Source organism: Equus asinus, chromosome 23 (assembly GCF_041296235.1).
Source record: "Equus asinus isolate D_3611 breed Donkey chromosome 23, EquAss-T2T_v2, whole genome shotgun sequence".
Classification (NCBI taxonomy): Eukaryota; Metazoa; Chordata; class Mammalia; order Perissodactyla; family Equidae; genus Equus; species Equus asinus.
In genome coordinates this window covers 66,351,737-66,465,318 of record NC_091812.1, presented here as the reverse complement: position 1 = coordinate 66,465,318, position 113,582 = coordinate 66,351,737, and the positions used below count along the sequence as shown (strand labels likewise).

Sequence of the window (113,582 nt, the reverse complement as noted above, 5' to 3'; positions counted from 1 at the left end):
GCAGAAACCCAAGGAGTGTCCCGATCACAGGAGGGGCTCAGGGTTTGTACGGGGGGAAAAGGGAGGCAGAGGAGGTGAGTTGTGTTGAGGAAAGTTCACTGGGGCTGGATGAGATCAGGCTGGGTTTGTGCTTCACGGATGGGCCTGCGGGCCGGTCATCAGGCACAAGGCTAGACCTGTGCTTCATCGATCGGCTAGTGACCCGGTCATCAACCTGATGTGGGGACGGCGAGCCACAGAGTCGAAAGAAAGATTTCTTGGACTCTCAAGGTCTGGCAGTAGTGTTCTTTTATTTAGAGAATAGTGTGGAATAGCATGGGAACAGGACCCATGGGCAGTAAAGAGCTGCTGCCCTGAGTTGAGGGTTAGGGCTAATTTTATAAGGCACGGGTACGTGACTTATTTTTACTGGAAAAAGAAAAGATGACGTAAAAAGTCATTAAATGATTTCAGTGCAGATGGGGTCTGGTTATGGTGCGGTCGTATAACTTTAGATACAAATCTGGTCATATAGATCGGCATGTAGGTGAGGATGCCCTGGGCTTCTCTCCCTGGGGCAGCCCTAATTCATACCATAAAAATCCACCGGGTCATATAGATCGGCATGTAGGTGAGGATGCCCTGGGCTTCTCTCCCTGGGGCAGCCCTAATTCACACCATAAAAATCCACTGGGTCATATATGATGCGGGGTCAGTGAGCCAAGGAGTCGAAAGAAAGATTTCTTGGACCCTCAAGATCTGGCGGTAGGGCTCTTTTATTTAGAGAATAGTGTGGAATAGCATGGGGACAGGACCCATGGGCAGGAGGAGCTGCTGCTGCTGCTTCTGCTGCAAACATGGGTGGAGAGTAAGGCTAAATTTGAGGCATAGGTATGTGAGCCATCTCTTTACAAGACAAAGGAAAGAACATGTAAAAAAGTTAAAATGGTATCAGTGCAGGTGGGGTCTGGCCATTGGCTGGTCACACAACTTTTAGATAAGAATCAAATCGGATTAAGTAAAGGCCAGAAGCCACCACCCTCAATCAGTTACATGAGGTTGCCAGACAGTAACCAACTTAAGTTTTTGCCTTCCCCATTAAGAGTTTCTAGAGATAAGGCCATCTCGCCTTCTTCCTGGCACAGAGAGGGAGGCATCTTTACAGATGGAGGTTTCCCTTACAGCGTAAATGCTTCTCAGCAAAGGGCAATCAAACTCCAGTCCTCGGAGCCTGCTTCTCATCTGCAGTTTTAAAATTAACCAGCCTAAAATCTTCATGAATATAGATCGGCATGTAGGCCAGGTCACCTTGGGCTTCTCTACCTGGGGCAGCCTTAATCCACATCAAACCGAGTCCAATTTCATCAGTACTTACAGACAGGATGTTCTTGTCCTTACCGACTCTTCGAATGTTGGCGGTTTGGTCCAGTTTGGAAGATAAAGAAAACAAGCCGTGTGAGGCAGTTCCTCTGAAATGGCTGCTCCGGCCCTATTCTAACGTGTTCCACCTACATCATCTTTCACAAGAGCGACTACAAATAAAGGAGAAAAATAAAACAAAAATGCAAATAGAAGAACAGACCAAGGACATGGACAATTCACACCAAATAAATGTGAAATGAGCACAAGAAGTAAACGTGGAATGATTTTTTCTTATTGTTCTCCTAGAGGTACACTGATGAGACACATCTTGTCTCTGCCCTCTGGACTTTATAGGGGGAACAGACAATACACAAGTAAACAAATCAATACTGCATGTAATTACAAAAGAGAATCAGTGCTAGAAAGAATAATACAAGAGGGGCTGGTCCCGTGGCCGAGAGGTTAAGTTTGTGCACTCCACTTTAGTGGCCCAGGGTTTGCTGGTTCGGACCCTGGGCACAGACATGGCACCACTCATCAAGCCACACTGAGGTGGCGTCCCACATAGCACAGCTAGACAGACCTACAACTAAGATATACAACCATGTTCTAGAGCTTTGGGGAGAAAAAAAAAAAGAGGAAGATTGGCAAAAGATGTTAGTTCAGGGCCAATCTTCCTCACCAAAAAAAAAAAAAAAAAAAGAGGAAGAAGAAGACAAAGAAGAAGAAAAGAGACTAGAGAGGGCAATCTACTTATGCAGGTGATCAGGGGAGGCTTCTCTGAGGAGGTGACATTTAAAAGCATTTATTTGCCTGCTGTGCAGAAAATGACCTGGAGGGAGGTGGGAGCCAGCCAGGGGAGGCAGCTGCACAGCTGCTAGCTGGCTGAGCTCTGCCCCTCCTGCTTCTCTCCGGGAGGCTTCATCGGTAAGCATCTCCTTAGCACCACGTGATGCTCCCTCCATGGAGTAAACATCCCCGTGTGCAGTCAGCATCCCCTTCCGAGGCTGAGAGGCTAAGGCAACACCTCGCGCTCTGCGGGGCCCGTTTGATATTTGTTGAGCGCAGACGTGAAAGGCTCTGGTGGTCCTCCTCGTTCAGCAGGGCTGTGACAGTGACAGTTTCTGTCTCTCAACTGTTTGAGAGAAGCCTGGCAGGGGCGTGGCGCTGAGGTTCAGGAAGCAAGTTATTAAGCAAAAGTGAGTGTGGAGAGAGGGCACCTCCTGAGCCGTGGGGTTCCTGAGAGGGGAGCAGACCTCCCATCCGCTCCAGCCCTGCTGCTGCCGGACTTCCCAGGAGAGAGGATGTCAACAGGCCGGCTCCTGCCCTCCGATGGGAAGAAGCTTTAGTGGGGGTCTACCTGGTGCAGGCTTCCTGGGAAGCAAGGTGGCCGGACCCCTCCATTCCGAATGGGAAAGGGGGTCTCATACCCTCCGGTTGAGGTGGGCCCTGTGAAACCAGAGGCCAATCTGCATTAACTATACTCAGTTAGGCGTCTGTTTGCAAAAGGAGTTAGATGGTGCATTGCTAAGTGCACCCTGTAGGTAACATCTCTGGTACTTGTGTCACCATGGTAACGGGTGGGGTGCCTAAGTTTTTCAGGAACTGATAGTTGACTCCTTGACCAGTTCAGGCCAGTTAAGACCACCAACTCATCGACTGGGCCTGTAGGGATGACCGATAAGGGACCCTTTGACATCAAGGAGATGAAAACTCCGCCCTCAGATCACGGCAATGCCGCCATTTTATGCACGTGTCCTGTGAAGAGCCAGGAAGCTTGACCACGCTTGCGCAGACCATCACTTCTCCTCTCCTACAATCATCTATTCCCACACTCCCGACCACCTTGTCCCCCTACCCCATAAACATCCCTACTCCCCGTCTATCAGGAGGCAGATGTGAGGTTGGGTCTCCTGCCTCCTGGCTTGGTTGCCTCGTGGTTAAATCCTTTCTCTTTGCAAACTTGCCATCTGGGTGACAGGCACGATCGCGCGGTGGGCAAAATGAACCTGGTTCACAGCACCTAGAGAGGGCACTGGGGTGGGGGAGGAGGAGGCTGGGCGAGAGGCCTCATTAGCGTCCCAGGCAGACCTGGGTTTTCTTCCTAACAGGCTACTTCTCCTGGAAGAGTAAACGCTGCATTGAAGTCGTGGAGCAAACACGGGGAGGCCACCACAGGCTGCGAATGGTCTTCTGTAGGGGCTTTCAGGAAACCCTCCTCTCTCACCAGCCTCTGGTCTAGGCAGGGGAGATCCAGCAGAGAACAGAAGCAAAGGGTCTGCCTCCAGGGGCTTATGACAAGACATAACGGGTCAGCGGGCGCGAAAGGCGTGGAGAATCCGTGCTCGCCGTTCCGGCCTCCCGGAGCCCCGAGTGGGCTGAGTCCCTGGACAGGCTGCAGGCAGAGCGACCCTGCCCCTTCCTGAGCTCTCCTTACCCCGCTCCCTCTTTCTGGTCCCACTGCTGGCCATCCAGGCAGGGTCTGGTCACCTCCGCTCGGGACAACAGCCCTAGATGTCGTGTTTCCTCCTGCAGGGTGTGTATCAACGTGGCTCTCAGAGATTTGGCTGCAGCGGCAAAGAAGGGCTGCCTCTGTCCTCGTGAGGCCACCATCTTATCAGGATTCACAGATCAGGGCAGAGTCATAAACCCATAGCCAACTGTGGGAGTGGGAGAGCCAGCAGGAGCCCCAGTCATAATGAGGGCCAACACGTCAGGGGGTAAGAACCCTGAGTACTCGCAATTCAGTGACCGTTGCCCTCAGTGCCTGGGGCTAGCAGGCCACGGGGCCAATTGGAGGATGACCCAGGCAGCCACTGGGGAGAGAGCATCGTTGCCTACAAGGTGACTGGTGGCCCATGGAGCACCCTCCTGAGAGGCTAAGCTAATGCAAAGAATTATCTGTGTATGTGGGGGTATGTACTGGATACTGAATATTTTTGCTGTGTTGCATTAATTGGATAATTCTATAATATAATTTGAAAAGGCTCCTGAGGGTTGGTTTCCAATTATCACGTCAGTGCCAGCTGGGTGAACACACCCAGGTTCACTGTGGGTCTAAGCTACCCCACTCCCACATCACAGATGTATTCAGCCCTGGGGCAGAAACCTCCTCCCCAGGAGAAGGTGCCACTGCTGTGCCACTGGGCTGGCCCCTTTTTTTTGTTTTTAAACATTGGCACCTGAGCTAACATCTGTTGCTAATCTTTTCTTTTTTTCTTCTCCCTAAAACCCCCCAGTACATAGTTGTATATTCTAGTTGTAGGTCCTTTTAGTTGTGCTACATGGGACACTGCCTCAGCACGGCCTGATGTGTGCAGGTTCACACCCAGGATCAGAACTGGTGAAACTCTGGGCTGCCAAAGTGGAGTGTGCAAAGTTAACCACTTGGCCACGGAGCCACCAACTGAAATTTTAACACACCAATTTATATTTGCCAGCCATAAACTTCCTGCAGGAGGAAAAATATATATAGTCCCCTCTCACCTAATCTCCAGAAGTTGAATGTGATTGAGAATTGTAAAGAAGGTGCTGGCCCGGTGGTGCAGTGGTTAAGTGCACATGTTCTGCTTCAGTGGCCTGGGGTTCACTGGTTCGGATCCCGGGTGCAGACCCGGCACCACTTGGCAAGCCATGCTGTGGCAGGCGTCCCATGTATAAAAGTAGAGGAAGATGGGCATGGATGTTAGCTCAGGGCCAGCCTTCCTCAGCAAAAAGAGGAGGATTGGCAGCAGATGTTGGCTCAGGGCTAATCTTTAAAAAAAAAAAAAAGAACTGTAAAGAAATTAACTAGCTGTCTAAGTTTCTGGAAATGCTTAGTTAGCAAGTTAGAAGACAGCTGAAGCAATGTGGCCTACTTAGCAGCCTAGAAATTCATGAAATGACTTGGACTCCACTTTTCCAACTTGTTCTTTTGAAAAATTTCAGTTTTCCAGAAAAGTTGAAAAAATTTCACATTGAACACACATATACCCATCACCTAGATTCACCAATTGTTAACATTTTGCTGCATTTGCTTTATCTCTGGATCAAATACATCCGTTTCCGAGCCATTTGAAAGTAAGTTGTAGCCACCGGGATGCCTGACTTTAACTCAGCACACCTCTGCTAAGGAGGGCCTTCTCCTAAACAGCCCCGTCACACTGAGACACGGAGCGAGGACTCAGGGACACTCTCTAATGAGCGTTCCACATGCAACGTTCTCCAGCTGTCCCCAGATCTCTTCCATAGCTTCTTTCCTTCAACCTGGTGGAGGGTCAAGGGTCATGCAAGGCATGGGCTGTGGTCTCCTATATTTGGACAGATTTCCTGGCATTTTGAAGAGTCCATTGGAGCTGTTTTGCAGAATGTCTCTCAGTCTAGATTTGTCTGATTTCTTCCTCCTTCGACCAGATTCATTTTGACAAATAGAAATGGCAAGCAATAGGATATATTGGAGTATATGAGGGAGCCATTTGGTGTAAACCTAATTTGGCCTGACTTTGTTTTTTCCAAAAGGGCCTGACATGGCCATTGAGCACGCATTGTATATCTGCTTAAGCATTTGCTACGTTCCAAAGACAAGAACAAAGGCCCTTAAGATAAAGGTGCAACTTCCCCCACATTGGCATTTCCTTAAGGATAAACATCTCTCCCTAGGCTAGGAACTGATTGCTGAGCTCACCTGTGACCACCCAGCTTGAGACAACAGACCTGCCACCCTGCTGTGTCCACCGAGACAGCAGACCTACCTGCTGTGTCCATCAATCGCTGTGCCGACAGAGCAGTCTCGTGACTATTGTAAAAGGGGCATTTCAATCCTATGTGAAACATCCTCTTTGGGGGTACATAACCACTCTGTACACCCCACTTCTTTGGTGCCCTTCCTTCCTTGAGGAAGGCAGGCCCCAGGCTATGGTCCTCATATTTTGGCCCAGAATAAACTCACCCAAATTTTCATTTATAGATTGGTTAGGGATTATTTTCATTGACAGTTTCAACCACTTTCGGCAGATAAACATGGGTGATGTAAAAAAACTCATTTTTGACATTCAGCATGCTAATAAGCAAGGCTTCGCAGGCTGTTGAGACACGTCTTGCACAAGGACTGGTAGTTGCCTCCTCATTAGGGTGGCCCTTTGGCCCTTTCTGAGACAGCGCTGGCTGACCTCCTCGGCCCATGCATTCTTGACAGCTCCCAGGGCTCCTCACTAGAGGCGAGATTTAAACCAGGGGTTCTCCAGGAGGGAGGGGGCAAGGCAACACATTTGGCTTGTGGGAGACATTTTTGGTTGTGATGATGGGGAAGCAGGTGTGCTACTGGCATCTGATAGGTAAAGGCCAGGAATGCCAGCAAATATCCCCCTTAAAAAAGAATTATCCAGCCCCAGAGATCAATAGTGGGGAGGTGGAGAAACCCAGCAGCCACCACTGAAGTGTTCCACCCAGCTGACTCGGGCACCTGCCTCCTTCCCACCCCTCCTTGTCCCTCAAGTGCTCCAACACTGTCTGTGCCGCAAAAGTTAAACACACAAACGAAGGAAACAATTTCCCAACACTTCCTAAGCACGGCGGTACACTTGTATGTCTGTATCTAAATCGGCTTTCTAGTTGGCCTGTGAACCTCCCGTGCCTGCCAAGTGTGTCATCCGAGATGAGCACTTTAATTGTTTGAGCCGGCACTATCAATCTTATTTGGAAGAAAAGGTGCCAGTAAAATCTCAAGGAGCGTTGCTAACTAACAATTGTGCTGTAGGTTACAGAGCACAGAGTGCTTTCCAATAACACGTCCTGTCATTCGACCTGACAACACTCGGGGAGGCGGCTTATTTCCAGGTGGCTGCGCTTTCGCACTCGAGGAACCACATCCGCCCGGTGACCCGCTGGAGGACACCGGGCTGGCGGGGAGCGGGAGGGAGGCAGGCGGGGGGTGGGGTGAGATGGTGGTGGCGGCGGAGGGGAGAGCTCCGGGCAGGGTGAGGGGGACGAAGGTGACCGGCTGAGGCGAGAGCGCCTGGCTGGGGGCGGGGGTAGGGCGATTGGGGTTCAGACCGGGGATTCAGCCTCCGGGTCCTGCACTCAGCTTTGCAGGAGTCAAAACTGCTCTCGACGCTTCCTTCCTGTCCCTCTCCTCCCGCAACCAACCAAGAAAACCCTCACATGCATCTTGGCTGAAACAAGTTCATGAGTGACCGTGGGAATGCCTGGCTCCTGACCTCTGAGGACTAAGGGGCGAGTTCTCCCGTTTGTGGCGGGGGCTGGGCCCGGGGCGAGGGTTGGGGCGGGGTCAGGCCTTGCAGAGCCCCTTGCGCTGGGGCAGGTGTGGGAGGCGAGGCCCGGGGCGGGGCGGACAGGGGCGCAGGGCTGCAGAGCCCCCCGCGCTGGGGCAGGTGTGGGTGGCGAGGCACGGGCTCGGCGGCGGTGGCGCAGTGCGGAGGCGGGGTCCGTGCGGACGCCCTTGCCACTGAACCAGCTTCGGGACTGAGGCGGCGAGGGCGCCGCAGGACGCCTGGCTGCTTCAATCCAAGGACGAGGGCCGGTCCAGCCGCGAAAGTCCTCCTACTGCGCGAAAACGAAACTTCCCAGGATGCCTGACTTCCGGCGCGAGCGGCGCTGCCCCCGCCTCCCGGGGCGCCGCGCCCTGGACACCGCCCCTCCTCCGCGCGCACCTGGGGCCCCGCCCCACCCCTCCCCGCCGCCAGGTGAGAGCGGCGCCCGGCCCCGCCCCATCACCGGGCGACACCCACCCCGCCTCGCCCCGCCCGCCAACCCCGGCGCTAAGTTCCAGCGGCGCCCGGCCCCGCCCCACCGCCAGGTGAGCGCGCCAGGCCCCGCCCCGCCGCCAGGTGAGCAGCGCCGGGCCCCGTCCCGCGGCCAGGCCCCGCCCCGCCGCCCTGCAGGCCCCGCCCCGCCGCCCGCGGCGCCTGCGCAGTGCGGCCCGTCGGGCCGGGGCCGGGCGGCGCGGCCGGCGCAGTCGGCGGGCGCAGTGCGCGTGCGCCGTGCGGCCGGGGGCGGGCGGCGGCGGCCGCGGAGCGGGGCGGGGGCGGGGCGGCGCCGTCTGGCTCGGTCGGGCCTGGGCGGGAGCGCGGCGCGGGACGGCGGGCCCGCGGGCTGCGGACGGCTGCCTCGGCGGCCGGCAGGTGAGGCCCGCGCGCCGCGGGGCAGCGGGCGCCGCGAGGGGGGCGCGGGCGGGGCGGGCGGGCGGCGGCGCCGGGGGAGCGGCGGGCCGCGGCGCATTGTCCGGGCGGCGGCGCCCGCACAGCGCCCCCTGCCGGCCGGGCCGCGGGCGGGGGCTTGGGCCGCGCGCCTTTGTTCGCCGCCCCCGCCAACATGGCGGCCGCCCCCGGCCCGCCCGGCCCGCCCGGCCCGCCGCTTTGTTCCCGAGGCCGCGGCGCCGGCGGGGGGGCCGCGGCGGGGGCGGGGAGTGTTGCGTAACGCGGCCGGGTGGGGGCCGGGACCCCCGGCGGGCAGGGGCGGGGCCCGCGGGCGGGGCGGGGCGTGGCGGCGCGGGGGTCCCCGGGGTCGGGGCGGCGAGGTCCGGCGGGGCCCGCGGCGGAGGGGAGGCTGGCCGGTGTTCCCGCGCGGCGCGCGCGCACACACTCCGGCGCACACACGCGCGCTCACACTCGCGCACCCTCCCTCCGCCGCGGTGACCTTGGGCGCGGAAGTGCGCAGGCCGGCCCCGGGTGCGGTCCGGCCCCGCGCCGCCTCTGCCTCCCGGGTGCGCGTCGGGGACGGCCGGAGAGGGCTGGCCCGCGCGGCGGGGGCGGCGGTCGGGCTCCGGGCGCGCGTCCGTCCGAGGGCGGCACGCGGGGCGGCTCGGTGTCGGAGGGGTTGCGCCCTGACCGGGGCTCCCGCCGGGCTCGGCCGACCTGGCGAGATGCGAATACCTGGGAACTTCCTTCCGCTGGAATTTTCTGGAAGGAAGCTGCAGTCTGAGAGGATTGATGGAGAGTGCAGTGATTGCGTTCTGCAGAGCTTTCCTAGGAAGGGAAAACGAAGCCTGTCGTTGGGGGTGGGCGCCGGGAGAGACCGAGTTCGTGAGCGCCCTTGGGGCTTGAGGACGCCCCTCTCGAGGCTGAGATTTCAGATGGGGGTCGGGGCGCTGACCCCCAGTCTTCCCAGCTCCACTCCCCCAGCCTTCGTTAGGGAGAAGACGCCAGAGAATTGTAGTAGCTAGTGATTTGTAGAACGTTCATTGTCAGACTTGGTAATTATCGTTGAAGGTTGCACGACGTGTTTATGTCAAAACTGTGGGTCGTAGGGATTAGTTTCTTGAGGGGAATAAAATGGCATTTCTTTGTTTTTAATCTTCTGGTAGTGAAATGGTTCCTTTGAAATGGGTAGGGCAAAAAGGCCTTCAGTCATCTCTTAATGTTTAACTTAGAATTTTGTTTTTTTTTAAAGACTTTCAGTGATCCCCAAAATTTCCCTAGTATTGTTTCTGACAGTACCTTTAATTATCAAATCAGAACACAGCAACACTGTTTATGTCGTTTTGGACTATCTGTAGCAGTGCTGCCTAAAGTGGCATTCTTTGTGACACTAGTTCTGAGACATGCTACAAGGAACACAAAGGGTTCTCTGGTCGCCTAAGTTTGGGAAACTGCTGTGTTCTTTCCTTCTCCCTTAGGGTCACGATTCGCTGTATCACATTAAGGGCGCTGAGAAATTGCAGTTTGCCATATTTGGCCCTAGATCCCTTTTTGTTTTTTCCTGTGTTATCTATTAACACCCGTGAAATCCAGCGAAGTGTTGGTCGTGGGTGTTCTTATAATGTGTTTTCGGTGATCGTACCTTTCCCTTGTGAGCTGGGAGGTTGATGTGGTTTGTGTGTGTCTGTGCATCTTATGGGTGGGCCCTCAAATCTGGCTCTTGTCCTGTTGATAAGATATGAGAGTTATTAATTTGAAGCCTTCACTAGAAGAAATTTGATTAGTGTTTTCACTTCCTAATGACTTACCCCATTGCACACACAGTTACAACCTCACAGGCTGCACTCCTGAATTGTAGCATTTTTTTGCCTGGTGTAGTAGAAATGGGTGAAAAGCGTACTACTCTTTCTGAAGAGTTAATCACGTGGATTATTTAGACATTAAAAATAATGCCGTTAGAGATTTCTTTTGGTTTAGCTGGGAGCAGGATCTTAATTTGCTGAGAAAGAGCTGGTAATATATAGCCATGTAAATACTTCCTCATTTATTAGATGCTTGTTTTCTTTCCCTTTTCCCTGAATGGAAAGAAATTGGGAGAAGGGAATGAACTCTTTTGCCCAAGTATTGTGCTCAGTTTGGCAGACATTATGGTATCGGGAAAAGGGCCTGGGCTTTGGAGTCGAAGGTGGCGGTGGTGTGGCCTTGACTCCGGCCATGGCCGTGGTTCCAGCCCCACCCCGACTGGTCCAGAGCCCCAGAGCTGGTGCGTCACGTGGCCTTTTTAAACTTTCAATTCCTCAGCCATGAACTGGGATGAAACCTACCACATAAGGCTATGACGAGATTGAAATGAAATGGATTTGTGGAGTTCCTGAAATACAGCAGCTCGTGCCAGTCGTTATTGATTTCCTTCCCCTTGCTTTTGAACTTTTCTATAGTTATTAGGGTATTTTTTTCACGTTGAAGTAAACAGTTTGCTTACTTGTACCCCAGTATTCAGTTTAATTTTTAATTAAGTCTTTATTGGGTGCTTATTTTATGGCCTTAAAATTGCCATAAGTTCTTTCTGGAACAAGTCATGTATGGGCATAATACGTAAAGGTGTGTCCTTAGAGACTTTACAGTCAGGTAGGGAAAATATACATGCAGGTGATGAGGCAGTTCTGTGCCGAGGGGATCTGGGAAGAGCAGGTGATGCTCCAGCAGGGTCAAGAATACAGAGCCGGGGAGGAAGGGCGTCTGGATGGAGGGGCAGCAGGAGCAGAGGTGTGAAGAGAGTGGGTGAGACTGTCCTGGCTTTGGATCCTAACCAGAAGATCACCTCATGTTATCGATTACTCCTGTGAGGGTGTTTGTCTGTAACACGGGATGACAACAGCTGCCTCATCAAGCGCAGGCCTCTGTGTGGTGAAGTGCTTCCTAGGGCTCCTGGGTGTGCTAAGTGCGCTGTGGGTGTTGGTCTGGGTGATGCCACCACAGCTGACGCTCCCTGCAGTTTGGCACGGCCAGTTGTCTAGAGATGAATTTGGGGCCAGATTTTAAGTAGTTCTACAGATCACATCAGGGCAGTTGGTGTTTATCCTGTAGATGGGTACAAGCCATTGAAAGGCTTTGAACGGCATGAAAGGTAGATTGGAGGATTCTGCCAGTGTAGAATCTCTAGTCTCCAGGGTCTAGCCTGTTGGGGAAGGCAGATGACATCATTTGAGGTCAAGGGAATTGGTCCGGGAGTCACTAGAATGTGAAATGCATTACCTTTTTTTTTGAGGAGGGGACGGAGGAAGGATCCATTCACTATGGATATTATTTTATCCAAATGTTGAGAGTCAATGAAAAGAGTAGTAGTAAAAAGCATCTTTTATAGCGCTCTAGATGTCTTTAGAGTGTAGTAGCATCTTAAGAAGGAAAGGCAGGGGCTGGCCTGGTGGTGCCCTGGTTAAGTTTGCACGCTCTGCTTTGGTGGCCCGGGGTTCGCTGGTTCGGATCCTGGGTGGGGGCATGGCACTGCTTGGCAAGCCATGCTGTGGGAGGCATCCCACATATAAAATAGAGGAAGATGGGCATGGATGTTAGCTCAGGGCTAGTCTTCCTCAGCAAAAAGAGGAGGATTGGCGGCAGATGTTAGCTCAGGGCTAATCTTCCTCCAAAAAAAAAAAAAAGGCAGAACAACTTTTTTTTTAACTTAGACTGTATTTGTTTATAGTAAATTGTTCGGTTTACTTATAGTTAAATCTTTATAACCTAGATTTAATTTTTGAACCTGTCTACAAATGATTTATATATCTGTAAATGGTGTATGTAAACGTATATATTTACATGGGTATCTATCTGTTATAGATGTGTGTATCTACATGATCTGTATATCAAGTAATTCTGTATTTGAATTAATATTATAGTTTGAGTTTCAGGTCCTGACAGAAGTGATAAGAATGTTCTTTTTCCTTTGTGCATTGTTGGGTGGTGGTGGTTGTGAGTTTCTTTCCTTTTGCTTTCTGTCTTTGAGGATCACTGGACTCATGGATTTTTGTGTATTCAGTGTGTTTTCCTCTGCTTGTGCTATCTTGTTCATGGCGTGGTCCTCTCAAGCTAGTTCTCTTCACTTGGGTGGGACCCCATTAAGCTTTGAACCGTTTCTTGCCTTCTGCACCAGATGTCTGACACTCCCTATGCTTTTCCTGCCCAATACCCGTCAGCCAGTCCTTTTAGCTCCTTTTACTGGGGAGTGGAATTTAGATACCAAAATCTGGTGCTGTGTGGCCTTATTACTTCTGAGATGTCCCTGCTTTCATTGGACAGACTTGGGAAATATATAAATTTTGATTTTATATTGATATTTCCAAATCAGATTTAACATAACGTGGTTTTTACTTTCTTCCCCTCTCCCTAAAGACACAGTACATAGTTTATGTTCTAGTTGTAAGTACTTCCAGTTCTGCTCCATGAGCCGCCGCCACTGCATGGCTGTGGACAGGTGAGTGTTGTGGTTCCGTGCCCAGGAACTGAACCAGGGCCACTGAACCTTAACCCCTAGGCCATCAGGGCTGGCTCAGCGTTACATGCTTTTTACTGTGAGTTTATCCTTTTTTCTCTAACATTGAAAATTTGCATTTTTTCTTTTTTCTGCTTTATCTCCCCAAATCCCCCCAGTACATAGTTGTATATCTTAGTTGTGGGTCCTTCTCATTGTGGCATGTGGGACGCTGCCTCAGCGTGGTTTGATGAGCAATGCCATGTCCGCGCCCAGGATCCAAACTGGCGAAACCCTGGGCCGCCACAGTGGAGCGTGCAAACTTAACCACTCGGCCATGGGGCCGGCCCCCGAAAATTTGCATTCTTAGCAACATTAATTTATCCTACAGTTAATTTATCTTAAATGTAGTAGTTTGAAAATACTAATAACAGTAAAGTGATTGTAGTTTTATATTTTATTATAGTCGTTTTGTTCTTAAAGTGTATCTACATAAGGATGTACAGTTGACATTCTGAATTATAAATTTATTTGAAAACATTTTCTCCCTGATCATGTTACCACCTTGATTATTGGTTTCATTTATTTGCATAAAATCCTCAACTTTTAAGGGTTGCTTGAATTTTTTATTTAATGCATGTTTTCCAGTATATAAAATCCTTATGTAGGGCAGAAGTCGAAGCTGGATCACAGAGGTATCTTCACAGTCTGGCTTCTATCAAGTCCCCACACTGTTCCTTCCTACCCCATTTTTATTCATTTCTGCTTTATTTTTCCAGTGTTTTGTTTTTGCAAAATATCAGCACATACATAATTTTTGTTTTCCTTCTTTTCTTAAACAAAAGACAGAAATCTACATCCACTGTTCTGGCTTTTCCTTTTCCCTTAGTGTATTCTGGAGATCGCCATAGAGAAGCTCTTTTCCCCTTTTATGCTTGCAGTTCGCCTGCTAATGTGAACACTTGCATTGTTTATATTCTGTTAGTGTTATAAGTATTGCTTCAGTGAATAATCTTGTGGATATATTGTTTTGTATTTGTGCAGGTATAGCTTTAAGATATTGAGATTGTTGGGTAAAAGGTAAATATGTTTGTAATTTTGTTAGTGTCAAAAAATTACATTTTAAAAAGGCAGATCTGATTATGTCACCTTTTACTTAGAACGCGATGGCTTCCCTTTACTTTAAAAACAAAACTTCACGGCGTGGCCTTCAGGGCACACACAGTGTTCATCCTTTGGGGCCTCAGCCTCACCTTGCCCCACATCTCCCAGTTTCCCTGCTCTGGTGAGGTGGGCCTTTTCCCATGTCCTGTGCGCACCGTCTCCTGCTCTGGGGAGCTGGCACTCCTCCTTTTCCTCGGCCTGGAATGCCTGTCTCTGCTTGTTTCAAGTGTCTTTAGTCTTCCTTAGGGCTTGGCTCGGTCGTCGCTTTTTCATGACGTTCTTTTTGTGTGAGCTTGCAGATTTTCATAATGACAGTGGAATAGCCCAGGGAACCCCCACATATCCATCACCCACTACAACAGCTGGTTTTCTCAAGTTTTTGAGTTCTTTTCTTGAGCTCCCTGAAGTCAAGTCCTCCCTGTAGAGACGTTGCTGTCTTGCCTGGTGCTTATCAAAATTACAGTGTTAGATTCATTTACGTCATTCAATGCATTTTTGTTTTCCCAAAAATGCTGACCTTCATGAAAGCAGAGACTGTTTTTGTCCATAATTACTTTTCTAGTACTTCGCGCAGTGCCTGGATTGTGAGTGCTCAGAGCCCCCTGGGGCAGTTGCTAGAACTGTCCAGGGGAAGATCAAGGCTGGCCACTTGTGTCCCGTGTGCTGCACAGGGGGCTGTCAGACTGGTGACTGAGGGATCGGAGTTAACACGGCGGAGGAGCTGACAAAGCGTCTTGTAGGTGAGGCCATTGTCTGCATGCCCGACGCTGGAGTCCCTGGGGTGGACATTTGGGAAAGGAGGATGGATTACAGTGGGGAAGAACATGAGCAAGCTGGGAGCCACAGCCAGACGGGTTGAAAGCCATTTCAGGTCTGCTTCTCTGACCTTGGCTGTATAGGCGTCCTGCAGGAGCTGGACCCTTGTCGTGGAGCTGACCACACACACTGGGCCCAGGGGGCAGAGAACTCGGGGAGCCTGGGGAAGGTGGAGGAGTGGCAGCTGCTGCAGGCCACCCATGACGGCCTTGCATCCGTCAGCGAGGTGAACGCAAGGCCAGCAGGGGCAGGCTACAGAGGTTCCCCCAGGTGTGCCCCTTCAGGTGCACCCCTTCAGTTGCACCTCCCGCCTGCTGCCCAGGAATCTCTTTGGTGGCCCGCCCAAACCAGAAACAAACGGGAATGGAAATTCTGGAGAGTGTGGTTCAGCCTAGCCAAGTTAAAACATTACAGAGCCAAATGATGAGCTTGGAGTTTTTGAACTCCCAGCTCGGGTTCCATATAAAGGACCTGAAAGTTTCTATGATTGCTCTCAAGTGCAAAGTGGATTCCCAGTGTAAGCGAGAGCATCGATTGGTAAGGAATGGGATCCTGAAAATTGGGTTGGGGCATATGTCAGGTTCTGATTAAGCTGGTGACCTTGAACCCCTAGATTCTGTTGGGCCATCTTTGCCAGTAGAAGCAGCCTTTCCATCCCCTGCCTGAGGAACTTAATCTCCCTTTGCCTGAGAAACCTGTAATTGGCCTTCCCTAGGGTAGTCCCATCAGACCCCAGAGGGCGAGGTGTGAAGTGTGACCCTTGAGGAGATGTGCCTCCCTCCAAAAGATTGTCTGGTTTGCCACTGTATAGATAGCAGCCTGGGGAATGTCTGTGAGAAGGGATCTGAAGGGTGTGGGATAATGGTGGAAGGAACCTGAAGTTGGTTAGACCGAATTTATCGATGTGGGCCCGTAAGCAGAGATTCTGAGTTCACTGTTGCAGCTTGAGGGGTCAGAAAGGGCTCTGGTTGATTGCCTGAACCAACCCGAGAGCTGGCCTGTGCTGAGTGGAGCTGAGATGCCTGAACTGCCTTGGTGTCCCACAGAGGACAGGATCCCGAAGCTGAGGGAGGTGGGAGTGTTGGAGGGGATTTGTCAGGAAGGGCCTGCTTGCCGGCCCAGGATGATTCCAAGCTCTGCCCATCCCACAGCCGGAAGACAGTAGCGAGGGAGCCCGGTATCTTGGGAGCTCTGCTCGCTCCTCTCTAGGTCAGTCCCAGTGGGGGCTGCGGTGGGGAAGGCACTGACTCACTGGGCGAGATGGATCCTGGGGTGGCAGGTCTGTTGAAGGGTCTTTTTGTTCAGAATTAATCTCTGGGTTACAACTACTGGTCATTTTTTGGTTTACTCTGGTATTATCATTTAATCCTATGAAGTTTTTCCTTTAAATTGAATCAGTAAAAGGTAAAAGCAATCTTGTGTACTTTACGTTCATAATTACTCATCACCACACTTTTTTAAATATTAGCCCATAAAGTAAAGTTCACCTAAAATAAATACAGTAGTGTCCCCCTTATCCACAGGGGACACGTTCCAAGAGGACCAGTGAATGCCTGAAACCAAGCACAGTACCAAACCCTATATATATACTATGCTTTTTTCCTGTACGTACATACTTGTGGTAACATTTAATTTATAAATTAGGCACAGTAAGAAATTAACAATAGTAGTAATAAAATAAAACAATCACAACAACATACGGTAATAAAAGAGCAGATTTTAGCACTCTCAGCATACAATATCTTTTCTTTCTTTATTGAAGTGAGAACTTCCATCTTGTCACTTAAAGGAAGCACTTTACAGCTTCTCTTTGGCGTATACGAATTGCTAGCATGACTACTCTTGTGCTTTGGGGCCGTTATTAAGGAGAATAAGGGTTCGGTGAACACGAGCTCCATGAACACCACGACAGTTGATTTGATAACCCAGGTTGCTACTAAATGACTAACAGGCAGGTGGTGTCTCCATCATGTTCGTTCTTGGGGTTGTATATTCTATGGGGTTTTACAAATATATAACAGGTATCCACCATTATGGTACCATACAGAATAATTTCACTGCTGTAAGAATACTCTGTGCTCTGCCTTTTTGTTTTTTACTGATTTCTGTTTTTATTGTGGTGAGAACACTATATAATTAAAAGCTTATGATAATTTTTGAAGCTTGCTTTATGGCCCAGCATATGATCAGTTTTTTTTTTTGAGGAAGGTTAGCCCTGAGCATACATAGTTGTGTATTTTTAGTTGTGGGTCCTTCTAGTTGTGGCATGTGGGACGCCACCTCAGCGGGGCCTGATGAGCGGTGCCATGTCCACGCCCAGGATTTGAACCAGAGAAACCCTCGGCTCCTGAAGCAGGGCGAGAGAACTTAACCACTCAGCCATGTGGCTGGCCCCCAAGATTTGTTATTTTTAGTCTTAGTGAATATAGCTATTTTAACAGCGTGAGGTGGTATCTTAGTGTAGTTTTGATTTGCATTTCCCTGCTGATTAGTGATGTGGAACATCTTTTCATGTGTTTATTGGCCATCTATATCCTCTTTGGAAAAATGTCTGTTCATCTCCTCTGCCCATTTTTTGATCGGGCTGTTTGCTTTTTTATTGTTCAGTTGTGTGAGTTCCTTACATATTATGGAGATTAACCCCTTGTCAGATATATGATTTGCAAATATTTTCTCCCAGTTGATAGGTTGTCTGTTTGTTTTGATCTAGTTTCTTTTGCCTTGCACAAACTCTTTAGTCTGATGAAGTCCCACTTGTGTATTTTTTCTTTTGTTTCCCTTGTCTGAGAAGACATGCTGTTCAAAAAGATCCTTTTAAGTTCGATGCCAAGAGTGTACTCCCTATAGTATCTTCCAGGAGTTTTATGGTTTTAGGACTTGTCTTCAAGTCTTTGATCCATTTGGAGTTTATTTTTGTGTATGGTGTGAGATAATGGTCTATTTTCATTCTTTTGCATGTGGCTGTCCAGTTTTCCCAACACCTGTTTATTCAAGAGCCTGTCTTTTCTCCATTTTATGTTTTTGGCACCTTTGTCAAAGGTTAGCTGTCCATAGATGTGCGGTTGTATTTCTGGGCTTTCAGTTCTGTTCTGTTGATCTGTGTGTGTGTTTTTGTACCAGTACCATGCTGTTTTGATTATGATGGCTTTGTAGTACATTTTGAAGTCAGGGATTGTGATGCCTCCAGCTTTGTTCGTTTTTCTCAGTATTGCTTTAGCAATTCAGCGTCTTTGGTTGCCCCTTATGAATTTTAGGGTTCTTTCTTCTATTTCTGTGAAGGTCATTGGGATTCTGATTGGGATTGCATTGAGTCTGTAGATTGCTTTGGGGAGTATGGACATTTTAACTGTGTTTATTCTTCCAATTCATGTGACATCATGCAGATTACATTTTAAAAATTGTTTGAAGTAATTTGAGGCCTAGAGTGATATTTCTAGAGAGGGTTCACGCTTGCTTCTGCCAGCTATCTGAGGGAGTGGGCCGTCTGGGGTGGCCTCAGCTCCGTTTTTAGGGTGCAGATGAGCTGGAGACCACGCTGCAGTTCTCAGCCTGGCTGCTTTCACTCCCCCAGCTCTGGAGAGCCGCTCCGGATTCCACTCACAGCACCATGGGTTCGCCAGCTCCCTCCTCCCTTCCATGGTCTCTGCTTCCTGGTCTGTGGCTCCTTGCTTTGCAGAGCTGTCAGCCTTTCAGCTGCCCCTTATCACTTGGCAGTTACTCTGAGGGGTGTGAGTGGTTCCAAGTCTGGAGCAGCCCTCCCTGGATCCTGCCTCTGTGAGCCTTGCCATCTTCAAGTCCTGTGAGGTGTTGAAGCACGCTGAGTGTGTGTGTCAGTGTGTGTGTTCAGGTTCTTGTCATGGAAGTTTTCAGTCCTACAAAAGTTAAGAAGATAGTGCAGAAGAGCCCTTTGTCTCTTTGACACCACTCCAATGATGTCTTCCTGGCTTTGATGTCTTCCTGGCTTCTGGTATGACACGATGTTCCGGGCTCCTCACACATTTCCTGGCCCTGACCTGGAATTAACCATTCCTGTAAGAAACCCTGCTTCCTGATAGTTTTTGTTAGCGGTGTTCTTGTAGGTTTTACTTTGGTTTTCTAGCTTTCAGGAGCGTGGTCTAAATTAGCCTTCTCTCACTACCAGGACTTGTCCATTTCTTTTTACATTGATGCCTGCGGCTGGCCTTTAAAGACCCAGCAAGGGTTCAGGGTTACTTCTTGCCAGTGGTCTAGGCAGGGGTGTTGTGCCATGGACCTATGGCAGTCCGGTGAAACCTACAGATACTTTCTCAGAATGTTTCTGAATACAGTAAGTAAAATACAAGGGATCACAACAGAAATCAGTTATATTTAAATAGAAAAATATGAAGACAATTTTAATGTAGTAATGTGGTTTCTTTCTTTTTTTTTTTTTTTGTGAGAAGATTGGCCGTGAGCTAACAATCTGTTGCCAGTCTTCCCCCTTTTTTTTTTGGCCTCCCCAAAGCCCCAGTGCACAGTTGTACATATATCCTAGTTGTAGGTCGTTCTGGTTCCTTTGTGTGGGATGCTGCCACACCATGGCCTGATGAGTGGTGTGTAGGTCCACGCCCAGGATCTGAACCCTTGAACCCTGGGCCGCTGAAGTGGAGTACGTGAACTTAACCACCATGGTATGGGGTTGGCCCTGGTTTCTTTATTAATATGTTAAGTGACAAGACAATATTGTTAACAAACAGGTAATTAAAATTTTGTATTTTAAGATACTAAAATGATGGTTTTTGATGCTTATCAAAAAATGAAATGGTCTTTCACTTGCCTCCTTTCACATACTGATTAGCAAATAACTGATGATAGAGAATCCTAGAGGCCACCGTAGATCTTTGTGTCACTGCAGCGCCTTCCTGACACTGGCTGCCTGGCGAGGTCAGCCTTCATGGGCTGAGGCACAGTCCTCCACACAGCTGCCCTCAACTGTAGTGGACACCATCCCTAGGCTCGGGGGCCCCCAGCCCCCCACAGTTCTGACCAGATGGCTGTAAATTCGGGGGTTTCCACGACCCTCTCAGGTTCCATAATTTACTGTAACAGCTGGCAGAACTCAAGGAAGTGCTGTGCTTTTGATTATCGTTTCATTATAGTAGAAAAAATGCACAGGGCAGGGTCTGGGAGGACTCTAAGTGGGAAGCTTGTGGTCCTCTTCTGTGGAGTCAGGAGCATCACCCTCCTGCCCATGGACGTGTAACTGCATGGAATCTGAGTATTACTGAGCAGGGAAGTTTACTCCAGCTTTCTTGTCCAGAGTTTTTATTGGGGTTTCATTATGGAAGCATGATTGATGGAACCATTGGCCATGAGGTTGAGCTCCATCTCTAGCTTCCATCCCTGGAAGTTGAGCTGCTAGCATGGGGCTCAGACTCCCAGTCCTCTGATCCCATAGTTGGTCTTTCTGATATGGCTAGCCCCTATCTTGAGTCATCTTCTTAGCATGAACTACCTAGAAATCCACCATGAATCACCGACTCCTGTCACTCAGGAAATTCCATGGATTTAGAGGGTAATTCCCAGGAACTGGGACAAGGGCCAGCTAAACTCTTTGTTTGACCACAGTCACCCATTCTGTTTTCACAGTTTGGTGACTAATAACCTGATAGCTGATCCACTCTGGTCATGTCTGTTCTGTGGCAGGCTTAGTAACTTAATTTAGAAGTAGTTTCTGAGTTTAAAAGCTGTTTTGAGATCTGCAGCAAATGCAGTGGGATGGAAAGATGTGTGATTTCTATTGTTGAGAAAGTCAGAGGTACTAGTAATAATACTGTGGTGTGTTCCATCCAGTTATGATGGAAGGAAGTGCTGTATTTCAGATGAAGTTTAGGAAAATGAAGATAAAATTTTTCCCCCATCCAAAGTCATGATACTTGTGAATTTTGTTCATGCTTAAGAGCTCCTGTATTAGAACTTGGTGTTTAGATGTTTAGTGATTTAGTCTGTTTAGTGATTATATTAATATTGATAGAGATTGGGGCTCTGAAGGCCTTCACATATCCACTTAGAATGTATTATAGCCAAATGCTCAGTAATTAAGAATGCTTTATTCAGACTGAGCCCTTCCTTTTCATCTTGAGATTTCAGCCAAAGGGACAGCTTACCCTGGAGGCCTCTAGAATGTTGTCTTTAGGTGCCATCTGTTGAAAGATTTGTGATTGGACTTTCTAGGAAATTCTTTTAGGTGTCTAGGAAGGTTTTAAGTCGTATTCCGGTGCTTTTTCTTTCCAGATTTACAACATCTAAAACCATTTACCCTTTTTCTCTTTTTTAAACTTTGGATTGTGAAAATGTTCAAGCATATAAAAAAGTTGAAATACAGTAGTCCTCCTTCCCCAAGGGGATGCATTCCAAGACCTCCAGTGGGTGCCTGACACCACACGTGGTGCCGAGCCCTCTGTGTTTTTCCTGTGCATACATACCTAAGATAAAGTTTGACTAGTAAATTAGGCACAATCAGAGATGAACGGCAGTAAGTGATAATAAAATAGAACAGTTCTAACAATGTACTGTAATAAAAGATTTGTGAGTGTGGTCTGTCTCTGTCAAAATGTCTTAGGGTGCCACCTCTTCTTGTGACGAGGTGGTGTGATACAGTGCGTATTTGAGAAGACGAAGTGAGCTGCATGAGGCAGGCGTTGTGACGGAGCGTCACTTTCAGACTGCGCTTGACGCCAGGTAACTGAAGCCGTGGAAGGTGAAACTGCGGATCAGGGAAACTGCTGTGGGCAGTGAACGTCTGTATGCTCATCGCCCAGATTCAGGAACTGCAAATATTTTGCCGTCTTTTATTAATCAATTTTTACAAATCATATGTTAGAAAATAAGTCAGAGACTTTTGAGCATCTACAGTAAACCTGTGTTGTTGGCCACCAGTTCCAAACTTGCCTGGTCTCCTCCCTCCGTTGTTTCTTCCCCAGACTTTTCAAGTGAAGTTTTGTAGACAAAGAAGAGCTGGAGCCGTGGCCAAGTTATACCTGCTCTGCCCTCTGTTGAGATACACTTGCTCACGTTTTGCTGTACTGCCATTTTTTGTTGTTGGGCTATTTGAAAGTTGCGATAAATTGCAGACATCTTGACACTTCGTAAAGTGGGGATGTTTTTCTTTGTAACTATGATGTCATAATTAAGAAAATGATTTCTTATCTGATATGTAGGGCCTATTCAGATTTTAGCAGTCTGTCCTTCATGTGGGTATAACGTGCATTCCTCCCACATGTTGAAGCCTCTGTAACAACAGCCCAAGATGGGTCGGTGGCAGCCCAGACTTCAGCATGGAGTATGCGTTTGGCCATTAGCGCTCCTGTGTGCTTTTCCATTAGTGATCCACGTGTTGACACTTCTTTGGGACTTAGCATTTTTGCTTAAGCAGTTTTAGAAATTTGTTTTGTTTTTATAAATAGCACTGTTTGGTGATAGCAACTGGCAGCAAATATTTTGATGTGTAGCTTCTGCTTCGTGTTACTGTTTGATGTCTGGAACGTTGAACTGCCCCTTTCCTTACCTCTCTGGAGGCAGCGTGCAGTCTCTGACGGTGCGGTGCCTCGTGCTTTGTGGAGCCATCTGTGTGCGTATTTCTCAGAGAGGAGATCTCTCTCAGCGCCCCTGTGTGCAGTGCGTGGCCGCGTGGGAGCCCCTTCGACCTGTGTCCACGGTGGAACAGGTGTAGAGTGCGCCTCCTGGTGGCTGGGAGTGGCCAAGTTGATGCGTGTACGGTAGGCTGTGACACCCAGCACGTGCTTGGGACACTTGCTTTTCTGTGAAATAGTTGGTGAAAATCTTGTGATCTTTGAGATCATTAGAGAAGGAGAATTTGGAATTTCAGAGCCAAATTCCTGACGCTTTTTAAAGATTTTAGTAAAATTGCACAAGTCTGCATAGTTAGCTATATTTAATAAAGATGGACTTAGCAAAGGAAAATCCAGGATCTTTTTTCCCCAACTTTTTATTATGAAAAATTTCAAATTGAAATAAAAGTTAGTATGCCCTTCACCTAGGGTCAAAAGTTAATATTTTGCCATTTCACTTTGTTCTTTGTGTTTGTTGTTTTCTTTGCCTGAACTACTTCAAGTTCACTTGCGACCTTATGAATCTATAACTGGAAATTTCAGCGTGCGTTTCTTAAGAATGAGTATATTCTCGCGCATAACTTCAGTGTCATCATTGTGCTTTTACAGGTTAATGACAACTCCATAATCTTGTCTATGACTTAGTCCCTATTTAACTTTCCACCCTTGTCTTAAATGTCTTCTGCAGCTTTTCCCTCAGCTGTCCACTCAGGGCTGCCTCACTGTGTTTAGTCCTCGTCTCCCTTTAGCTTCTTTTCATCTAGAGCAGTGTGTCAGCCTTTTTTCTTTTTTATGACGTTGACTTTTTGAAGAGTATGGCCCGCTTGTCCTGTAGAAACTTCTCGCTTGCTCCTCTATCACCTGTAAGCTGAAAGTTAGGTCTAGGGCTTGAGTGGATTGAGGCAAAGCATTTTTGACAAGAATGCTTTATGAGTGGTGTGGTGGCCTTTCGTCACGTCACCTCAGGAAGCCTGTGAAGTGGGCTTGGCTCCCTGTGCTGGTGCTGGACTGTTCCATCCCCCTGTTAGAGCAGCACGCAATCAGCAGGCATGGTGGGGCGGTCCTTTGGTGCCACACAGGACTGTTCTCCAGCAACCTGTCGCCCAGTGGGCTCAGCATCCAGTGGGTCTCTGAATACAGGATTGTCTTTTTTATGGCCTTGAAATTAAGCTCTGTTTGACAACATTTTCTGTAATACTTGAGAAAAACTTTTGAAACTCCTGCTATTCTAGAAATAATGAGATTTTATTATGTCAGCGTTTAAAGTTTTTAAAATTGTTTTTCCTTTAGTTTATTTGCTAAATTAACCGCCTAGTAGAATAACTTAAGGTAAAGATTTTTTTTTTTTTTTTTGCTGACGACAGTTATCCCTGAGCTAACATTTGCTGCCAATCTTCCTCTTTTTATGCTTGAGGAAGATTAGCCCTGAGCTAACAACTGTGCCAGTCTTCCTCCACTTTATATGTGTGTCACCATCACGGCATGGCTGAGAGTGGCGGAGGTCTGCGCCCAGGAACCAAACCCACAAACTGAGCCACTCAAGTGGAACACGCTGAATTGAACCACTACGTCACTGGGCCAGCCTGGTATTTTTTTTTTTAAACTCCAGTCAGAAGACGGGGAGATTTGTTTAAGGAAAGCTTTACTTCACTGGAGTTTTCAAAGCATATTATATGGCAACTGTTGAATCAGAACAAAGCCAGGGTTCCATTAGTTCTCTCTCTTCAGTGTTTTCCTTTTGTTTAGTCTCTACATTTTTCTGGTCTTACAGGAGCTGTCATAAAATTAGGCAATTGGAATATTAATTACAACTCAGAAATGGGGAACGACTTTCATTTGACATTTTTTGTTCTTACATTATTCTAGAAGTTCCTTGCATCCTTCCCCGCTGCACCTCTTCCTTCAACTCGTGTCTTATGCTTTTTTATTTATTCTTTTGAGGAAGATTAGCCCTGAGCTAACATCTGCTGCCAATCCTCCACTTTTTGCTGAGGAAGACTGGCCCTGAGCTAACATCTGTGCCATCTTCCTATACTTGATATGTGGGATGCCTACCACAGCATGGCTTGACAAGTGGTGCATACGTCCACACCTGGGGTCTGAACCGGCAGGCCCCAGGCCGCCGAAGTGGAACATGCGTACTTAACCACTGTGCCACCAGGCTGGCCCCTCTTATGCTTTTATAAAGTATAACAAGTTCAATCTGAAAATTTTAATGAAGTGGTGAGCAATAGGAAATATTTCCAAGATAAGCTTAAGTCTGCTAGGGAGAAGGGTACACACTCCTGTAGAATATTAGTAAGGTAAATTTTTCATGTTAGAGAACCAATTTAATTTATAAAGTTAGGATACATTGATATTTGTGCAGATTAAAATATTTTTCAATCTTTGAAGTAGCTTTGAAAAGAGGAGCAGAGAAATGGAGTGGAGTCATGGGATGTTTTTAAAATTGAGAAATACTTCATCATTTCTTGTATGCCAATAGGAATATTCTAGTGGTAATGGGTTAATTAATACTGAAGACAGATGGGAGTGATAACATAAGTGAAAGGGTTGAGCTTAAGCACAATTTATCTGCTGTTACAGGAGCAGAGGCACTGGTCAGTTGGTGACCTTGGCGGTGGGAAGATGAGTAGTTCTCTTTTCCTAGCAGAGAGCACGCTTACCTGCTGAGGGTGGGGTCATATTGTTGAGTGCCCACTTGAGACAGGAGTGCTCAGTTCAAAGTTTTTCACCCATGCTTAACGGCTGAAGTTGTGGGCACAATAGGCAGGGAGTGGGTTACAGTTTTGCCATAAAAGTGACAGGAAAAGAAGGGAGAGAAATGGGGGAAACCAAGGAAGTCACGCTAGTGGCTGAGCCTCTGGAATCTGAGCAGAGTCAGGAGGGCAGTTAGGCCCTGAGGAAGACAGCGGTACAGTGAGAAAGGGTCAAGCCGTGGGTGGAGGCAGTGACTGCATCCAGGAATTGTTGGTGTAAGGAAAGTGGAAGCATCAGAGGTGGTTTTGAGTTTGAGGTGTCGAATCAGAATCCAGAGGAATTGCAGTCCTTGGTGATGAACAGACCAAGTTGTGGCCGTGGAGATAGGTGGTTGGAGTGGGGTGGGGAGTTTGAGATGAGCATGTCGGAGAACCGAGGGGCAGGTTGTTGATGGAATCGTATGTTGCCAGGAATGTGATGAGAACAGTGATAGAAAGCAAGTAAACTAGCTACCAAAGTCTTCAGAAGTGTGCGCAGCTGGAGGGTTGACAGGTGGATGCCTGCAAGGAAGAGGAGCGGCTCTTAGCACTAGTGCTGTGGCACGTCCCCATTCTGCGTGTTGGGTATGGGCGACGTGTCGGTGTAGACTGGGGAGTACAGACAGCCGCTGTGGAGAGAGCTGCTGGGCAGAGGGACTGGAGACACACTTGCTCCAGAGGGAGCGGAGCGGTCGGGTCGGACAGATAGTGTGGAAGAGGTGAATGAGGGAAGCTGAGATTCTGGTGCTGGAAGAGGCTTGCACGACTCTTGGGTGGTCTCTTAGGGAGCGGTGGTGACCACCATTTGTCACGACGGCCTAGGCTGGGCGGCAGGCTGTGCAGCTCTTGGGAAGTGCGTCCCCGGAAGAGGCGCTGCTCCTTCCTGGGCTCCTCTCATTGTTGCTTGTTGAAGCCGCTACAGGTGCCGGCTGTTTCCCCTGCTGTCTGCACCGTCTCTCCCTCCTGCCCGCTCCAAACACTTGGCTCTCAGCAGTAATCACTGAATGATTCATTACAAAAGCCATGCATTTTAAAATCGGTCTTCCTTGAATGGTAAAAGTTTTTTTTTTTTAAAGATTTTATTTTATTTTTTTTCCTTCTTCTCCCCAAGGCCCCCCAGTACATAGTTGTGTGGTCTACTTGTGAGTCCTTTTGGTTGTGGCATGTGGGACTCCGCCTCAGCATGGCTTGATGAGCGGTGCCATGTCCGCGCCCAGGATCCAAACCGGCGAAACCCTGGGCTGCCACGGTGGAGCGCGCGAACTTAACCGCTCAGCCATGGGGCCGGCCCCTAAAAGTTTTATACAGTTAAGAATTTGTACCAAACCAATTCGTCTCATTAATTAGGCTTTTAAATTATTTTAACTATTAGTAATAGCAATTAAATAGAAAATAAATGTAAATAAAAGGTAAAGAAGTGTAATTGATTTTGTTAAATTTCAGTCTCTAGAGAATTAAGTCAGCATTTCCTTCAGTTCTTAAACCTGTGAACACGTGGCCGTCAGGCGCAGACATGAAGACTAGTGCATGAGAACCCAGTGTGGTCAGGCACAGCAGGCAGATTTGCAGTAGACATTTTCATGTTGTATCAGAATGTCTCCATGTATGTTTACTGTGTGGACTGTGAACTGGAACCAAATTTGGTTTAAATGATAAACTGCTTCCATATGATGACTTAACTTTTGAATGAGTGTGGAAGTTTCTTTGAGGCTCCTCCAGAGTTACGGGATCTTTTCCTCTGGGTTCTGGAAGCTTGAGAGCAGAAAGGGAGCTGCATTGCCTTGGTGGTTATAATCTCTTCTCTTGCCCAAGGCCGCCGGCTCACTGACGTTCCACCCAGCGGTGTGCTGCCTCCCCTCCAGCTCTTGTTCCACCCTGCCCCCCAACCCCCTGGACTCGCCCCCATCGCCCGCCTGCCTGCCCCCTTGAGCTGGGCCTTTGTGTGGCATCACAGAGATGGCCGTGTCAGTCTAAATCTTTCCTGGCAGCAAAATGGGTTGGGCTACAGCAGGGGAAGCCGGACCCTGGATTGTTCCGGGTGACCTCTGAGGCCTGTGCTTTTCCTTGTGGAAGGCTCTTTGGCACCTCCTTTTCTCCCTGCTCCTCTCTGCTGTCCTAGGCACCCAGGGCCAAGGAAATGAAGTTAGTTGCTTCTGGGTGAAGTGCATTTTAGCTGGTGTTATGTTTAAAATTGTATATCGTGTTTGATGGGTTGCAGAATTTTGCTCTTGTGATGCTCTAGTAATGAATTGTTATTTCACTATTTTACAGAGTGCTTATGATTTCATATATTTTTGCTGAACTTGTAAAAGAGGCACTTGGATGATGGATTAACAAGAACATTGAAATTCTGTGAAAAGTTTTCAAAGTGGAGCATATTGAATTTTCACCCTAGTCAAGCAGCTCTGCTGCTCACTTAAATGCAGATGAATGAAGACCCCATTCGGGAAGACACCTGGCCAGCGGTCCAGAGCTGATGCAGGTAGGCAGTGCACTTCTGCACGTCCTTCAGTCCGGTGAACGTGAAATGGTCGTCCAGTTGGAGTGCTTTCCCATCGTGATTCCTAGTGGTTTGCTATCCTTCAAGCTTTGTGATTCCAGTATTTCATACACGTATACATGTCAATAAACAGGTTTAGTTTCTAAAAGGCAGGGATCATAGTAATTTTTTTCCTGTGGTCTCACCTTCTAGCAAGTTGTAGATGTCCAACAAATTTAGCAAGTGAATTGTCAATATCTATTTAGTAGGATTATAGTAAATAAAGGACTTTTCATTTCTTTTTGAAAGAATAAGTGAAAGTGAGGCGATTAGATGAGTATTAGATTTAGTGAGGTTTAGGATATTTATAGCAATTTTAAAGCAGAAAGATAAACTCGGGAGTTTTTTGAATGTTTATTTGAAAGAACTTTACTGGAATGAAATGTATGGAAGTGAAATGAATATTTAATAGAAATTAATTGTCGTTTTTGTGGTACACAGCTAATACTGTGTCTTCCCTTATCTGCGGGGTATGCATTCCATGACCCTCGTGGATGCCTGAAACCACAGATAGTACTAAACCCTGTGTGTACTGTGTTTCTTCCTATATGTACGTATTTGAGGTGAGACAGCAAAACTAGCACAGATTTCTTTTTCCTTCTTCATGGTTTCACAGATAGAAGATTCATTCTTACTGTAGATCTCGGCAACTTCAGCATACTGTTCTTTCTCCTTTTTTATTAAGTCCACACTTTCACTAAAGGAAGCACTTTACGGGCATATCGGAATTGCTAGCATCACTGCTCTTATGCTTTGGGCCATTAGTAAGTAAAATAAGATTGACTTGATCACAAGCGCTGCGATACCTTGACAGTTGATCTTACAACCTGGATGGCTACTAAGTGTCTAACTCGGGTGGCGTGGATCCTCCGGGCAAAGGGATGAGTCACCTCCTGGGCGGGACGGAATGGGATGGCCTGAGATTTCATGACACTATTCACAACGGTGTGCAGTTTAAAACTTATGAACTGTTTATTTCTGGAATTTTCCATTTAATATTTTTGGACTGCTATTGACTGTGGGTAACTGAAACTGTGGAACGTGAAACCGTGGATAAGGGGGCCTCCTTTAGAACTAGAATAGAAGTTTAGATTTTGCATGATTTTTACCTAGCCCCAAACAAAGGAAATCTAGGCTACACTATAAATAGGTAAGTGATATTTTCTTTAGGACTTATGTTCTTCTCCATTCCAGAAGTACATTTGAACATTGAAAAAAGTCTGTCATAACATTTTTAGGTTCTTTGATAAATGATTCTGAGAATTATGCTAGCAAAATTATTTTTTTTGAGGAAGATTAGCCTTGAGCCAGCTACTGCCAGTCCTCCTCTTTTTTGCTGATGAAGCCTGGCCCTGAGCTCACATCCATGCCCATCTTCCTCTACTTTATATGTGGGACGCCTGCCATAGCATGGCTTGCCAAATGGTGCCATGTCCACACCCAGGATCCAAACCGGCAAACCCCCGGCCGCCGAGAAGCAGAACGTGTGCACTTAACTGCTGTGCCACTGGGCCGGCCCCAATTATGAATCTTACAGAAGTAGTTGCTGTGTGATTTAGAACTGTTTCTTACAGTATTTGGAATTCCTTTGTAGAAGAGCCACAGGGGTTATGATTATTAAGTACCCCTTCTCTCTTTTTGATTTTAATTTCTTTTATAAAGATAATATTAATTTAGTTGTTCAATATTTGTCAATAAGATTGACTTGCAATAGTGATGGCAGACTGAAGCGTACGTCATCTGTGAGTTTATTATTCAAATGCCAGCGCTCATCAGCTCTGTCCTGCTCTCTGATGAGCTGTTTAAATGCTGGTGTGTGTTGTTTGTCCTTGAGCCTTGGTTTTCTCGTATAAACAGTGGGACTGTCACAGTTTGTCCCTGTGGGGAGTCATCATGAAGAATGAAGAATAAATGCTTGCGTGTGTCAGGTGCCTAGCCAGGTCCTTGGCACGTTATAGCTGCTGTACAGAAAGCATTAATGTTGTTGATCATACTGTTTACAATAAAGGATTTTTTATTTCATCTCATTAGTTGCAAAAATTGCTGTCAGGTTTTGTTGGTCAGTGAACCTCCCACGTTTCTGTCATTTGAAATAGTAATTTATTTTCTAAAGTTTTTGTGCACACCATTCCAAATTCAACACTCCTGTTTTCTTCATTGATTTTAAAGTCACCTGGTTGTTAGGAGGTGATCAGGCTGATTCAAGTGATGTGTAGTCTGGTGTAAGTAACTGAAGGAGCTAAACCAAGAGATGTTACTGTTTTTAGAGGAGAGATTGTTAATCCTAGCCAATACTTTGAGCTTATATTTTCTTATTCTTTGATATTTCATAGAGCATGTGGCATAGGGTAGAGATAGAGTGGGTATTCTGTAAATTCTGGGTGGCCCGTTGTTAGGTAGTTTACCGTATGAGCCCATGGGTCATTTATTGTTTTTCACTGTTGTGTAATATACTCTAATTTAGAAAGGTTGCTGATCCATTTAAGTATTGGATTTGTATTTGTATTTGTAAAATTTTGTATTTGTAAAATCGTCTTAATCATTCTTGCTGTTAACATAGACAAAGGCTCTGTTGCTTTTAAATCCCTGTATCAGTAACTGTAATGTGCCCATTTACAAATAAAGAAAATTCACCCCAAAAGGGGGTTTCTTTTCCTCATGCAGCAAGAAGCCCAGGTAGGCATTCCAGAGTCAGTATGGCGGCTCCACTGTGCACTTGGGCTGCTGCCATCTCAAAGGTGAATGGTGGGGGCTTCGGCAGGTCTGGCTCCTAGGGCACCTGTCTTCGTCTGTGGGCTGTCGGACACCTGGGCTTCTTATGAGGGCTCCAGAGCAGGTATCCCAAGAGACGCATGCCCAGCTGCATGGTCTCTTCTGCAGGAGCCTCGGAAATCCTACAGGTTCCCTTCTGCTGCCTTCTGTGCATGAAGGCAGTCACAGAGGTCTGCCCAGGCTCAAGGAGGGAGCCTATGCTTTGCTCGATGGGAGCAGTGCAAGGAATTTGTGGCCATGTTCTAAAATCACCACAGTGGTAAATAGATTGGATAGGCAATCCCAGTGCTTTTCACTGAGTGATCAGTAAAAATTTCAGAATTTCATTTTTACATTCTCTGTATATCTAGTTCAACATATTAGGGGTTTCTATTTTAAAAATAACTTAGGTGTGTCTATATAATTGTTGGAATTTAATTGGTTGCTAAAGTAGTAGTTTATATATACCTAATGACATTGGGCAGCAAGTCTTATTACATGGTATAACTTTTTTCATAAATTTTTTCCCTAGAGTTAGCCTCTATTTTTACTAGTTTAATAAAGGTTGCAGTTTTTTTTCTTTCATTATGACATACTTTAATCATTCTAATAGGTACAGGGAATGGTAATAGATATTCATGTACCTAACACTCAGATTTAACAACTCTTTTTGCTATGTTTAAATCAAATATTTAAGAAAGCTTGGTTTTATTTATTTATTTATTTATTTTTAAAGGTTTTTTTATTTTTTTCCTTTTTCTTCCCAAAGCCCCCCAGTACATAGTTGTATATTCTTCGTTGTGGGTCCTTCCGGTTGTGGTATATGGGACGCTGCCTCAGTGTGGCTTGATGAGCAGTGCCATGTCCACGCCCAGGATTCGAACCAACGAAACACTGGGCCGCCTGCCTTGGAGCGCGCGAATTTAACCACTCGGCCACAGGGCCAGCCCAAGAAACCTTGATTTTATTTTTATCAAATTATTAAAAATTCGTAATTGAAAATGTCAAGTAGTGCCAAAGACTTAATAACAAAAAGTAGGCACTCCATTCTTTCTGATTTTTACCTTAAAATTTGTAAATAATGAGTGTACAAATTTCTCTTGCTCTGACTTTTAGATATTATATATTGACATTGGTTGAGGATTTTGGTTTTTTTTCACATAACATTGTCCTCTTCCTTCAGCCTCCTAATAAAAATTACTTTTGAGCCAAAGTAATGCAGTGTAATTACTTTTTTTTGTACAATGTTTTGTTTTTCCTGGAGTGTAGTGATTTCTTTTTTTTTTTTCTATTTGCTTAAATTTCTTTGCACCTTGAAGCCTCTTTTTTTTTTTGCTGAGGAAGATTTGCCCTGAGCTAATATCTGCTGCCAGTCTTCCTTTTTTGTTTTGTATCTGAGCCACTGCTGCAACATGGCCACTGACAGATGAGTGGTGTAGGTCCACACCTGCAAACTGAACCCAGGCTGCCAAAGTGGCGTGCACTGAACTTAACCACTGGGCCACTGGGGCTGGCCCTGACAGCCTTATAAAACTCCTCTCAGTGTAGTTCTTTCCATGTCAGATGTGATGGATAATCCTCTGTTCGTGTTTTCCTTAGAGACTTTTTCCAGCCCCTTCTGGCTTTCTCTGGTCTGTGGTGATTGCTCTCTTGACCTGTTGCAATGTTGTTGTCCTTGGGACTCCTTTTCTTCTCTGGGATGTTGGCTGTTCCTTGTTTCCTGGATGCCACACCTCCCTTTTTCTGAGTGTGTGCTGGCTGAGGGGGCCCTTGTGCATCTTCAGGAAGCTTCAAGAATAGGCACTGAATTAGTGGCTACAAGTGGAATGTGTGGTGATTCATTACTATTCTTTACTTTCGTGCTTGTTTGTAATTGTCCCAGACTAACAACAGTTTTTCAAAAATACGCGTAGATGATGAAGTTTTTTGAGACCTTGCGTTGACATTGCTTTTATTCTACTCTCATGCTCAGTCCTTGGTGGGGTCAGAGATTCTGGGAATGGGCCAGCCCCAGTGGCCTATTGGTTAATTTCAGTGTGCTCCTCTTTGGCGGCCTAGGTTTGGTTCCTGGGTGCAGACCTACACCGCTTATCTGTCACTGGCCATGCTGTGGTGGGTGGCTCACATACAAAAGGAGAAAGATTGGCAGCAGATGTTATCTTAGGGCGAATCTTCCTCAGGAAAAACAAAATTCTGGGTGGGATATGACTTTCATGTAGAATTTTCCAGGCACTGCTCCATTGATTGTCTTTGAGATCCCAGTGTTGCTGTTTGGGGAAGTTGGATGCCATTTTCATTTTTGAAACTTTGTACATGTCCATTGGTTTTTCCCTCTTCTTTAGAAACTTTTAGAATTGTTTTTTTATGTGTTCTGAGACTTTATGACAATGTATGTTGGTGTGGGCCTTTTTTACTTACTGTTTCAGGCTTTTTAGTCCTTGGATTCATCCTTTAACTATGTGGACTTTGCTTCTCCTGTGACCATCCTCCGTTGCCTTGACTGTCCTCCGTTGCCTTGGCCATCCTCCATTGCCTTGACCGTCCTCCATTGTCTTGACCATTCTCCGTTGCCTTGGTCATCCTCTGTTGCCCTGACCTCCCTCCATTCCCTTGACTGTCCTCCATTGCCGTGGCCATCATCGATTGCCTTGACTGTCCTCCATTGCCTTGACTGTCCTCCATTGCCATGGCTGTCATTGATTGCCTGACCATACACTATTGCCTTGACCGTCCTCCATGGCCTTGGCTGTCCTCTGTTGTCTTGGCCGCTCTCCATTGCTTCTCTTCTCTCTGGAATCTCTTGGAGGTTATGCCTCTTAGGTTGATCCTTTCTTTTTTTTTTTTTTTAAACCTTCTCTATTCATTTCCATCTTCTAATTGCTTCTGAGAGAGTTTACTGACTTTATTTTCTAACCTTTTAAAAAAATTTTTTAGTAAGCATTTTAAATTTCTAGGAGCTCTTACTTGTTCTCACGTTTGTTTGCTTCATAGATGCAAGTGGCTTATCCTTCTGAGGCTATGAATGCATTTTTGAAAAGCCTTTCTTGGATTTGCTTGGCCTGTTGTGAATGTCTTTGTGTCTCCTTGCTTTCAGTCTCCGTGTTTCATCTGGAGGTTTCCTTAAATCTCTTGCGATCTGAGATGGATCCTCTAGCAAGACGCGAAAACGTTGACTGGAGGCTGTGTGTGAAAGTGGGCCTGTTTGCCTGGTGAACTTCACTCACACTGGGGCCTCCAAGTGTTGGTGTTTGTGGGTGTTTTCACATTTCCCGTGGACTTTCAGATGTCCTGCTTAAATGATGAAAATATTGGTCACTTCTCAGATTTTCTGATTCCTCCCCCAGAGTTATGACGTCACACTCCTTCAGCGTCTGTTGAAGCGGCACCCCCAGAGCCCACTGCTGGTTGTATCAAACTGGGCTTGCTCAGTGTGCTGAGCAGCAGGAGCGCGTCACTTCGACAGCCTCCTGGGGCGGGTGCACACGGGGGAGAAGTGAGCGAGTTGGCAGGGTGGAGGCAGTGAGCAGTGTGGAGGGGGTGGTGAGGATTTCTAATCCAAGTGGGTTGCTGCAACAGAGCTTGCTCTTTATCTTTGCAACACCTGAGTGCACACAAAGTTAAGAGTTGGTGGTTTTGGAATGTGTAGGTTCTGTTAGAACAGGCTGAGTATATATAGTTATTCTTGCCCATGGTGGTTTGGTGCAGTTTAAATAACTTTTGCGAGTCAGAACAGTTTATTTTATAAGTTATTGCTTTATTTCTTTTCTTACTTCCGTCAACAAATAGATGTGGATGTAGCTTCCTGGGAGAGTCTTGTTCCGTTTTCCACTGGTGAGCCCATAATCCTCAGGTGGGTGGGATGAGCCCCTTGTGACGACAAGCTGACGTCAGCGCCCTGCGGATGGACACACACCCCTACTCCTGTGGCACGTGGGTTTTCACGTGCTGTGTGTGTTGGTGCCTGCTTAGCAGGATGCAGGGATCTTGCTGAGGGCTCTTACAGCGGAATAGTGCTCCTCATTAGCTTGTCCGCCGGTCAGTTAGTGTACGTTTGGCTTGTTTCCTCTCTGCTGCTGTTGGAAATGATAGCTGCAGTGAGTCGGCTTGTCCGCTTGTCTTGCCACTGTGTCACGGGGTGGATTTCTAGAAGTGGAACTGAGTCAGGTCTTACGTGCAGATGTAGTTCTGTGAGACGTCCGCAGATCCCCCTCCATGGGCTCTGTGCCCGTTTGCATTCCTCCCAGCAAGCAACATGTAAGTGCCACTGGAGTGTGCTGTCACACGTGTGGGTTTTTGTCCAGCCGAAGGGTGAGAAACGATGTCCCAGTGTGGTTTTATGTGTGAGGCTGGGTATCTTGTCTTACTTGTAAGGGCCTCTGTGGCCTTCCTTTTTCTGTTCTTATCTCACCCATTTTTCGTGTCTGCTGTCAGAAGCTCTCTCAGTGTTAGAGCTGGTAAGCCGTGTCTGTGGGGTGAGAAATTTGCGTTGTACTTGCTGTTGTATGCAGTTGGCTTCTTGGATGGCCTTCCTTGAGTCCCTGGCCTCTCGCTCCCATCTGTACGGGTCACGAGTCATGCTGGACTTCTGCGCTCAGAGGTGCTATCTGCACTTTCTCTGATAATGTGTGTTTTTGATGCTTTTCTCTCATTTCCTGAAGGGAATACTCCAACAACTTGGAGAAATTTGTGTGAGATGTAAGTTTTGAACCCCTACATGAATGTAAATGTCAGTTGGTAATTTAGCTAGCTTTGGAGTTCTGGGTTCAAAATCCTTTTACCTCAGCTTTGAAGGCATCATTTATCTCCTGTTGTCTAGCCCAGTGTTGAAGGTGGAAGACTAAGTCTAGGACCTCTTTATTTCTTTTAAAAGGGTTTTTAAAAATAGACTTCATTGTTTTAGAACAGTTTTAACTTCATAGCAAAATTCAACAAGAGGGTACAGTGATTCTCAGAGCCCCTGCCCTCTCCCCAGTCTCCCTGTCGGGCAGTGTCACCCACCAGACCGTATGCGTGTTATAGTCGGTCAGCTACACTGACACGTCATCACCCGAAGTCCAGAGTTTACCCAGGGGCTCACTCGATGTTGTACGTTCTCTGGGTTTTGACAAAGGTAGAATGGCACGGATCTTCCCGTACAGTATCATAAGAGTAGTTTCACTGCCCAGAAATCCTCTGTGCTCCACCAGTCATCCCTGCTGCAGCCCACGGCAGCCCTGAACTTTGTGCTGTCCCCATAGTTCTGCCTTTTCCACGATGTCACAGAGTTGGAATCTTGCAGTGTGCAGCCTTGTCAGATTGGCTTCTTTCACTCAGTGATGTGCATTCCGGGTTCCTCCATGTCTTTTCACGGCTTGACGGCTCATTTCTTTTCAGTGCCGAATAATATTCTGTTGTCTGGATGAGGCACAGTTTACTTATCCCTTCACCCACTGAAGGACATCTTGGTTACTTCCAAGTTTTGGTAGTTATGAATAAAGCTGCTATAAACATCTATGTGCAGGTTTTTTTCTTTTTTGAGGAAGATTAACCCTGAGCCAACATCTGCTGCCAATCCTCCTCTTTTTGTTGAGGAAGACTGGCCCTGAGCTAACATCCGTGCCCATCTTCCTCTACTTTATGTGTGAGACTTCTTCCACAGCATGGCTTGCCGAGCGGTGCCATGTCCACACCCGGGATCTAAAACGGCAAATGCTGGGCCACCAAAGTGGAACGTGTGCACTTAACTGCTGCGCCACCCAGCTGGCCCCTATATGCAGGTTTTTGTGTGGACATGTTTTCAGCTCCTTTGGGTACATGCCAAAGAGCATAATTGGTGGACCATATGTTGAGAGTATGTTAGTTTTGTAAGAAACTGGCAAATTTGCATTCCCACCATTAACGAAGGAGAGTTCCTGTTGTTCCACATGCTTTCCAACATTTGGTATTGTCGCTATTTTGGATTGTCACTATTCTAACAGGTGTGTAGTAGTATCTCACTGTTTTGAGTTTGTATTTCTATGATGATGTTAGATGTGGAGCATCTTTTTATATGCTTTTTAACCATCTCTTTGAAGTGTCTGTTAAGCTCTGTGGCTCATTTTTATTTTTTTTTTTAAATTTTTTGTTGAGGTCATAGTAGTTTACAACATTGTGAGATTTCATTTGTACATTATTATTTCCAGTCACCATATAAACGTGCCCCTTCACCCCTTGTGCCCACCCCCCAAACCCCTTCCCTCTGGTAACCGTTAAACTGTTCTCTTTGTCTGTGCTTGTTTATCTCCAACATATGAGTGAAATCATATGGTGTTTGTCTTTTTCTGCCTGGCTTATTTCACTTAATACCCTCAAGGTCCATCCATGTTGTTGCGAATGGGACAATTTTGTCATCTCAATAGATGCAGAGAAAGCATTTGACAAGATCCAACATCCATTTATGATAAAAACTCTCAATAAAATGAGTATAGAAGAAAAGTGCCTCAACATAATAAAGGCCGTATATGACATACCCATTTTATTGAGTGTTTCTATCTTAAATGGGTGCTGTTATCTTGTCAAATGCTTTCTCTGCATCTATTGAGATGATCATGTGGTTTTATTCCTCATTTTGTTAATGTGGTGTATCACATTGATTGATTTGTGGATGTTGAACCATCCCTGTGTCCCTGGTATAAATCCCACTTGATCATGATGTATGATCTTTTTGATGTATTGCTGTATTCGGGTTGCCAATATCTTGTTGAGGATTTTTGCATCTATGTTCATCAGCAATATTGGCCTGTAATTTTCCTTCTTTGTGTTGTCCTTGTCTGGCTTTGGGATCAGGATGATGTTGGCCTTGTAGAATGTGCTGGGAAGTGTTCTGTCTTCCTCAATTTTCTGGAATAGCTTGAGAAGGATAAGTATTAAATCTTTGAATGTTTGATAGAATTCTCCAGAGAAGCCATCTGGTCCTGGACTTTTATTTTTGGGAAAGTTTTCAATTACTGTTTCAATCTCTTTACTTGTGATTGGTCTATTCTGATTCTCTATTTCTTCTTGATTTAGTTTTGGGAGGTTGTATGAGTCTAAGAATCTATCCATTTCTTCTAGATTGTCCATCATATAGTTTTTCATAGTATTTTCTTAGAATCCTTTGTATTTCTGTGGTGTCTGTTGTAATTTCTCCTCTTTCATTTCTAATTATATTTATTTGAGTGTTCTCTTTTTTTCTTTGTGAGTCTGGCTAAGAGTTTGTCAGTTTTGTCTTCTCAAAGAACCAGCTCTTTGTTTCATTGATCCTTTCTGCTCTCTTTTTTGTTTCAATTTCATTTATTTCTACTCTGATTGTTACTATTTCTCTCCTTCTGCTGACTTTGGACTTTGTTCTTTTTCTCATTCTGTTAGGTGTAGTTTAAGATTGCTTATTTGAGATTTTTTTTGTTTGTTAAGGTGGGTCTGTATTGCTATGAATTTTCCTCTTAGGACCACTTTGCTGCATCCCATATGACTTTGTATGTTGTGTTTTCATTTTCCTTTGTCTCCAGATTTTTTGGTTTCTCCTTTAATTTCTTCAGTGATCCATTGGTTGTTCAGTAGCATGTTGTTTGGTCTCCATATCTTTGTCCCTTTCCCAGCTTTTTTCTTATAATTCATTTCTAGTTTCATAGCATTGTTTTTGGAAAAGATGCTTGATATGATTTCACTCTTCTTAAATTAATTGAGGCTTGCCCTGTTTCCCAGCATATGGTCTATCCTTGAGAATATTCCATATGCACTTGAGAAGAATGTGTATTTTGCTGTGTTTGGATGGAGTGTTCTACATACATATATAAAGTTAATCTGGTCTAGTTTCTTGTTTAAATCCACTGTTTTCCTTGTTGACTTTCTGTGTGGATGATCTATCCATTGATGTAAGTGGGATGTTAAGGTCCCCTACTATTACTGTGTTGTTGTTAATATCTCCTTTTAGGTTTGTTAATAGTTGCTTTATGTACTTTGGTGCTCCTGTGTTGGGTGCATATATATTTGTAAGTGTTACGTCTTCTTGGTGGAGTGTTCCTTTTATCATTATACACTGCTCCTCTGTCTCTCATTATCTGTTTCATCTTGAAGTCTGTTTTGTTTGATGTAAGCCTGGCAACACCTGTTTTCTTTTGTTTGCCATTAGCTTGGAGTACCTTCTTCCATCTCTTCACTCTGAGCCTCTGTTTGTCTTTATAGGTGATATGTTTCCTGGAGGCAGCATATTGTTGGGTCTTGTTTTTTTAATCCATCCCACTGCTATGTGTCTTTTTTTTTTTTTTTTTTAAAGATTTTATTTTTTCCTTTTTCTCCCCAAAGCCCCCTGGTACATAGTTGTACATTCTTAGTTGTGGGTCCCTCTCTGGTTGTGGCACGTGGGATGCTGCCCCAGCATGGCCCGACGAGTGCCGCCATGTTCACGCCCAGGATCCCAACCAACGAAACACCTGGCCACCTGCAGCGGAGCACGCGAACTTAACCACTCGGCCACGGTGCCGGCCCCTGCTATGTGTCTTTTGATTGGAGAGTTCAGTCCATTTACATTTAGAGTGATTGTTGATATATGAGGGCTCAATGCTGCCATTTTATTTCTTGTCTTCCAGTTCTGCATTTCCTTTGTTTCTTGTCCCATGTATTTTGGACTACCAATTCAATCAGATAGTTTTCTATGATTATTTTCTTAGTTTTCTCTTTATTTATTGTTTGTGTCTCTATTCTGGTTATTCGTTTAGTGGTTACCATGAGGTTTGTATAAAAAAATCTGTTAGATGAGATAGTTCGTTTTCTGAAAGCCTCTTACTTCCTTAGTCTAAACCAATTTCATCCTCTTCTGTTTCCCCTTCTAAGTACTATGTCACAACTTATTCTATCTTGTGTTGTGAGTTTGTGGTTAAAATGATGAGATTATATTTATTTTTGGTTTTTTCCTTCCCTCTATCTTTAATATTAGAATTGTTTGCTCACCTGTTCTGATCGAAAGCTGCAATTTTCTGATTTTGTCTACCTACTTATCTCCTTGCTCAAGGCTTTTTAAACCCCACCTTCCCAGGTATTAGGACCTTCTTGAACGTTTCTTGTAGTAGGTTTTGTGGTGGTGAACTCCCTCAGCTTTTGTTTAGCTGGGAAAGTTTTTATTTCTCTGTCGTATCTGAAGGATATTTTTGCTGGATAGAGTATTCTTGTCTGAAAATTTTTGTCTTTCAGAATTTTGAATAGATCATTCCACTCTCGTAGCCTATAAGGCTTCTGCTGAGAAATCCACTCCAAGCCTGAGAGGGGTTCCTTTGTAGGTTTTCTTCTGCCTTGCTGCACATAATACTCTTTCTTTGTCATTGAGTGTTGCCACCTTCACTACTATATGCCTTGGAGAAGGTCTTTTTACACTGATATAGTTGGAAGATCTGTTGGCTTCTGTCACTTGTATTTCCAGCTCTTTCCTCAGGCTTGGGAACTTTTTGGCTGTTAGTTCTTTTAACAAGCTTTCTACTCCATTCTCCACTTTCTCTGGAATACCTATAATCCTTCTATGTGTTTCCTAATTGAATCAGATGTTTCTTGGAGAATTTCTTCATTTCTTCTTAGTCTGAGTTTTCTGTCTTTCTCCATCTGAAGCATTTCTATATTTCTGTCCTCCAAACTGCTCATTCGTTCCTCCATAATATCTGCTCTGTTATTCAGGGAGTTTAGGTTTTTCTCTCTCTCTTCCATTGTGTTTTTCATCTCCAACATTTCTGATTGGTTCTTCTTTATAGCTTCAATCTCTTTTGTGAAGAAGTTCCTGCTTTCATTGAACTAACTGTCTGTAGTGTCATGTAACTCGTTGAGTGGTTTTTTTATGATAGGTATTGTGGATTCTCTGTCATTTAGATTGTGAATTTCTGTGCCTTCAGGATTCTTGTCAAGCACGTTCTGGGTGCCTGTCATTTTCCTTCTGGTCTGGAGATTCAATGTGTTTTTTCATACTGCTTGACAGCATGCCTCTGCACAGTGATAGTATCTGGTTGCAGCTCCCACCTGCTGCCACTGGGTGGGCATCAGGCACTGTGTATTCTGAGCCTGCCACGATCCACCACTCCTTTGCTCTCGCTGCTCCTTTCTATCTGTGAGGTGCTCTGGCCAACCTGCTGAGCTAGAGCACCATTTGGGCCATTTTTTAATGAGATTCTTTAATCAGGTTTTCTTATTGGCTGAATTTTAAGAGTTCTTTGTATATTTTGGATAACAGTCCTTTATCAGCTGTGTTGTTTGCAAATGTTTTCTCCTAGTCTGTGGCTTGCTGTCTCATTCTCCTGACAGTGTCTTTCGCAGAGCAGAAGTTTTTAATTTTAATGTTTCCAGTTTATTAATTATGTCTTCCATGGATTATGCCTTTGGTCTTGTAAATAGTCCCTATGCCCAACATCATCTAGGTTTTCTGTGTTGTCGGAGTTTTATAGTTTTGCATTTTACATTTAGGTCTGTGATCCATTTTGAGTTAATTTATGTGAGGGATGGAAGGTCTGTGTCTAAATTGTTTTTTAGTTGCACGTGATGTACAGTTGTTCCGGCATGATTTCTTGAAAAGACTATTTTTTCTCCATTGTGTTGCTTTTGCTCTTTTGTCAAATATTAGTTGAGTATATGGGGATCTGTTTCTGGGCTCTCTCTTTTGTTCCAGTGATCTATTTGTCTCCTCTTTCACCACTACCACACTGTCTTGATTCCTGTCGCTTTATAGTAGGTCTTGGAGTCTGGTAGTGTCAGTCCTCTGGCTGTTTTTTTCCTTCAGTATTGCCTTGGCCAGTCTGTGTCTTTTACCTCTCCATATAATCTTTAGGATCAGTTTGTTGATATCTACAAAATAGCTTGCTAGAATTTTGATTGGGATTACATTGAATCTATAGATCAAGTTGAGAAGAACAGACATCTTGACAATATTCAGTTTTCCTATACACGGATATGGAATATCTCTCTATTTTTATAATTCTTTTTTGATTTCTTTCATTAGAGTTTTGTAGTTTACCTCACATAGCTCTTATATATGGGATCTGTAGTGATCTCTTTCATTTCTTGTATTATTGATTTGTGTCCTCTCTCTTTATTCTTAGTTATCCTGGCTAGAGATTTGTCAGTTTTGATCTTTTCAAAGAACTAGGTTTTTATTCTGTTGATTTTTCTCTATTGATTTCCAGTTCTAAATTTTTTTGATTTATTTTATTTTTCATACTGTCTTTTCCTCTGCTTATTTTACAGAAATTTGCTTTTCTTTTTCTAGTTTCCTAAAATGGAAGATTGGATTTTTAAATTTTAGATCTTTCTTCTTTTCTAATTTATGCATTCATTCTATAAATTTCCCTTTAAGTACTGCTTTCTCTATGTCCCACAAATTTTGGTAAGTTGTATTTTCATTTAGTTTAAAATGTTCTTTAATTGGTGTTGAAATGTCTTCTTTGAACCATGTATTTAGAAGTGTGTTTAATCTCCAAGTATTTTGAGCTTTTCCAGCTACCTTTTTATTATTGGATCTAGTTTAATTTCACTGTGGTCTGAGAGCATATATTTTATCATACGTATTCTTTTAAATTTGTTGAGGTGTGTTTTATGGTTGAGAATGTGGTCTGTCGTGGTGAATGCTCCATGGGAGCTTGAGAAGAAGGTTTATTCTGCTGTCATTGTATGAAGTAGTCTGTAGATGTCCATTATATCCGGTTGATTGATGGAGGTGTTGGGTTCAACTCCATCTTTAGTGATTTTCTGTCTGCTGGATCTATCCATTTCTGGTAGAGGGACATTGAAGTCTCCAACTGTGGTGGTGGATTCATCTGTTTCTCCTTGCAGTCGTATCAGTTTTCGCCTTAGTCTGATGCTCTGCTGTTAAGTGCATATATATCAAGGATTATTATGTCTTCTTGGACAGTTTACCCCTTCATCATAACATGGTGCCTCTCCTTATCCCTGATGATTTCCCTGGTGTGAAATGTCTCTCTGAAACTAACATTGCCACTCTTACTTTATGTTGATCAGTGTTAGCGTAGATCTCTCTCTTCATCACTTTACTTCTTTTCTTTTTTCTTTTCTCCCCAAAGCCCCCCAGTACATAGTTGTGGATCCTAATTGTAGCCCCTTCTAGGGCTTCTATATGAGCTGCCACCACAGCATGGTAACTGACAGACGAAGAGTGTGATTCCATGTGCAGGAAACGAATTCAGGCTGCCAAAGTGGTGAGAGCACCACACTTTAACCACTAGGCCCTCAAGGCTGGCTCTCCATCACTTGCCTTTTTTTTGTAAAGATTTTATTTCTCCTTTTTCTCCCCAAAGCTCCCCAGTACATAGTTGTGTACTTTTAGTTGTGGGTCCTTCTAGTTGTGGCATGTGGGATGCCGCCTCAGCATGGCTTGATGAGCAGTGCCATGTCCGTGCCCAGGATTTGAACTGGTGAAACCCTGGGCCACCAAAGCAGAGCGTGCGAACTTAACCACTCGGCCGTGGGGCTCGCCCCCTCCATCACTTTACTTTTTTTTTTTTTTTAAATTTTTATTTTTTTCGGATGTATATCATATTTCAAATTCTGTATACATTACATCATGTTCACCACCCGAACACTAATTATAGTGCATCCCCTCACATGTGCCCCTAATCACCCCTTTTGCCCTCCCCCCTTCCCCAATGGTAACCACCAGTCCAATCTCCAATGCTATGTGTTTTTTTGCTTTTGTCGTTTTTATCTTCTCCTTATGAGATCATATGGTATTTGACTTTCTCCCTCTGACTTATTTCACTCAGCATACCCTCAAGGACCATCCATGTTGTCACAAATGGCTGGATTTCACCATTTCTTATGGCTGAGTAGTAGCCCATCGTGTATAAATACCACATCTTCTTTATCCATTCGTCCCTTGATGGGCACCTAGGTTGCTTCCAAGTCTTGGCTATTGTGTATAATGCCGCAATGAACATAGAGGTACAAGTATCTTTATGCCTTTGTGTTTCAAGTTCTTTGGATAAATACCCAGCAGTGGAATAGCTGGATCATATGGTAGATCTATCCTTAATTTTCTGAGGATACTCCAAACTGCTTTCCATAGTGGCTGCACCAGTTTGCACTGCCACCAGCAGTGAATGAGGGTTCCCTTCTCTCCACACCCTCTCCAACATTTGCTGTTTCCTGTCTTGTTAATTATAGCCCTTCTGACTGGAGTGAGGTGATACCTCATTGTAGTTCTGATTTGCATTTCCCTGATAGCTAATGATGTTGAGCATCTTTTCATATGCCTGTTGGCCATCTGTATTTCTTCTTTGGAGAAATCTCTGTTCAGATCTTTTGCCCATTTTCTAATTGGATTGTTGTTTTTTTTTTGTTGTTGAGCTGTATGAGTTCTTTGCATATTTTGGATATAACCCCTTATCTGATGTGTGGTTTGCAAATATCTTCTCCCAATTGTTAGGTTGTCTTTTCGTTTTGTTGATGGTTTCCTTTGCTGTGCAGGAACTTTTTAGTTTGATGTAGTCCCATTTGTTCATTTTTTCTTTTGTTTCCCTTGCCCGGTCAGACATGGGACTTGAAAATATGCTGCTCAGACCAATGTCATAGAGCGTACTGCCTGTGTTTTCTTCTAGAAGTCTCATGGTTTCGGGTCTTACATTCAAGCCTTTAATCCATTTTGGGTTGGTTTTTCTGCATGGTGTAAGGGAATGGTCTACTTTCATTCTTTTGCCTGTGGCTGTCTAGTTTTCCCAACACCATTTATTGACGATCCTTTCTCCATCGTATGCTCTTGGCTCCCTTGTCGAATATTAGCTGTCCACAAACTTGTGGGTTTACTTCTGGGCTCTCAATTTTGTTCCATTGATCTGTGTGTCTGTTTTTGTGCCAGTACCATGCTGTTTTGGTTACTATGGCTTTGTAGTATAATTTGAAATCGGGGAGTGTGATACCTCTGGCTTTGTTCTTTTTTCTCAGGAATCTTTGGCTATTCGGGGTCTTTTGTTGTTCCATATAAATTTAAGGATTCTTTGTTCTATTTCTGTAAAAAATGTTGTTGGAACTTTGGTAGGGATTGCGTTGAATCTATAGATTGCTTTAGGAAGTATGGACATTTTAGCAATGTTAATTCTTCCAATCCAAGAGCGTGGAATGTCTTTCCATTTCTTTGTGTCTTCTTCGATTTCTTTCAACAATGTCTTATCCTTTTCAGTGTACAGGTCTTTCACCTCTTTTGTTAAGTATATTCCTAGGTGTTTTATTCTTTTTGTTGCAATTGTAAATGGGATTGTATTCTTAATTTCTCTTTCTGCTACTTCGTTGTTAGTGTATAGAAACACAACCGATTTTTGTACATTGATTTTGTATCCCGCAACTTGACTGTATTCCTTTAATATTTCTAAAAGTTTTTTAGTGGACTCTTTAGGGTTTTCTAGATATAAAATCATGTCATCTGCAAAGAGTGATAGTTTGACTTCTTCTTTTCCCATGTGGATCCTTTTTATTTCTTTTTCGTGCCTGATTGTTCTGGCTAGGACTTGCAGTACTATGTTAAATAAGAGTGGTGACAGTGGGCATCCTTTTCTGGTTGCTGTTCTTAGAGGCATAGCTTTCAGTTTTTCTCCATTGAGAATGATATTTGCTGTGGGTTTGTCATATATGGCCTTTATTATGTTGAGGTATTTTCCTTCTATACCCATTTTATTTAGAGTTTTTATCATAAATGGATGCTGTATCTTGTCAAATGCTTTCTCTGCATCTATTGAAATGATCATGTGATTTTTATTCTTCATTTTGTTAATGTGGTGTATCACTTTGATAGATTTGCAGATGTTGAACCATCCCTGCATCCCCGGAATGAAACCCACTTGATCATGATGTATGATCTTTTTAATGTATTGTTGTATTCGATTTGCTAGTATTTTGTTGAGGATTTTTGCATCGATGTTCATCAGTGATATTGGCCTGTAATTTCCTTTTTTTGTGTTGTCCTTGTCTGGTTTTGTTATTAGGATAATGTTTGCTTTGTAGAAGGAGGTAGGAAGCCTCCCCTCCTCTTCAATGTTTTGGAAGAGTTTGAGGAGGATAGGTATTAGGTCTTCTTTGAATGTTTGGTAGAATTCACCAAGGAAGCCATCTGGTCCTGGACTTTTATTTTTTGGGAGGTTTTTAATTGCTGTTTCGATCTCCTTACTGGTGATCGGTCTATTCAAATTTTCTACATCTTCTTGGTCCAGCTTTGGAACGTTGTATGTTTCTAAGAATTTATCCATTTCCTCCAGATTATCCAATTTGTTGGCGTATAGCTTTTCATAGTATTCTCTTATTATCTTTTGTATTTCTGAGGTGTCCGTTGTAATCTCTCCTCTTTGATTTCTGATTTTATTTATTTCAGCCCTCTCTTTTTTTCTTGGTGAGTCTAGCTAAGGGTTTGTCAATTTTGTTTATCTTTTTGAAGAATCAGCTCTTGTTTTCATTAATTTTTGCTATTTTTTTTAGTCTCTATTTCGTGTGTTTCTGCTCTGATTTTTATTATTTCCTTCCTTCTGCTGATTTTGGGCTTTGTTTGTTGTTCTTTTTCCAGTACCTTTAGGTGCACTTTTAGATTGTCTATTTGGGATTTTTCTTCTTTGTTGAGGTAGGCCTGAATTGCTATAAACTTCCCTCGTAGAACTGCTTTTGCTGTATCCCACAGATTTTGGCATGTCATGTTTTCATTTTCGTTTGTCTCCAGGAATTTTTTTTTTCTTCTCTGATTTCTTTATTGACCCAATCATTGTTCAGTAGCATTTTGTTCAATCTCCACATTTTTGTGGCTTTTCTGGTTTTTTTTCTGTAGTTGATTTCCAGTTTCATACCTTTGTGCTCAGAAAAGATGCATGGTGTTATTCTGATCTTCTTAAATTTATTTAGACTTGTTTTGTGGCCTAATATGTGATCAATCCTGGAGAATGTTCCATCGGCATTTGAAAAGAATGTGTATTCTGTGGTTTTTGGATGGAATGTTCTGTATATATCTACTAAGTCCATCTGGTCTCATGTGTCCTTTAAGGTGAGTGTTTCCTTGTTGATCTTCTGTTTGGATGATCTATCCATTGGTGTAAGTGGAGTGTTAAAGTCCCCTACTATTATTGTGTTACTGTCTATTTCTCCTCTTATGTCTGTTAATAATTGCTTTATATATTTAGGTGCTCCTATGCTGGGTGCGTAGATATTTACAAGTGTTATATTTTCTTGTTGGATTGTTCCCTTTATCGTAATGTACAGTTTTTGTTTTAAAGTCTATTTTGTCTGATATAAGTATTGCTACCCCCGCTTTCTTTTCTTTGCCATTTGCATGGAATATCTTTTTCCATCCTTTCACTTTCAGTTTGTGAGTGTCTGTAGGTCTGAAGTGTGTCTCTTGTATGCAGCATATACATGGATCTTGTTTTTTTATCCAGTTGGCCACCCTATAGCATTTGATTGTAGCATTTAGTGCATTGACATTTAAAGTAGCTATTGATAAATATGTATTTATTGCCATTTTGTCACTTTTTCTTTTTTGGGGGTGTTTTAGTAGTTCTTCTCAGTTCCTTTCTTTTTCTCTTGCTGTCTTCCCTTGTGGTTTGATGGTTATCTTTAGTAATAGGTTTGATTTCTTTTGTGTTACTTTTTTTATTGCTTGTTATAGGTTTCTGGTTTGTGGTTACCATGAGGATCCTATTTGATATACTATGCATATAACAGTCTATTGACCTCTTTCTAAAAGCTCTACTTTTTCACTCCCCTCCTCCCACGTTATATGCTTGTCACATCGTATATAGTCTTTTGTTTAGTGTGTGTCTATCCATTACTCTCTTATCATTGAAATAGGTAATTTTAGTACATTTGTCTTTTAACCTTCATATTACCTTCACAGGTAGTTGATCTGCAGCTTTACTATACTTTTACCTTACAAGTGATTTTATTGCCTATTTTTTCTTGTTGTTGTTTTGGGTTTTTTTGATAATTTTTTTCTTTTATCTCTCTTTGTAGTCATTGCTTTCCCACTTATATAAGTCCCTTCAGCATTTTTTGTAGAACTGGTTTCTTGGTGATAAACTCCTTTAATTTTTGCTTGTCTGGGAAGCTCTTTATCTCTCCTTCCATTCTGAATGACAGCCTTGATGGATAGCGTATTCTTGGTTGCAGGTTTTTTCCTTTTAGCACTTCAAATATGTTGTGCCGTAGGGGTCTCGGCTGAGAAGTCTGCTGACAGCCTGATGGGCTTCCCTTTATATGTCACTTGTGGCCTTTCTCTTGCTGCTTTTAGGATTCTCTCTCTGTCTTTAATTTTAGACATTTTGATTATAATATGTCTCGGTGTGGGCCTCTTTGGGCTTCTCATGTTTGAAGCTCTCTGTGCTTCCTGAACTTGGATGTCTGTTTCCTTCCTCAGGTGAGGAAAATTTTCCTCTATTATTTCGACACATAAATTTTCTGCCCCTTTGTCTCTCTCTTCTCCTTCTGGGACCCCTATAATCCGAATGTTAGCATGCTTGATATTGTCCCAGAGTTCCCTTACACTGTTCTCATTCTGTCTAGTTCTTTTTTCTCTTTTCTGTTCTGCTTGGGTGATTTCCTCTAATCTTTGGTCTAGCTCGCTGATCCATTCTTCTGCTTCCCCTGCTCTGCTATTGAGACCCTCTAGTGAATTTCTCATTTTGAGTATTGTATTCTTCATTTCCGATTGGCTCTTTTTTATATCTTCCAGTTCTTTGCTCATGTGCTCACTGTGTTCATGCATTCTTCTCTGCATATCTGTGAGAATCCTCATTATGTTTTGTTTGAATTCTTTGTCAAGGAGGTCGCTAGATTCTGTTTCACTTAGTTCTTTTTCTGGTGTTTTGTAGTGTTCCCTTGCTTGGAAAGTATTGCTTTGCCTCCTCATTATACCTCTTTCTCTGTGCTATTTTCTTTGTACTAGGTGAGTTGGCTATGTCTCCTGATCTTGGAGAAGTGGCCTTATGTATGAGATGCCTTATGAGGCCCAGCAGTGTGCTTCCCTCTCGTCACCAGACCATAAGAACCAGGAGTGACCCCTTTGTGGGCTAATTATGTACTTTTGCTGTGGCAGGGTTGCTCCCACTGCAGGTACCCGGGGAGTCTGATCTTTCCTTCCCTGGCCAGCTGTTTGTAAATCCGGTTTGGATGGGCCTCAGCACTGTTGGCTACAAAGTCTATTAGCACACTCTTATTGTAATTGTCTTCTTAATTGGGTTGGTACCCAGTGTAGCTGTTTGCTAGGCTCATGGGCGTACAGTTGTGATAGGCCTGAGGCCAACAAGGCTGATGTCAGTTCTCTTAGGAGTGCAGCTGAGTAGGGCTCTCCCTTGGCATGGAGGCCCTCAGTTGTTTCAGGCTTTGGAAGGTGGGGCTGATCTTTTTTATGGCTGTTTGTGAAACACAAGTCTTCTGCCGCTGATAAGCCTCACCCCCCTCTGGACCTCATACACTGTCAGCACAGTCCTGGTCCATGCACACTTCTCAACCCCCTGGAGCGTACCCCACCGCTGCACTGCAGAGGCCCCCACCTCTGCCCCAATGCTCCCCACAGTTCACCTGGTCCTCACACAAGCCCTGCCCCACAGAGGCACACACCTTTGCCTGCCTGTAGAGGATCAAGGCATTCAGTCAGTGCAGGCTGAAAAGTAGCCTGAGGGCTTGCTGTTAGGTGGGGCCAGTCCCTAGGGCGGGTTGCCTGCCCTGGCTGACCTGGATTAAATCTGTGCTCTAGTGGGTGTGGCAGACCGCTGGGCTGGCAGACTGCTGGGCTAACAGCCCAAGGGGCGCACCTCAATGGCCCCCACCTGTGCCCATATCAGCCCGCCTGGACCAGCTCAGAACAACGGCCCCCATCAATGACTCAGTCTCCGGAGAGGATCCTCCTCTCACCAAGATGCCCCCAGAGCCCACCAGGTGAGTCTCGTTTCACCAAAGGACAGTCACTCTTCTCTCTGGTGATTTTAGGTTGCTGCAATGAGTGAGTTTGTGCGTGGGCCCTTTAAGACCCAGATCTTTTCGGCTTTCGGCTGATAGCTTTTCTGGGGTGTCCTCGCTGCAGTTATTAGCCAGCAAAGCCAGGCAGTAAGACCCCCTCTCAGTTGGGCTGAGTCCGAAGGATGGTTATAGCAGTATTGCCCCCGCTCCAGACCTCACTCCTCCAAGGAGGGCTCGTACCTTAGGTTGGCTCCCACCTGGCCAGCTGAGAAGCTCTGCTGCTCCCAAAGGTGGCTGTTTTACTGCCTCTTCTGCTTTCATCAGGACTGTCCCTTATTGTGGGGGTTCTTTTTATCCAGTTTTCGGTTTTCAATCCAGGGTAATTCTTCCTAAAATTGTTGTAACCTGGTTGTGTTCGTGGGAGGAGGCGAGTTCAACGTCTGCTCAAGCGCCGTATTGAGGAGAACTCCTTTACTTTTAATCTAAATTCGTCTTTGTATTTAAAGTGGGTTTCTTGCGGACAACATACAGCGTGGGCTTGTGTTCCTATCCACTCTGACAGTCTCTTTTGACTGATCCATTTTGACCGTTGATGTTGGGGGTGGTTATCGGATTAATATCAGCTGTATTTATTACTATTTTCTATTCATTGCCAGTGTTCTTCCTTCCTATTTTTGTTTTCCACTCTTTTCCTGCCTTTTATGGTTTTAATTGAACATTTACATGATTCCTCTTTCTCTCTCTTCTTGTGTCAATTATACTTCTGTTTTACGTTTTTACTCCTGGAGTTTGCGAGATACATTTACAAGTAATCCAAGCGTACTTCCAAGTAGTACTAGAGCTCCACTGTAGAGTGTCCCTTAGAGAACTGAGTATTCTGACTCCTTCCTCCAGGCCTTTGTACCTTTGCTGTCTTTCACTTACATATAAGCTATAATCATCTAGTACATTGTTGCTAATGTTATTTTAAATAAAAGTCAGTTCAATTAAGAATATGAAAAATGAAATTTTTGATTTTACCATCACTTCTTCCAGCTCTAATGTTTTTTATTTCTGTCGATCTGAGTTTCTGAACTGTATCTTTGTCCTTCTCTCTGAAGAATTTCTTTTAACGTTTCTTGTAGGACAGATCTCCAGGGAACAAATTCCTTCCGTTTTTGTTGGAGCAAGACTGTTTGTCCTTTTCTTTTGAAGGGTAGTTCTGCAGAATACAAAGTTGTAGCTTTATTTTTTATTTCTGTCAACACTTTAAATGTTTTACTCTGCGCTCTTTTTGCTCATGTGGTTTTTGAGGAGCAGCTGGATGTCACTCTTATCCTGCTTCTCTGTAGTTAGGCGTTTTCCCCTTGGGCTTCTTTCAGGATCTTCCCTCTACCCTGGTTTTGTGTGGTTTGAATATGGTAAGCCTGTGTGTACTTCTTTTTGCATTTGTTCTCCCTGTTGATCTCTGAGCTTCCTGGATCTGTGCTTTGGTGTCTGCTGTTCCTTTGGGGAGATCGTCAGCCGTCATTGCTTCTGTTCTTTCTCGTCTTTTTGGTCTTCCCACTATGCTCAGGTTACAACAGCATCGTCCCACAGTTTTCAGATATTCTGTTTGTTTTTCCTCATCTCTCTTTGTTCTCTTTGCTCTTCAGTTTTGGAAGTTTCTGTTGACTTATCCTCAGGCTCAGGGGTTCTTTCCTCAGCCATGTCCCATCTTCCAGTGAGTCCATCACAGACGTTCTTCATTTCTGTTACGGTGTTTTTGATCTCTACCATGTTTTTTTGATTTTCTTTTCTTATTTCCGTCTCTCTGCTTACATTATTCATCTGTCCTTGCATGTTGTCTACTTTTTTTTATTAGAGTCCTTAGCATATTATTCACAGTTATTTTAAATTTTTGGTCTGATAATTCTGACTTCCCTGCCATAAATGAATCTGGTTCTCATGCTTGCTGTGTCTCATTAAAACTGTGATTTTTGCTTTTTAATAGGCTTTGTAAGTTTTTGATGAAAGCCAGGCATGTACCGGGTAAAAGGAAGTCCAGTAAAGAAGCCTTTAGTGATATGTGGGTGAGGTGTGGGATTGGTGATGCATCCCCTGTTGCTGGGATTAGATCTCAGTCTACAGTGAATCTATGCCACTGGACTGTGACCTCCAAAGTCCTTCTGAGTGTCCTCCCCTCTTATGTGGTGCAGGACGGCCAGGGTTTGAAATTTCTGTTACATGAGAGGATGGCCAGGGTTTGAAATTTCTGTTACATGAGAGGATGGCCAGGGTTTGAAATTTCTGTTACATGAGAGGGTGGCCAGAGAGAGTTGGCGTTGGGTGTTCCCCTTCACCAGGGCCATTTACGCCCTGATACAAACCCCCGCAGGTTAGACTCTGATAAAAGTTTCCCTCCAGGGCAGGGCTTGCTAAGAACAGAGAGCTTTCGATGTATTTCAAAATGCATACTTTCCCCTACTTCCAGCAGTAGGAGGTGATCTTTCTTTGATCTTCAGTCTGAGAATCTGGGTAGAGCTCATGGAGGTAAAACTCATAAAGATGAGGATGACCCCCCTGAGAATGACCGGGTCCACTGGAGTTTTTCTGTCTTAGCCTTGTCTATACTGAGCCTCCAGTAGTTGGTCAGTTACTGTTGAGGTCTTCGTACCCCAGCGCTGGTTCCTGTGGAGGTTTCTGCTCTGGTGAAGTGGGATTCTCTGTCTCCATCCACATGTCTCTTTGTCCAGCTTTGGGGCAGCAGACCTTGTGAGCTTAACTTCTGACCAATCTAAGAAAAGTTGTTGGTTTTTCAGCTTGTTCAACCTTTTACTTGTCATTAGGATGGAGCGATGACTTCCAGGCTCTTAACGTGCTGGACCAGAAATAGGAAGTTCTCTGTATTCATTTTTCTTTAATTTTCAAGAGCTCTTGTGTTCTCTTTCCGTAGCCTCTTGTTCCCATTTTGTTACTCTAGTGTTTCCCTTTTCTGGAGGGGCCGCTTCTGTTATCTCATCTCTGTTCTTCTTGGGTGATTTCATGAACAGCTGTACTGCTTGTTTTTGTCTTTCTCGGTCATACCACTGAGGTGTTTTCATTCATGCTTAAGGATCAAGGATTAATTAGAATGGCTTACCTTTTCTTGAGTGATCAATACAAGATTGTGTCTGCCATGGTGTTCTTCTAAATGGGAAAGTCAGCTTTGTGTGGGGCCCGAAAAGCTCCTCAGAGAGCTCCGTTGTTGCCAGCACTCTCTTCTGTCACTTCCAGCGCCTCACCCTGCCCAGCTCCTGTCTGACTCAGCGTAGCAAAACCAGGTCGTGGTTCCCCTCCGTGCACTGCTGTCCACATATTGCTTGGATGCAGGGACAGGGATGTTGCTGTTAGGCAGGGGACGAACTGAATGCTAAAGTTGGCTGCCCTTTCCGCGTGTTTTCAGTCTGGGGAGGGCGGGGATCCTGATGCCTGATGCAGTTCCAGTAGAGCTTGAACAAATCCTGTATCTTCATGTCTGCTTTTGCATTTCTTGTCTCCTTGTCCTTGTCTACTCTAAGCCTAGAGATGTTCCAGGGATGCTTCAGGTAGATTTGCTCTCCTTCCCATCTGTGTCTCATTTTTGTCCCTGAGCTGCCACGTGGCTCAGTGCAGGTAAACATGCTGGGTGAAAGTGTGGGCGAGTGGCTCTTTTAGCAGTCAGGGCCGTGTCTTGCCATCTTTATCTGTGGACCAGAACGTACAGTCTTACGCAGCCCAATTGGCCAAATACCTTCTTTTTCAGTTACCTTTTTAAAATTGTAAACATAGCATTAATACAGAAATTTGTTTAAGCAGTACACATCTTAATGTAAGGCCAGAGAGAGAGAACTTTGCAGATAACCTGGAAGCCCCTTCCTCCGCCCAGGAAAACCACGGTTCTGAGTTTATGGTAACAAAGCCCTTTGTTTCCTTTATGTTCTTGTTACTTAGTGTGAATCTTGGTCAATATCGTAAGTACTGCTTTTCTGCATTCCACAGATTTTGATAGATTGTTTTCATTTTTATTTCTTCAAAATAGGTGAATTTTTATTGTGATTTTGTATTTCAAGCATGGATTTTTAGAAGATAGTTGATTAGTTTTCAAATACTGGAGTGTTTCCAAACCTTATTTATTTCTAGTTTAATTCTGATGTGGTCAGAGAATGTACTTCATATGATTTCAAGTTGTTTTAAGTGTGTTGGTTTGTTTCATGAGTAGCATGTGATATATCTGAGTTAATGTCCCACATGAACTTGGAAAAAATGTATGGGTATGTCAGTTTTTGTTGTCAGTTCTGTCAGTCTTTGCTTTATGTATTTCAGTATTCTGCATTTAAGTTCATATACACAAAAGATTGTTATGGCTTCTTGATTAATTGACTTTTATCATTTTGAAATGTTAGTAATAATTGTCTTTTCCTTTTTTATATGGTCGCTTGTGTGGCACAGACTATTTACATTTAACGTCATCGTTGCTGTTGTCAGTTTGAAGGTGTTTTGCTGGATGTAGTGTTCTAGTCCATAGTTGGTTGCTTGGTTTATCTGCTTTAGCTGTGCCTGGAAGGTTTGTTCCCCTGTCTTCTGGCGTACATTGTTTCTGATAGATCTGGAGCCAGTATTTTCTTTGTTTCCTGTATTTAATGTGTCTTTGTTCTTTGGTTGTTTTAAAAATATTTTCTTGGTCAGCGATTTTCAGAAATTTGGTCAGGCTGTGCCTTGGCGAGGTTTTCTTGTTTTTATCTTACTTGGCTTCGCTGAGCTTTTTGGCTACATGGTTGTATACTTACTGCATCTGGAAAACTTGCTGCCAGTTTTTTTTCAGGTTTTTTTTCTTTCACTCCTTTGTCCTCTTTATTGTGGAGTCCAGTGTCATTGATGTTAGGCCACTTGATGTCCCACAGGTCACTGAGGCTGTTCATTTTCTCCAGTTTTTTCCCTGTGTGTCATTTTGGATAGTTTGCATCATTGTCATGTCTCAAGTTCACTGATCTTTTCATCTGTGGGGTCTAATCTGCTCTTAATCACATCCAACAATTCTTTTCATTTTGCATCATGTATTTTTCACTAGTTTCATTTGGGTTCCCCCCCCCCATTTTTCTATTTAAAGGGTTTTTGTCTTCCTTTAGATATTTGAGCATATTTATTATAGTTCTTTCAACATCTTTACCTGTTATTTACATCATTTTGGTTATAGCCTGCTTAGTTCTGGGGTTACAGTCTGCTGTTGTCTGCATGTCTGGTGATTTTTGTGGGGGCACTGGCCGTTGGAAACGTGTGGTGGAGTGCTGGGGTTTGTTGATGTCCTTCAGTGAGTGTTGGAGTTTGTTTTGGTGAGCAGATGCTGGGATGGGTTTACAGCGGCTTTTATCCTTAGGGCCATTGCCACCTTCCTGCTAAGGGGTTACCTCTTTGTGGTTTTTACTGACTGTCCCCCATGGACTTTGAACAACTTTCATACCTTCCCAGGTTAGTGTCTAGCCAGACTGAAGAGCCCCCGGGTGTTTGGAGCTCCTTCGGAGATCTCCCTCCTTGCCAGCACTTTCTTCCTCGACTTCCAGCTGCCTCGCCCTCCCCAGCTCCAGTCTGTCTCAGCGTGGCAAAACCAGGTCGTGGTTCCCCCTTCACATTCCGTGGTTCACAGATTGCTCTTGGAACATGGTCTGGGTTGGTGCGGGCTCCGCTGGGGCCCCCTCGTCCCATAGGCCTGTGCCGCCTGTCCCCCGATGTCTGCGTCCGGGAGTTTCGTATCGTCTTTCCTGGTTTCTAGTTGTTTGTGGCAGGAAGGCAAGTGCTGTACCTTTACTGCTTTATGCCTAGGGTTGTCACTTTCTTTTTGGGGATGTTTTTGTGCACAGGATCTTGGTTTTGTGTTTTATGGCTGATTTGAGAGATGAACTGGTGTCCCTGTCACTTTCCAGAACCCCTCATGTCTCCTTTTTAAAGTTAAGTGAACAAATGACTTTTTACATGCTGGCTATTTACAGTTTATTTTCATTTCATGCTCTGTCTAGCAGTTTTTCAGAAGTTTATTTTTCCTGAGTTTTGACTATTTTTTATCCATTTTTCATTGACTTATGCTCACTTCTCTTTTAGGCCATGCTGGTGTGTCTGCAAGCATGATGAAGAAAAGGACGTCCCACAAGTAAGCCGTTCTGAGCCTTGCTTTTAGGTGGCAGGTGTGCCTTTGGTTGCAGGGGATGTAAGGTCACCTGTGTGAGGCCCTCTCTGCCCTGTAAGGAGGAGGCCTTGGCTTGCAGTGGCTGGCCTCACGTACCTTGCTGCATGCTGAGCAGAAGCATGTGGTCATGTCCCCATCCAGTCCCTTCTCCCCGGCCTGACCTAAGTGTGCCTGGGTCTGTCCTTCCACCTTGAGCAGCCTCTGGGCCATGATTCCCCCTCCAGCCGTATGGGAGCTGGACTGATGGAAGTGTCAGTTGTGGCGAGGGTGGCAGCTGCATGGGGAACCCTTCCTGCTTCTGTCCTTGGAAGGGCTGCATGCTCGGGGTGCAGATCCCTCTCCAGGTCTTGGATCCACTGCTGGACAAGGAGCTCCTTGTGGACAGAGCCCATAGCTCGTGCTTGAGGGCCTAGCTAGCACACTGCTGGGCACACTCACTGCTGTATAGCATTTTCAGGTGAATGAAGAGCTTGTAATTTAGAGAAAGCATATGCATGACAAAAGAATTAAATAGCCATGTATTTTAAGTGATAAATCCTAAAGTCTGTAGGTAGCAGAGTACAGAAGCCACCTTTTTCTCCCTGAAATCTTTTGGTGTGTGACATGGTTATATCCAAAAAGAAAATTGAGATACTTTCTTAAATAGTAATGTCCACTTGTACTGTATTCTCTTGATAGATTTCACAGGTACCCACCAGTACTGGTGACTGCCATTGCACCATGGAAAGCACTCTAACAAATTAGTTCTGATTGTGCGTCTTAATCATAGATTGTTAAGTATGGAAGAGACCCTCCTTGACCCTAGCGTCTCCGTAGCCTCTCATTGTAGCAGTTGTTTCCCAGTTACTCATATGGGAAGGCTCTGCCCCTGATCACTGCACTGTAGTGGCTGGAGAGCATGAGAGGCCTCTTGACTGTGGTGGAAGGTATCCACAGATAAAACACCCTCACTGACTGTTGGCGATTAAGGCAGACGTGCGTCTCGCGTAAGTGATACGTGGACACATGATGTAGATATCTGTACTGTTCAGTGTAGAGAGTTAAAATGTGAAGGTAATGTGGGTATGCTCTTGTGTCCCTGTGCCTCGATAAAGTGTTTCTCGAATTTCGTTCTTTTGCCCATCACCATCAGTTCTGCCACATCCAGATAGCTGATACCTAACGTATGTCCGTTCACTACCACGTCATTGCCATCTATGATAAACCATCTCTTGGCACAAATAGAAAGTAACAATAAAAAGCAGAAATATGAGCCATAAAAATTAGGTAATGATGAAAACTTAAATATAGTGGGAAGTAAAAGCAAATTACCCATTAGCTTTGCAAGACCAGAACAGTCATCAAAGTAGATTTTGCCAATTAGGTTAAAATTAGTGTCTTCGAGAATGTAATGTACGTTCTATTTTATCCGTTTTTACGTATTCCAGATATCTGATTAAAAGTTCATTTACTTAGGATTTCAGACGTTCATGGGTTTGGGCTCCGGGGCCTCTTACTGATGCGTTCTGTTTGAGGGAGCTGTCACGTGCCTCTTCCTGAGTGGTGCTGTTCATTGCATCATGGCCTTGGTGGACTCATCCTCTTTTCCACTTACCTGTTGAACTTTTGCAGTTCATCTGTGTACCAGCTGAAAGGATCTCTTGTCCTGTATGTTGCACGATGCAGGGAGCTTGAGCTGGTGCTTTACTAGGAGGCGTGCTTGTCCCACTTACAGACTGGAAGCCTCAAACACGTTGCTCTGTAGCAAAAGGGAGAAGTTGAAATGAAAGGAAAAGTTATCAATCGTGTTTTCCTATTTTTTCTAATCTCAGTGCAAACATGAAGATGGGTGGAGTGGAGAAAAAAGACTGAAACAAAAGTTTCCACGTTTCACAAATGATGGCTGTTACTGCTTGCCTTTGGAGGGGTAAGCAGGGCTGGAGGCTGGTGGAGTGGCCCCTGCCTGGGAGCTGGCCTTGGCATGGGAAGCCCATTGGCTCAGCTGTCAGCCTCTGCGAGTTCCTTTGTCTGCCTTGCTTGCTCAGCTTACTCGTTTCATGTCTGAAATCACAGTGTTGGACTAGAACAGTGGGGTTTCAGCTTTTCAGCATAGAATCCTTTCTACAAATGAAATGTTTATGGAAACCAAGTATAGCAAAGCAGAACTGGAGCCTCATTCTTTTCCTGTCCCACTATGGCCCTCCAGGGAGTAAGGCCCTCAGGACTTGTCATGTGCAGCCACTGCTGTATCCTCTCACTTCCCCTGCTGGCCCAGGGGCCTGAGCAGTCACCTCACTGCAGACGCCTCTGCTTGCTTGAGAGAGACACAGGAGCGTCAAGGAGGCGAGTGCTGGCAGAGCCCTGGTCCTGAGAAGGGCAGCCACTGTCCGTGTGTGCTGGGCTGCGGGGCATCAGGTCTGCAGTGTGCGCAGAGCACTGCTGCACCCACGAACGCCACAGAGCTGGATTGTGTTTGTTCTTAAAGTCAGTGGAAGCAAAGACGTGCCTCCTGTAGGCAGGCCCCTGACTGTGTTCCGGGAATAAGCTAATGGATAAGCCTTTCCCGGCTTCCCAGGAGGTGGTTTGCACTGGAAGTAGATTTTGAAGGGAAGGTGTAGTAGGGGGCCTCCAAGGTGGATTTAGCCAGCGTGGTTCTGTGTTTCAATTTTCGGATATAAATCTGGGTTTTTCCTTCCGTAATGTGAACAGTGGATAGAGTTCCATTTCAGGGTACTGTTGGAAAGCATGACCAGACTTTGGTCTATTTCCCACTAACCTACATTTAGAAAGTGCAGCAGGAGCTTACACCGAGTAGAGGGGCTCCCGGGGAATGTTTTCCTTCCATTTTGTAATACACAGATACTTGTTACTGACAAAGACTGTCATCCTCCTCCTCCTCCTCCTTGTGTCCCTGGTGTGGTCCACGTAGTCCTAATGGCATCCCTGTCAAGTAGGAAGCATGAACCCTTCTGTGCAGAGAGGTGCAGTACCTTGTGTGAGGTCGTACAGCTGAGCAGTGGCTGGGCTGGGACAGACCAGGACACGCAGCAGCCATGCCCTAGTTCCCAAGCTGCGTGATTTGTTGTCTCGTATCTGAAAAATGGGTTATTTTAGCCGTGAGCACACAGATTAGATAACTGTTGGAGCAAGCTTCTAAATGAAGCATGGTCTTGACAGTCTTAAATTTGTCAAAACGTAATACTTTTTCACCAAATTGGAGTAACTGTTACTCACACCACTGAAAGTGGATAGCACTTTCAAAGAGCCTCGAGGCATCTGGCTGTTTGCGTGGACATCTCCAGTGTTCTTGGGCACACGGTGTGTAGACAGAGTAATGAAGAAACCAGAGTGATCTGAATGGAAGCAGACGCTTTCTCCTCCTGTCTTCATATCGTCATTGTCAGCTGGGGATGACAGTATCAGTGTAGAACTCTGATGAAGCGACAAGGACTAGAGAAGCATTTCTTGTCTCTATTTGCTAGTTTGCATTTTGCAGAAAGACAGTAATTTTTATTTAATCAGTATTTTCTTCTGCGATCTGCTGGAATGCAGAGTAGGAGCATTGCTTTTTTATCGTAATATTAAGGATAATAAGGAAAAAGCGTCAGTAATTAATTCATCCAACAGAGTACCTAGTGTGTGACAGGTATTAGTGGTTCATAGTAGAATTGTGATAGTTGAAAACTTAATTTAACAAGTGTAGTCCCTTTAAATATTGGCTGCCAAAATAAGGCATTTACTGAATGAGGAATAGTGGTCAATTAAAGTCATTGAGGGAGTCTAGATGAAAGAGCTTTCAACACAAGGTTTCTTGATGACAAAATATAGTGGCACTTTCAGAACTTAAAGTATTGAGCAAAGTACGCAAATATCTCCTGCACACTCAGTGTACCCTTTTGGAAACACGTGCATAGACACGAGTGCGTGTTCTGAATCAGCGCTCCCCGCTCCGTGGTAGCAGCAGCGGCGGCACTTGGAGCTTGTGAGAAAGGCTTGGGCTCTCTCCAGACCTGCTCTGTGGAGTCGGGACCTCTGGGGTGGGACTTGGAGTGCCCAAGTGACTGGTGGCCTGCCAGAGCTGGAGAAGCACTGGCCGAAACTGTTATCGGAGCTGATCTTTTGGGCACATCAGAGAACTAAGCCAGGCTGTGTGGGAAGTAGACACACAATAGAGCAGTGAAAGTGATTGGGCTGTGTGCTTGGTCACCGTTCACGCCCCTTGAAACTACAAGAAAAGCTATGCTTAGCATCAGGACAGAGATCAGTTCATCTCTAAGGAAGCCAAATACCTTTCAGTCATTTAATTTTTCTCCTTGAACCATTTGTTTCAAGGAATAGCTTCTGGAGATAGAAACAAGGAAAGCAATTATAGTTGTTTAGTTCTGGTTGTCTGCTTCATCCCTGAATTGTTTTGATCTTGACATATGCAGCCTTTTATTTGTGCTTGGCTATGATTCTGGGGTGCTCGGTTGAACGAAGTATCTTGGTGCTTGCTTACAGTGTTGCTGTTTGTTTATTGACTACCTGGAAAATGATAGTTAAGAACATTTTAGACTCTTTGCCAAGAAAATACAAGAAATTTCTTTATTTTTAAATTTCTTCTATTCTTGAAATACAGGAAATGTTAAAAATGCATATATCCATGAAGAATGTAAATAAAAATCACAGTATTCAAGGAGCCCTCATTTTAAATCAAAGTTCCTTTAAGTTGTTAATCTCACATCTCTCTTGAGTTGCTCTTTTATTGAACTCTCCAGAGATGACCAAAGGTGTCTGTCTGTATCACATCCTCTTCCTGTAATCTGACAGTTCCTACTGTTTGCTTTTGTATATACTATTTCAACTCATGTAAATAAGCTTTAATTTTTATTAGAGTTTTCCTGTTGAAAATCTAAATTAGCAATTAGGAATTAAAATGAAGTCTAAGAACTTGTTTAATATGTAATTTTTAACTTTTCTAGTATGGAAAATTTTTAAACATACACAAAAACGGAGAGTGTGTAATAAATCCCGACTCCCTATGGCTCAGCTCCAGCAGTTATCAGCATTTTACCCAATGTTAGATATTCTTAGTGCATTATTTGTTTTTTAGGGAAATTCTAAGCCTTGTTTTATATAGATGCTAATTGGAAGAACTTAATTCGTTTTTACCAACTTATATATTTCTATACTCTTAATAGTAAATAATTAATATTTTAGTATATATTTTTAAACACCCTTCTTGGTAAGCTTTGGCTGCAAGGGTGTTCAGGCAGCTTGGATGCTGCGTGCAGGGCCCAGGAACTGGGAAGCTTGACGGGTGGTCTAAGGAGCGGTGTGCTGCGCTGATGGCTGGCTTCGCCTGCGGTGGTCGGTGGCGGGGGCTGTCTTTGCTGCTTCTGCCTTTTCAGTCAGAGTAAGTTTATTAAGTAAATTGGGCAGAAGTAGTATCTATGTTAGCTCTTTAATTCTTCTTTTAGGACTAGTGAAATGACGTTCTAAAAGTGGAATTACCCTGGACCAAAAAAAAGGCAGTAGAAATAAAATCTGGAATTGATAATGTTAAAATGTATAAATCTGTTTTTATATATAATTCGTTGCAGAATTTAAGATATTCATTGCATTAACTTAGCGGTAATTAAATTAAAAATTGTGTTGTGCCTGCCTGTAAAAGTGACATACTTAAGTTATTGTAGAAAACTTTGAAAACACAGGTAAACACAGAGGAAGACAACTTAATTATTTCTATTGCCATCATTTGAGGATTACAGCTGTTAACAGTTTAATGTATATTTTAAAATCTTTTTTCTACATATGTTTATGAATAATTGTATGATTAAAATTTTTCATGTGGTCGTATTTTCTACACTGGTGGGTTTTTAAAACGTCTTCAATTTCTCTTCCATGATTTTAAATAGCTATGCAGTTATTTCATCATGTAGAGATGCTAATTATTGGATCAGTGGGACCTGTTGTTGAATATTTTCTATTTCCATTTCCTCTGTTATAAGCACTGCTCAGAACATCATTGTAGTTATATCTTTGTGTTCGTGCATTATTTTCTTTTGATAAATTTCTAGACATGGAATCACTGGGACAACGGATTGCCAAATTGTTCAGTAGGAGGGTTGTATCTGTTCTATAGGCAGATAGAAAACAGTACCGCACCATAATTCGCATTAAAATTAACTCCTCAAAATTTGCAGTTTCTGTTATTACTGATTTAGAAAAGTCATCCTACTAGCAGACCAGAACACTGAGAAATTTCTGGAAGATATAAAGCAGATGGGAATAGATTTATAGAAAAACTAGGCAGAGCTGAGGAACTCTCAGCTACTTTGAGCTGAAAAGAAAGACCTCCAAAAAATGAATGTTCAGCCAGCTCCCCTTGACTCAGTCCAGTCCGGATCAGAGGCCGCGAAGGCTGGCTGCAGCCGCCGAGGTCTTTAGGGGTGAGGAGCCAGCTATGCTAGCCAGGCCGCCGATTCTCTCCTCGCCTCCCCTGATGACAGGTTGCTCCCTCCTGGCTGCTCGCAGCTCCCTGGGTCACGCTGCTCCCCTAGACCCTGCACTCAACTGCTCCGAGGCCAGGGGCCCGACTTGGCCAGAGGAGACACCCCACAGTACACATAGCACTGAATCTTACCTGCATCTATCTAAATTTGAACACCAAGAATCAGGCCCCTGAGGAGCGCTGATAGCATGAAAGAAAGTCATGCCTAGAACAAGAGAGCTAAGCCAGAGCTAGGAAACTGAAGGAAAGCAGCACTCGGACCCCACACAGACGAGGCCGACCCGAGCAGCTCTCTGAGGAGTCCCGAAAGGAAGTGAGCGGCATCCTCAGTGCATTGGAAAGAAAACCCCTGCGAGATGAGATAAACAAACAGCTCGTGGAAATTAAAAACCCTGTCAGATAGTCAGTAGAGAGGCTGACATTCAAGCCTGTCTGTTGTACCTGATTCAGTAAAAATGGCACTGAGGAGTTCTGGAAGATGAACAGTGTGAGAGAGACATTGAGTTGTGGAAGATGCATCTGGAAGTGCTCAGTTGTCTAGTAAGAGTTTCCAAAAGGAGATTGGGGGCACAGATAATCAGGAATAAAGATGACACGTCATTTTGCACAGCTCTCTTTAGATTGACCAAGTCCTAGTGAGGGATAGTTAAAAATGTGTCACATGTCCTGGTGGCATTTCAGAATCCAGGAACAAAGGGAATTCTAAAAGCAACTGGAAGAGAAAAACAGATTACCCTCCAAGGAACAAGGATCAGACCAGCATCTGAGATCTTTAACTCTGGAAAAGAGAAGACCATGAAAGTGCTTTTTTCCGGTAGAAGTACTGAGGGAACAGGGTTTTGAGCCTGACTTGCGTACCTGGGTAATTCATGGATGATGGCAAAATACTAGTATTTTGAGGCTTGCACGGATTTAGAATTTGTGTTTGTAAACCCCATCTGATTCACCAGAGGATGGGTCTAGACAGACCAAGTACACATAAGAAGAAAATAGATGAAAACATTAAGCAAAAAGCAACAAAAGTCCTTCCTTGTTTATTTCTAAATAAGGCAGTGTTTTAAAAAAACCATTTTTAAGATAGTAGCAAAATGAAAAATAACAATTTGGAACAAAAGCCTAAATTTCAGCAGTGCGGTGCAAGTGGCCAGGTGGGGTTACTATGTGCTGAGGTGTTTGTTTTTTAAAATTTTGCCTTTTGCTAGGAATTTTTTGTTTTTAATCTTGTGCTAAAAAGTTTTTGGTCTTGGGCTAGTCTTTTTAGTTGCGCTGTGGAAGGGAAAGTGTAGATTTTGATTATTTGTATAATTTAGTAGAAAAATGTACGTTTAAATATGACATTTTGAAAATTAGAGGTAATTGCTGTAAGACTAGAAGTAAGACCTGCAGCTTCCCTTGGGGCTTTATTTGGTGCAAAGAAAACTCACTCACCCTGGCTGTGCAGATAAGAGAGAACGAGATGCGGAAGTGAGAACGAAGCGTTGCAGACGGAAACATAGAACAAAATGTGAAAATAGGCATTTATTTGCCAGAGCCCAGGTTAACGGTTAACATCCCCTTCATGGAGGTGAGAAAATAAACCCATGCTGCAGGGAGGAATGTGTGTCTTCAGATTGAAGCGTAAAGCAGCCACTTTGAAAAGGGATGGCCCTGGCCAGGCTCGAGCTCCCTGTAATGCTCAGGAGAGTGGGCGTCCTCGTGGACACCACTGGAGGTGACTGTGCGTGGCACAGAGTGGGGACTCGGAATGCCCAGCACCTCCATCTTCAGAAACAGCGGTGGGCCACAGAAGAACGCCGTGAACGAGTGTAGATGGGATGCGTGGCTAATCTAGAAAACCATTGCTTGGAGCCTGCCAGTGCCCTCTTTCTACTCTCACTGGCTGGGTTTCTACCGGTTTTGTTAAGAGTCATGGTGATAGAGGAATTCCGTGCCTCTGAATCTAGGAAAGAGCCTTTTCCCATTGTAGTCAGTGTTTTCCAGAGAAACAGGACCAGTGGTATGTAAATAGCTCGAGTCCAAAGGTAGATTTGCCTTTTCTTCCTCTTTCTTTGTCCAAAGACCTTCACGTGATTGGACGAGGCCCACCTGCGTTCTGGAGGGCAGTCTCTTGACTTACATGTTGGTTTTGGCTGGAAAAATACCTGCACAGAAGACATGTAATGTTTGACTAAATACCTGAGTGCTGTGGCCCAGCCAAGTTGACACATTAAAATTAACCATCACTCTGGTGAAGATGCTGTATTTGCTTATAATTTTGGTAGTAACAATGGAATGTCTGTGTCTTTACAAGATGGGGCATGTGACTGAATTCTTTCCTCAGTGAGGTTTGGGAACCAGCCTTTGCCCTTGCTGTGAAGACAGCCTGGTCCTGTACACGGGATGAATCACAAGGACTTTTGCCTAAAGATCAAAAGGAGATAGGTAATTGTCCATTTGAAGGAAAAAGTGATGCTAAAAAACTTTCTGTATGCTCAAGGAGAAACGTAGTCACGCTGCCAGCCGTTTCTCCGGGGCCTGGCAGCTGGGTGCACATCCCGGGTTGTGAAGAGGTCCTGGAGGTCGTGTGCTTGGGGTTGGAGTGTCGTTAATAGTGACGAGGTGCAGGCCCGACAGGGCTGGGCTGACCTTCATCCTCTCCACTGGGTTTTCCATTGCAGTCTTTGTTTACTTTCTGGTGAGAGAGATTGGTTCCTCACTCTGAGCAATACTGAATGGACTTGGCTCTCCTTTCTCTCTACGTCGCCTGTGAGCTCGTTTGTTCCGAGTGGCGTCCTTTAGACCAGCCAGCGTCTTCCACTGTGCATACTCCCTCCTGCTGCTTTTCAGAGTGGGGTTGATGCTGTTGTCAGAGCAGGTCGCAGTTTCACCCTGTCCTGCTGTGTCTCCTGCAGTGGATACAGTCGAGGCTTACTCTCAGCCCCGTGCTGAAGCTTCTCAGTGCTCCTTGACTGTCTGAAGCTCTGTCCTGTGCCTTCTTCGGGAAGCATCTGTGAGGACAGTACTCCCCAAGTTCTTACATGTTCACACAGTTTTATCTGTGGCCTTTTAGTTGGAGGTCAGTGTAGAATTCTTGGCTGATTATAAAACCCGTGGCTCACATTTTCTTTCCTGAGAACCTTAAGTTTGTTTCTTTGTTGTCTGGTGGCAGACGGTGTCACTGTCACACTCTGATTTTCTTTTCCTTCCACAGGATGTGGTTCTTTTGCCTGGATGCCCAAGAGATGTTACTTTCTTTAAAGTCCGTGTGTTTCTCTGGAACGTCTTAGTGTCAGTAGTTCTGGGGCAGTTTTCCCAGGGCTGCCTTTGGACGTTTAAGTCTTTTATTTCAGGAAATTTTTCTTGGATTCTTTGGATATTCTTTTCTGTTTCTTTCGTTTTAGTTTTTGGGTAATTTTGTTATATAGAAGTTGGAATTTCATATCTGTCACCGTCTCTTGATTCTTTATTTTTTCCCCATCTGTCTCCTTACCATCCGTTTCCCTCTCACACCCCACGGCGTCTTATCTCCTCACGTTCCTCTAGTTGAGTCTTCATTTCTGAGAAGTTTTGGATTGCTCCTCGTTTGCTGCCTGTGGCTGACTTTCTCAGGTCTTCTCTTGTGCAGCTGACTCATTTCTTGGCTCTTGTTTCAGATGTCAGTTCCTCTTCCATGGGCTCTGTTGTGTGTATAATGTCAGGTGACGGTTTCCATCGACTCCGTGGGCACTGCTTTGGGTCTGTCTGCCTTCACTGCCCATCGGTGCGTCATTTGTCGTTCTGAGTGTTACATGCCGTCCTGTGTTGGTCACACCGTAACCCTCTCCTGAGACTCCTCTACATGAGAAGGGGCGAGGCTGTTCCAGGACAGCTGTCCTCGCTGCCGAGCTCTGTGCTCTGCTGTCTTCCTGTGGCACACTTAAACAAGGCCTCTCTGTGCGGTCTCCTTCATCATACCTCTTGAGGGTGGCCTCCTTGGGGCCCTGTCCCTTCAGCGCCTGCGCCTCGTCTTTGCCGTGCCCTGTGCTCGCTGTGGTCGTGCAGAGTGCTGTTCTCTGCAGCGTGTCCTCAGCGTGGGCTCTGCCGTCCTGGAAGGCAGTTTTGCTGGGTGTTTGCAGAGCTGGGGGTCTCGTCTCACAGGGGACCCTTTTCCAGAGTGACTGGGGAAGTTCCCTCCTGGGGTGTTTTTTCTGCAGGTGGGTTCCCTGTCTCGCTTAGGGAGAGACCTGCAGCAGCAGATTCCAGGCCTCATCGGGGCAGCCCTAATGCTTTGTGGTAACCTGTTTCTCTGTCTCACAAACCCGCTAGATTTACCAAGCTGGTCTATTTAAAATATGTACAATTATAGTTTAAATATTATAGCCTACAATAAAATGTTTTCTTAAAAACTTTATTTGTTTATGCCAGGTGTTCATCGCTTTTATTCTGGGTGTACTGAATAGGAGCTTTATGCTGACGAAAGTGTGGGAAGGGAATTCTGAATTTTTTCATTCTTGGGTCTAGCAGCGTCCCGGTACCAGTGTGGCTTTGGCATTCAGCTTGTGTTCAAGCCAGATCTTGTCCCTTGTCTTTGGATTTCTAGGTGAAACGAAGATGCTCTCCTGATATCAAGAGCCAGAATGTATTATTTGTAAACATTGTATGTAGATTGTTCATTTGTTAATAATCCAGAAAGAATGTAGTTTGGTGTTTCCACAGTAATTTTTAATATTACGTTAAGTATTTCTCACAAATTTAAGTGTTTAAGATTATATGTTTTCTAGAGAAGTAGTGATGATATAACGCATGGATGTAAGCCAGCCAAGACTCCAGTTTAAGGAAAAGAGAAATGTTGAGTTTGTTCTTAATATTTAAGCCAGTGGGGCAGAATTATGGGGGCATTAGAATGGGGGGGGTTGAATAGTGACATGTTTGTTTTTGACTAGAAATGAACTCGTATTCTGTAAAGCTCTGTGCATGTGTAATTATTCCCTGTGGGCAGCCCTTCTCTTTGGTTAACTCGGATAATTGTGAGTTGACTGAATTAAGGGAAACTCAGAAGCCGAAAAACTGATGCTTAATGTTGGAGCTTCAGTTGCTCCTGACTTGTCATGTTTTTCTGCCTGTCCACAGTTGGGGTGCACAGCTCGCTCCCTTTGCCAGCACACCGTGTGCAAACATGGTGATAGAGAAGGGCCCCCTGTGAGCCACGCTGCATGGCTGTGGGGCTGGGCGATGGCTACCTGGAGCCACTGAACCCGGAGTGGCAACGTTAGCCAGCACAGGCCTGGGATCATGTGTAGAGAGAGCATGCGGGCTAGCTGTAGTGTGTTGCGTCTAGAGTGCATACTTTTGAGATGGTACCTTACGTGTGTATATGTGTGAATACAGAAAACATCGGAGCAGTGTGGGGCCGAGCAAACCTGTGTCCCAGCCCCGGCGGAACATCGTAGGCTGCAGGATTCAGCATGGGTGGAGAGAGGGGAATGGCCCTGTCACCCAGTGGAAAGGAACCGTTCTGGACCAGGTGCCTGTAAACCCTTCTTTGTATCTTATAAAGTACGATGGATTTGACTGTGTTTATGGACTAGAACTTAATAAGGATGAGAGAGTGTCTGCGCTCGAAGTCCTCCCTGACAGAGTCGGTAAGTCCTGTTTCCTGTTTGTGTGTTACATGCTTGAAACGTGATTATTGAAATGGTTGCGCTTTGATGATTCTTTTGCATTATTGGTATTTTTATTTTTATGTTTATTGGAGTGAGTCACTCCTTATACACATTTAAATCAGTCACCAAATCCACAAAAATTGACCAGCAGATGTTCTAAAAGTACAGTTCGAGGAACTGCGAGGGATAGAGAAATGTATCAAATTGTTCCCCAAGATGTTTATAATCTAATAATTTCTAATGTGCTTATTTCTCACATTTTGAATTTCTAACATCATTATTTCTCACATTTGGTCACTATTTATCTGGACTTTGATGGGTAAGAATATTTCTCATTAGCTCAAATATCTTACATATTTATTTCATCAGATTGTAATAGCTAAAGAAAATCTTAGGCATTAATTTTAGAATCTTTATGTGAAGTATCTTTCATTGTATATTATTACATAAATAATAACTGTACTTTCAGCCAAAATGTAAGCAATGAGAATGTGAGCTCTAATATACACTCCTTAGGGTCTGTTTGCACAGGATTTGTAGAAATGAGTAGCTCTTTGTTTAAATGTCATGTGAGTCAGTTTTGCCTTGCACAACTTAAATTCCTTAAGGCATAAGGTGTCAGTTTAATAATAATGACCTATTTTATTTTTAAGACCAGTGGGATGCACCCAGCTTAGCGTGGCTTTCTCCAGTCTCCTTTGAACTGTCCTCTTGCTCTTGCAGTGGGGTTGTCAGATGCTGGATGATGCTTTGGAGCTGTCTTTAGAGCCCGTGCCCTGAGCAATTGCAGCTTCCGCACGTCTGAGTTGGGGGTGCAGCTTTGGGGTCTCACAGTCATGGGAAGAAGCTTCCCCAGTCCCCTAGTCCCCGTGCCCCTTGTCCGTGCCGTGTATCCCTGGGTCGCGCGCACTCCCCGCAGGTTAACGCCTTCCAGAGCAGCACGTGTTTTGTCCGTCTTCCCTTTGTATGTCAGATGCTGAGTCTGTGCTCATCCCTTGTACACATCATGCAGTTTTCACAGAAATCTTTCTTTAAATTTAAATCTTTATTTTATTCCCAAAGGTAACTAATTGTGTAATAGTAAATCTGGCATTTTAAACATTTTTATCTATTCTGAGTGCAACTGAACACCTCATTCTTTCTCATGAGACGCATCCTCTATTTCTTCTTGACCTTGACGTGACTCTGTTTCCTACATAAGAAACTAACATTGACGAGTCTGACCTTCAAGGCTTAAAAAATATTATCCAGGGGCTGGCCTGGTAGTGTAGTGGTTAACGTCACCTGCTCTGCTTCGGTGGCCTGGGGTTCACGGGTTCCGATCCTGGGCATGGACCTACACACACTCCTCAAGCCACATTGTGGCGTCATCCCACACACAAAATAGAGGAAGATTCGCACAGATGTTAGCTCAGTGACAGTCTTCCTCGCCAAAAAAAAATCCAAACCCTTATATCACTTATTTGTAGTAATTATCGTGCATTCTTTTTCTGATGCAGAATTTTAGTCTCTACCCCTTCTAGGGAAAGACTAATTGATGATTTGAAATTTACTGCATTTTTGCTGCAGGATGTGAGTTAGGTTTTTTGTCATCATAGGACAGAAAAAAAATATTTTGATAAAAAAATGGTTTGACCTACCAGAGTACCCCCAAATATGTAAGCATCTATGGTTGTGGGACTGAGAGTTAATGTTCTTCTTTCTAGTTGTAGGTCATCGCGGTTTCCGACAGTGGACGTAGATTACTTTTGTAAACAGCAAAGCAATTTAAAAAAGGAAATCCAGAGGCCCCTATGCAAACCAGCAATGTATCACATGCTTCATTTAATTAGTTAATTTGCTCTGTGATACGTTGGCCTGAAAAATTATTTGACCTTCGTTTACATTCCGTGTAGGAAGAAAACAGTCTTTCCTCGTTTGCTTCAGGCAGTCCATCGGACTGTAGTTACGGTTTTGTTTTCCTTAAGCTAAAAGTGGCGAAAAGAGTCAGTCAGTCAGCCTAAAAACGTGACGGCACAGAGCAGTGGTTCCCACGGTGTGGTCTGGGACCCTTGAGGTTCCCTGAAGCCCATTCAGGAGGTTTGTGAGGTCAGAATTATTTTCATAATAACATTCAGTGTAATTTGCCCTCTTCACTCTCATGCTTTCACGGTTACACGCTACAGCTTCCCACTGTTTTGAAGATGTGCGTAACGCAGCAGACCCAGTATTTTCTGCAGTGTGTGATGATACGATATCACGTCTTGGTGAAAGATCCATTCAAAGACTGAAATTTGTTTTGTTTTGTGGTAAAAAGCACACAGCACAAAATTAACTATGGAACCTTTTTTTTTTAAATGTTATTTTTCCTTTTTCTCCCCAAAGCCCCCCGGTACATAGTTGTGTATTTTTAGTTGTGGGTCCTTGTAGTTGTGGCATGTGGGCCGCCACCTCAGCGTGGCCTGATGAGTGGTGCCATGTCCGTGCCCAGGATCCAAACCAGCGAAACCCTGGGCCTCTGACGCAGAGCGCGCGCACGCACCCACTCGGCCCGGCCCGGCCCTGTGGGACCATGTTAAGTGCACAGTGCAGTAGTGTTGAGTGTATTCACGTGGTTGGGAGACACATCTCCAGAACTTTCTCATCTTGCAAATCTGAAATTCTATCCCCACTAAACAACTCCCCTTTCCCTCTCCCCCAGCCCCTGGCACCCAACATTCTGCTTTCTCTTTCTATGAATTTGATTACTTTAGATACCTTGTGAGTGGAATCATACGATATGTGTCTTTTTTGACGGACTTCTTTCTCTTAATAACATCCTCAAGGTTCTTCCATGTTGTAGCATGTGACAGGATTTCCTTCCTTTTTAAGGCTAATACTCCATTGCATGTATATGCCATCTTTTGTTTATCCATTCATCTGGATGGACATTTGGGTTGCTTCCACCTTTTAGCATTGTGGATAATGCTGCTGTGAACATGGGTGTGCAGATATCTCTTCGGGACCCTGCTTTCAGTTCTTTTGGGGATATACCCAGGAGTGGAATTGCTAGCTCATATGCTATGTTTATTTTCTGAGGCACCTATATACTGTTTTCTATAGCATTTGTAACATTTTACACTCCCACCAACAGTGCAGAAGGGGTCCAGTTTCTCTACATCCTCACTAACACTTGTTTTTTTCTGTTGGTTTTGATTTGCATTTCTCTGGTGATTAATGATGTTGAGCATCTTTGCATATGCTTTTTGGCCTTTTGTGTATCATCTTTGCAGAAATGTCTGTTCAGGTCCTTTGCCCATTTTTTTGATTGGATTATTTAATTTTTTTGTTGTTGAGTTGTGGGAGTTCTTTATGTATTCTGGAGACAAATGAGTTTTAAGTTAACAGTGTGACAAGTTGATTGATAATTTCAGATTCCACATTGCAGTTAACCTTCAAGGAGCTAGCACTTGTTGAGTTTTGATGCAGTATCATAGAAGAATATCTAGAATTAGCTGAAAGACTAACAGAATACTCCTCTTTTTCAACAGCATCTCTCTGTGAGGCTGGATTTTATCCATCAACCAAAAGAACATGTGACAGATTGAATGCTGGAGCAGCTCTGAGAATCCAGCTGTCCTTTTTTAAAGCTAGACAGGAAGAGATTTACAAAAATGTAGAATTATGCCACTCTTCTTACTAAATTTTTGTTAGAAAATATAGTTTTTTATTAAAGATACGTTATTTATGTAGGTACTTTTAAATATTTTTTGGATGTGTCATTTATAATTTCTAAAATAGTCGATATTGATAGTTATCATCCACATAAACAAATACTCTTTTAGGTCCTCAGATTTTTAAGAATGTAAAGGAGTCCTGAGATGAGAAGTTGGAGAACTTCTGGTAGGAAGAAACTAGTAGGATTTTGTTTTGTTTTGTTTTTGTTTTCATGCATAGTGGGAATTCTATGTAATTTTTGATAATTATTGAGTACTTAGACAAAGAAAATCACCATATGTGTTCGGAGTATTCTTCCAAAAAAATTGGGTAGCGCTATCTTTACCAAAAAATTCTAATCTTTGTTCTTGTGGATTTTGTTTCGCAGAACTAGAAGCACTCATGAGTGAGTAAAATTAAAGTGCCAGTTGTTTTAAAAAGACAATTGTCTAAAACTGGAGAAAACTTAAGATCAGTAGGATCCTCCCTAGTTTTCCCAGTATTAAAAAGAAATGAAGCCTCTCCTTTTTTGCTGACTTCTTTAAAGGGCATAGAGCAGGGCCGCAGGGGCACGGCTGTTGATAACCAGTGGGAGGCTGACCATACGGCCCGCTCGCCTCTGAAATAGCTAATTTGTACAAAAACGGTGAACCACTGTGGTCTTGGTATGGAAATGAGACGGAAAGGCCTCTGCTTTCATCACAGTGTGCAGGCTAAGAGCAGGTGCAACATATAAAACAAGATGCAGATCACGGTAAAGGCCACTTAGAAGTAAACGGGGAGGGTGACTGTCACTGGCAGGGCCACTTTCCCTGGAGTGGTCTTGGAGAGGAACGAGCCCCCGGAGATGTGGGGGCAGCGCTGGGCCTGGATGGGGAGAAGCACAGGCGGTCCCAGGAGAGGAAGGACGCCTCTTGCCGAGGGGTAGGCAGTCAGGAGGAAGCTGACGATAGCAGGGCAGAGGGCTGGCAGAGGTTGGTGGCCGCGGCCCACACAAGCTGTGAGAAGCAGCTGGTTATTCACATGATGAAATGAGAGCACTGGAGTGTGGTAAGCAGTTGAACTGCCCCAAAGATCACTCTGCGTGCTCGGGAAACAGACCTTAGGGGCCAGAGTCCACACCGCTGCCTTGAGTAGGGGAATTTCTTAGTTTTCATAAATGGTCTGTGGTTGTGTAAGATGCTGATAACGGAGGGCAGGTAGTGAAGGGCGTATGGAAATGCTGCTATTGTTGCAACTTTTCTATAATTATCTCAAAATTTAAAATAACTGTTAAACAATAACAAAAAGCACTTTATACCTTGAACGAACAATTAGAAGCTGATTTAGGTATGCTACCAAGAGCAGATGAGTTCAGAAAAATAAAAAGGACAATAGCAGCTTCTCTCGATAAGTGACCTGGGATAAAATACTTTGTGTGGAATCAGATCTGGGCCCGGCAGTGTGAGTTTGGTGCTTGTCTTTCTTAAAGCCCCGGGGGTTCTGCCGCTCGATAGCGTGCTATTGCGTGGACGGCGGCTCAGGTTGTCTCCTTGAAGGAGTTCAATCTTCACAGTACGTATTCAGTAAAACCCTTTGTCACCCATCGCTTGTCTTTTTGTCCCCAGCAACATCTCGAATCAGCGATGCACACCTAGCCGACACAATGATTGGCAAAGCGGTGGAGCACATGTTTGAGACCGAGGATGGCTCTAAAGACGAGTGGAGGGGGATGGTCTTGGCACGTGCCCCTATTATGAACACGTGGTTTTACATCACCTATGAGAAAGATCCTGTCTTGTACATGTACCAGCTTTTAGATGATTATAAAGAAGGCGACCTTCGCATTATGCCTGATTCCAGTAAGTGCATAATGACTTTATTTTTGATAGTTCAAAATGAATTTGAATTTTAGAACAAGATATTTATTAACTCTTTTGCAAATTATTTGATTATTCTTTCAGTTGTGTGAAATTTTTCACTCTTGGGCAAGAATAATTTGCTTTCTGTATAGATTTCTGTGTTTTGGACTTTGAACTTTCATATGAGTGGAGTGTGTAACATGGGGTCCTTTGCCACTCGCTCCTTTTGCTCAGCGTGGTGTTTTCGGGGCTCACTCGTGTGTTCCAGCACGTCAGTACGTCACACTTGCTAGAAGCACGCTGGGTGGAGAGCCTGTGTTGGTTCGTTGGTCTGTTGGTGTCCGTCCAGGCTGTTCTCGGGCCTTTGGTTATCATGAGGAGCGCACCTGTGAGCGTCTGTGTGCAGGGCTCTGTGTGGACGTTTGCCTCACTTCTCCGGGGTGTGTCCCTGGGAGTGGAACTGGTGGGTCAGAGTGGTCGCACTCTGATTTTAGGGACCTGCCAGACTTACTCTGAAAGCGGTCACCGTTGCAGGTTCTCAGCACAGCGCACGAGGCTCCTGGCTTGTCCTCGGCAACACGGGTGGTACCTGCCATGTTGCTTCTAGCCATCCTAGTGGTGGGAAGTGGTGTCTCGTGTGGTTTTGGTTTGCGTTTCCTCGATGACTAAAGATGTCGAGTATCTTTTCACGTATTATTGGCTGTTTGTCTGTCTTCCTTGGAGAAATGTCAGTTGGTGTCCTTGGCCTGTATGTCCTTCGGGTTGTCTTCCATTACTGTCTTGGCAGGGTCTGTGTCTGGGTGCAGGTCTCTGTCGGACCTGTGATTTGCAGATCCTTTTTCCCTTCTGTGGGTAGTCTTTTCACTTTCTGGGTGGTGTTCTTTGAAGCACAAAAGTTGTTAATTTGATGAAGTCCAGTTTATCTGGTTTTTGTTGCTGGTGCTTTTGTTGTCGTGTCTAAACCCATTTCCAAGATCAAGGTCATGAAGGTTTACCCCTATGCTTTCCGCTGAGAGTCTTAAAGTTTTAGTTCTTATGTGTAGGTCTTTAGCTCTTACATTTAGATACTTGATGAATTTTGTTAATTTTTGTTTTTGATGTGGCATATGGGTCCCACTTCATACTTTTGCATGTGACAGTCCCGATGTCGAGCACCGTTTTTTGAAAGGACAGTTCTTTCCCCGTTGAGTGGTTTGGCACCCTCTTGAAAGCCACTTGCCTGCAGATGTGTGAGGGTGTTTCTGGACTCTTACTTCTGTTCCGTTTGTCTGCTGTCTGTGGTTGTGCCGGTACCACACCTGACCGCATTGCTTTGTGGTAAGTTTTGAAGTCGGTAAGTGTGAATCCCCCTACTTGGTTCTTTTTCATAATTGTTTTGGCTCTCTTGCAATTCTTTACGAATGTTTCTGTGAAGACATCAGCTGGGATTCTGATGGGCTTGTCTTGAATCTCTAGGTGAGTTTGAGGAGTGTTTCCATCTTGACAGTGGTAAGCTTTTTGATCCATGAGCATGAGATGTCTTTCCATTTATTGGAATTTTTTTTTTATTTCTATCAATAGTGTCTTACAGTTTTCAGAGTATAAGTTTTGTACTCCCTTTGTTAAATTTATTCCGAAGTATTTTATTCTTTTTGATGCTATTGTGAATGGAATTATTTTCTTAATTTCATTTTTGGGTAAGCATGTTCTCTTTTAAACTATTCCGTAGCCTTTCCTCAAATACATGAATCCCTGGCCCTGGACAGATGTGGCTGACAGACATTCACTATGTTAGCGGTGTGACATCTCTCTTCCTTTTTTTAGTTCTTGTGAACGAGCCAGTCAGTGAACCTATTTACGTGCTCATCTTGCCCTGACTTAGTACCTTCTTAGATACACTTTTTTAAAGTTTGTGTACGTTAGTTGTAAGTGTGTACTGGAAAGTGTTGGTGTGGGCAGGAGTTTAATTATCATGAGAGCCTTCCTTAAAAGCATTTCTCTAGCCGGTGTGAAGCTGGTGTTTAACTTTCTCATAGAGAAGTGTCCAGTCAGTAAGTGCTGTTGGCTGGATGACAGGAAGTGGGGGGTTGCGCATCGCCTCCCCGACCCGTGTTCTTTCCTCGTTCTCCTTTCTTCCTCCAACCTGCTCAGCATCATGTGGGTGGAATGGAAGTGTGTCCGCCGTTAGAGGCAGCGGCGATGCTCTGATGGGAGCTCCATGCTGGCCTGTGTGCGCTCCCCTTGCTCCTTCGCTCACCCTGCTATAGACACGGCGCTCGTGTATCTGGAATGCCTTTGTCCACGGGACGTGCCACGGAAGCATGCGTGGGGTGCTGCTGCTGGAGGGAGCAGTGATTTTGAAGAAGAGCGTTCGCTCAGGCTGCTTCTTCACTTCCCCGTTTAAAAGAACTGATAGCATTGTGCTCAGGCATTTTGTTTGTGCTGTGTGACTGTTAGTACCAGAGATCAGAACAGCAGGTTTTGGATTGTGTCATTCACTGAGTGAGTTTATTGGAACCAAAGAGGCAAAGTCCTGTTGGCATCAATACACGATATGGTCCAAAGCAGGACACATGTGAGAATAAAATGGTGCCCTGCTAATGTCTGTGCCGGCATGGCTGGCACCCACCTGAGGGCCCTGTGCTGCTGCGTGGAAGAGAACCTGGCCTCTCCGGGGTTTCTGAAATGGCCTCTGCCTGCCTGGCTCTAACCCTGTTCCCTTCTCCTTTGGCTCCTTCCTGGTTGTGGTGATGGTTTCCTCTCATTTGATGTGTGATCCTAGAGCTGACTGAGTTCCTGCCATGTCACAGGGCAGTGTTTCTCAACACTCACATTTTCCCGGGGACCTTTAACAAGGACAGGTGCCTCAGCCATCCTCAGAGATACAGCCGTAATTGGTCTGGGGGTGGAGTCCAGTCAGCACCTATCTTTAAAGCAGAGAAGTCCCTTTCATTTGGGCACTGGGTTAGGAAGACGATGCGTAATGCAGTGATGTTGAGGAGGAAGAAGCTTTAGGGATTCACAGGTAAGGCGAGGCACACTGAGGCACTTTGAGTGCACAATATATTCCCAGTAACCCCACTGGGTGTTATCTGCCTTGAAATCCTATTTCGAAGTAACTCAGTTATTTTTAAGAAGTTAAATAATTATTTAGGTTTTTTCCTTAAGCCCTTTCCTTCTTTTAGTCCTTACCTCCTCAGGTAATTTCAGCTATAATTAAACATGAGCCAAAAGAATTTCTTGTTAGAATTTTCAAAATCATGTACATGTCCAGGTCTTGGGGGTAGGCACACTGTTTTTGTAAATTAAGTGTTATTGGCACACAGCCACACTGTTTACTCATGTATCATCTGTGGCTGCTCTCGTGTGACGATGGCAGAGCTGAGTTGTTGGTGCCGAGATCACACGGCCTCAAGCCTAACTTAGTTATTGTCTAGCCCTTGGAGAAAAAATTGCCGACTCTTGGTCTAGATAATCAAGATGAATTCAGGATATTAAAACCATTTTTAGTTATTATTAAAATAGATGACATGTGAGCTGGTGTGTGTCTAAAAATTGATTTTAAATTCTTTTTTCTCCCCCTTTAAATACAGATGATTCACCTCCAGCAGAGAGGGAACCAGGAGAAGTTGTGGACAGCCTGGTAGGCAAACAGGTGGAATATGCCAAAGAAGATGGCTCCAAGAGGACTGGCATGGTCATCCATCAGGTGGAGGCCAAGCCGTCGGTCTACTTCATCAAGTTTGATGATGATTTCCATATTTATGTCTACGATTTGGTGAAAACATCCTAGATGTCATCACGAACTTTGCCAAATTTGTGGAACTATTAAATGTATAATTTGTAGACATAAAGACTTGATTGCTTTCCAGTTTAATGAAAGCTTACATGTCCCTGCGAACCCACAATCTCTGCCGCAGAACTGCTTTCCAGTTCAATGAAAGCTTACATGTCCCTGCGAACCCACAATCTCTGCCAGCAGAACTGGTTTTGTTCTGAGTAGTACAGATTTATGTGACCACAAAGCATTTTGTGTAAGGAGCTCCTTCCTCTTAAAGGAAGTCTATCTGTCTGGAGGGGAGTTACAGGCAAGTTTGGTCAAAGTTAAGCTAGTATCATAGTCATTTAAAACTGTAATGGATCTTATCCATTTTCCCTTCACTCTTAACACTCTTAGTCTGCTGCCACAATGCAAGCATAGTTTGGTATTTTTGTTATTGCCTTTTTTGAGATATATATGTATCTATATCTATATCTGTGTGTATATATATATAATATATATATGCACACCCACAGATCTGCGTACACACACGCATGCGCGCACACACACACACACACACACTTCATTGGCAGTCCTTTGTGGATTGGGACAGGGGTTAAATAATTTTCTCCAGTTTAACAGGAGTGCTTGACCCAAGTGAGTCATATTAGTATCTTACTGCTCTTTATTTAAGATTGAATTCGGGCACAGGAAGCGCACAGGGACGTGGACGTTCAGCTTGTTCTGAAGATCAGAACTTCAGAGCGCCTTTCAGTCTGGAGGCTGTAAACCAGGTGTCCAAACAAGACTCGCTTGTGAACATGACTGACCCGCCTTAGAATTTGACAGGACGGTTAGAACGGTTAGAAATCTGGGTAAAAGGCTGCCTTTAATTCTAAGCTTTGTAAGTTTTTTGTTTACATTTTTTGTTACCATAAATGCTTTCTTTCTCCAAGCCCAGGTCCTTGGTCCCCGCAGTGTGAGGCCACCGGTGTGTTTTGGACAGCACATTTGGTCCTTGGTTTGCACACATCAGTAATCTGGGGCTTCGCACACGGATTTAAAGGCAACAGAGCGTCAGTGGTTTGTGCCTGTGTGCTAAGTTCCTGGAAGAACACTGCGTTTCTATTTGAAATGTCCTTTTAAGAGTGGCGTTGTTGCTTCCTAATGAGTTCTCTGGGACGCTGTTACTCTCATGACTGTTAATTACTGATGTAGGATTATGGTCAGAAGGCTTTTCCACACAAAGGATGGCGAGACAGATACCAGCTGAGGTCTGACACCTGTGTGGTGCTGTCCGCTCTGGCTCAGGTGTTGGGGTGGGTGTGTTCCATTCAGTGGACCTGCCACGTTGGGGTCAGTTGCCTGCGCCAGCTCGTGGGTGTGAGTGATAGCAGCCCTTAGCTACTGAAGCCTTTCGTGGCGCATTCCTGCAGGGTTGTTTTAACTGAAATAGAACTGTAAAAGTGGTTGGTTTAGCAGTGGACCAGCCATCTGTCGCTTTGCTTTGGGTGAGCCTGGCGGTCTGAAAGCTAGGAGAAAGGTGGATGTGGGACCCATCTCCGTGGAGGCTGGAGAGCTTACCTGAGATGTGGGCAGAAGGCTAAACGCACATGCTGTCAGTCAGACCCTGGAGGGCCAGCCCGCTCTGTCGGGGCTGCTCTTGATGTAGAGACTGTGCCATTTCATGGCCTCACTGTACGTGGTTTGTGCAGTGCCCAGTTTCACCTTCAGGAAAGCTGTGCCTTCTCGTGTTGGATGTAACCCTGCATACAGTGTAAATACAGCACCCCATTCTCTGCAGTGTGCCCAGTGCCTCACCACAGCCAGCCAGGGGTGACCTTCTCCCTGCAGCCAGTCCCCAGGTCTTAGATGCCCCTCCCTGCCTGAACAGCATCATGCCACAGATCTGTCCCTTGTCTTCCTGGTGATTCTCGTAAGAGTTGCTGCGTGTAAATCTCCAGGCGGAGCATGGCTCCCTGAGCCCCAGCAGACGTGCGGCCCAGAGAGGGAGCGTGTCCAGCGCGCTGACTGTACACACATGGCACAGTGACTTTGGGCTAAAAAACACAGTACTTTGGCAGTTTCCTGAGGTTGGGTCAGGGGACACATTTCCAGCATTACTTAATGACTTGCATTGTGGTTTTCCTGCAAGTACTTTTAGCAACTTTAATACCATGTGATCTGCCACTCTAGATAAATGTGACATGGGATTATTATTTGTATCATTATTTTAATCGTCGTTCCATGTATTGTTTTTAGGGCTGAAGGAAGGGGAAGGGGTTATTTTTGTTTTCTATTTTTTTTCATTCTTTTTTCTTTTGGTGGCTTAAACCACACTTAATGATGCTGTGACTACTTCTGCTCCCTAGCCGAGTGTTCAGGCTTCGTTTTAGGCTCATGTTTCAGATCTGCATGCGTTGCTTGCATTTTCCTGGTACCTGAATGTTGGTTCCTTGTTCTAGGAATCCAACATCAATTTCCAAAATTATCATGGGACTTGTGACAACACAAGACATGAATCTCTGTATAAAACGTATTGGCCTTCCTCATTGGCCTGCTATAGTATTACTGTGTCGTGTGTGCGTGTGTGATGTCCGGCTGCCACGTAACCTTCAGAGGAAAACCTTCAAAGCAGACCATCCTTTTGCATGCTCTATTCTAAGTAGAATGTTCAATGTAACTAACTGAACTTGCATGTTAAAGATATTTAGGTTTTTTGTTTTCTCTCTTTGTTTTTGTTTGTTTTCAGTTTTCTGTGTATTTGCTTACTGTGCTGTTCAGTGGTTGTAGGATACAATGCACTGGTGAAGCGGTGTCGTGCCATGAGGGTGGTTCTCCAGTTGTCTGTCATGCAGCATTTGAAGGGACTGTGGTTCTTCACGCAGTCAGTACTTCCAAACCAGACTGCATTTCTGTTGTTTCACGTGCCAAACCCCGAAGTGCATTGGGCTTGAATCTCTGAACGCTGTGGACCCATCAGAAGACTGTTTTGATTGTCACAAATTGTAGTGCCTGAAAACATTCTTAAGCTGATTGTCTTAAAAAAAAAAAAGTTCTCCAAAGACAAAACAGGAACGGTTATTAGAACAAAACAGCGATGGTGGAAACGTCTGTGGTTCCTTGAAATGCTGCGCTTTCTGTACTTTCCATCATTAGTGCAGTTCGAACGAATGTGTCTAGTTCAGAGGTCTTCGTGTTCGCATTTTAAAATTAGGTAAATGACCTCATCTCTCAAGCTTGAATTCGTTTTTAATTTTATTTTATACAGTGTGTAGACGGTCCCCTGTTCTCTGCATTTAGAAGTATAAACAATATAAATCTGTTAATTCTGTAAGTAATTTTTATAATTATGATGTAACTCTATCCTATCCTTAAAACATTTAAAATAAACCCTTTATGTGCAACTTTTGACTGTAAATTTTGTGCTCATGAGCAAAATGTGATGTGTTAAACCTGCTTCTTAAAACAGTTTCTAAAGTTTTACTTTAAGATTTAAGTGACTTTTTTCCCCTTTCACCACATGTAAATGTCAGATATACATAGAAACAGAAAGAAAGAGAGTTTTATTTGAGTGATAATATTTAGTCATACCTGAAAGGAGACGGGCAGGAATCAGCATCCCGAATGTGTAGTGAGAGAGACTGAAGCTGTGATTTGCCATTAATGAGAAACTTTAATTTATCATAAAATTTTAAGCTTAAAAGAATTGTTTGAAATAGAATTAAATAATGTGTATTTTATACTTCACATCTTTTCTTGCTCTGTATATTGCCTATGATGCTTTTATTAATACTTGAATGCCAGCCGAGATTCTGTGTGCAAACGCCCATTCCTCAGTGGCAGGGACAAGGACATGTAGGGGTTGCTTTGAGCTGTGTGTGCTCTGTCCTATCTTCCTGGGCAGTTGTTACCAGTGAGGTAAAAAGTAGAGTTTATGATATGCCTTTAAGTAGGGTTTTGTTTGTTTTTTTTAAAACATTGGCACCTGAGCTAACAACTTTTGCCAATCTTCTTTTTTTTCCCTGCTTTTTCTCCCCAAAGCCCCCTAGTACATAGTTGTATATTTTTAGTTGTGGGTTCTTCTGGTTGTGGCATGTGGGATGCCGCCTCAGTGTGGCCTAATGAGTGGTGCCATGTCCACACCCAGGATCCGAACCAGCGAAACTCTGGGCCTCTAAAGCAGAGCGCACGAACTTAACCACTCAGCCACGGGGCCGGCCCCCTAGGTTTGTTTCTTTTTATGTTTCCCTGGTGCATTTGGCCCAAGGATCTCCTGGCCAAGGCTAGGTAGGACAGGAGAAGTCACCTCTGCCACCCCAGGGAGGCCTGTCTTGTGTGGCGGCTGCAGTGGCAGAGGGACAATGGCCAGGGGACACAGGGCTGGCCTCTCAGCCCTGGCAGGAGGAGCTGCAGACAGGTGTCGGGTGGAGATGACGGGAAGCCCAGGGCTGCCTGGGCCAGGTCCCACCGTCCACTTCCCACCAGTCAGGTGGTGGTTGTGGCATTGAAGGTAAGCCCAGGAGACACTTTCCCCCAGAATGACCAAGCAGGATGAGTGTGTGGGTTGGCGGCTGCTGGCTCCTGTCTGTAACTGACGCCTGGCGTCTGGGTGAAGGATCCTCACTGGGGGGATTGCGGATGGGCTGTCCCTCCTTGTCCTTAGTGCCACGGGGCTCAGTGACCATGGAAGCCCTCCACCACACAGCGCCCACAGAGGCTTGCGAAGTGCCCCGTCAAGCACTTTCCACGCACTCCCTCGCTTAATTCTTAACCCTGTGAGGAGGGCACGACCTCTCCATGTTGTCCAGTGCCGAAGGCATGGGGTGAGCCTCTGGTCCAGGATCGCAGAGGCTGGCAGGCCCCGGCCCTCAGCTGTGCGCAGGCTCCGAGCTGCCGCGTTCACGTCTCGGAATTGAGCCGCCTCGGCCAAGCCATCCCGCTGATCTGTCGTCTGGTAATTTCTGTGGGCACTTTTTTGTAACCTCATTTCATAAGTTGTTAGCAGAAAGTGTTTTCTTATTTCTTCATGGCATAATAAAAGGTTTTATGTTAGTCACTAGAATGTAGGAATCTATGTTTCTGTATAGTAGGAATTGGAACCCAAGGTTACTTTTTCCCTGAAAAAAATATATTTTGGAGAGAAATGATGTTGAAAAACTTGAAATAATTTTATCACAAGAATGTGGATACTATTTTGTATTTCAAAGACACTTTGCACATTGTTAAATTAACATTCTTTAAAAACCTAGACTTCTTCTGCCCTAGTGTACAATCTCATCCCTAGTTCTGTGCTGATTGGTTTGTCCTGTGTCACATGTTTGTAAGTGTTCAGACTGCTGAGCCTCACAATGTGGTGAGTCTTCAAATTATTTCTCCAGACATTCTTAGATAGTCTCTGTCTGCCTTTATATTGGCCACAAAACTCTCAGTTTTGGTAACTCGGTGACAGACAGTTTTTGGGGATTGCTTTGGCACACAGCATTTTGCCTAAAAGTGACATTGCGTTCTTTCTGCTTAATTTTCACGAGAGAGCACGGGACCTGGTGATGCACTGACCTGGCAGCTGTGGCGGTGGTGACACTAAGTGTGGGCCCTTCCCATGCGTTTCTTTGTAAGCTGGCTGTCACCAGGAGGTGAGTCGGCGGCCGCTTGCCATGTAGGCACGTGCCCGCCTCCGCTTTTCTCTTCATCCCCGTCATCGCTTTCAGTTTGTGCTTTGGGGATTCGTGCTCTGGGAGAACAGAAGAGCCCCGAGAGCCACGCCGACTACCGCAGGTCCTCTGGAGGATCAGCACTTCACGTGGACTTTCACAGCCCTGTGTCGCCATGTTGGAGCCGCTGAAGCAGACTACGATGTGCTGAAGACAGGAGGAGGAAGGCTTTCACAACCCGGTGTTAACATCGAGAGTTATCAACAAGGGCCAGCCCGGTGGCATAGTGGTTAAGTTCGGTGCATTGGGTTTTCAGGTTCAGCTCTTGGGTGCGGACCTACACCATTCATCAGCCATGCTGTGGTCAGCCCTATAAAGTGGAGGAAGATTGGCACAGATAGTAGCTGAGGGAGAATCTTCCTCAGGCAAAAAGTAAAGTTAACAACTCAAGGTTGAAATTCAGCATTCTGAATTGTTTCACATACACATTGCAAAGAGAGCTTGAAAGCTTTTCCCTTGAATTTGCCTCCTAAAGGATTTGTAAGAAATCTGGTAGCTGCTGCCACAGTGCTGTGCGTACGCTTGTGAAGGGCTGTGGGCGTTCCCATTAGAAACCAAGGATAGGGGCCCTGAGGAACGGGCCTCTGTCCCGAAAGTGGTACTTGGGCAGGGACTGTGTTTGCTGCGTGCATGTCTGTTCCTCACTGGGAGTCTGGCTTTTGCTCAGTGTTGCTTTGAGTTGTCCTGTAAGGCTGTGGTCAAGTGGTTTTAACCACTGGGTTTGTGTCTTAATTTACCCCAGGCCTGATTTGTCACACTAGGAAGCATCAGATTGTGGTCGTTTTCAGAACAGTCCTGCAGGGGAAAGCGGTGTGTTACGGATGGGAAAACGTGTCTGCTGGGATGGAGTCTGTGGGCCAGGATCTGTTGTCATGTTCCGTGTCGTGTTGTCCACCCCCTCCCCCCACCCCCACTCGAGTGCCTGTCTGAGCAGCTCGCAGGGAGGGAGCGCATCCTTGCGCAGGAAACTGCATTCATCACCAAATGTCCCTTTGTTTAAGTCACACACATTTGTAAGAAACACAGAAATGCCTCAGCCATTGCCACTGGCCCTTTTTTTTTAACTTGGCAATTGTATTTCTAACCAGGGTTGGGCTGTGATGAACATGCAGGTGGCAGACCACTGGGAGTGTTTCGTGGTATTGCTGTGCGCAGTGTGTATCAGTCAGCTCCGGCTGCTGTGACAAATGCCACTGGCTGGGCAGCTTGAGTAACAGAATTTATTCTCTCTGTTTGGAGGCTGAAAATTCCAGGTCAAGGCTGGTTTCTCTCCTGGGCTCGTAGGCGCTCGTCCCGTCCCTGTGTCCTCACACGGTTGTCCCTCTGTGTGTGTCTGTGTCCTGATCTTATGAGGTCACCAGTCACATCAGATCGGGGCCCACCCATATGACCTCATTTTAACTTAATTACCTCTTCAAAGGCCCCATCTCCACATAAAGTCACATTGTGAGGTACCAGGGGTTAGGGCTCCAACAGATGAATTTGGGGAATACAGTTCAGCCCACAGCACCATATTAGAATTTATTTGGCCTTTCTTACTGTTAACCTGTAAGTGGGAAAGCAGTCTTGTTGGCATTATTTTTAAAAGGATGCTAATGCTCTGTTTGCTATAAAAGGAGTGGATAGATCCAGTGTAGGAAGAGAGCCTGGGAAGGTGAGCGGATTGCTGGTTCTAGATCTTCTTGCCCACTTCCTCTCGCTGCTCTCTCGGGTTGTTGACGGAACACTCTCACTTGTTCTCCTTGTCTGTGAGTGGTGAGAATCTGCCCTGCTCTCTTAGAAGATGCCTGTGCATCTCCAGGGAGATGTGGACCTGGGCCTGACACAGGGATGTGTCACCTTCGTGCTGGCATTTCCCCGGCACAGGGCCTTGTGCTGGCGGCAGCTTCGTCATTTCAGGCTGTGACACATTTGCTTTGGATTTCTGAGATCGCACTCCGAGTTCTACCTGGTTGGTTTCACTGTCAGGACGTCGGTCAGGATGGTTTCCGTTTCATTGTTTTCTGGAACGCTGGCATCTCCCAGCGCATGCCGACGTTTGTGCAGGAGGTGCTGTTGAAGGTTCGTGGGAGCTTCCACCGCTTGTTTTTTTAAGATTTTATTTTTCCTTTTTCTCTTCAAAGCCCCCCCGGTACATAGTTGTATATTTTAGTTGTGGGTCCTTCCAGTTGTGGCATGTGGGACGCCACCTCAGCATGGCCTGATGAGTAGTGCCATGTCCGCGCCCAGGATCCAAACCAGTGAAACCCTGGGCCGCCGAAGCAGAGGGCACGAACTTAACCACTCGGCCACGGGGCCCACCCTCACCTCCCTGTTGTTAAATCAGTCTTTGTTTCTGAGGGAAGCAAGCTGCTTTATTTAAACTGCCACAGAATCTCATTCTAGTTTAACGTGTGCTCCAAGGAAGTAACCGTCCAGATGGCCAGAGAACGGTGACCGAGGCGGGTGCACACATGTACCGTCACCATGTTGTTCCAGAGGGCGCCCGGCTGAGCCGAGGGCTGGGTGCCGAGGCGCCTTGTGTCCTCCTGAGAAGGCACGATGGCGGGCTGCCTTCCTCAGAGCAGGTGACGGGCTTGGGACGTGCTAGGCCCACCTGGAAACTGCGGCTGGCCTCATTAAGCTTGAGTGAGGGTTCAGATGCGAGTGTCTTCCAGGTCTTTGTTGTAGTTTATGAACCAGTCAGTTCTAACCGAACTCAGCTTGAATGCTGTTGAGATAGTAGCACAAATGTATGTTTTCCTCTAGTAGATTTTGTAAATGTGGGTATATACAATAATTCATAAGGCATCTGAAATCTTTTATGGGACAAAATTGGTATACATAGTTATTTTGTCGTTGAAAGTTCTTTGTCCTATAATTGTGAATTTTGAAGCTGTTCCATAGAAGACTGCTCTTCGTTCCCAGGTCACTGTAGATCCGTCTGGTGTACCGCCACCTCAGAGAGACGGTTAACCAAGGTGGGTCCCAAAGCTTGCGGTCATCGTTACACGATTCCAGCTTGCCACTAGGTGAAGTTATAAGACGGTTATGACGTGGGGAGTTGGGGGTGCTGGGGCGGGCTTCACAAGGCCTGATAGAACTAGCCTGGGCACGCGTTTCGGAGGCTGGTCTCTGTTCTCTATTTTGAAACTGTCTCTGTGCCTCAGTTTCTTTCCTTGCATGATTTTTTTTTAAACATCTCCAAACTCCTAATTTGTTTATCTAGAATAATACCATTTTAAAGAAATTTCCTGTTTCTTTACAGCACTTAGGAAAGAGTAACTTGTTTTTGCAAAAATGTCCCTGAGACTTACTCTCAATAAGTGATGGCCATATTGCATATAAAACTAGAAGATGATTTGGAAAGCCAGCCAGCTTGTGTCTCTCCTGAATATTCCTGTGTCACAGGCTTTCCTCTGCTCGCCTGGGTCAGCGAGGGGCCTGATCCCAGCAGTGACATCTGGGCTTTGGATGGTGACCGTGGAGCTGGTGATGGCATTTGTTACTAACCAGTGTCCTCCCCGCTGAGCCACGCTCCATGGAGGAGCTCGTGACTGCCGTTTAGGCGTTTTAATTCTCCATAAATCAGAGAGCAGTGTGGTGTCGCTTTGAGAAAGACAGCACAGAAAGTGTGGTACAAGCTGCAGCTTTTCTCAGTTTACTGTCATCGTTCTCCCAGCTGACCGTTAGCTGACATCTCGGAACCCGCCAGGCTCTTCCGCTCAGCCTCCTGCAGGGGCGGCTTCCTGTGGGCAGCGGTGCAGACGCGTCGGATCAGCTGGGCTGTGCCCAGGACCTCACCGGCTCAGCGTTACACCTGCTGCCTCTCAGCTTGGACGTGTGCACTATCCTGTAGTGTCATCATGAGTGGCAAGGTGGCCTTTCCAGTTGTTTCCCTTATCATCAGGGAAATCCAAAGCCTTTTTCCTAGTTCTATGTCTTTATAATTTAAGGTTTCCTAAAGTTTTGTCATGTGTTTTCCTAACCTTTGAAGACAGCTCTGCTTATAGTGTCGGGCTGGAACATGGGGCGAGGTGCTGGGTGTGGTTTTGGGTGAACACCCATCATAGCGGGAGCCGGGTGAGTTACCTAATAGCCAAGGCTCTGTTCCTCACCGCTGCCTCCTCTGAAGAGAGACCAGCTTTACCTTTCTCATGGGTATTACAGGGTTTAGTGGATTTCAAAAAAGTTGAAGTATTTTTGGAAAGAAATTATTAAAATGGGACTTTTGTAAACCAAAGCATTTTAATGTTTTCCTTACACTGTGGAAAGAATCTTACATTTGACTGAAAAGTAAGTTAGAAATTTTTCAAAATTGATTTGAGAGGCCTTTGTAATCAACCAATTTATTCTGAGGTTAATTGTTAATTTTTCTAAGAAAATGAAGTTCCTTTTTATAACTAACTGTATTACCAAAATTCCTTTCTATTTTGTGAAAACTGTAGTGTTTATGAATTTAAATTGTCATACCTTTGTTAAGGATCCTTATTAAGGATCATGTTAATATAATTTTGTGCTTGATTTATTTACTTTGCATGATCTTCAAAAGGAAGATTTTAAGAATTTTGTGTCATGAATTTTTTCAGATGGTTACGTACTAGTTCACTGGGAAACGCAGACTAGGGTATCCTTTGAGAAAGTTCTGGGTTTGAGTGGCTTTGAGAAGAAAATCTCCAGCAGGGGATGAAAGCACCTAATTGAAGAACGGAGTCCGTGGTCCATGCAGCGCCTGAGGCACCTTGAGGCATCAGGAGAAGCGCTCTGCGCAGACTCCTCGCAGGTGCCCCCGTGTCCCTCTGTGGCTCTCTGCATCGTGCTGTCCTCAGCCTCCGAGTGCCTGCAGGATGTCCGTGAAGCTGAGCCCTGACCCAGGTGGAGTCAGGAGGCACCCCCAGCTGCACTGGCCGCCTCCACCAGGGGCTCTCTTACTGCACAGCATGTCCATAACTCTGTGATTGGTGTCACAGGCCAGCTGAGAGCTGGTGCTGTCACCTGTTAACAGCCTCTGTGAAGTCTGGGGAGCAGGCAGGCCTGGTGGCCAATGGCAGGTGTGGTCCCCGGTGAAATGATGGTGTCCTGTCAGCCGAATGCTGAGCCCACACTCCAACTTGAGAACTGTCCCCGAGGCCCCTGCTGCCCAGCTCCCCTCAGGCTGCTTCCTGGAAGGGGAGAGTGCGCAGCGGAAGAACGCTGTTCCCGTCGTGCATGCTCAGGAGGCCCACAAAGAGAAGGGCATCGCAGACAGAAGACCAAATCGGAATCCCAGGTAACCCTGCGGGTCGTGCCTCAGGCTCGGCCCTGCCTGGCTTGGCTATTGTGGGGTTTTCCCTGGAGTCAGGAGCACTTCCCTGGTTTAACATGGAATTCCTTCTCTGAGTGATACCCGGGAGGCGGCAGGGTCTGCTTCCGCTCCTCCCTTATCACTGCACATTGGTGACCGGGGCTTGCAGGGGACAGTGCAGTGACCAGCCCAGCAGCCGGTGGCCGAGCAGGCACCAGGTGGCGTGATGACTCGTTGCTGACACGCCGTTTTCTCTTGCACAGGTTCGCCCCAGTCTTTTCATACCTTTCTGTCCCTTGCCTGTCAACAGTTAACACGCTTTGTGAAAAGGAGACTGAAAATGGTCTCTGATGAGCCCAAATAAGCCCTTCTGGAAAATGCAGTTGCTACAGGTGGCTTTTTGTATGCGTTTTCCTCGGTGTCTGACCTTGTGCTTGTAGCTCACCATTACATTACATCATCTGGGGCAGAAGGGAATTAAAGAGCCAAGAAATAGGAATCTCTTGCACCTTAATTTTGTTAATCGTCAGGAATGGGTGGTCCTTAGGGATGAGCGGTAAGAACGAGAAATCGTGCTGCACATCCAGCTCAGGCTGCTGTCTCTCCTGCTGGTGAGACTCAGCCACGTGGTCGTCTGGGTAGGTGTTTGGAGTCCAGGCTCTGTGCAGACTGAACCGGGCCAGGGGCTGTGGTCTCCGGTCACCCCTCCCCTCCCTGGGTGATGCGTGCTCGCTCGAGGGAGACTCCCGCCTGGGATCTGGGGCAGCGAGACGTCGGGAGCTTGTGTTTGAGTTATTTGTGAGGCTGTATCGGGGTGCTTCTAATGCCCATGACCTGAATCTTCCTCTGTTTTAAACCTTTAGGTTATGTTTTATATCAGCGTGAGCATCTTATTCTTGAAGACTTTGGAACCGATGAAACAATCATAGGTGTTGCCCTGGGACTTCTGCGCTTCTGTTTCCAGGTTGCTCGCATCATCGGTACACGGCTTTGCTGTGTCCCTTGTCCGTGAGCCAGCCTGCTAGTTCCTCCTCTGATCTCAGCCTGGTGACGCTTGCCGGCTCTTGGCCATAAGTGACTTCCTGATAGAAAAGGACCCTCAGGCTTCAGTATCCAGCGGAGTTGGCAGCTCTGTCAGAAACGGAACTGAGGTCACTTTGAGACTACCTGCATTCTCTTCCTGGAAGGACACCCGGCAATAGATGTGAAACAAAACAAGAAGCAGCCTGCAGGACAGGAAGTCGCTGCACCAAAATGGTTTTCGCCTGCAGGATGTGCTCTTCCTCTCACATGTCAATTTTGGGAAATAGATTGATTCATTTTATAACTTTGGAAGATACTTATTCTTTGTTACAAGAAACAACTACTTTATTATAGGAACAAAATAATAGTATTTGATAACAGTTCATTTGTCATGTACCCTTGGAGTTTCTCTCGATAACCAGCATAGCTGTGTTTCCCACAGAATTCACATTTGTCATTAAGAGGCTGGAACTCCGTCTACACACCATCTGAATTGTGACCTGGGGGCGTGTTTGCCTGGCCTCATGCTGGCCGCATCCCTGTTTCCTTTCCAGATCGCTCGTGTTAGTCTGATTACTGGGCTGTGTGCATGGACAGACAGCGCATACTGACTATGTTTGGTGTTACTTTTCAGAACCTGAGCTACAGAGCTTGAGTTGGCTAATTGATAAGCTGTGTTTTATATTACATTCCTTGTACCTTCCTGGAAAGGAATTTGACCTTTGCAAAAACTATGATAAGTGATCATTAAAGAGGTGTTTGTAAAATAAATTGAATATCACTTCCTAATAAGTGTTAATCACAACACAGTGTGTCAGAATTTATGGAATGCAGCTAAACAGTGCTTGGAGGGAAATTAATAGCGGTAAATACCTCTGTTCAGAAGATCTCAAATCAAAAGTGTAAGCTTCCACCTTAGAAATCTAGAAGAAGAAGAGCAAAATAAATCCAAAGCAAACCAAAGGAAAGAAAGAATAAAGGTTAGTATGGAAGTAAGTGAAATAGGAACCAAAAGTGAAGAAAAATCAATAGTTGGATTTGAAAAGATCAAGTTTGGCAAACTTTTAGCTACACTGACCAAGAAAGAAAGAGAAGATACAAACTTCCAATATCAGGATGAGAGGAGACATTATTACCAACCTTACAGAAATTAAAGGAATTGTAAGGAAATACTATGAGCAACTTTATGCCAACACATTGGACAATTCAGGTGAAATGGACACATCGTAGAAACACAGAAATTACCAAAACTTAGTCAAAGACAAATGCGTTTTTTATTTTTGAGGAAGATTAGCCCTGAATTAACATCAGCTGCCACTCTTCCTCTTTTCTTTTTTTTTTGCTCAGGAAGACTGGCCCTGAGCTAACATCCGTGTCCATCTTCTGCTTCTTTTTAAATTGGGGCACCTACTACAGCATGCCTTGACGAGCGGTGCGTAGGTCTGCACCCGGGATCTGAACCCACAAACCCCAGGCCACTGAAGTGCAATGTGCAAACTTAACTGCTGCGCCACTGGGCCGGCCTCTGCAAAATTTTAATAGGCCTGTAACAAAGAAATTGGACTAGAAACTAGACTCTTCCTAGAGAATAAAGCCCAGGGTCAGATGGCTTCACTGGTGAATGGTACCAAATATTTAAAGAAGAAATAATACCAGTTTTTCCCAGACTCTGGAAATAAAGGAGGAGGGAATACTTAGCAGCTGTGCACTGTGGTGCCCGTTACCCTGCTACCAGAGCCAGACAAACAGAAGGATGCTGCAGATCAGTATACCTCATGAATGCCCAAACAGAAATCTGCAACAGGGGCTGGCCCCATGGCGTAGTGGTTAAAAATGTGACATGCTCTGTTTCAGTCGCCTGGGGTTTGTGGGTTTGGATTCTGGGTGTGGACCTACACCATTTGTCAGCAGCCATGCTGTGGCAGCGACCCACATAGAAAATAGAGGAAGACTGGCACAGATCTTAGCTCAAGGCCAATCTTCCTCACCAAAAAAATATATATATATATATATTTTGGAGAACTTACACTCCCAGATTTCAGAACTTACTATAAATCTACACTAATCAAGATAGCATGATACTGGTATAAGGATGTGTCTAGATTGATCGATCAATTGGTCTATCTCAGTGGAACAGTTGAGTCCTGAAGTTAACCGTTACATTCATGGTCACTTGCTTTTCTTCATAGGTACCAAGACAGTTCAGTGGAGAGAAGATTGCCCTTTTAACAAATGAGGCTGGAAGAATTGGATATCCACATGCAATAAGATGAATTTAGACCCTTCATTATATACAAAAATTAACTCAAAATGGATCATACACCAGAATGTAAGAGCTAAAACTATGAAACTTAGAAGAAAAAAATCATAGACAAGAATCTTCAGGACCCTGGGATTGGCAAACATTTCTTATATATGATGCTAAAAGCACAATCATAGAAGAGAAAGTTGATAAGTTAGACTTCATCAAAATTAAAATCTGTGTCATAAGCCACTTCAAGGAAATGAGAAAACTGGCCACAGACTGGAGAAAATATTTGCAAATCATACTGATAAAGGATTGGTATCCAGAGTATATAAAGAATGCTTTAACAAGCAGACGACTCATGTAAAAAATGTGCAAAGGATTTGAATAGACATTTCTCTAAAGAAGATAGACAAGTGGCCAATTGACACATGAAAAGTTGCTCCACATCCTCTGGAAGTTAATAAAGGGAAACATCACTTAAAGTGGAGTCGGGAGGCCGGAAGGGGGAGCTCCCACTCAGTACCACTCAAGGTTAGTTACAGGAAAGACGGTCAGTTACAGGTCACAACAGAAAGAAGTGTCCATTACAGGAAGAAATGTCTGGTGCATCCCAAACAGAAATCGACAACCCCAGCAACTCAGCCAACGAGAAGCCGCCGTTACCCTGAACTCTCGCTTTCCTCCAATGGACTTTGATGTGAAAGCGCTGCTCCCAGCTTCCTCCTTTTTCTCTATAAAATAACGTTCCTCTCCCTTGTTGGGTTTGCCTGTGGTCCATCACAGCGTACACATCCTCAATTACAATTCTTTGGCTATTCCTGAATAAACTTGTTTTGCTGGTAAAATAACTGTTTTATTTGTAAGGTTGACAATCCTTAGTCATTAGGGAAATGAAAATTAAAATTGAGATGCCACTTCCCACCCCCTAGAAGGACTGGGAGCCAAGGAGGGGCGATGACGGACGTTGGTGAGGATGTGAAGAGCTGGAGCTGCCCCTTTGGGTAACAGTGTAGCAGTTTCTTAAAAGGTTGAAGTATAAACTTGCCGTGTGACCCAGGTTCCTAAGAATAAACACGGAAGAATTGAAAAGATAGGTCTGCAGAAAACTTGTAAACTGGTGCTTGTCCCATTATTCACAATAGCCCCAGCGCCCGTCAGCCGGTGAGTGGATGAACACACCGTGGTATGTGCACACACTGCAACACTGCAGAGGGCGCAAGGCCTGAGCTGGTCCACGCTCCAAGAGAGCCTCAGAGACACGCAACGTGCAAGGTGCCGGATGGAAGAGACCACGCGCTGTGTGACCCCGTTGATGTGAGAAGTCCTGAGAGGCAGGCCAGGGAGAGAAAGTTCATTACTGGTTTTGGGGGTGGGGGGCTGGGGCTGGGAATGGAGACCAGCTGCCGGTGGACACTTGGGGTCTTTCTGAGTGAGGTAAATGGTCAAAATTAGATGATGGTGATGGTGGTACAACTCTGAACTTAGTAAAACGAATGCTTCTCTTAAAATCGGTTTTCCGATAGTAGGTAAGTATACCCCAGGAGAGCTGTTAGCAGCCCCCTGAGGTGAGACCGGAACTCTCGAGGAAGACAGGTGGGACAGGGTTTCTGGTTCTGGATTTGGGCTGGGCCCCAAGAGTCTGTTTCCGACAGCCCCCTGGGCGGGTGGGGGCCGTGGCCTGCACTGCCAGGTAGTGTGTTTACGTCCCCTGGGAGGAGGCGGGTGGCTGGGGCTTGTGACCTCCACCAGCGGGTCCGTCCTTGTGCTGTGGTCCACTGCTGGGGTGTAGTGTTGGGCTAAAGTAATGAAAAACTAGTTTCTCAGGAAAATAAGTGGTGGGAACCAGAAGGTTGTAAGGAGGAGATTGTCAGAGTGGAGCGGATCTTTGTGGAGAGGCAGAGCGGAGGCTGCAGCACATGAGGAGCTGGGCGGACACGTGTGGCCTGCGTGGGGCCCGAGGGCGCCCACGGCGCTGCCGTTGCTGGGCCAGTCCGAGCTGAGAGGCCTGCGGGTTGACCAGAAGCTCAAGGGAGCCCCTCGGCCCGGGCAGCCCCTTCTGACGCTGCCCGTCTGTGATTCTGCGGCCACCAAGAGGGGCTCAGGAAGAGGGCCAGCCCGTGGGAAAGCAGCGCCGGGAGAGGCCAGCAGCCCCGGAAGGGAGTGAAAAGCCAGAAACGGGAAGAACAGCACAGCAGCAGCCGGGTGTGAGACCTTGTGCACTCCGCTCTCCCTCCCGAAAGCTCCTTCCCTGTGCTGTCTGCTTGGCCTTGGCTGGGAGTCCAGTGTGAGCTCGGCCGGCCGCGCGCCCCACGGGGGCGGACACGTCGGGGGTGGACCCAGGTCACCCAGGTTGGGCCGAGAACTCTTCTTGCCCCTCTCGGGGGTCTCACCACGACGTCCCTCCCTCCGGACGCAGCCCACTGCAGTGAGGAATCTTCGAGAGTGCACCTCGGCTGGCACGCTCCCCCGTGTGGTGCACGCCCGAGTATCGGCCGCCCCGCGTGCACGGGGCTGTGGAAGCCGCCTCGGTGGGGGCGGTGTCGGCACACACAGGTGGCCGTGTGAGGGACCAGGGCAGTGCTCGACACAGGTGCACGTGTGGTCCCGTGGGGTTTTGTGAAAGCAGTTTGAGAATAAATGGGTACGGAGGCAGTCCTACAAGGCGGCCCACCTCCAGGACCAGTTCGTGTGGGGGAGTGTGGGAGGCCCGCACGGCTGGCGGGCGGTGTCCCTGCCACAGGAGGAGGGGAGGCCCGGCACCGTCCCTCCTGGCCGCCTCCTTCCCGGGCGAAGGTGGACACACTGAGGGGGCGGGCGGACAAAGTCTCTGCTCCTCGTGCTGAGGCCCCCTTCTTGAGGGTCCTAGATAAACACTTCAGGGGGAAGATGGCCTGAGGGCCAAGTGACAGGCCGGAGGGCTGCGCAGGCATGGGCTGGCGAGGGGTGGCCTGGAGCTATGGGGTGGGAGTCCTCGGTTCCCGACGTCCGCTCCTGACAGAGGCCATGCTGGGTACATTGCATTAGCTTTGCTGCAGTTTTGCACCTAATGACTTCCACCTGTGTGCTGACCTTCGCGGTCTCTTCGCATCGGGTGCCAGTTGTGCAGTGGAGGGTGTTCCCGCTCCAGGTCATGACTCGGAACACTTGCCCCATTGGGGGTTTTGCATGTTCTTTGCGAGGTGCCCCAGCTGCTACTGTTTCTGTGGACGGAACGTCGTTTGCACCAGTTAGCAGTCAGTCAGCACCGCTCCAGCCTCGACCTTTCCGGCAGTGACCACCGGTGCCCCGGGTCCTCCTGGGCTGGGGCATGCTGGCTCCTCGGACATCCAGGCGGGAAGGGTGGCAGGATCTGACATGAAGGGAAGAGGTGCGCCCGGACTCTGGTGGGGCTCGCTTTCCGTTCTCACATGGCCACGTCTACTGGGGAGGGCAGCTCGAGGTCACGCCAGCCCCACGTTCTGCCCTGAGAGCTGTGTGTCCCTGAGGGCTGGGCACGCATTCAAGAACCCGCAGTGTTCCATGAAAATGCACGCTCTGGAAGGAGTGCCTGAAGTGTAATGAAGATGAGCATTCATGCTTGGGACTACTTACCTTCCCTGCACAGCGTGAACGCAGAAGATCTGAGGCTGGAGGTGGGGGAGCTGTGGCGTCATGGTTAAGTTCAGTGCGCTCTGCTTCGGCGGCCTGGGTTCATGACTTTAGGTCCCGGGCACAGACCTACTCCACTCATCAGCCGTGCTGTGGTGGCGTCCCATGTGCAAAATAGAGGATTGGCACAGATGTTAGCTCAGGGTGAATCTTTCTCAGCAAAAAAAGAAAAGATCTGAGACTAAAGGAGAAGGCAGCCGAGACAACAGCTACCTCTGTGCTCAGGGCGGGCACAGCCTTGGCATCTGCGTTTCTTTATGCCCCGTGTCTCAGAATCCTCGGGCAACAGCCATTGCAAACCTGCTTTGATTTATTTCATATCTCCATCGACGTACTAGTCTCTGAATATCAATGATGTTCTTGTCTAAATTTGTGGAAAAGAATAAAGCCAAATGTCTGTCTTAGGTAATACATCGAAGTATTTATTTTGGAGAAACTGTGGTCACAGCAAGAAGGAATTAGTGGATAAATAACGCTGCTCCTGTCCTGCTGAGCCCTGGGGCCCACGACCGTGGGGGCTGGGGCAGTCTCCTCTGAAAGTGGGTTCCCTCCCAGCGACTTTGGGAGAAGTTTGAGATTGCCTTTTAAGATCTGTCTTTGGTAACCGATCCTGAAGAAGTCCTTCAAGATGGCTGCTTGCTGGTTGCCATTAGGGAATGGGGTTGACCAGCACTTGTTGGGGTCAAGTCACTCAAGAGGAAAGGTGGTTGGACCCGGGGAGGCTTGGTGGGAGACGTCTCAGCACGGGCTGCAGGCTGGGAGCTGGCCCTCAGGCGTCCCGCACCACCTCTGCTGTTGGCTGCCAGCTGGAGGATGAGGGACGCGCCAGCCTGGACCTGATGGGGGTCAGGCAGCCGTGGCTGTGGACTCGGAAGAACCCCAGACGGAGAGAAGTTCAGTGCAGGACAGGCCGCGAGAGCGCTGCAGGCGAGCCCACCTCGGCCCTCGACCGAGCAGACGTGGTCCTAACAGCCGGCAGGATGAGGACTCCGCGGAGACGCGCGCGTGCCTGGCGAAGGCACCTGGCGGAAAGGAGAGGCCGTGCTGCTGCAGACGGTCTCCCCCAGTTCACGTTGACTCCCCACGCCCGGGGTGGGGTGCCAGGAGGCGGGGCCTTTGGCAGGTGAGGTGTGGATCCCCCTGAGGGCATCAGTGTCCTTGTAAGAGAGACCGCAGAGAGCTCCTCACCCTTCCCATGGTGTCAGCACATGGTGAGGAGGTGCCCTCTGAGGACCAGAAAGGGGGTCCTTGCCAGCCTGCTGCCACCTTGACCTTGAGCTCCTGCCTCCAGAGCTGTTGCTCCCAGTTTGTCAGCCCACCACTTCTGTGTAACACATGGCAGCCGCTCAGATTTGTGGATGACGGGACATGGCGTGTGCATGCTGGGGCGTTGGTGGTTGTGTGTGTGTGTGATATATAAGATACAAAATCCTTACCATGGCTGCCTCCTGAAAGCTGGGCGTCATCATCACTCCCGTTGGACAGACGGCCGTGTGTGGGTCGGGAGGGCAGACGAGCTTGTGATGGTCGTCCACAGGGCTAGTGGGGGACCCTTCTGCAGTACGGAGGTGTTCTCTGTACAGCCCGGCGCGGTGTCCCACGCGGGCGTCTCAACATGAAGCCGTCCCCAGGCGCCCCTGGAGAAGAGTGCCGCAGCCTGGCCACTGCGGGCAGCCCACGCCCAGTGCTGCCCATCTGCTGGGGACGTGGGGGACAGCAGCCGAGACAGCCAGGGTAGGAGGTGCGCGCTCCCTCTTGGGTCCCTTGTGTCCTCTCGCCTGGGACCCTGGGGACAGACCTGGCCTCTGGTTCATTGTCCTGCCCTGAGGTTGCTCCCCAGAGAAGCTTCTGGCATCTCACCAATCAAGGAAGAGCCTGTGGGACTCGGGAGGGCTCAGGGGAGATGGAGCGATGCTGCGGGCTGCAGGCTGAGGTGCCGCCGCCAGGAGGAGGGGCCGCAAAGGGAGGAGGCCGCCACGCACGTCCAGGGGCCCCGACGGGAGCCGCTACCCTGGCCGTTGCTGGGGCAGAGTCCGTGTCGGGGGCTCCGGCTGCAAGCCCCACCGCTTTCCTCCCGGGGAGCGGGTCCCGACAGCACAGGAGAGGGGACTGCAGGCCCTTGCGGAGGACTCGCCATGACTGTCCTCGCGGGGGCACCCTTCTCGCTGGCCCTGCAGCGGCTCTCATGGGGCTGAGCCCCTGGCTGGCGAGGTCCAGGGCCCGCTCTGCTTTGCTTCCAAGGCTCCATTTCAGGCCCCAGGCTGGCTCTGAACAGGGGGCTGCAGCCCGTCCTCCTGAAGCTCACAGCCCGCAGAGGACAGGCCCAGATGGCTAGCTCTGCTGACCATCCTGCGATGTTAAATGGTTATATGTGATGTAGAAGATGGGTCACACCTGTCCTTATGCTAATGGGCTACAAGTGTGAAACATGGTCAACACAAGCAGTACCATGTGTCCATGGAGCTAACCTGGCCTGATGGAGACCTGGGGCTGAAGGTGGACTTGCTGCAACACGGCATTTAATCAGAGGCCTGAGGGAGAGTAGGCGTAAGTGAGCTGAAGAGGGGTAGCAGAAACAGCACGTGCAAAGGCCCTGCAGGGAGAAAGCGCATGGCTTATGTTAGAGAAACTGGAGGGGCCAGATGGGCAGGACGGGCCAGAGAGATGCCAGAGGGAGCCACACCTGCTTGTGTCCTGCATCCTCTCTCTGACACACACACACCACACTTTGTACTTCTCTGTGTTGATTCTCTGTGATGTCAGCTCCTGTCGCATCCGTGATCCATCCAAGTCCTCTGTGCATTTGGTGACTTCACTCACGGGCAGCACTAGAGTTTCCCTTTGTAGTTAGTAATGAGGTCTCGGGCTGCCCCTTTGCTGCTTCTGAGAAGCGTGGCCCCAGCTGACAGACCTGCTTGAGGCCTGCTCCTCTCTGGTGGGGGAGACCTGTGTGTGTGGACCCTCTGTGAGCAGTGACTGCTGAGGATTACTGGTTCCGTGCTGGCAAAGCCACCGGTGTGCAGTGTGGGGTGCAGGGAAGGTGGACCGGGCCCCCCATGGGGGTCACCGGGGACGGACAGCGAGCCGGCTGTCCATAGGTGCTCCCGGAGGCTCGTGGGCCTGTGCTGGAAGTCTGCGGGGGGCGGCCGTGAGCACCAGGAGCAACGGGCACAGCCAGTGCAGGACGGAGTCCCCACTGCTCGTCCTCAGCAGCCAGCTCTCGGCGTCCTGACGGGGTACTCGCGCTGCATCCCGCCTCCACATGGACTGAGCTCCCCCAGCACCAGCTGTCCCTCGGACTGGCAGCCGGCCGTCGGATCTCCACCTTTAAGATGGGCGATTACCCCTCCAGGGCCACTTGAAGGAATTGCCACAGGCCGCTGCGGGAGGGCGTGAACCCTGTAGCTCGAGCCCAGGAGGGGAGCAAGTGTGACGGGTCTTAGCTCAAGCCGCCTCCTCGTGTGGCCTCGTGTGCGTCGGCCGGATCAGCACCGTGGCTAGGAAGATAACCCCTGGTACTGGTAGAAAACCGCCACGATGGTTGTCAGTAGGATGCTCTCAGTGAGGAAGGGAAGACGGGGGCTCTCACAAGATGGGATCTCGCTGTAACTGCAGGTCCGGTCACGGGGAGGGTGCCCAGGTGGAGTGCATCGGGCGCCTCTGCCGCCCTCCAGGAGGTGACTCCAGGCATCATGTCCCCTCGTGGGCCTGTCGCGAGAGCTCAGGTCTTTCTGAGGGACAGCAAGCACATGGCGAGGGCACCATGCACAGGAGGACCTGGGGATGCCTTCTCCTCCGTCTCCCCGACCGCGGAGATGAGACACCCAGGGCTCATTCCTCCGGAACTGTGTTCCCCGCCCAGGAGCCTGAGAACCCGCTGCTGACCTGAACCCCGCGTCTGGCCAAGGACGGTGCTCCCAGACCTGCAGACTTGGCGCACCAGGGAAGACCATGCCCGAAGGAGGCCTCTCCCGGGTGAGCATGGACGTCAGAACTAGAGCTCGGGGCAGAGAAAGGAGAAAATGGTGGGCCGAGACTCTGGCTATCCAAGTACGTAAATGTGCCAGAACAAGGATAGTGTGACGAGGAGTTTGTAATTAGCGTATTAAGTAATGGTCCAACCGAAGAGAGATTTTCAAGTGAAAGCTCAGTAATGATGTGGACGTAGGTACTTAAACGCTTCCAGCAACAACTGAGGGTTCTGCTGGTGTTTGGAGGGAGGCAGAGGCCAGAGGCCGGGCCCTCTCCAGGTGGCGTCCATAGGGCCACCTGGGATGGGGCCAGTGCTGTGTCGTTTTTGACCCCGAGGCAGAGGAACAGCATGTCCTCTGACCTCAGGGAGGGAAGACGGCAGGATTGGAGTGGAGCGCACACCAGCGGCATCCAGCGGCAGGGCACGGTGTGAGCTGGCAGGAACAGGAGGGAAGGGCGTTCGTTTTCCTCCCGCCACTGGTCTCGGCCTTGTGCTGAGTTCTTTCCCGTCCACTAACAGCGTCTTTCTGGACAATCTCAGTTGTCACGCCTCCTCGCCCAGTTCACCTCTTTAATCTCTACTGAGTCCAATGTTCACCGCCTCCCCTCTGGAGCCTGCAGGCCGGGTGGGGAGCGAGCGTGGGCCCTCCCTCCTCTGGGCTGGGCTCCTTCAGGGACTGGGGGTGGGGGGGGGGGCCTCTCTGTCTCTTCACAAGAAGCCGGCAGGGGGAGGAGGGGCCCACACCAATGATGGAGGCTTGAAAAGAACCTCTGGGGATGGACAGGGAAGTGGTGTTGTCCCCTGGAGGGACAGGAGCTCAGGTCATGGGCCGAGTGGCCCATCCTCTGGTGTTTGGGGCAGGTTGACGAGCGAGCAGGGCGGTGGCTGGCCCCCATGGATAGCAGGCTGCCCTCTTTTCGCGGTCTGCCTTCTGCTGGTGGCTCCTCAGTGGGGTGGTGGTGGGGCTGTTGGCGGAAGCAGAGTGGATCCAGCTGCATTTGGAGCCCTGGAGGCTGCCTTCCCCGATTACTCAGGGGCTCTCTTAGGGACGTGGGGCACGTGACACCCTCTGTTAACAGGCATATTTTGGGCAAAAGGAAAACTACTCACGTTCCTCACGTTCGTGACTGACGAGTTGACAGTTTCAGGTGGGCTGTGAGAGTGAGGGGCGGGGGAGAATGAGGCGGACGGGAGAGAGGAGGGCCTGGTGTGATAAACAGCCTGCAGGCCCCCGAGGTAAGAATAAACCACATAGATCTCCGATAACAAATCGGAGTGAGCTCAGTGCCCCGAGAGTTAGAACACAAAATCCAGCTATTATCATAGGCCTTTGTCAAGAGCTTCAGTAAACACACCAAAACCAAGAGACAAAGTTTCAGAACGAAGGGGGCGGTTCCACTGGCACCCCACCCTCCCTCGTCCAGGAGAAAACGCGCAGAGATGCTGGATGAAACACGATAGTTAAGAATACACAGCTGGGCTTGTGGGAAAGGCAGCGAGATGCCCGGGGGCCAGAACGACAGACTGGAAGCCGGGCACGAGCTCAGGGACTGGACCCGGGGCTGCACAGAGACGGGCTGGAGCCCCCAGGACGGGTCAGCATTCACGGGGCAGAGCGTGGGGCCTGGGTCTGTGCAGCCTGAGAACTGGGAGGAAGACAGCTTTGCAAAGCCAAGACACTGGCTGGGTTTTTCTCTCGGCAAAAGACGAATTGAAAGAACCCCATCTGCCTGCCCAGGGGTGTGTCCCCGGCCAGGCCTCTGGTGGGCGGGGAGACAGCACAGCCACGTCTGGTGCCTCCCCTGACTGGGGAGTCTGAACCTACACCAGAAGTGGGGGAAGGGTTAAGGAGAGGCTGGCGTAGGACACTGCGCATTTGGAGCACCGAGCCCGAGAGAGAGCGAGCCAGCCTCGTCCTCAACACGACGTCCACAGGACTCCCAGTGCCAATGGCCTCACCCCAAACTCGCCAGGACGTGCTCTGCCGTGGAGGAGCGTCAGGAGGTGTGAGAAAGGAGAATTCAGAAGGGGAACAGTCTGAATGAGACCCTAAACCATCATCGTCGTCGTTGCTAATATTTACATAGGGCTGGGAGGTTCCAGGCAGCGCTCCGAGCACTTTATATAAAAGCATGCTTAAGACGATCAAACAGATGGGACAAGACACTATTAGGAAGAGTGCTCAGATTGGAAGGAAAAAATAGAACTTCTGGACGTGGAAATATAGTCATTGAAATAAAAAGTCAAATGAAAGTGTTCAGTAGCAGGTCAGACGTCTGAGGAGAGATTTAATGAACTGGAAGGCGGATCTGAGAAATTTCCCAAAATGCCCCAGGGGGAGATAAACAGATGGAAATAAGAAAATAAGAGGGAATGTGGAACAAGAAGATCCAACATACATCTCATGGTGGTTTTGAAAGAAGAGGATAGAGAACATGGGTCTGAGGTGCTATTCTCCGAGTCACTGCTGGGAATCTTCTAGAACTGGTGACAGATTAATCCTTAGGTTGATGAAGCACGATTAGACCCAAACAGCTATCCCACTGGGGATCAAAATGTCGGTTTCAAGAGAGAAGACCTTTACAAATCTTTACTTTTTAAAAAAAACTTTCCCACCCAGCTGAAATGAAAACTGTAAAGTGCTCTCAGTCATCTCTTCCGCCCCCTCTCCTCCTTCCGCCAGCTCTGAGGTTGCAGCCCCTCGTTCTCGACGAGCAGAGCCACGGAAGCTCCTGTGGAAACCCCGTTCCCCTTGGAGCCGCTCCCACTGACCACCTTTCTCACCACATTGCGCGGGTTTGAGTGTGTGCGGGGGCGGGCTGGTCGGAAAAGGGAAAGTGGGGACCTCATGACAGGAAGGATGTCCTGTGATGCTTTCTGACAGCGGGCAGTCTGAGGTCATCCTGCCCCTCCAAGGACCATGGGACTCCCTTTTCCCACCAGACTCCGAGAAGCGCTCTCTGTGCGTGTGCAGCGATGGTGTTGGCTGCAGGGGCCGCAGAGTCAGGCCTGTTCCAACAGTGGATGGCACCCTCCCTTCTCAGTGTGCCGGGAGGAGGACAAGGATGCGGGACACCTCGAGGGGCCTGGACCGCACTGTGGGCATAGAGGAGCTCCCCCTGCCCCTGCCAGGAGTCCCTGGGCCAGGAGGGCATCAGGAAGCCTCCCTCCTGGGGTGGGGGCGGCAGGAGGCCTGAGGCCGGCCTTGGGTGGGGTTACAGAGGTGTTTACCTTAAGATAGCTCGTTAAGCTGCATATTTGTTTTGTGTGGTTTCTGAATCAATCTCTCTTTTTTCTTTTTTTTAGTAAAAGCTTAAAGAAACACATGCATGAGACAGAAAAAAGCCATGGAGGGGCTGCAGAAGATACTGGAAGTGACATGTCTATCGTGGGCTGCCAGATGCTCTGCCCCACATGTCAGAGGTCTGGGGGTCGGTTCAGGCTGAAAAGATTTTACACGAAAAGCAGCTGCCTTTGTCTCTGACCTCGTTAATCAAGGCTTGAAGACGATTTTCCTTCCTGGAGGAGGCCGGCAGCTTCCGGCTGTAATTGCGGTGTGCCTCGTGGTGACGAGAAGCTGTGTGCGCCCAGTCACTTCACGGTGCCTTGTTCTCCGGGCGCGAGCCCCTCGAGGTCTCTGACTTCGGCCTCCGGGGAGGACTCGCTCGCTAATCCCCTCTCCTGGGAGCACACCTTCCAGCAGAGGGAGAAGCTGATGAGACAGGGCTGCTTTGAGAATGCTGAAAGCCAGGCCTGGGCTTACATCCTTCCAGCCCTGCCCCAGCTGGCCGACTCTTTGCTGAGTAACCAGCAAGCTTGCGGCCCAGCTGCCTCCCTCCCTCCCTGTCCCAGAAAGGAGTTACCGCAGCCAATGGAAGTAGACACGTCAAAGAAGGAGCCCAGGAAATTTGAAAGAGAGAATCAGAGTGGGGAGGCCGGGCTGGTGCGTAGGCTGACTCTGAGCCCCGGGCCCCGGGGAAGGGCCCTCCCTGGAGGGGCTCCTGAAGCCGTGGGGGCTCAGGCTCATTGGACTCTCCATCGTGCCATGAATCAGTGTGGGGACCCTCAGTGCCAGGTCGCTCAGCTTGAGGCACCCTTGCCCCTGTGCAGTCACAGTAGCTTTCGCTTTGTCTTTCCTCTGCACTGAGCCCTCCCCTAATCCTGTTTAGATTACAGGTATCTGGAAATAGAAAGACCAAGAATCCCGAGTCGTTGGGGGATGGGCAGCATCCTTGGTGAGCAGCACCGCCCGAGGGGACAGCAGAGGGAGGCACAGGTGTCTGGCAGGTGTGTGCTGGGGTTGGGCCCATGGGGTCTGACTCCTGGGCTCAGACCCTGGCTCCCCCTAGCCGGACCCAGGACTTTGGGGGGTTACTCAGCCTCCCTGTATCTCCGTTTTCCATTCTGAGAAATGGAGAAATCCACAGTTGCTCCAAAAGGGCCGCTTTGCAGAGCAGGAATCACGACAGGTGGAGACGAGGGCCTCTGGCTTCAGCCGGGCCTGGGAAATGTGTCGGAAACCCAGAGAGTCAGCCTCGTCGTGATGACGTCTGAATGATGAAGTGGTCTTAAAGCGATCAGTAGTGTCTCTTCCTGCTGTATGGTCTAACCTGGCATAATCATCTACAAGATAGTCCCCGATTCCTGAACAGCACGCACATAAGGGCCTAGGTGGGGTGGGCACAGCAGACACCCAGGGCCCTCCCTGCAGTGGCAGGTGAAGACGACACAGAGAATGGCGCGGCCTTGGAATAGGAGGCATGGTCAGCCTCACTCCTGCCCCTCTTTCTTGTTTCCTCAGTGGAACGTGTGGAGTCTGTGGTGCGTTTTGATTGAAGGGTGTGGAGAAGTTCCGGCCTTAGGCAGATCTGCAGTTTGAAAAGGGAGGAGGGTTTTAACAGCCTGTTCAGATACTTGTGGATATTCCTCTCTGATACCATGCCAACACTTGACAAGTGTAGTATCTTCAAGGTTACTTGCAGTGTGGAATCTGAAATCGTAACAATGAACTTTTTGTCCTGTTACATTAAAATCAATCAGAACGTCTTGCACGTTCAGATTTTTTTTTATCTGTGCATGGTTTTGGAACACTGTGCACTGGCCATTTGGAAAACATTAGTTCATTGAATTAAGCAGAACTTCCAAATGTCGACCCAGTTATTATACAACATGAAACATGTCACATTTGTTAATATCACCTCCAAGCTCTCAAGAGAAGTCTTTAAGTATTGGGAAATTTTTGAGCTCATGGTCTGGGTATAAGCTTTTCAAATTTTTATTTTATTTTATTTTATTTGGTGAGGGAGATTGGCCCTGAGCTAACATCTGTGCCCATCTTCCTCTATTTTATACATGGGACGCCTACCACAGCATGGCTTGGTAAGCAGTGTGTAGGTTCGCGCCCAAGAACCAAACCTGCAAATTCTGGGCCACCAAAGCAGAGGGTGAGAACTTAACCACTACGCCACCAGGCTGGCCCCTCAACATTTTAGTGTTTGCTTGAAAAATTGCATGGCTTCACAGGCAAGAAGTAATATCAGTGTTTTTCTCTTGAATTGACAGCCTTGATTTATTCATTTCTGAGAAAATGTCTGCCAGAGACCCACGTCTAAATGTTCATAATTTGTCTGCCAGTTGTTCTTTCAAGAAGAAATGATGTTCCATGAAAAAGTGGCTAGTTCAGCTTGCAACTCAAACAGTTGCACAAGTGCTTTTCCTCCAGAAAGCCCCCGCTTTTGGGTGCGCAGCAGAGGGCCTTATGCAAACTTCCGTTTTGTTGCACAGAAGATGGAGAAGCCTTGCAGCCAAGGTTTGAGAGTTAATAAAATTCATCACTCTGACAGCGCCGTCACGAACATTCCTAAATGGAATGGGCTTTGCTCCTGTGAATGCACGTAAGTGGAGCACACAGCCACTGCGAAGCATTGTCTGGTGCCCCGGCTTGATTCAGGTCGTCCCTGTGGTTTTAGCCACAGCTGCTTTTGCACAGCAGGGAGAATGTCCACACAGTGAAGAAGGCAAATTCCATCATGGTGTTATTATGAAAACATAATACATAAAACATAATAATTTCGACCCTGCAAGCCATCTGAAAGGATCTTGGGTCACCCAGGGTTCTGCAGAATACTTTGAAAACTGCTGAAACAGGGGTTTCTTTTTCTTGTAAGCTCTCTGGAGACAGGTAATTGCTGATTTGGGTTCTGTGGCTCAGTGATGTGAGAGGTTGAGGCAGAGATCTCAGAAATTCTCTTGGCCTTTTCCTCAGTCTCAAGATGGTTGCAGAAGCGCCAGGCGTCACATCCTCACTTAGCATTCAAAGTCAGGAAGAGGGGCAGCACCAGGCAGGGGTTTTTCTTATTCCTTTTGTATCAGGGAGACAAAGATCATTCCAGAAAGAGTCGGAAAGGAAACGTGGAGGTGCGAGGCAGGGAGAATGGGGTTAGCAGCACGAAGCCACAGAACCTGAACAAGGAAAGCACTTTTGGGCTTCATCATTTCTCATTTTTAATAAAACCGAAGTCTACATTTCTGATTTCACCATTTCTTTGTTCAAAGAGAGGAGCTACACAACATATTATTCCGTTCCTACAATACTTTGTGGGCCTTTTTTGAGGACTAACAAAACATAAAATGGGTAACTCACCTAACATGACACCCTGCACATAGCACTGAATAAACACCGTCATCGTGACACAGACCAGGCGTCCAGGGCCCTCCACAAACTGGCACAGTCCTGCCTGCTCTGGGATCTGCATCCACGCTCCTGAGAAACGTCCACTGCAGCTGGACCGAGATGCCATCCCCTCTCCCCAGCCCAAGGAGCCCTCCCCCGTCCCCCCTCCTTGGCCACTCTCCTGTGAGGTCTCCCAGCTCTGCTCCGTGAAGGAACTGTCCTCAGCCTTGAGTTAGGGGCTGAATTGTGTGCCCCCAGCAAAGATGTGCTGGCATCCTGACCCCAAAACCTCTGAAGGTGACCTTATTTGGAAATGGGGTCATTGCTGATGTAGTTAGCTAATGCGACTGGAAGGGCCCCGGGAAGCCCCTTGAAGACTGGCTGAGCACGCTGGTGAGTCGTGGAGCTAGTGAACAAGCTGATCTGTGCCAGTGTGCACGGCCGTGCATGCACTCGAGGGCTCTTGAGGGCCAGGTCTCCTCCTTACACACACGTACTCCCTCCGAGCCCCGCAGGAGCAGGGTCTCTGGGTGGGAGGGGTGCCTGCCCGCTGCTCTCCCCAGGATCTCCCCCTAGAGGGCTGCCCGGTCCCCTGGGTGGGCTGCTCTCCCAGGAATGGGCGCCCCCTCCCCCCCGGAGTATTAAGGAATGTTCTCTCCTTGGCTTGCTGTTGTGATAAAAGAAAAAAGGCCAAAGGGATCAAAGTACAGTCTTGATGGTATTTAGAGTTTACCTACATTCCATTCGTCTTGTTTCCGAGATTTAACAAAAGCCAGGGACCTCCCCATGCAAGATTTATACTGCTCACAGCCCCTCTCAGCTTTGTTCTCAGGTCCTCCTATAAATTCCCCTAGTCTTCCCGGAGTCAGCGAGGCGCGGTCGGCAGCGCGCTTGGGCGCAGAGGGTGTGGTGCGCCCAGCCCGGCTCAGCCTGGCTCAGCCCGGCGCCGGGGCTGGCAGCGCGCATCCGCGCGTCCGCGTCTGTCCCGGCGAAGCTGAGAGCCAGAGGGCGGCCGGGAAGGCTGCCTGTCCCCCGCCCGCGACCCCGCCGTCGCCGCCCACCCCACGGCGCTTCCCTCCCTTCTCTCCAGGGCGCCAACGCTGTGCTTTCCTCGTTTACCTCGAGTTTTCTGGTCCCAGTGGAACGTAAGACCCGCGAGGCAGGGAGCGGCCGGGACTCGGCGCGAGGGGAGTACGGGCAGCTCCCAGGGCCGGCGGGACCCCGTCCTCATTTACATGCCGGATATTTTGTTCATCATGAACTTTTGGGCATTAATTTTGAATTTTTAAAATATGGCATTAGAATACTATTTATCCTGATCCTTGAGTGTTTTGGCTCTCCCCTGAATTTTGCGCCCCAAGCGAGTGCCTTCCCCTCCCGGGTAGGGAGCTGGAACTATTTTTCTCGCTGCCGTATTCCCAGGGCCTCCGGCAGTGCCTAGCTCATTAACACCCTGGTTCTCCAGAAAAAAGTCTTTAAGAACCGCCTCCGGTTTCTTCCAGGAGTCCGGAACCCTCCCAGCCAGGGCGCAGGGGGTCAGAGCAAACCCCGGAAAGAATGCGGCCCAGGGCTCCCTACCAGCCGTCCCTGTCCCCTCCGGGCCCAACCGCCCTGACCCTCCCGGGGCCGCAGGACACCTGTGGCAGGCGGGGCGGGGCCGGGCGGAGCGCGGGGCGGCGGAGAGCGCGGGCGGGGGCCCTGGCGAGGCGCGGTGGGCGGGGCGCAGAGAGCGCGGGGCGTGGGGAGGGCGCGACCGGGAGAGCCCGGGGGAAGGGGCCGGGCTGGCTCCGCTCCCCGGCGGCGGGTGCTGCGCTGTCGTCGCCGCCGCATCTGAGGTCGCCTGAGCCTGTGAGTGTCTCCCCCGCAGTGCGGACGCCCCTGCCCCAGCCGCAGGCTGAGGCCCGCGCGCTCTGCGGTGCTAAGGGAGACCAGACACCGCCGCCCGCCTGCAGGTGACCATCCACCTGCGCTCGCCACCGCCCCCGTGTCCCTGCGCCCGCGCTCACCCCCTCCTTCCCTGCAGGTAACTGTCCTCCACAGGTGTCCCTGCGCGCCCGCGCTCACCTCTGCCCCCTCTCCGCGCAGGTGTCCTCGCGCCCGGCCATGGTGGACGTGCTGGGCGGGCGGCGCCTGGTGACCCGCGACGGCGCGTGGGTGGAGGCCGAGGCGGCGTTGCAGAACAAGGTGGTGGCGCTGTACTTCGCCGCGGGCCGGTGCGCGCCCAGCCGCGACTTCACGCCGCTGCTCTGCGACTTCTACGCGGAGCTGGTGGGCGCGGCGCGGCCGCCTGCGCCCTTCGAGGTGGTCTTCGTGTCGGCCGACGGCAGCGCGCGGGAGATGTGGGCCTTCATGCGCGAGCTGCACGGCGCCTGGCTGGCGCTGCCCTTCCACGACCCCTACCGGCAGTGAGTGGGCCGGGCTGGGGCTGCGGCGCGTCCCCGAGTCCCCGCGCCTCCCCCGCGGTCTCCAGCTCCTTGGTGCCCCCACCCCGCCGTTCCGGCCTCTCTCGGGTACATCAGTCTCTGCCTCAGCTTCCCAGGGAGGCTCTGGCAGAGGGCACGGGGATCCGCATCCCCAGGGGGGCCTGGCGAGCCTGGATCCGGGTCCACCTTGTCTCTGCCGTCGTGCGTCTGGGGCCCCGGGAATCTGCATTCCTAAAGAGCGCCGGTGATGCTGATGCTGCGATCTGCAGACGCTACTCTGGGAAACGCAGCCTGGTGCCCCCACCCACGCACAGGGAAGACCGGGCGGGTGTGCAGAGTGGAGAGGGAGACGCGGGAGGCCGCCCGGTCAGCACTGGAGGCCCCCGGCCGGTGACACAGCAGCAGTGCAGGGCTGGGGCGATGTGGGGGGCTGGGTGCCATGTGCTGGGCCGGCGATGCGCGGGGCTGGGGTCATGTACGGGGCGGTGGGCGATGTGCCGGGCTGGGGTCCTGTGCGGGGCTGGGGCCGTGTGCGGGGCTGGGCGAGATGTGGAGCTGGGGCGATGCGGGGGGCCGGGGTTGATGTGGGGGGCCGGGGGCCATGTGCGGGGCCGGGGCAGGATCTCCAGGCCGAGGAGCCCGTGCTGGCCGCGTCGCAGTCTCATTCTCCTCGCGGTGACCGGAGTCTCTGGACTGTGAAGGCGCCTGCTGCTCCTGTAGGAAGAACCAGGTTCCTGGACTCATGGACGGCGTGTGTCGGGCGACCAAAACCCTTGCTCTCTAAAGAGATCTCGCCCGCCCTTGCTTTAGAAAAGATGTGAGGTGGGGGACCCTCAGCTCTGTTGGATTTCGGAGTTTGAGGAAGAACTAGAAAGTGACCCTAGCGCTGCATTGGCTGTGGCCAGGGGCCCGGGGAGGGGGGGAGGGAGGACGCGGAGGGGGAGGTAGGATATGGGGGCTGAGAGGAGAGGAGGGGGCAGGAGGGAAGATGTGCAGGTGGGAGGGGGAGAGCATCAGGGGGAAGAGAGAGAAGGGGGGGGGAGAGGACCGGGAAAGTCTTATTGGTGATAAATCTGAAGACTCTGATTTACTTGGCAAAAGGATTCTTTCTAGCCTCTTGTCTCCTGGTGGTTGTAACATGCATTTTGATTTGCTTAGCACTCACATTATACACAGCTTTTGAAAGAATGCACTTAGCTCCGAAAGTGGCAGAGTGGCCATGTTGGTAATTAGGTGATAGCTCAGGCCCTGGGCAGAGCCGCCCCTGGGATTCACTGGTGGGGTGACCGCAGCCTTGTGTCTAATTGCCGAGAGTCACGTGCATCACACCCGTGTGGTGACTGCGCTGATACGTGGACTGGAGCCACGTCCAAGGTTGTGTCCACCACTTGGTGTCTGTTGCCCCATTTCACAGATGTGCCACTGAGGCGCAGAGGACAGGGCTCCTGGCTCAGAATCCATCTTTCTGTTCTGGCTGCTCCCTCTGGGGACCGTGGCACAGCCTCGTCGGGGAGGGCCTTGCGGGGTGCCCTCTGCTCCCGGATTATCTGCTCAAAGCCCCTGAGTCTGCCGCAGCCGCTGAGCTGCTCAGGGGCCCGGGTGGCCTGGTCTGGAAGGAATCCAGCACGGTTTTCTCCTGGGAGAGTTAGCTCCTGTCCCTACCCCTGTCCGTACTGAACCTCGTTAGCCCTGTCATTGCTATTTGTGAGTTAGGAAAGGGGATTCTGTGGGACCACTTGGAGCTATGGCCTAATTCTGCTTCTCCCAGCCCGGATTTCTGGAACCAGATCTTGAAGCAGAAGGGAACCGGCCTCCACCAAGGAAAGCTGAAGAGGGTAGGATGCATCTGCCGCCTTCTGGGCGATTCGGGATGCATGCAGGACACAGCACTCTGCCTGGGCCGGGGAGGGCGGGCCAGGACAGGAGCCCCGTGGGCCCCCTGGGGCTGTCGTGGTGAGGGGCCCCAGCTGTCTCCCCTCAGTGGCCAGAACGCGTCCTCCGCCATCCTCTGGGCCACGCTAATCCCCCCAAGGCTCTCGAGGAGGAGCAATGGCTGCAGAGCCCCCACGGGGTTGCCCCGGGCGTGGCTGGAGGCAGAACCGACCCGCAGCCCATGCACCTGTGGGAAGAACATGCCTAGAGCCGCCCATGTCCTCAGCGTCCCGCAGACGTGGCTTTCCAGTGCGGCCACACGGAACCCGGCGACAGTCCCCCCTCCAGACAAAGAAGAAGTGATTCCTGCCATCCCCACAACTCGAGGCCATTGCACTGGGGGCCGACCTTCTCGGCCTGAATGAGAGGTAGCATGGAAGAGGGGCCGTCCTGCCTGACTACCTTCCCCTGTTATGGGCCCAGAACCAAGCAACAGCTCCTGGCTTTGCCAGTGGGACCCTGGGTGTGCGCGTGCATGAGAAACCCGTGGGGTGGTGATGTTACGTGTGACTTCAAAACACCAGCACCCACTTGGGCTCTGGAACCTGGGCAGACCCCAAGGAGACCTGGAGTGGACCTTGCCCCATTCCTGCCTGCTCTGGCCCCACCACTGCCCCCGGCCATGGCCAGGCAGATGGAGCACCTTGATTTCCAGGCCAGCAGTGTTGGGTTGGATGGAAGAGACAACTCGCCTTGGCCTCGTTTCTTGGGTCAGAGCGGCTCCATCAGAGCCATGGACTCAGTGGGTGGAGTCGGTGCCTCCGCCAGGCCTCTGACTGCCCTCTCCAGCCTGTGGTCCAGCTCCTCCTGGGCCTGCTGACTCAGCACGCCCCCTAGCCACGGAATCTGCTGAGTCTGCGGCTCTCCAGTCTTCTCTCTCTCTACTCATTGCTGCTCTGCTCCCTTCCTGGAGGTCCTGGACCGTTAGAATATTCAAATGGGTCCCCTGGCCTTGGTGTTCCCATCTAATGTACTCTCCTTCTTGCACCAGCCTTGTCTTGGGTCCCGGTGAGCCTACCCCGGCTCTCCAGGGGCTCCTGGTTCCTGTTGCCCACAGGGCTCCATCCATGTCTTCTCCTGCCCTCAAGCATTTGACTCCACTCATCTCCCACCCCAGCCCTTTCCACCTGTGTTCTGGCCCAAGTGGACTACTGACCACTGAGTTCCAGAATACTCCACACACTTTCCCACCTCCAAAGGTCATATACATGCTGCATCTCCTCAACTCTGGAGCCCCCACTTCTCTGCCTGGCAGCCCCTCCTTCTCTGTTCCCCTAGGAACTCTGGGAGCATGTCTGGCCGGGAAGGCCTGTGCCCTGCAAGCCCAACGTACCCCTGTGTTAGGAGTGTGTGTTTGGGGGTCTCTTCAGCCCCTAAGCTGAATTGTCCAGTGCTTGGTGCCCGCAGGGCACTTGTTTGATGGTCGGTTGGAGCAAGTAGAGAGATTTGCTCGGTAACGGTCTGCCCAGAGCCGAGGTGGAAAGAGACAGAAGTTGCCGTGGCAACCCAGAAGCGACTGTGCCAGGGACGAGAACGAGAACGCTGCATTAGGTGAAGGGAGGGAGCGAACACTGCAACAACCCCCAGCACCGGGGACAGGGAGGAGCTGGGCCCTCCGGTTTCCCTGAAATGGTTAAGATGCTCAGTTATCACGACTTCCTTCTGCCCAGCAACGAGGCGCTCTCCTTTCCAAGGCACGGTCTGCTCCCTCTGGACCCAGTGCCCAGAGGGATGGAGATGACTACAGGGGAGGGGGGTGGTTCTGTGCCTCTCCCATGTGGCTCCAAGGTTATGGCTGTCCCCAGGCAGAGGCTGCCATGGTGGCGATTTGCGGGCCCACAGCAGGTGACTCTTTGAAGCTGGAGCAACCCAGTGTCTATCCCACACTTCCTTGCTCCTCAGAGCCCACCTTGCCTCTCATCCCCCTAAGTGTGTCAGAGCTTGATTTAATGTTGCAAGCGATTAAAACCACAGCAACCAAAGCTTAAACAATCAAGGTTATTGATCAGCTTAACTGAAACACTCAGAGGTCAGGAGCTGGTCTCGAGGGAGGCAGGAAGCCCCTGAGGACACAGTTTCATGGCTTTGCCTTCTGCCATGTCTGCTTCATGCTCAGGCTGCAGCCAGTGGCCACTGGCAAATCCAGTCTCTCCTCATGGTGGCAGAGCAGCTGCTGTGTCTCAGGCTGCACATCCTCACACCTTCTTCTTTCCCAGAACACAGGCAAGCGCTCCATGGTTCTGAGTCTGCTAGTTTTCCATTCCTGTGCTGGTTAGTGTAGCCAAGGGCCAGGGATTATGCTGACTGGGCACTTGGCCCAGCTGGAATTGGGGGTGGGTCTGCTCCACCAAGAAGAATAGCCAGCGATTACTCAGTACTTATTATGCACCAAGCCCTTAGCTAAGCTGTACATGTATTAGTCATTTCATCCTCACAACAGGTCTGGGAGGTGGGGCCCTGGACCAGCAGCAGCCACAGTGCCTGGGACCTATCAGGTTGTAGATGCTAAGTCAGGACCCGGGGGCTGGGGAAAGTGTGTGAGGGCCTCCAGGAGACCCCTCACCACTGTCCAAGCCCTCCAGGGCCTCCTCCTCCTGGGGGGTAAAGCCCCAGTGGACCACCCCTCCCTTTCTGACACACCCCCTACCCCCCCAACCCCCCGCCCCCAGCCACAGTGAGGGCTCTGTGGTAGCCCAAGGCCACGCTGCCAGACAGGGGCTTCAGGCCCGGGCGGCGCAGGCTGTGTGGGTAGCCGTCAGGGTGGCTTCTCTTGTCTGCATGTCTTGTTTCATGCCTCTGGGGGAAGCTGGTTTCTTAGCTGTTTCAGGGGCTGTGCAGGATTCTTGCAACACCAGGCGGGACGTCTCCTGACTCGTCTTTTCCCGCCCTGCCTGGTTCCTAGACTTGCGTGGCCTCTTGGTGACAGTTTGTCCCCTTGGTCTGCAGTTGGCGTGGATTTGGGTCTCACTGCGGGACTGTCAGTCCTACAAATGCAGTGTCAGCAGAGCCGTCACTCTTGTGTCCTTTTCACTGTGGACGAGCATTTTCATGTACGAGTTGATCTTTTTGTTCCTGCCCACGTGAGTAGGTGGTGGACACCGCGTGGACTGGCTTCCAGGAGCCGCTGGAGTGGTGGCCGTGTGCAGTGTTTCCTTAGGGGACGGGCCGTCCCTGTGGTTGTCGCAGGTTCCAGGAGTGATGGTGGCCGTCTGTCTGTCCCTGGGTGCGGGTCACGTCGGCGGTGGCCAGCATGTGGGCCGCCCTGCCCCTGAGCTGCCCGCTCTTCCCTCGTCGTCGCTCCGTCTCCCTGGAGCTCTGCTGTGTCCCTCTTTCCCAGGAATAGGTTTGGTTTTGTGGCTCACCCTGTGTTGCTTCATTTCCTGTCTCCGTGATTTCTGTCCTCAATCTTTTGCCTTCTCTCCGCTTGCCTCGTGTTTGCCGCATCACTGTTTCTCAGCTTCCTGGATTAGAGGCAGAGCTGGTCCACGGGGAGGCCTTTCAGGTTCCGATATGCGTGTTTGGACCACGACTTCCTGACGTGCCTCCCCGTAGCCACAGCCGGGTGCGTGGTGTGTGCCACGTTCCTCTGCTTTAATGATTTTGTCATCTGCACCGTTACTTCACACCTAACATACGGCTCTTCAGTTTTTAAATTCATTCCAAAAGATTACTTCTTACTGGTTTCCAGCGCCATTGCCTTATGGTCGGATTGAGTGGCCTGTGTCCGAGCGGTGG

General features: G+C 47.5%; 2 protein-coding genes across 8 annotated transcripts in view; both read left to right on the top strand.

Annotated features, from left to right (window-relative positions):
• The first annotated feature begins 7,917 nt into the window (after window positions 1–7,917).
• Window positions 7,918–80,357, top strand: SPIN1 (spindlin 1). 7 transcript variants are annotated; one of them, XM_070495971.1, is made up of 7 exons: window positions 8,874–9,040; window positions 26,361–26,556; window positions 27,521–27,731; window positions 55,518–55,566; window positions 67,421–67,674; window positions 72,978–73,211; window positions 76,784–80,357. In XM_070495971.1, exons 3-7 carry the CDS (start codon window positions 27,680–27,682, stop codon window positions 76,981–76,983), a joined length of 789 nt encoding a protein of 262 aa, XP_070352072.1. In that variant the 5' UTR covers window positions 8,874–9,040; window positions 26,361–26,556; window positions 27,521–27,679; the 3' UTR covers window positions 76,984–80,357. The 7 variants fall into 7 exon arrangements, with proteins under 7 accessions (XP_070352074.1, XP_044612951.1, XP_070352073.1 ...); XM_070495973.1 differs by lacking the exons at window positions 8,874–9,040; window positions 26,361–26,556 and adding an exon at window positions 7,918–8,021; XM_044757016.2 differs by lacking the exons at window positions 8,874–9,040; window positions 26,361–26,556 and adding an exon at window positions 8,322–8,459.
• Window positions 80,358–107,255: 26,898 nt separating this feature from the next.
• The window catches only part of NXNL2 (nucleoredoxin like 2), a 7,893-nt gene continuing 1,566 nt past the window's right edge, over window positions 107,256–113,582 (top strand). The window contains exons 1-2 of the mRNA XM_044757027.2: window positions 107,256–107,340; window positions 107,578–107,897. Coding sequence (XP_044612962.2) covers window positions 107,596–107,897 — 302 coding nt within the window. The 5' untranslated portion in view covers window positions 107,256–107,340; window positions 107,578–107,595. The remainder of the gene's footprint in view (window positions 107,341–107,577; window positions 107,898–113,582) is intronic.

Coding starts and splice junctions, on each gene's coding strand:
- SPIN1 (XM_070495973.1), top strand. CDS start 27,680: ATGAAGACCCCATTCGGGAAGACACCTGGCCAGCGGTCCAGAGCTGAT. Junction 55,567..67,420: donor AAGAAAAGGACGTCCCACAA/GTAAGCCGTTCT, acceptor GTGTGAATACAG/AAAACATCGGAGCAGTGTGG. Junction 73,212..76,783: donor TCGCATTATGCCTGATTCCA/GTAAGTGCATAA, acceptor CTTTAAATACAG/ATGATTCACCTCCAGCAGAG.